At 39.2% G+C, this 144,179-nt stretch overlaps 1 protein-coding gene across 2 annotated transcripts; it reads left to right on the top strand.

Annotated features, from left to right (window-relative positions):
- The first annotated feature begins 80,235 nt into the window (after positions 1 to 80,235).
- pdgfd (platelet derived growth factor d) lies at positions 80,236 to 133,190 on the top strand. Of its 2 annotated transcripts, none has more exons than XM_061046386.1 (8): positions 80,236 to 80,847; positions 105,112 to 105,301; positions 106,661 to 106,838; positions 114,410 to 114,469; positions 118,248 to 118,455; positions 126,111 to 126,328; positions 129,190 to 131,787; positions 131,846 to 133,190. In XM_061046386.1, exons 1-7 carry the CDS (start codon positions 80,730 to 80,732, stop codon positions 129,322 to 129,324), a joined length of 1,107 nt encoding a protein of 368 aa, XP_060902369.1. In that variant the 5' UTR covers positions 80,236 to 80,729; the 3' UTR covers positions 129,325 to 131,787; positions 131,846 to 133,190. The 2 variants fall into 2 exon arrangements, with proteins under 2 accessions (XP_060902369.1, XP_060902368.1); XM_061046385.1 differs by having other exon boundaries at positions 105,091 to 105,301.
- Positions 133,191 to 144,179: the final 10,989 nt, after the last annotated feature.

The following is a 144,179-nucleotide window of genomic DNA, read 5'->3' as shown; positions in this document are numbered from 1 at the left end:
GTTTGGCATTCCTCCATTAACTAAACAGGAGGAACAAGCAGCAGAGAAACCTACCAGATGGATGACAGGGGAAATGATCGTAGAATAAGCCTATGATTAAATCCTACAAACATCACAAACATGATATACATCATAAACATTGGCAACAGTAAGGTGTTGTGTTATGCCTTATCTAGCCAGTGGTCTCTTTGTGTTAAATAAAATAATGTTTTTTTTTCTCCAATATACAGTATTTACTGAGCAAACAACGTTGAAATGTGTTTTAATAAGTCTTTTGCATCTAAATGTAATCACATAAATATGAGTCTAAAACAATAAACAAGATGGATGTATTCACTTTACCTATTCGTTGTGGATTGTATTCAATTTTTTAAACTCAATATTTATTGGCAGAAAGGTTTCAAGGACAATTTTGCTCAGCCTTTAAAGAAAATAAGAATTGTATGGTATCTAGTAACAGGAACATCACTGATAAGTTGAAAAAACAAAGCTTACATAAGTAGAACTACTGTACATATGGTTGAATGTGTGATCTCTACCATTTAATCACACTGAATAAAGCCAATTTTAAAAAGTGTTTCTATGGCTTTGCATGTCTCTTCCTATGACCCAGGCAGGAACCATCTTATGATACAAGTATAACTCATTTAAATTTGTTACATCACTTTTTAATTGAACTATTTTGAATTGATTTCCTCACCAACACAACACAGACTGTGCGCACTGGAAAAAATGTCTCCTCCATCATACTGAACACAGGTGCACCACAGGGTTGTGTGCTGAGCCCTCTACTGTTCTCTCTCTACACACATGATTTCAAACCCCGACAATAGACTAACACCATCATTAAGTTTGCAGATGACACCATCGTGGTTGGCAGAATCCCCAACAATAAGGAGTCACCCTACAGCGCAGAGGTGGAGGATCCCTGACAGCTGGACCCAAGACAACAACCTGATCCTGAAAGTGGGGTAGACGAAAGAGATGATCCACCAGTACAAGCTGAGCACCTGTCACTTTTCTAAATGTATTGTATATTTTATTGTATTATTTAATTGTAGTTTTTATAAACATTCTTTTATATGTATATTGGCAAGTTTAGTATTTTTTAAATTTGGGGTTTAGTACTAGTATATTTTGGGTTTTAGTATTTGTATTTTTTCTATATTTAACTACTGATTTTAGGCTCCTACAGGTTTATACCAACATTATTCCGTTGTGCTTGTACAGTGACAATAAAGATATCTTATCTTGAATGGAAAAAATTGTATCAGTCTTTATTTGAGTGCAAAGTAGGCATGAATCAGCAAATACCTTACAGTTACTTATTTTGCTGTGTTCAATGTTTTCTCTGGTAAGATAAGAGAAATGTAATTCCCTTGGGAAAAAAAATCACTAACAGTATCAATTGAACCCTGAGCCATGCAGCTAATGTCAAATGAGCAGGAATGTAGCACTCTGGCCTGCATTTTAGAGGGGAAAGGGGTTGAAAATATTGAAAATAGCTTTCCAAAATCATCTTGAGACTTGCCAGGAGGTCATATACCCCTCGCTCATCATAACTGTGTTGGAATACTTCCATGAAAGCAATCCTGCAGCTCAGAGAATCAGTGGCCTTAGAGAAGGTATGTGAAGTGCATGCAGAGAAAGTGAAAAATGGTGGAAAATATTCCAGGAGGGTATACTGAAGGTAAACGAGACAGAAAATGTAATCAAAACAAAAGCTTTCGTGTCAGGACCAGTAGTATTTGGCTAATCCTCTATTGTGTCTGGATAGTTTAAAGTCGTCGAAGGCTGTGGAGAAACACTATTGGACATGAGGCCCTTTGAGCTGCCTGCTGTTACTTGTGCAATTTTATTTTTTTTATCACTTCTTCCTTATAACGATATCAATCAGTGAACTTGTGTGATATAGCTCAGACAGTCGTTGTAAAACATTGAGCTGATGGCATTATTCACATGTCAAAGTGAAATAAAGCTTTGTTTGAATTGGCATAAACTCCTCTTAACAGCAGACACAGGGCGCACAGTGAAAATGGAGCTTTTGCCAAATAATTAAGATGAGTTTTAATAGAATTGCGAACATGACACATTTCTTGTTGATTCATGCTTCATATAAAAATTCCTTATTCCCCCGTCATGGTTCCCTGCTCTGTCTTCATGCACAAACATGACTACACACGCACACAGACACACACCAGACCATGCTTAATTAGTTATTTCCGGAGGTAGTGGGGAGCTAAATGCCAGCCATCCGTCAGTGGTTTACTGTGTGGAACCCTCTCTCTCTTCTTCTCTCTCTCTCTCTGAAAATCATCTGCGCTCTCCTCTCTTCTCATTTTATTCTCTTTTGCTTTACATCCCTCACTCTCTGTCACAGACCCCCTCTCCTGCTCTTCATTTATTTGCTCTTTCCCCTGCCCCCTTTTCATTTTATACAATTCATCCTGCTGTCTCATTCATTTACCTTCTCCTCTCTCATATCCCCGATTCTTTTATGTTACAGTAACTCCACCTCCTCACCATCTTTCCCTTTCACTCCTTCGACATCTCTCGACAGTTCTCTCCTCTTTCTCTCTCTTGCTGGGCTCTGGCTGTGAGCTGTAGGAGGAGTCTCTAACCTTTCATGACCTTTATCTTCAGTGCAATGAGCTTTTGCCATCTCTCTGTTGGTATTTATCCTGATGAATAAATAACAATTGTTAATATTCTGTATGAACAAGAAACAAAAAAAATTAAATATATGTGTACTCACTCAACCAATCAGGATAATCATTTGCTGTAATATGAGTGTAAATAGAACTGCCCAGCCAACCTACCTACATTTTCATTTACTGTATCAACGAACAAAAAAATGGCATTCAAATACAGAAACAGAATACACCTATGGGAGAATTGAGGCTGACAAGAAAGACAAATGCTCTCAATTATGAAAGAAGCAAATTAAACCATAACTATCTAGTCTCAATCCAAAGATGCATTGATGTCTCTCTGGTGGCAAAAGGTTGCCAACCCCTCACTCAGAATATTTTATTTGTTTCCTTCATTGTACTGTAACTACTGAAGCTTAATAACTATGTCTCAATCTACTAAGCAGTATTGCCTACCTCTATATTAGCATGTATCCCTTTGCATCCCTGAGGAAAAAGTACTGGGAATGAAATGAAGGCACCAGACCCTACAGAATCCTCCAAACACTAAGCACAAACTTGTTGAACCAAGTGGCGCTTCTGTCAGTCCGACCTCGTCAGAAAAAGAGGGAAGAATTCACGAATAAGAGTTAAGCCAACCAAGCGAACCTGGCTGCTCCATTATCCAATCTTCTTCTGGCGAGTTTCCCGTTGCATGAAAAGTGAATGGTCCAAATGGGATTGGGCTGCCAAGCTGAATGTTAGAAACTGTTTCCCTACACCTTACAGAGACTTGGCTCTGTCTCAACATCCAGGGTCAAGTTTGATGTGACAGGTGGATTTTAAGATGAGTGGAGACGAGCTCTGCGTTTACATCAATAATGCTAGGTGATCAGAATTGGTCAACATTTTTTGGAAAAAAATGCAAAGAAGTGGACTTTTTTGCTTATTGGGTGCCGGTCATATTCTCAACACAACATGCAAAAGGAAAATTCAAAAGATCATATATAATGATTATTTTCTGGATGTTTACATGTGTACAATAAGTGTATTCATAAAAAACTCAATATATTCATTTAAAAAAATCTAAATTTCAATCTAGTGTATATTTTCATTATGTGTGTGGCATGAAGGAGTCAGTTTTATTTTGACCAGAAATGTCCTTGATTCATGTTTGAATGTTTGAATGTTTGAATGTTTGGAGACACATCAAAAAGGTGATGGAAACAGGACCAGCATGGTTTAATCAGTTTTTGCTGTATGCCATGTTGACAGGACTTGCTTCATCTCTCGACAACAAATGGATATGATTGATGGGAGATGAGACAAGTCTTACTCATTTTCTCACCATTCCTTTGCTACATGGGTGTGTTGGTAAGGAAATGGGCCAGAGAGAACACTTGCAACGATTCTGACAGGCGTTTCCATCCTCAGTAATGACGTCATAAGCCATCACAAGACCAATGCTCTGCTGTCACCACCCTCAAATCACAAGACTTGACTCATGTGGATGGAGGTAACTCTGTTTGCATCATGGCAGAAGACCCATTGTCCCCTGTGGTTTTCATTGAACCAACGTGACAATCCATTCTCTTGGCTGGCTGTATTTGCTGAAAGCTGTTGGATGCGTTACCCCTGCCACATCTGATATCTCCTCTGTTGGTTAAGATGAGGCAGGAGCAGTTGAGGCGGCGTTGAGAATACCCATAACCGCATGACAAGAGTGACTCAACTAATGATGCTGCCACCATGGCCAATCCCATTCCTGGGGGGCATTTTCTCAGATGAAAAGAGCAATAGGCCAGATGACAGTGGGGGGTAGCTACTTGTGGTTTGGGCACTGGGTGAATCAGTGTGGTGGCTTTAGGGTTGCTCTGGTTCTAAAATACATTTGTCTACTTCTGCCTGAGAATCCCAATGGGAGGACTTTTAAATGTTTTATGGCAAAAAGAGGATGTCTGGGCTGACTCTTCAAAGACTTTTGCAGTGTTTAACTCCAAACTCTACCTGACAGAGGCTTGTGGTATTCAACGCTCGGGTGTATCTGTCATCTATTTTATCTCGTCATCCTGTGTTTGGCATGAGGGCTGGGTTCAGTCACTTTATCTTAATGTGTCTCCTGCAGGGAGCGAGGCAGAGGACACGCGGCTGTGTTTAAATCCCCACAGTGGGAGTTACCGGTAGAGCTCAAGCTCTCTGGAGTCTCCTTTGGAGTAGATTCTATTTAAGGTTCTCTCTGTCAAGACAGCTTCTCTCCTGGCTTGATTCGGCCTGGGTGAATAGTTATTAGACCAGCTAGACCATCGTTCCACCTCTTGTCAGTTTAAAGACACCACATAGTTTGTTTGGTAGACAATATCACTTGACCATTATTTCAGTGCAAGCTAACAAAAAAAACATCTGCAAACACATAACTGGCTTATTAATAAATATTATTGCTACCAAACACAGCATGCAGGAACCTTTTTCTTTGCAAGCCTAGTGATTAAGCAACCGATATACACATTTTTCGTGGCAAGTAGCGAAAAAAATATGTTTTGGTCTGAAACTATTTCACTTCTATGTTAAGTTTAGTTGTGTAAAACTCGTCCCATAGAAAATGAACAGGGCATAAATCTCCACATGGTCACCCTGATTTATACTCTGTGTCCCTTTGAGCATCAGCCCTTCTCTAAGGTTCAAGCCGGTGCAGGATCTTGGCCTTTTTCTTCAACCTCACATTAGGAGGAAAAGGTTGAAGTGGCATCGCATTTTTGCCCTTTAGCCCTTCCTCAAAACAGTTTTCTGTTTGTTGTGGTACTGTGAATTTAAGGATTGCTGCATTGCACGAGGCATTGATCAAAAATCCAAAGCAGCAAAAGATTATTTTTGTGTTCACAGAACTAGATTTACAGTTCAAAAAAGTATTTTTTACTGAAATTGTAATAGAATCATATGCTACAATTAATAGGGCACACATCAACAAGATCTATATTTATAGACTATATATATATAGACTAAATGCTGCTTACCCATAATTTCAGTCTGTTCTCATCTATTTTGAATTATTTCTATCAATTTAATTAATATTTATTTATGTCATATGTCATATAACACTGTAACTTTGACCTTTTGATTTAATTCTGGCTTTTAATATTTAAGCACTATGGATGCTTCTTTTAATTAATACATTTTCATTTTAATGTTGTTTCACTTTTGGTGAGAGTTGGGCTGAAGTCTGATCCAGCCTGTGAGCTGTGACTCGACACTGACTGAGCAAACTGAGAGCCTAAATCCTCGAGACAGTCTGAGGTGGATTGTTAAACAGAATCCACTTCGAATAGGCGAGACCAGCCTGTGAAACTGAGTCCATCAGGATGGTAAGACTCTGTGGTCAGAGACCTCAGAACAGTGGATTCTTGTGTGATCACAGAGCTGATTACTCATAGTTATGATTCACTATTATTGACAGATTAAACAAACATTTCTCTATTACAAATTGGTTCAGTGTTAAGTAGTAATGACTAAGGGTGGATTTCACCACCACAGCACCCAACGGTGTGGTTTCCAGGGCACGTTAAGGGCTGTGCCTGACACAGATGGAGCAAACTGGGAGCCTACATTATTGTTAAGACATTCAAGGGTGGATTGCTGTACAGAATCCATTTCAATTAGGCAAGACCAGCAGGTAAATCTGTGTCCGTCAGGAAGATAAGACTCTGTGGTCAGAGCACTGTGACACTGAACAGCGCGCAGAATAGATGTCATTTCATTCACAATTTGAGGTTATTTTCATATCTTGTATTTTAATTTCTTATTTCAACTTAATGTCATATTTATTTTGGATCATATTTTTTTTAGCAAAATTTCAATGAAAAAACAATGAAACATGTTTTAAGCACATAGCAACACATCAAACCGATAGACAGTTTAGCAGGCAAAATAGTGGCAGTTCGACTTTGTGATTGTATCGACTTTTAAATGTCTTCTTTTCCCTCTGTCGTGATGCTCTTGATGTCTCGTGTGAAGCACTTTGAATTTCCTTGTTGATGAAATGGCTTCATATATAAACTTGCCTTGCCTAATAAATAATATAACAATATAATTAATTAATTGCATATTTAAACCATACATTGCAAAAAATCAGGGCAAAAGTGATGGATTAAGCAAATACATGTTCAATGATTCATATGGTTGCTCCTGGTATGAAGCAGGTACTATATGAGCAGGGGGATCTGCCAGTATTTACAGCATGCAGTATGCTTACATACTTGACAATGTTGATATGTATATATTAAAAAGACTGTGTATGATAAAAAATGTAAGGTACAGTGAGTTTAAAGTATAACAGGATTACTTTGCCCTGATTATCTCACACCTTCAGACTGATTTAACAGTTTTTATATATCTGAAGGACCATTGTCCTGTCACATCATTTGTGGAGTTTTTAATATATGTTTAGCAAGAGATTAAACTTGCAAAGTGAAGGGGATTTTAGATCAGTTATGGCATCTTCGCTGCATTCACAAAGGTTGGTGTTCAGGTCATGTTAGCATGTTGGCATTCAGATGACGATTGCTGTATGGTATAAAAGTAAAGTTAACAAAACAGCAACAGTATGTGCTCATTTTACAGAGTGCTGACCTTCTCCTGCATGATCTGCATGAGAGAACGAGAGAGAGAGAGAGAGAACGAGAGAGAGAGAGAGAGGAATAGAGAGAGAAACTGTGCAAGTAGCCAAACTGGCATGTGCACAGGAATGTCTAATGTTATATCATTAAGAGTTGTTTCTTGTGACCTGGAAAGAAACAATACTCATTTTGCACCTCTACAAAGAAAATGAGCCGCAGCACACTGCAGTGTGTGTGTGTGTGTGTGTGTGTGTGTGTGTGTGTGTTTGTGTGCCTGGGTTGTTCACAGCCTTAGAGTAACTAAGCCAACTCAGAGAGGGAGAAACGAGGAGCAGGGGAATGCAGTGAAGGAGATAAATGTTTTTTATTCAAAGGAGCCAAGCCCGTGGCGCCGTGCTCCTTCTCTTTTTTCCTCTCGTTTAATTAAGAAAGCAATCCCTCCTTCCCCTGAGCTCCCTCACTCTCGGCCTCACTCGTTCTGGCGGAAGCCACGTTTAATAAATGATCATGATGATAATGGGGGGTGACAAGGGGTGGTGTGTGTGTGTATGAGTAGGCATCGTACGTGGGTGTACATGCATGTGTGTGCATGTGTAAACACCAACACCACGCTAATACATATAGAATTAAGATTTTACATGTGACATAGTGAATTAGTTGGGTTAAAGTAGAGAAGCACAACATGAACTTTAAATGACAAGATAACCTGATGCCTTATGGAACCAGCAAAATGTTTTTTATCATCTATTAATACATTTTCTGGAACTGCTGCTACGCTGCAAATACTACCAGAGCACTACTCTGTTATCTTTTATCATTCTGCAGGAGACAAATAAAGCAAATTATGTGCACAGTGTTAAGCATTAACACCTGAATTTGATTTACAGAGAGTTAATTTGAATTATTTTTTTCCCCCCATTACACTGAAAAAATTGTTTCCTTTATAAGACCACAAGCTGTTTACATAACAGCAGTCAGGTTCCCTCAAGGCTTTCTGTTTTTAGTTCACTGGAGGTTCACCTTCCTCTTTCTCTTCCTCCAGCTTCACATTTAACAAAACATTAACTGTTAGCAGCATTATTTCTCCCAAAAGTTTTCCAATTTCCACTGCCTTCCCCTGCCTTGGTTTACAACACTGCACAAGAAAAAAAAACAGCTCTCAGACTCGTGCTGAATTATTTCCAGATTTCTTGTCACATAACATGACTTCCTTGGCTGACACTGACACTGAAAATCAAAACACAAAAACATCTATTTGGAAAAAAAACCCCACAAGACTTCCAGTTTTAACAGTCACAAATGTCTCTGTCCCATCCAAACCTGTTATAAAACACTGCTACAGTAGAAGCTTTGGTTTACCCTCAGGGAAAATACCTCTTGGTTATTTATAGAAAAAATGGGTTTGGTTTGGAGTATTTTGTTTAATACCAAGTTAAATTCATATGACTTTTGTAGACATGCATGAGTAAGAGTTTTTGTTAAGGTTTAGGGACAATCATGGCTATGCAGTTGACCATCCAACAAATGGGAAACAAACTGTATCCTCAGTGTAACGGTCTGAAGTGATTTATATCACTTCATGGTTGTGAAGATATCCCTTCACCAATAATAACTCTTCTCTCATCTACAGAGAATAACAGGAGTGAACCATGTCACTGTTTCAGAATGATCTAAAAATACAATTACTTTAACAATGTAAGTTATCTCAATGACCTGACAAAAAATCTATAAAATATTGTCCAAAAATAAATCTCATATTTATCTTTCCAGTGTTGTGCAGTTCACACAAAATGGAACAAGATCACATAAATACTTCAGAATTTTTAATTCTCAACTAAATTCACAGTCCAAAACGTTAACCTGTTCTGTTTATTATTCATTTATTTAGCTGCATTGAACCACTTTTTCCATCCCTTATTGTAGTCATCATTCACATTCAAGATTGAACTCAAATAAGGCCACTTCAAAATGGCTTTGTTTAATAAATATAGTGATTCATTAAAAACTGCTTTCCAAAGGCCAGACAGGATATATTATCCCTCCAGCAAGCTCTGGGTCTACCCCAGGGTCTCCTCCCAGTTGGGAGTGCCCAGAAAACCTCCAATGGGAGGCCTCAAGGACTCATTCTAATCAGATGCCCGAACCAACTAAACTGGCTCCTTTTGATGCGAAGGAGCAGCAGCTCTACTCAGAGCTTCCCCCGAATGTCTGAGGCTAATTTTGTCCGCTTGTATCCCTGATGTCATTTTTTTCAGTCACTACCCAAAGCTCATAACCTTTGGCGGAGGTTGGAAAGAAGATCAACCGGTAAATCGGAAGCCCTGCCTTAAGGCTCACATCCTTCTTCACCACGATGGTCAGGTATAACGCTCGCATTACTGCAGATGCTGCACCAATCTGTATATTTCATGGTCCATCTTACCCTCACCCATGAACAAGACTCCAGGATTCTTAAACTCCTTCACATCGGGCGAAGACTCACTCTTCATCCGGAGGTGAATCGAACGTTTCACGGTAGCCTAGGAATCCCCCAAGAGAAATTGGAAAATGTGGCTGGGTAGAGAGATGTCTGGGTTGACTTTCTTAGCCTGCTGCAACCCCAACCTGACCTCAGATAAGCAGAAGTAAATGGAAGGATGGATGGAATTCAAAACAGGTGCTTTATTAGCATACCGGCACAAAACATAACTCTGAGGGAGACAGAGAGGGAGAGGGAGAGAACAAGAGGCCAGCAGCGAGTTAGAATTAGTGTTCAAGTTTGCCTCGGGTGTTCTGTTCTAACATCAGCATCCATGGGTGAAATAGACTCTGATATGGTTACTGTGGCTTAGCATTACTACAGTATGAATGCATTTGGGTGAATGGGCAGAGTATGGCAACCATACATATGATCCATGCTGACATTTGTTGGGGGAGGAGTAGGTAGTGCTTTATGACAGGGGAGTAGAGGCAACAAAATGTAAGAAGAAGCCAAGAATGAGGATGGAAATGGTTGGAATAAATGGAAAAATAAGGAACCAGATCCATAGGCAAAGAAAGGAATAGAGTAGCAGACATTAGAAGAGAGAGCAACAGGAAAAATCTGAATTGGTTGGTGCAGATAAAGTAGGAGATTTGAGGATGGGAATAAGGAAAGATAAGATGAAAGGAAAGGAGTGTCTTAAAAGGGTCAACAAGAGAATGGGAAAAAAGGAAGGGGAACAGAAAAGAACATGGACTGCAAAAAATGGTAGGAGGGACAACACATCCTGGAGAGGAAAGGAGACTCAGAGTTGGAAAGGCGGTAATCAAAGTCGAGAGGAAAATAACAAGGAGAAGGGAAAAGAAGGAGGAATAGAACAAAAACGAACCAATCACTAGATGCATGACATATAAACAAAGGAAATCCACCAGAGCAAAGCACTAATATGGGAGGATATTGCAAAACCCCAAATTAGGTTTAGTTGGTTCTGCTTTTACAGTGAATGCCATATTTTAAAACATTTTTCATCACACCAACAGGAATAACACAGTGAAATGTGGAAATAAATGTAATGGGGTAAAGTGACAGAGCAAGTGAAAGCTCTAAAAAGACAGATATCTCTGGATGTCTGTCTCATTCTTATAAAGGCTCTTTGTAGAAACATATTTTATTCATTCACTGTTGAACTTTGTCTCCACCATCTTTTCAGGGTTTGCTCAAGAGGTCTGTGTTTCTTTCATTCGGAGAATTATTTCTTATATCTGTTTTTTTTTTTTTTTATCTTGATCTTGAACCTTTCTTGCCCCTGTCCATCACCAGAGTACTCACTTTTGCTCCCCCTTTAACCATATACACATCAGCACCAATTACTTTAATTCCCAGAGTCATGTCACTACTGTGACATATATCAAACCAGCTCACATATGGAAGACAAGACTTACATTCAGTCAATGGAGCAGGATAGATGTGCTATTGTACTGAAGATGGGATATTGAGTGCAGTCATGTAAACATGCTGGCAAACACAATAATTAATAACTGATGATTAATAATAATGAATCAAAAAATAAACAGATATAAAGCCACTTTTTCTGTTGCTAAGGGGTCAAATGTCTTAATCTGTGTATTTCTCCTTCTCTGACTATCTATTCTCTCTCACATAAACAAAACGACTGCGTTTGTGATTATACCATGCTATGGTACACAGAGTGCAGTGACAGTTTGTTGAATGGGGTCACTTCGGGGTCCTGTTTTTATAGGGAAAATAATGTAAAGATTCCAGAAACACTTCTCTCTTGACAAGATAGAATAATGGACTCATTTTGAATGGTTTGTAATCCAGACCTCTAGCGTTAATTTACGTAGCCTCCCAAGAGACCCCATCAGAAGATTATTGTACACAGAGGCAATTAGTAAAGAAAAAAAAGTAATTTCTGAAACTGTATTTAATAAAATAGAAAATTGTCTGTAATTGACTCAGATCTTGTAATGTGCATTTCTGATCAACACATCCAAATGTTTGAAAGTTATTCACATTTATGTTCCAGTGTGCACACAGCTGTGCAGCCCTGTATGAGCCAGCCGCTCTGTTGAGTCTTGGACTTGCTTGATAACTTGTAAAAACAAGTGGAATGAAATGAAAGATTTTCTCATCTCACAGAAAGAGTCTTAAAGAGCCATCTCCCTGGAGAAGATCACCGCTGCAGATACTTGGCAACTAATCAATGACTGCCTTTAGAGCCAAGTGTGACCAAAAAGAGCGCAATTGACTGTTTGTGAAAGAGAATGCCACTGTTATTCTCTTCTTTGCTAAACATGAGAAGAGAGAGAGGGGCTGTGGGGTTAAGGTCTTGATGACCGCGAGCAACTTAGGCGCTTGAATGAAGCCCTCATTCTGATATGGACAGTAAATTAATCCAAGTTACTCAAATCTATCTTTTATAAGTCTTGATGACAATGTGCAGCAACGAAATCCAAAGGAAAAAGCATGTACTGTAAGACAAAGCAGCTCGACTTGGATTTGACCAATCTAAACACCTCAAGAAACGTACATACATTACTAATTCCATCAAATGATTCAAACCTCTGTCCGTCGCTCTCTCTGTCCCTGCCTCTCACCCTGAGTCTGGTACAATGGCGCCCTGTGGGCTTCCTGCACTGACAGGAAGGGAGCCGCTTTTCACACTCAGCCAAGATACACAGCTGAGCGGAAGATGAGCCCCCTTTCTGAGCTTGTCTCCGTCCGGCGCACCCCCACCCTTTCCCCATCATTTTTGTGGATCACACTTCACTCCCATTTTTCTCTTCTCTAACTTGACCATCCACGCATCTGTCTACTGCCCACTCTCTCTCTCTCTTTCTCTCTCTCATAGTGAACTCATTCTCATTCACTATTTGGCCATTGCTAAATTACTTGTTTCTCTGGTCATTTTGATGTGCTTCTTTCTTATTTGAATATCAAATCTCCTCTCCCATACCAGTCACACACTACATATTTCCTTAGTTTGGTCCTCCAAGGAATCCTCCCTGCAAAACTTCCATGGCACCCCTTTTGTGTACCATCAATGCATTTTTCCAAAGCTATATTTAAGCTGCTTTTCAGCGGTTTATCTTCTAGATCTCTTCTCTTGCTATCCCTAAGTCTGTGCAGTTCTCTTATAGCTCTCAGCCTGTATTCCATCTCAATAAAAAGATGGCAGCACAGAAAGACACAACAGCAAATCTTAGTCCTACAACATAGTGATATATGTTGATGGAAATATTAGGCGAGGCAGGGCATGGCAAGTTCACGTATAAAACAAGGCAATTCAAACTGCTTCATAAAATAAATCAAAGGCATCATGAAAAAGGAAAAAAGAGACAAAAGAAGACCTTTACAAATCATTCAAACAAACCATTTACCATCACAGAGAAGATTGAATATCAAAACGTGTAAAAATAAAAATAAAAAAGTCCAAAAGAAATAAAGAAATATGACAATAATCAAAAATAAGAAATTAGAGGACTCATGTTATATGGTCTGGGCAGCTTTTAATGTTACAGTTCTCTGAAGTCCCAAACTTTAAAGTCTTACCTTCCCGACGGACACTGATTCACCTGCTGCTCTTTCCTTTTAGTCTCTGTTTTTTCTTTATAAAAAAAAGTTAAGATAAGAGTACTTCTTTGGCTAAAAGGAGAAAGCTATAGCCTTTTTGGATGAGGACAAAAAAGACATCAAATCACACAAAAATTACCCTGAAACACTTACTTTTTGAAAACATAAATTGTACCAGATCACTGACAAAGGCTTGATGCCAAAAACACATCATAAATTGGTTGAAAGTGCCTCAAAGTGTGCTTTTGATTTCAGCTTATGTTATATAAATTATTCTAAGAGCTCTATTTTGATGGCGTAAAGCATGCTGTCAAAAGCACGCAGCACAAAGCAATTTGGGGCGTACCCGGCTACAAATTGCTAGTTTTTATGGCGCACAATCTAGGAGCTAAGTGAGGCGCATAGAGCAAAGAAGTAACATGGGTGTGATAAGGGAGTAACATGATCAAAACCAATCAGAGTGTCAGCTGTCATTCAGCCAGGTGAGCCTGCAGGCTGGTGCATCACACCACTGATTACAGTCTTTATTTTTAGATAGACCAAACACTGGCTAGCTCATTTAACTTCTCTTTTTTCTTAGTGCCCCTGAACACACAGACATAACACAGGAATGTATAAAATATGTTGATGGCAGAATTGAGTTTCATTTCCCCAAAGTATTCCTTCAACATCAGACAAAATCAGAAAGATGTGGCTTACATTTCCGCGTGAGACACAAATGGGTAACCTCATTGATAATTAAAATCCCCAGACAAGAAGACATGAACGGACAGGTTCAGACATGATATATGTTAACTAATGTTCTGTGTGATCAACATCAAATAAACATAGGCTGTAAATAGTAATTTACTCCTTTTATCTGTTGGATTACTTGGCTATATTCTCTTATGCCTGCTTAAAGGACAGTGGACAGTCTTTATTACGATCTGTGGGCTAGATTGTTGGTGGCACTCATAGTTATGTATAAGAATTGTCATAGATCCAACTCTCTGTTGCATGAGAGTGTGTGATGCCTCTGCTGTTTCTGCAGCATATTAGACAGCACGCAAATTGAAGCGATCACGCATGGTGGAGAGCTTGGTGTTGGTTGACATCTCTTGGCTCTCTGTCTAATTAAAAGAATCATATCAGTCCTGATCATATCATATCATAATCATATCTAACATATCAGCACATGAACTGATATTAAACTGTGAAGTAGGAGCACAGTCGTTAGTACAACAGCATATTCAGTGGTTAACTCGTGTTCAATCAGTACACTTGGAAAAGGCAGAGACCATGGACTGGCTTATGCAATGCATTATCTTTAACTCAAATATTGTCAGAATGTCAACTTTGCAAATGTGTTGAATTGTTTTTGAAGCAGATCAGGGTGTAGTCAGCTGGAGCTACTTCAGCCCTATAACCAACTGTTAAAATATCTGCCACCTTTCAAATGGTAGCTGGTCTAGGGGAGTATACCGTTCAGAATGTGTGACTGGTAATTACAGTAAGTGCAAATTATGTCATCATATCAATGGACATCACCATCTGCACCAGCCAGAAGCAAAGATGTCCGCTCAGGTACATGTGAGGCGTCCCTACCTTACTCCATGCATGGTTCTTAAGCATAAAGAACACATCCTCCAGGAAAACTGCATCTCCCAAGACCACCAGGTACTCTTGGTGTCGACAGCCAATGTCAGACAAACCTTAGCTGGATTTACCATGTGCAAGGTTTCTAGACCCAACTTGCTAGATCTGTGCTCAGAGAGTGTGTAGATCAAATTGGCAAATGTGCTCAAAAGCCAAGGGGTAATCACTTTGATCTTAAAACCACCATTTTCATCAAAGTGGCAAAAGGACCAGGGCATCCTGCCACTAAACTATTATCATTACAGCTCCATTCTACTCAGTACTCTGTTCTCATCAGTGGATCCAGTGTGGAACAAGTCAGAAGCACCATGTGTTTTGATGAGCACACTGCCGATGATCTCCCTGGTTACCCAACAACAGAGAATTGCTACTGCTCTCATAAGTCTGGTATGGGAACAACACCACATGCCGCAAATCCCTATAGTGGATACAGACATTAGCAATCAATTATTGGGCTCTTGCTCCCAAAGACCCACATGTGTTTATGCATTCTGAAAAGAGCCATAAAAGAGCTATCCCACCTTTACCACAGAATAGTTACCTTGCTGACATGTTTTAAAAAATCAGCGGTTTTCTTGGAAGACCTCAAGAGCCAGCAACAGCAAAATAATAAGCATGGTCATTGCCAAAGAAGCTATGATTTCTAACTGACTCTAAAGGCTCAATAGGATTCATGTATCTAGCATAATATAATGTGCAATTAAGTCTGGCGCCCATCTTTTGCAGGAATGCTAGTTCTAATAAAAAGGTGCTTCCTGCTGAACTGCACTTTCCTGTCATTCTGAGGGTATGTGGCCATGTATTAAATTGGAGACAGGTCCAACATTTCATTTAATCTCTATTCATGTTGGAGGCAAGTGTCAAACAGGGAGTGTTCCACAGAACAGCTAATTCCATGACTCCTCCTTGCTCCCTTGCTCTGTATTAAGGAAATAAATAAATCTGTTACTGTTTCGTTTCTGTAGCTCTCAAACTGATTGATTCTCCATTACTTTCCATGAAGTTGGTTCAGGACTGTTTTACAGGTCACTTAGTTCTCCCTCATGCTGTGTGATTTTGACCAGACAGCAAGGCACACAAAGGTTGGGGCTACAAATGGAAAAGCTGCCCATCTACAGTAAACAAAACCACAATAGATTCTTTACCAGTAGCCAAATGGAAAAGTCGTCCAGTGAAACATCAGTCCCTTGACAGCTTAAAGGGTTAGGATCTCTTGCTGTGAACTAAAAAACATTGGAATATTTAACTGTTGTTCAAACAAAAAAACAGTTTCATATCTTGCTTGTTGGCTACCTGATTTTCCTGCCATGAGTCCAAGAGTTTTGGTCACTTCACATAACATTTTTTGGTATTTCTGTTAACGTTGTTACTTTTACCAACAGCTTGAACAATGCAGGGCCCCTTAGGATAAGTAATGTCAGGTATTACCATCCTCTTTAGATTTTTGCAAAACTTTTTTCACAAGCTATTGTGGATATACTATTGCTGTAAAACTGTTTGTAAATGCATAAATAGATCCACAAATGTGAATTTAGATCCAGAAATTCATACACACGTAGAAGGGATTTTTTTTTATCCAAGAGCTGAAAAAAACATGTTTACAAGTGACTTTTGTTACACTTCTGCCATGCAAGATCCTGAAATGTGTATGGTGATCCACAAATGTTTTATCTATTTACCCATTAGCAGATCTATATAAAATTGATCTAGTTGCACATTTGTAATCTATTTACACATTTACAAACTGTTTAAATGTCTCCATGGCTATAATGTTAAAGATAAATGTTGCTAATTTGACGTTTTTAATGTGCATTTGTCTGTAGTCATGATATTCTCATAACTGTGCTGACTGATTTTTTTTTTGCTTTGCAGTGTCTCTTTCAATGTTTCATGCTCAACTGCCCCAATATTGACACATAACAAATGAACAACTTTCAACCTGACTCACCCACAAATACTCTCATGTAGATAAACCACTGCAATCTGTATCCCTCTTAGGCACCATCAATGGCATCTTTTTTTCTCCTTAATTCATAAACCATATGCAGCTGCCTTACAACATACCCACAGAGGTACAGGTAGACACCAATTTTGACATGATTATTGAAAATACAGACATTAAAACAAATCAAATAAATGAAAACATACAGTATGTGTCAATTTTGACCATTGGAATGAGTGGTTGTTGTGTAATATGTTTGCTTACCACTGGGCCCTTTTAACATGTAGCCTTGGAGCAACAGAAATGCACAATAAATTACTACAGCCTGCAATACATGGTTTGGAGTGACAGATGTTACAGGGGAGACATGGACATAAAGAAAGAACCAATATGGAAAAGAATAAAAAAAACATGAGCAGGGGTTTTGAGACATGGTCCCTATTAGGAGCAAGTATGAATGGGAGGGGCAGAAATTACAGTGATTGAGTGGACAAGTGTGTGGGATGACAAGGGCGCAATGGAAGTGAGAGATGGGGATATAGGAGAAAGGAGATATTAGAAGAGATTAAATGAGTGAGCCTGTAGGTAGAGAGGAGAAGAAAGACAAAGAATATGCATTTGAGGACAGATAGCTGGGAATAACAGGATGATGGGGAGTGAGCCCAGTTTGGGAAGTGACAGGATAGATGGAAGGAGCTTGAGCTGAGATGGAAAGATACAAGGAGTGGGATTAAAAGAGAAGCAAGCAGTGTGAGAGAGAAAAGGAAGAGGGGATGGACAGAGATAAGGGAAGGTCACAAGTGTATTTTTTTTTTATTCAGACAAAAGTGTTTCTTAGGGAGTCTCTTGAGGAGTATATTCACATAAACACACAGGTATGTTTGTGTGTGTGAAAGCAGAAATGCAAGCAATAAATTTGAATCCATAGCAGATTACAAGTTATTGCCCTTCTATTGGTTTAGGCTCAAGTTAAGTCAGAACTGTGTTGGTCATATAAAAACTCAGGTTGAATATTTATTTAAAGTAATTTTTAATTCATTTATAGAACGGTGGAGTCCGATTGGCTCATCATGACCCGACTCAGACATGTGCACTGATGACTAGAACTTTGACTCGAGCATTTAATGAATTTGGGCTTGGAATAGAGATGAACTCGAACTCATTCATTGATAGAGACAATATTTAGTTTTTGTAAGTTTTATTTTTTATTATTCAGCTTGGGTTGAAGACTTACACATGTTCCCCTTTCATGCACATTCACATGCCGTCTTGTTCAGCCTCAGTTTGTGTGTCGTTGTGATGCGCAGATTGCAGTCATAAAACTACAGATTGGGCAAACGGCGTCATAAAATTTTAGATTAATAACAGGTGGGTTGCAGGTATTATTTAGCTGAGTGGAAGCCTGCAGTAGTCCCACTGCGGCAGAAACTGCAGTCTATAACGAAGAATCATACATTTAAACTTCTTAAACCGTAAATTTACCAGAAAAAATGTAAATCATGATCTTAGTATCTTCAGTTTAAATAAAATGGTTAGAAGAGAGAAGATTAAATAAGCAGAAAACAAAAACAAAACTCTCATTTCCCCTGTCCCGAGTAATAATGCAAGTTTTTCATGTATTTATTCAGCTGTAAGCTTTCATATGTCTGTAATGTCTGTACGTATGCTCAGTGTGTGTTGTGATATGCATTTTGCAGCTTTTGATAGTCTGCTACAGGAAAATTTTTGGGAAGCATTGCCAAATATTTTATACTATTGACAGAATAACGGCACCATTTGAAGTCTTAATCCATCAAAGAATACTGAGAGGTTTTCATTTCGTCTAAAGCTCCCTGTTCCTCTCAGGCAGTAACCTCGATAACTGCCAGTGAGCTCCTGAACAGGCAGCATTACTATCAAAGCAAAGGAATGTATTTTTTTTTTTTTTCAGGTGCTGATAAACTGGATTTCAAACCTCAAGTGTATTCAAGTTGATACAAATGATGGGGTGTTTTCCCATGAAAAAACATGATTCATTTTGGTCACACAGATATGCTAGATTTTTATACTCTGTGTTTTAACTCCAGCAGTATCAAAGCAAACCAGAATATTGAGTGTTTGTAGCCCCTTGAGTGTTTTTCTGTTACATCAAAGCATGATCAGTTTGATTTAAAAACATTTTCACAGGGTCGATTCATGATAAGTATATTCATAAGGAGGCTTTATTTTCAGCATGTTGATTAACTTGATGTTGTGTGAAAAGAAAACTTGTGTGAAAAGAAAACTTTGTTCTTTGTGAACAGCAATCATTAAAAACAACGAGACAAAACTTATAAGGGCCAGATTGTACATTTAGCCCAAAGTGTCTGGGCACGCAGCTCAGGTGTGTTTCCATATTCTCCGCCTGACACAGTCGTCATTTTCTTGCCCAGATCTTGTGTAAATATCAAATGAGCTTAAGCCCACGTTAGCCCTGATGGATGTTAATCAGGCGCGGACCCTATGGCTCATTGCAGAGGGGGCGGGGACCAATAGTGGGCCCTTAAGCTGTCTATAGGGTATATAGCATATGTTGTAGCCTATATAGTAATATAGTATAGCATTTATGGTATAGTATCGGCTGTATGGAGATGCAAGACGGGGCGGGACGAAGAGAAATGCCGCTGCAGATTACAAAGGGTGCTATTACAGTGACAGGGACTTATCAGTGAGTGACCTGCTGATATTTAAGCAGCACAAGTGCTGATATGCCTGTGCGCATATTCCACCGATTAAACAAGTAAAGCAGACTTAATTAGCCGGATGGGAAACCAAAGATAGAAGGCAACTACACTTTGACATTCAGTGAAGTTGGACGCTCATCCAGCCACACAGCCAAACAGACAATACAATAAAACCACACATTATCAACCCACGCACGACAACAAACTTTGTAAACAGTGTGCAAGCAATGGCCTGCCGTTCCTACAGTACGATAACCAAGCAGACACGGCGGTCTACAACACATGCACCCACACACAAAAGACCAGCATCTAAGTGTAATCTCAAATAATGTTGAAACAACTTAACAATTAAGTTTTCATCAGCACTGTTGCTTTCCTGCACGGAGCTGGCTGGGTGCTCCTCGCTAACATGTTTAGTTGCTTGGCTAGTAGCGTTTATGTTAGTGGAGCTAGCAACGGGAGGAGACTTGTCAGGTTGAGTTGTCGAGGGTTGAGTTGTCAATGAGAAAACATTTTTTATTTAGTTTTTTACACTTTTAATGTTACGAAAAACAGCGAGGTAAACAGAAATAAAGCAGACAGACGACTAGGTTTTTAAAACTCCAGACAGCAGCGGGGGCCCAGCAAAGGGGGTGCTAAGAGGTGGAATCAATGACATTACAAACAGGCCACAGCACCCTGCTGGTGCTGTTTGCTGCCGAAGTTGAGAACCCCCTTGGCAGTGGAGGGGGGCCCCTCTCTGCTCTACAAAATACATTGTGTGTCTTGATTGCGGCAAAAGAAACGAGAGACTCAGACCTAGTCAAACTAACTTTATTCAAAAATTCAACTAAATAACAAAATGCATGTCAAATTTGGCTCAAAGTGGGCCCCTTGAGACAACAGTGGGCCCGGGGCGGCCGCACCTTCTGCCCCCACACTCGCTCCGCTACTGGTGTTAATACCTCAAAATTTAGGTTTGGTCTTCTGTCTTGAGGACACAAATCGACTGCGCCTCAAGTCTGATCTGAAGTCTGTTCGGGAATCATTGTCCTGTTATGTAGAGGGAAATTAGAAATAATGGGCATACATAAAACTCAAGTAGCTGGTGTCCTATTGCAGATTCTATTGGATGCCAATGTTTTTAGCTCGACTGCTTGAACTCCTGACTTCCATTTGCATTAATGCAAAATGTTGTGTTTTTGTAAATTGTACTTTGTCTCCCTTTGTGTCTGTAACTTTGTGTTTTTGCTGCTGACTGTCTTTTCCAGTTCCTCCTTGAAAAAGAGGTTCTTAATCTCAATGGGACCAACCTCGTTAAATAAATGTTCAATAAAATAAATAAATAATAAAAGGAGTTTATAACAGACTTCCTCTTTGCCACGAAGGAAAGTACAGCAAATATCCCACTGCTCAGTCAAATATATTTATCATCTTCTGATACATTCAAACTGAGTTCTTGGTGGGACAGAGGGCTGAGGATTCAAGCAGTGTAAATAAGTAAATTATTGTTAATTGCAAACTGTTATTTGATGTAGATCACACAGAACATTAATTGACATAGATCCTGTCCGAGCCTGTTGGCATGTCTGGAGATTTTAATAATTAATGAGGTTATGCTTTTTTTGCCTCATGTGGAAATGTTCACCGCTTCTCTCTTCATTTGGGAAGGCAGTGATGTTTCTGATTGTTTCTGATGTTGTGGAAATGCTTCAGCGAAAACATGTCTTCAGTCTACCATCAACATATTTCTTACAGTGTCCTGTGTGTGTTCTGTGTGTTCAGGGGCCCAATGAAAGAGGAGAAGTAAAATAACCCGGCTGGCTTCTGTCTGTTTATTAAGAAAATGAATCTGCGGTTTCAATTGCAACATGCCAGCCTAGAGGGGCACCTGGATGGGAATGAGAGCTGACACTCTGGTTAGTTTGAATCATGCCCAAAACACACCTACTGTATAATCAAGCAACTTAAACCAACCTATTTGCATCCTGCGCCTTGCTTATCACAGTGATTGTACTCTGCGTAATTAGCCAACATGTCCCAATTCACTTTAAACGTCATGCTTTTGACAGCCTGCTTTATCAAAATAGGGCCCTACATTTTTTCTTTAGTTATTACCACTAACACACTAATAAAACTCCAACTGCATAATATTTTCTTAACTTAAAACATACCTGAAAAAATGAATTTACCTTGTTATTTGAGTATTTTACCAGTCAAAACATCAGCTTACTTTGTTGTGTAAAGAATGCTTTGCAGGACTCAAATATGATATCGGAGCAGAAACACACATATTCCCCCTCTCGTAAGTAGTCCCTCTGATGTTTTTTTTTTGTGTCAAAGGCTTTGTGAGATTTTGAAGCTTACTTTGTAGTGTCAGTTACTGTAATCTACGTCCTAGGGTCATTTGGTTTTCTTGCTCATTTTGCTGCATTGAGTGCTAGTCGGGCTGATTCTTTTACTGTTTATCTCGATCTGTGGAAGGGATTTGATCTTCAAACTAAATGTTGCAGAGCTCAGGAGGGCTCAGAAGAGACACAATGGCATTCAAAGTTCAACTGGAGGTTGTCAACTTACTTAGAGTGTTTCTTGGTAGAAGAACTTAAAGAAATGTGCAGTAATAGTACTGTTCAAAGTAATTCATTTATTAATGTTGAGGCAGAATGTGTAATAATTAATTTAATATGAAAAACTGTTGCATCTTGGTCATGAATTATTTTAAAGTTATTTATAAATAGAAATCCTTTTTTCTGTTGACTCCTTCTTTCAGTTCATATAATAAGACAACATAGTCTTCATGTCAATCACTTTCAGACAATAAGCAATTTTCAATAAGAGACCTGAACCTCATATGGAGCATATGTCCATTTATTGATTTTAGTAAATTACCCAGTGTGCTTTGCAATTGCAACAGACATTAACATAAAATAATTGCAAAGCACCTACCTGCCAATACTGCCCATGACTGATTTTCCAGAAAAACTGAAGGAGCAAAGCATTTACAATCATTTTGTGACTTTGATCCTCCTTCAACATTTTCCCAGTTGAATAGCTTCATGGACAGCTTTAAATAGCCTCTTTTTTTAAAGGAAGAATGTTCAACATTTTACACATAAATACAGCAGAAATCAAGTATATCCTATATAAATGTTTGTAAATGTCTCTCTGAATCATGACTGTCAATGAGTGAGAAGTGTGAGTCCCGCCAGCTGTATTGTTGTCAGAGTTGTGTTTACATCATGTTTACATGGACAGGACGTCCTTACGTATACATCTGTTTCAGTCAAGGACTAGAAGAAAGAAGAATCACATAATCACTGCTTATTACGATGTAACACAAGTGTCTTTAGATCACGGTCATTCTGTGTCAATTTATGTGCAATATGAAGCTACGAGCTAACTAAAGTGTGCTAACATTAGCCTAACACAACAATGCAGGCAGTTGCAGCTCAAGCCAATTTTGTCTGCTGCTTGCGCTTAATGGTGCTTAATTATGGTGCTTTCTAATTCATAACTCCTTTGTGTGAACGCGAGTGGAGAGGTGTTGGTGGTGTGTCGCTGCAGGAGAGCGGAGGTGTGGCCAAACAGCAGTTTGTTTTAGTTTCACGCTAATGCTCAAGGGCGACATCTACTGGACCAAAAAGTCGCACATTCTTCCTTTAAAGAATATGAGAAAAATTTAAGTTGTCAAACAAATTTTGTACTACTGTAATCTTTTAGATCTAATTTATTTTTGAACACCCCTCAACAAATAGTAATCTTCCCACAGAAGATGGGTCCCCTGTTGGTAACTGAATACCAGAGAAAAGGAGGGGGGGGAAAAAAACCTTTTGTGAGTGTGTTAGTGTTAGTGTTCTGTATGTTCTGGTTATTCTGACCTCAGAAACATTACACACAGCAGAAGTGAGTGTTATCTGCCATCAAAGCGCACCCTCTCAACTGCACACATTGTACGTGCTCAGTCTGGATGAACACATGGACGGCTCTCACAAATCACAATGAAACCTAGTAGTTAAATTGCACATTATCAGTGTGTAACCTTAGCGTGACAGAGAGTGGGTAGATAATTGCCCGAGTCAGAAAGCTTAACGTATCTGCAGAAACAAACACCTATTATATGAAGTCAGCTTCTTTTCTTTTTTTCAAATATCCAATTACAGGTTGTCATGTTATGGAGTGTGAACCAACCAAATGATGTGAGGACGTCCCAAACACACATAGAATTTTGACATTCTAAGGACTGATCTATCTCCATAGCAGACAGCAACTAGGGTCAACTAGGGTCGCAGCTCTTATCGCAGACTCCTGAGGACTAACTGTATCCATATTTATTCATCCACAGAAAGATTTCCCGATATTTTAATGTCAGTCTATTTAATGTGGCAGGGGAAAAACCGAGATAATTACAGCAGAGAAAAAGCACAAGAGGTTTAATGACACAAAATGTGGCAGGGTATGACATCGTAATCACCAAATTAATAGAACAAATGCAGTGAACCCTAACCAGACCATGGTATAGGATATGACATTATTTGAAGAATTGTGAATGGAAAAGAAAATGGCGAAAGACTTTGACAGTGAACAGGCAGAGATCCTTCATCCAAGTGATTCGTGTGGTCCTGCTCTTTTTAAATGAGTTGTTATAGCTACAGTAAGAAGGCTTACTATTTCCATGGAAGCTGTCCAAACCGTGGACTCTTTTTAGCCAAACAAATAAAACTAAATCTTAAAATCAATTGAAATCAAATCAAATCAAATCGATTAAATGATTCAATTGAATGATTCAATCAAATCATTGATTACCATAATAAGAAGCCATGTAAGTGGAATAATGTAAAGTGACCGGGTGGTTATGGCAGAATGAAACCTCAATAAAGTGAGGCAGGACACTGACTCTGCTAAAAGCTGAGGGAGCGGCTAACGTGAGTCGCTTGGCTCTCAAGTGGAAGGTCAGGGGTTAAATCCCCAGCTCCTGCAATCACATGTTGAAGTATCCTTGGGCAAGACTCTGAACCCCAAAGTTTATCCTGCTGCAATGTGAATGTGTCTGTATTAGTTAATAGTTATGGGCACTTTAAGTAGCATCCTCTGCTGTCAGTGTGTGAATGTGAATGGGTGAATGTGACATGTAGTGTTAAAAAAGCGGTCAAAAACTAAAAACATGCTATACTGTACAAGTCCATAAGTCCTTTCACGATTTCCTGTACACTACTGTACCTCGTACTAAATTGCTGCTTGTGCTGTCATTTGTTCATGTGAAAATATTAACTTTTCTCACCAAAAAAGTTGATTTTAAAACTAAGCAATTTGTTTGTTGCGTCTGCAGGGGCACAGATGCTATCATCCTCATGTCACCAAAGCCTCGGTCTAATTGCTGCACTGTTCCTCTCTCGTCTCCAATTGTTGCTTGAGTTCTGTTTTTGTTATGTATTCAGCGGGGTGGTACATTCACAGTAGTCCAGACACGCAGTGAGCAGTGAGTGTTTGAAGGCCCCAGACATTGAAAACAAACCAAACAGCTTGTGTATGCCAGTAAGTGTTGGCTGTCAAAATTACACTGGAAGGCCCCTCTCAGATGAAAAATTCATTAATTTGTTTCCGACAATGAAGACATTACATAACAACGTGTCCTGACATCCTCTCGTGAGGAAAAGACCTTCTGTCATTTCTGTGGAACAAATGTGTTGCTGTAATTTCCTCGCTCAGCCAAAAACGCTTCCTTTGCAGACTGAGGAGGACACAACAGAGTATTTCTCAAACAAATCATCCTTTAAACATCTCTATTATGTGTTTCCCTAGTCAGAGCGATGTGTTTCAGTCTGAGCTGTTTCTTTTCCCCTGCCTCTCATGTGGTGCTGGCTCCCTTCCCCACAGGTGGTCCGGTCATGTCATTCATAATAAATGAGTGCAGGTTTACTTCCCCCTTAACCTGCGTGACTTCCACTCTATTTATATCTGAACTGTCATTTCACATATACACACACACACACGCACGCACGCACGCACGCACACACACACACACACACACGCACACCCTACTCCACATCGATAGGTCTGCAGGGGTGTTGGCTGCTAGTCAGGATCAATCGACACACTCAGGAGACATTGCTCAACTCGACTTCTGTTTAGCAGTTTCTTTAACGCTGTTACTGTGTTCCTACGCTGTTACAATAGAATCAACACACCACATGTATTCAGTAAGACATTTAACTGCTACAAACAAAGACAAACACTTTGTGGTAGTTAATCAATATATATAAGAACTAGGGTTAGCAAGCCCTCATGAAGAACTCAATGGTCCAAACATGTTGGCTTTTTGAATGATTTAGCCGTTAACATAAAGGCCTTTCTTCCTCATTGATACGTCTTTCATGCTTGGAGTGCCTTGTTTCCCCCCCCTTTTTGTTTGTACAAGAACTACTGTCTCTCTCAGACTCTTTAGTCCTATAAATTGGCTTTGAGAGAGTCTGGGGGAAAAAGAAGAGACACTAAGAATCTCTTGAAAGTACCACAGATGGTTATCATAAACCCTTGAAGAAAACATCACTTGCCTCTTTTCAATTATTATGCTGTATTTGTCGGCACAATAAAGCTGCCCTTTCCTCGACTGTCTCCTTTAGCTATTGGGTAGGTTTAAACATGTCAAAGCAGCAGAAAAGATGGATAAGATTTACAAATGACAAAAATGCTTTGCATTTGCTATTCCTGTGTTCTTCATGTGTCGTGTCTATTAGTTATATAAGACACAGAAAACCAGACCAAACAGCAAACACCTAAACATCCGAAGAAAAAGGTCAAATCATTAGTTGAAGTGTATACTGTTGTGTCAGACTACTCCTCTCCCTCTTCTATCAGGATGCATGCCCTCTATCAATGCAAAAAAAGAAGATTAAAGTAACAAAGAAAGAAGAATTTAAGTGTGTAGGCTGTACCATTTTAAAACTTCCTTCATAAAAAGCTCACTCTGAATCTGCCTCTTATTGGCTTACTGGACTCGTTCATTTTGAAAGAGGCAAATCATTCAACTCAACCCAACTCAACTCAACTCAAATGGTTTATTGGCCTCTATGTATTAGAAAAAGGAGAATATGATATAATATAAAAGACGCTAAATGATCAATTCTTCATCATTAACATAAATAATAACAATAGATCCCTCAAATCATTGAATTACAATCATAAACACTTGTAGTAACCAGATATAGCTCGAGGTTTGGAATGATTCAGGCTTAGGTTAAAAAAAAAGCTGTAAAAATAATGCTGATTAAAACTTTAGGCTGGAGTGGGATTTTTCTATATTTGAAAATAATAGAAACAGTATTCCCTAACGAATCAATACTTAGAATCCAAAAGCCTGCACCTGAAAGAAAACATAAATAGGAAGCTCCCTGTCCTAAAAATAATAAATACAGAAATAAAAAAAGAATACAATTTAACATATTCAGGCTGCAATCCCCCCTCCTGTGTATCAGTTATGTAACTTTGTGGATACGGTGGTTGAATTGGTGCGTGATTCTTACAAATGTTGTCTTCAAAGAATTCATTAAATGTAAAATGCTGACAAAACATGTTCACTGTTTATGTTTTGATCAGGCTGATTTACATGAATCTGCATGTCTCGTGTCGAAGCATGTAGATGCGTTCATGTCTGCTTCTGTATTTTTGGTGGTCGGGGATGGATAACACAAACACAGACACATATTCATGGGTTCAAAGACATTAGCATGCATGGACTACATGTTCACATGCAAAGACCAAACCTGCCTGACAGCTGCAAGAAGAGTAGGAAGAGTTGATTGGGTTTTCAGGAATGATGCAGCAGAGATGAGCTCATTAACTATTCATGATTAGCTGAGTTTGTTAAGTTGTGTACTGTTTTTATTAACAGAACTTAGAAAGGTGGAGGATAAAATGCAAGAAATTCTGACTTACTCTTCGTGTCTGTGTATAGATATCTAAATCCGACTCATGTTTACACTTCAAACTTATGTCACAATATTCCCCATTAAGTAGTTGCTTATTAGCATGCTAATTAGTAGCATACTGGCAGGTTATTAGTCTTCATTTGGCCTTTGTTAGTAACTTATTCTACATGACCATAGTCAATAGATAACAAGCCATTGCAGCAAATGCATATATGATCATAATTTATGTAGATAACAACTTCCTAACTTACTTCCAGTAAGCAGTAATTAGGAGGGTTTTGAGGGCAAACTCTTAGTTATTGGCCTATTAGCTATAGATTATTATCATGTAGAATAAGGTACACGTAAGCACTCAACAATTACTGATAATCAGCCATATGCTACTAATTAGCATGCTAATAAGAAACTATGTAATGGTGAATAATGTGACATTAATTTAAATTGTAACTGGAATTACATCTTGTCTTTATATGTGACATCAAGACTAGTCCATGGATGTTTAAAAAGTTCCCAGCTAGCAGAAATTATTCAAACGTACTTAAAATCTTAATTTTCAATTCTTGTTGATAACGTTGTAGAGAGGCTTTTAACTCAATGTAATGTTCATTTTAAAAGTCTGTTGGTCATGTTGGCCAAGTTGATGTCCATTTTTCTGAATAAACGTATCCTACCAGAGATTCTCATTAATGGGCACAAGCTCTTTATACAGACATCATGTTCATATGTTATTTAGAAAAGCTGTATTTTATTCTATGGGTTACTCCTGTTGGGTTTCGTCATTGTTTCCCAGCTTTTTCTTCTCATCCGGATGAAAAGTAGACCATTACAGATACTTTCTGATATAATCTTATTCACTGACACTCTCCACTTACTAACTAATTAGTTAAACATTTCTGTGTAACTGTCTAAAGAACAATTATTATTAATCTTTACTGATATATTTTTAATTGTAGAACTGCTCTGTTGGTACTATTGGGATGTGTTTGATTACTTTGTAAGGGTTAGGGTTAAGTAAAATAAAGCAGTCTTTTAAATAAAAGCTGAGCTCTAGTTTAAAAAAAAAAATAAGGTTGTTGTCACCTGCCACTCATCTGACTTGTAAAGCCTTGGTATCAAATACAATCAAGTTGCCTCAAACTTTACAAAACCTAACCCTCCCCTGGACTCTTTATTTCTCAATCTACCTTTTTCTTAACTGGTTTGCGCTATGATTCAATGGATAAAATAAGATTCCTAACTTTGAAATAGCACAGGGGGGCAATGAAAAGTGCAATTCAACCCTAGTTTTATAAAAAGTGCTTTAAGAGCCATGGTTTCCCCACTTTGAATCAGATATACAGGGAGTCTTCCGTGAGAGCCGCTCTGAAAATATAAATGTATCCTGTAATGCTTTTGAAAGAGACTGTCATATGCCCCACCAGCGCTCCTGCTAATGCGTTATCCATGTTCTTTGTGTTTGAAGGTAATTCCTGCATATTTCATCCTAAAAAAAGGAGTAAGATAAAAGCCTTTTCACTGAAAATCAAATGTCAGGAAAACTCCAGAGCGCAACTGTAGGTTAGAGAATGACTGTGTGTGCGAAAGCGTTTAAGAATAAGTGATGTATTTGCTTGTATGTCACGTAACCATAAAAACTCACACTGATGGAGACTAAAAGTGATCATCTGACACAATGTCCTGAGTCTTTTCAATATTTTACATCTGCATGTCGCAGCAATTTTCCAACATATTTTCAACACTACAGTTCTAGGAAACACATAAATTGCTGTTTTTTTTCAGCATAATGATTTAGTTAGGAGAAAATTGAATGGGATTTTTTTAAAGGGAAAAGCTAACTTTAAAGGGATGTTGCATCCATCACAATTGACACGATTACACATATATTGGAACACAGAGTTGTACCATTTTTAATTCTGTATCTTGTGTGTCTATAAAAAATTTAACTTAAACATACACAAAGTGATAAAGATGTCAGTATGGGAGACCGTACAAATATAAAAAACAGGACATTTACACTTTTTGAACAAAATAGTAACACATTTGTAGTTTGCTCCTCAGCCGAGGAAAACTTCTTCTGGCTACTTAGATTCATGGTGGTTACAACAGATTGCAAAGTGAGATATTTTTACTGCTTCGAAAAGTATCAACATGTCCATAAGCATTTCAAACCAATTCTCCAGCATTATCCAAATAACCCACTTTCCATTCTACTCAGTAGTTAGGATTCAGATTTTTTGCCAAAATGATCCAAACACTTTCAGCCCTGTGAAATCAAAGCAGAGTACTGGTATTCAGACACCAGCAGCTCAACATGGTTGAACACATGAGCAAGCATGTGCATTGATTTGAGCAGCTTCCTTCTTACAATTGGTTGGTTCATTAAGTAGCCAATGATTGAGAAAGTTACATGAATGGCATTCCGCCGATACTGAATGTTGGAAAATCATTTTCAATACTGCCTCCTTAACACAGACCCAAACCAAAAAAATAGTCAAAGATAAACAAGAAAACAAACTCAACAAAAGTGGCTGGTGTCCCGTCTAAAAGGAACAAAAGATGGGAGATGGGATGTGAAGAGCCAACCACATAATGGATAGTCGCTCTCGGCATCTCTCCCAAAAACTACCATTGTAGAAAAAAACTAACCTAAAAAAAAACAAAAATATCCAAAAAGGACTACTGGTGTCTCCAGCTCTAACTAAAATAACAGAGCTTTTTCAAGACTGAGAAAAAGAGTTTTTAAAAAGAGAGACGTACAGATCAGGTCCAGAATCACGGTCTGCAAAGCAGTATTAATACCAGACCCACTGCACAGATAAGAAAACCGGGCCAAGTACAGTAGGCTTAATCAGTGGTGCCACCATAATCCTCAAGATCAAATGGAAACACAGATAAACCAATGCCAGTGTCCTGCTGGAAGCCAACCTCTCCTATACCATTGCCCAACACCAGCTAAGATGAACCCGCCATGTTAACCATATGCCTGACTCTCACCTCCAGCTGCTCACAGGACAGTTTGCGATGGGAAAACCAAATAAAAGGTTTTGGGAAAACGCTATAATAAACACTGAAAGAGTGCCACATAACTTTGACACCTGGGAGAACAAGAAGGTGCCTTTGAAAACACTTGTCGGAGAAGGTGCTCAGCTGTAAGGTATAAAACTTTTGATACTTTTTCCATACTGCATGTTTAAAAATGATACACTCTCTGTTCAGTCATATTTTTAAACCCAAAGATGCAGTGAGAACAACAGAGAGAACAGGTTGTTTCAGCTGGATTACGAGTGATAATAACTCGGTCTAAATGGCACATATATATTTGCACTATTACGTTTCATAATTAAAAACAATTAATTATGCAATGATGAGTGCCTATGATTATCGCTAGTAAGAGTAAATTCTGGTTACATGACAACCCTACACTGTACATCAACAATCTTCACCATACCGCAGAAAAAAACAACCAACTGAGAAAAACAATATCTTGTCCCAAAAAAGGCCCAAACCTAACACAACACCACCCCTGCACCAAATATGCAGCTCCAGAATTGGACCCTTTAAGATCGACAAGAAATACCCCCAACGTCCACATACTTAGCAAGACCTTGGCGCCGACGGACCGCAATGCACACGGAGTATGTGGAGATTAGGGGTGAGAACGACAGTGACCCCCAATTTCCACACACTCCTGGCACCGTGGACCGTCACTTTTACTTCATCCCACGCCGCGCCCTGCCCCACTGGATCTGTTTCTGGAAAGTGAGTGCAGCCACAAGCAGCTGTACACACATCACAAGAGAACTACAAGATCCCGCGAGAATGAAGAGAAAAACGTGCAAACAACATTTTACTTTGTCTTTATGAGGTTGCTTTGTTGCCTGTTTTGACGTAATGTTGATAAAGTGATGGAAAATACGATCATGAGTCAAAATATTGTGTTTTCTTTTGAAATTGACTGGACGTCCTGTGCATTTCATTTTACCGACTTCCTATTCAGGTTGTTCTATTCTGTCCATCTTGACGCATGCCTGCAGTGTACTCCAGTGATCCTCACTATTTTTTCTATGAGAGCCATACCGACAGGACAAAGTCACCAGGAGAGCCATTTTTACCACGGTTTATCAAAAGCCGCCCCCAGTCATTAAAATCATGTCTGCTTATTCATTTGTCATCCCACAACATACGTTACACAACGCAGCCAATACAATCCTAATTAAAAGCAGGCCTACCTTAATACTGTGATCAGCGGAAGCAGGCGTGCATTTCCTTGACTTTCTTCATGTTATATTTGTAATTCGTTGTTGCAATCCTTGTGAGGCATTCGAGATGTGCATTGGAGAGGCGACTTCTCTGTTTCCTCTTTATAATGTTCATGGTTGAGAATGTTGACTCACATGTGTATGTGCTCAGGAAGAAGGACATCACTTTTTGTACAAGTGGCTTCAAAGTGGGAAAATCCTCTTCCGACACCAAACTCCAGAAGTGACCAACACCTGCTCTGAGTTCAACTTTGAGAATGTCTTTTGTCTGCAACTCTACTGTTTCACTCTCCAGAGCAGCACGACTAGCAGGGCACAGCTGTGTGATAGTTGGAGTGAGAGAGGACACACCTACGCAGAAGGGGTTCTCAATAAAGTTGAACATCTCCTTGTGCTCATTCACATCACTGAATCTGGATTCAAATTCACCCCTCCTCAGCTCTTCCAAAACATCCACAAATCCTCTGTGGCTGAAGTGCTGGTGCAGAGCTGGGTCATTTGTGGTGACAGCTCTGAGTTTTGGGAAATGAATGAATTCTCTGTCTGGTATGTACAGAGTGGTTATTTTGTTCTGAAACACTCTGACTGCATTCAACACTGCATGTTGCTTGGAAGCTTATCTCTTCCTTGAAGTTGCAAGTTAAGAGCGTTCAGGTGACAGGTGATGTCGGGCAGAAAGGCCAGCTGTGTTATCCAGTGTGGGTCTTCTAACTCTGATTCCTGCTTTCAGAGTAACACTGGTGAACTCCATCGAAAATAGACTAGCAGCGTGTTTGAAACGGAGCAGAGCGTAGTGCCGCTGCTGGCACGCTCTAGAGACGGACCACAGCGCTCACTGTGGAAACACAATCACTGACTGAGTGGCAGCGAACTGCGGGTAGTGTGTGGCACTGATGGACCATCACGGGCACAGAGTATGTGGAAACTGTTACACTTGTCTGCATGACTTCCAACAATGATGATTTAGAGCTACATATTTTGTGTAAATGTTGATTATAATTCTCAATATCTGATATACATATCAAATGTAATCTTAAATATACAGACGATATAGGCGACAAATAACCCGTCTGTTTGGCCTTGTAGTTGAAAGCGATGTAATGAGACTTTACAGCTGTAAAGTAGAATTCTACTCAAGCCAGCCTCTGCCATATCAGACAAAATTAGCCTTTCCTTTCATGCATGCAGTCCTGCTTTATCCATCCTCTGTCAAAACAAGGCTTAAAGGGCTGCTGGATACTCATTCTGTATACACACTCACACACTTCTTACTGCTGTAGGGAGCTTGATTATAGCCATTACCAGTGTGACAGCAGTGCCACAGCTAATGATATCTGTGTTATATACGGAGCAGAGCTTTGTGGTGACTTATTAATACTAAGATCCTTCTTCTTTTATGGTCTTATCAATAAAGGCTGTTCAGCAAGTCGATACGGACGCTTCTCGCCAATGACTATTCATCTTCTACGCAAATCGACCAAGCATGGTGATTGTGTATGTGCATGTGTGAGCTGTGTGTAGCAGACTGTTCAAGCATGTCAGTACATATTGCACCTTACACTGTGTACTTTCAGAAGTGATGGATCAGTGGGTTGTGTGGTTTGTAGTTTCTGTCTTATAGAATGATCTCTTCACCCTCAGTCAACTACCCAATATGTTTATCCAAAATGTGAGATTGCAAATCAACAGAGTGAGCTGACAAAGCAGATAATGCATCAAGCGTCTTAGATATCTGTGTGGAGTCACTTTGCATTACACACAGCGCTCTTTAACTTGGCCTGTTTTTTGTTAACATTGATTGTGCTGACTGGCTTCCTGATGTAACTCCAACATACTGTGATAATAATTGAGCTGTGATGCAGCTGGGATGCAGTTAAGAAATCTAGCTGCAAACAGAGAAATTTGGTTTGAACGGTCTGCAGCAGGGAAGCAGGCGGATATTAAGTAAAAGAAAAAGGTGTGTGTTTGTGCTTGCATACGTTCGTGGTAGGCAATTGTACAAATGTAGGATCAGATGTTTAAATCTGAAAAAAGATGAGAGATGATCGATGCTTAGATGACTGAATACTGAATATGACGGCAAGAGGAAAGAAACAAAGGAGAAACTAGGATAATAAATCAAGTATCAGTTTGAATTCGTACAGGTGAAGGAGGGGTAACTGCAACCATTATGAAGACAAGTGAGCAGGAGGTGAAACACAAAATGAAAATGAATACATGCGTACGTTGCGGGCAAACCCACAGAATCAAAAGAAGGTTTCTTCTCACTAAACCATTCCAATCCCCAAAACCAAACCATGCTATCATAGGCACTTCAGTCAGCACAACACAACTATATTAATTCTGTGTCTCGCTCCCTGATGTTTATGAGTTAGCAAAAATAGCTGTGTTTAAGAGTGGAAGGGATGCACAGCTTTTCAGAATGCCAGAAATCATGTTGATACAGAGGTTCTGTGTGAGGGCAGATATTACATTACCCAGGAGACAGTAGTGTATAGAGCAGTAGAAATAGTGGCACACAGTGTAAATTAGTGTATATTAAATAAGTGCAAGATTACAAACTCCTACCTTCCCTCCAAGTGAAATTAACTCAAGGAAATAGGAGCACAGAGACACAAAGCGTGTACAGTCAAATTCAGTATGACTTACTTCTGTTGAGGATATCGTTGTCTCTGACATCCGTTAGAAATAAACTTCAATCAGTTTCAACTTTGGGAAGAGACGACACTCCATGTAACTCCAGGACACACCTGACACTCAGCACATTTGGAGGTTTCCTTCAGTATCAAAGTCATAGAGTGTCCGTTTTGTGAACATCAAATGTTACATACATACTGTAGTGAACAAGAACTCCTTATACAGTAAGTCATTTGTCATACTTTAAGTTTCCACAATTCACCAGAATGTAAACAAATCTGGGCTCCAAACAAATGTGGCTGAAGTTATAGGCCTCAATGTAACTTCCTGAATCCATGTCAGCTTCCTGTTTCCACCCCCAAAAGCATTATGGGAACTGCAGTTCCTTGGGTGTGGTGTAGAGCGATGCACTTGGCTTGACTTTTATACCAATTGAAATGAGGTTGAAAACCCCTTCCCATTTAGTTTAGAATTTGTAAAAGTTACACTTATTTTCCTCACATACTTTTTTTTGTCTATCATCTGGCAGAAGACCCAATGAGTCATTTAGCAAAAACATACATAGGCTATGTACTGTATGCTGTTTCTCTCATATGCTCCCTGTGCCCACAGTAGCATAGACGGACCCTCAAAGTTCTTCTCCCCCCCCCCCCTCCCCCGTGCATATTGCGTACAGTACGCGTCTGTGTTTGTGTGTACATTTCTATCTACATGCAGGATTGCTCATGTTTTCCCTCCCAGCAGCTTATGCTGATAAAAATATCTCAGCTAATTAATAACCACGAAGACCTCAGAATCTCATATGGGATTTCCACTGGGCTCATTCACTCTCGTTCAATTTTCACCTCCAAGCGCAAAGGGAGAGACAGAGGAGAACAGACATGGGAGGCGGGGAGAGAGAGAAGCAAAGTGGAGTTAGTTAAGGACAGGGTGGAAGAAGAGATTATGTGAAACAAGTGAAGAGGGAAGAGGAGGGAGGCAACCTTGCAATGAGAGTCAGGAGGAAGGGCAAAGGTCATAGGCCAAAGGAGAGACACAAGAGAAAATGCAGAAAGGAAGGGTGGTCGTGCTGAAAAGGAGCACAAACACAAGAGACTGAATAGGAAATGGAACTGAAAGCAGGAAAAGAAAGGCAGCTAACTGCATGAAAGAAATATTAAAGACCTCTCCCCTTTTAGAAATGTCAACATCTACAAATGTTTTTTTATCTGCAAAAACCTCCCAAATCATGAGCATACAAGTATATAAATTATAACGCTGCACTATTACTGTACTCTCATTTATTTTTCCCTTTGTCAAGATGTTCTGATGTTTAGTGTGAAGCACTTTGAGTTCCCTTGTTGCTAAAATGTGCTCTATAGATACACTTGCCTTAGCCTGCTTTACTAACAAAAGTAGGGCTAATTTGAAGCAGCTGCATTGCAGATTCTAACAATCCCAAAGCTGAAGGGTGTCCTGTGTTTGTCCCCAAACCACTGAAAAGAGTGTAAATGTGCAGCGACAGTTCGTCCCCTACTTCAGCTTGTCACAGTGATCGCTGCAAGAGATGGAGACAAAGATACAGAGGGAGGATATCTGTTAATCTGATTTCACATGCTGCTTCAAACAGACTTCAGGACTGTTCAGCATGAGGAGACCAGGCCCCCCTTGTTTATCAACAGTGGGTAGAAAGTGTTCTAAATTATGTCTTAGGAATTCAATTTAGATGGTGCATAATTACAAAAATATCTGTGATTATCAAACCTACAGATTACCACATCGGTAATCAGTGTTGATAAATCCAATATGTTCTTAACCAGCAGGCTCGTGCACATTTGGGGACATAAAAACACACCTCTTTAAAAACCATGTGAATATATTAACCTCCAGACAAAGAAAGCAAAGATAAGGAGCAGAACAGTAATTGAAATAGGGTAAAGTCTAATAAGAACAGTAGAAAAGAAAGAAACAAACAAACAAAAGCAAAAAAAGTTACTAACTTTAACGCTAAGTGAATAAACACATACATTAACTGGGTGTTCACTTAGTGGGGAAGTTACTTACAATTAAAAACATGCTGCATAATGGTGTAAATTATGTTGGTCAGAGGAAAAAACACATAAATAAATACATACAAGTAAATAAAAAGCTACTCATCACGGCACAAAAGCGAGAAATAGCTGCGACTGGAGGATAACAGGAAACTCCCACAGTTATCACCCTTGGACACCCCATTTTCATCGTCACAGCTCTCTCTGGGAAAATGACACAAGCTGTGACGCTCTCCCAACAGAAAAAGCTGGACCAACAGATCAGCTCAATGCTCACCGCTGCGCACAGTTTGCTAAATCTTCTAATAATACAAAATGAGCCGTGGTAGAACATTTGAAATGCGTGTCACAGCTGTTCTTTCAAGGTTTTGAGACCAATTAGGCAATACGTCTGATTCAAACTAGACACAATTATTAATGGAGTGTTTTTAATTAAAGAAAACTCAGAACATGCATGGATTTTTAGGTTGAGTAATCCTTCTGTGACTCTCGAAACGCTTTCTATTTGTAGTTTGAATGTTCTAACATGTGCGTACACTGTGCTTGTATTTACAAGCATTCCTAAGTAAAATTACAAGTTGATCAATTCCAGTCTTTGCGTTGGAATATTCATACGCACTCATTACGCACACATCCTGTTGATAAATGAGGACCCACGTCTTATGCATTGAGATTGGAACACTATTGCTGGGGGAATTCTGGAGATGATAGGTGCGTGAACACAGACATTGGAGTGTCTACATTTGTAACTTTTATGGTAAATGGACTTCAGCTTGTATAGCACTTTTCTAGTAGTCAGATACTCAAAGTCGCACCTACCCATTACACATTCACATATGTAATTCTGGGTTAAGCGTCTTGCCCAAGGACATATCGGACATGTTGCTGCAGGAGCTGTGGAACGAACCCTCAACCTTCCGGTTGAGAGATGACCAGTCTACCAACTGAGCCACAGCCACCCCTTATGTGTACTGTTTTGTCATTTTGGAAAACACATTAGACCGTCAGAACAGGGCCCTGAATATTAATAGTGGTTAGCAGAACATGGCAGACATGTCATTGAGCTTTGCAGAGCTCTTTACTCAGCGCAGATTTTTCCATGGCAACCTGGTTCTGCACACACAAATCCACACACATTATCAAACTACATTTTTTTTTTTTTCATTTATCCAAAATTGGTCAGTTGAGACCTTCATGATTTATTTCTGTGAAGGCAATCCAAAAAGATGTAACAGAAAAGTCCCAGATTCTGTTGACACAACGGACATGACAGTATATTATGTCACTCATAATGATGTGACTTCTCTGAACTTGGTTTCTTTCACCACACAGATCTTCAGATGATGTAGATTGGTACAGTGTTGTGCAGTAATGAATGATAATCCAATTTCTGCGAGTTCATGTAAAGTAGGCGATTAGACAAATCTGGTTTGGATATTAAAGTGTGACCGAGAGCTAGTTTATCTGATTGGGCCTATCAATTGAGAACAATCTTTTCCCAGATGTTTAACTGAATTAAAAGAACAAATGAATAAATGCATTAGTAGAGCAGCTGTTTGAGGAACCTCCTGGGGACCACAGCATGTACACGTTCCACATTCTCATTACTGACCTTACAAAACTGTTTGGATATTTTTTTTGGTGAAATGGTCTGTAAGGACCAGATTAATCATGCCCGTCACACTGTGGGCATAAATTGATTTGAAATTGTATTTTCACTGTCCCGCGACTACCGGCTGGAAAAAAATCCTCTCAGTTTTTTTGCTTTGGCCTGCCTTGTCTGTGTGGAGGAGAATCGGGTAGTTTACTATGCAACACTACAGATTGTTCCTCAACTGCTGCAGTCAAATGTGCTGTCAGCCTCGAGGCACAAACACCCTGTGCTACAACCAGAGAATGTAGATCACATCTAAGTGCCTTTTGTCTCTTTTTTCCCCGACTGCTTCGACTGATGAGCTTATTTTGATCAATGGCTTCAGAGGGAAATACATCTGATACATCTGGTCATTATCACTGGAAAGCTATCTGTAACTGAACTTTCTGTATCCAACCTTAACTTAACTATATTCATTCGTCTTGTAAGATAAGATACATCATTACCTAACTGAATCATCTCGAAGGTGTGTTTATTTTCCTGCACGCTCAAAGATTTCACTTCTCAGATCAGTTGATTTGTTCCCTCTTTCTCCTGCTCTCTGAGACACATATCTTTTACTTGATTCTCCAACCACCTTGAACTCCAGCATTCTTTATTAACCTCCTCCCCATGCTCCATGGCTCATCTTTCATTCATCTCTCTCTCTCTCTCTCTCTCTCTCTCTCTCTCATCTTCCAAACCTCCCACGAGTTCATAACTTTCCTCTCTGATCTTTACCGTGCCAATTTCCTCTCCTTTAAAGCCACAACTGTGTCTTCATTAATCGATTGGTCTAATCTGCGACTTGTGACTGAACAATGGTAGTCTTTAGCTTTGGTGATGTTATGGCCCCTGGCTGCAGCTGCATTTAGCAAGCATGATATGTAATCAGCTGACATCCCTGTAGTGAAATAATGAATAATCAAATACCAGAACTTGTGATCAGATGCTACAAACCTATAAAGTCTTTCAAACTCCAACTTCTGTTAAACATCACAGTCAACATTTTAACTATCCTTGTTCCTTTGCCAATGCTTTTTCACTTGAAGTATTAGCTGGTGACTTTACGAGTGTCACGGTAGGATTTAATTCACTCTGTTAATAAAGCAGTCTATAGTGAGGCCAAAGAGTATAAACAATGGCCTGCACATTGTCTTGTTCCTGAGAAATGTATTGATGATGATGAAAGAGGGACTAAAACCCAGAGACCAACAATAATGAATCATTCAGTTTCATGTCCTTCTATTATCAAACACGCTTTCAGCACAGCCTCATTAAAAACCAAGAAATAACACAATGAAAACACTGCTAAAGCTCCACCCTTTCTTTGCAAACACACTCTCGTCTTTTCCTTCATGTCGGACTTAGTCAAGCTTCTTTGTTTTGGCATTAACGTAAGGTACCACAGTCAGGAAATTACTCTGTACGTTCCTCATGTTTTTCTCTCTCTCTCTCTCTCTCTCTCTCTCTCTCTCTCTCTCTCTCTCTCTTGTTTTCTACTGGCTTTAGAACCGTATTCAATGGTTTTGTTGCCCACTCCTTTTCTCTCCGTTCTGTCTCCTTCCCCTTTTTATCAGAGTGCCATTCAATCTCTTGTCGATGAAAATTAAATTTTCACCGGCTTCTTATTTTGCCTTTGGCATTATTGTTGTCATGTGTGTTTTTGTTGTGTCCATGATGTTTCGATGCTTTTGGGAGGGTGTTGTCCATACTTTCTTCCTCCTCCCTCCTTGAATGTCACACTCTCATCTTGAATGAATACTCCATCTTTCCTGTCCATTCTCTAGCACTAGTGATGAGTTAGTCGAAAACAAGCAGGCCCTATGTGCCTACTCTTATATTTTGGTAAAATGCATGCACACATATCAAATATAGGTCAAAACACTGCTAAATATGGCTGATGTAATGAAGCCAAAATGGTACCAAATGAAGAGCCATTTGGGAGCCCAAAGAGCTCTTATTACTGAGCTGAGCCAAATGATCCGGATCACTAAAAAGAGCTGCAATTCCCATCACTATTTAGCACTTTCTATTGCAGCATCTCTTCTTAGTTCCTCTATCTCTTTATTTTCTATTCTCTTTTTTTCTAACATTATTACCCTAAGGGCACCAAGGACTGCAGCAGAATGACCATATAACAGTTTGAAAGATGTGAATCAATGTGCACACTTAAAACATACACACAGACTTGAATGTATGCATAATCAATCCTGCAAGCACATGCATGAACACACATACAAAATGACAACAGAGCACATACGTAAATGAAATACGGAGCATACACAGACACACATTCACGCACGCACACACACACACACACACACACACACACACACACACACACACACACACACACACACACACACACACACACACACTGAATCAAATGTTCAAACACTAGAGAAAATAATGGACAGCCACAATGTAGATTCAATAGACAAATGCAGTGCAATACATAGCAATAGGAGGCCCTTAGTAGTGCACAAACGATTTTCATCACAGAACATATTCTCCAGCTCAGAAAAGCTGCAGACAGTATACACTTTATATTTGTTGTTGGTGATGACAGCATGTCACAAAGCAATGAACAACAACCGATGCAAATAGACTAAACAAAATGAACTAATGAGACACATTTACCTTCAAAATATGCAATCCTTGTTTAAGACTTTGCTTCAAAAAGGAAATTTTATCACTATAAATTCCATACAACAAACCAATTCCAACCACTCGAACAAATGTCTCAACCTGACAAGTTCTAAACCACTACCAAAATCCACAACATGAATGATACAGAACACAATCAAATTCCACAGCACTTCAATTTACAGAGACATTCCTAATTCAATTACATGACAAACATCTACAACAGCTTCTTCACTTTTGGCTGCTCTCTGTTCACGCTGGCTGTATTTCTGTAAACTTTATTATAATCAATACCAAGAAAAAACAACATTATTTTAAATCATCAGATAAAAATCCTAATACTCTTGGGAACGATTTTTGTCCCACTCCACCCCTACCATCCAGTAATGGTATTAAATTCCAAAGACAAATCATATTCCACAACATAAAAGATACTACACCATTAAAAATAATTCTATTTAGAACAATTTTCAAAAACATTTTCCAAACATGGCCACATTCAAAACTGTCCTTATTTACACTAAACAGCTAAGATCCACAACAATGGCCAAATTTACCAACCCTACACAACCCATACCAACACTACAAATTAGACAAATTCCAGAGCAATGCCAGATTCATAACACAAAACAGTTTTACAACACAACCAAATTCCAAATAAGACCAACTTACACATCATAAACCAGTTCCACGTCATCACTACCAGTTTTCACAACATGACCAAATTTGAGAGAAATACCAGGAGAAAAAAAAAAATCAACAACACTACTACCAAATTCCAAACATAACCAAATTCCACATCCCAGCAAATTTCAAAACCATACCAGAATCCACCAGACTACATATAGAACTTCAGAAGTTTTTTGTTATAAATATGACAACACCGACAAAATTCACAACCCAACCAAAGTCCAAAAAACACCAGATTCCAAAATGGCTCAATAAAGGTGAGAAAAATGAGTCAAATATTTGGAGTTTTGAGGCAAAGACGGATACTTTTTTGCCTGTAGTATATGGTGCTTTGGATTGTATATTCAAATATTTTACTTCTTACTTGTTTACTGTTTGTTCCATGACCTACCTACTTTCTTCTTCTTCTACTTCTTCAAAAATCTTCCCCCACAGTTTCAGTCTCTCTCCTTTCCCAAGTGTCACTTTCAATCATTCATTCTGTCTTACTTCTTTTCTCTTACACACTAATTGCCTCCCTCTGCTTCAGCCTCTCCCTTGCCACTTAGCCACCTTCTCTCTCTCACTTGTCAGGGAGCCAACATATGTGTGCCATCACATGTCGTATGTTTCATGTCTTGTGTTTCTGCAACTATCTTCTCATGCTTATTTTCTCTCGCAACCCTCACTGTCATTGCAAGTGTTTGTGACAGTTGGCGCTAGTGGGAGCATATCTTTGTCATCTTTTCCTCTTTGCTCGCACCTTAGCATGTTTCCTACCTCATCATAATTGATACTTACTTCTCCTTTTCCTATAAATGCTTTTTACTTATTTTATATCTTCCCCTTTTTATGCTCCTTTGTCTCAAATTTCTGTTGATCCCTGAAATTTTAATTTGTAAATGTAAAAAAATGGCACATCTTGCTGAAAAAATGAAACAAACTTTATTTGGTGTCACAATAACAGTAGTAGGTTCAGTTCACTTCTTAGAATAGTACACATTTTTGAAAATTGTTGAATTAAACAGACCTCAGGGCATGTGGACCATAGAGATGTAGGGCTATTGAATATCTTTGAGGGTAAACATTAGGGGTACAACCTATCACAGTAAATCTATGATTCGTACAGAACACCCCCACAGTTAAAACTGTATGTGATCCATGCATCGATTAAAAAAAAGGTGACTGCAGTATAACATGTCATGCACCAAGCATGTGGATATGAATTAAAACAGCACTCTAGGGTCGCAAGTCCAGCAGAACACAGGTACACAATGCAGAGTTAATAAGCCGAAAAACAGAAATAGAAACCAAAACTTCTCCAATGTACAAAAAAACTTTCTCAACACTCTATATCTAATATGTTCCTCTGTCCTTTTTACACAGTGTATAGGGGTGTTGGTATGTGTATTCGGCCCGAACTGCCATGGTACAGACATCATGGTTTGCTGCATGCATTCATACTACAAATATGTTTGAGTGAGTAAACAAAGAAGATGGCAACAGATGGCAGTATCTACTCCAATGTAGGTGGTGGTTATGACTGCAAAATGCTTTGATACCCACCATTAAAAAACTCCCAAAGACAATGCACCTGAACTAAATATGAGAGGAAGAACAGGTAAATGACAAGTGCAAACGACGACACACAGGAGCTTGAAGATCTGCCAGCTACATTTCAATCTGTGTGGGAAAAATGTTGGGTTCCCTGTCTGCCACAACCGCCATAGAGTTTGAGGGGTGGATCGGTAAAGGACGGTGTGTCGGCGTAGCTGATGGTATGTGTGTGGAAACAAGTCAAACATGCTGTTACATATAGGACAGCATCACCAAGATGTGCTAATCACCGGAGCGAGGCAAAAAGACAACAGGTGTCCAACAACATATCCCTGCTGTTTTTAAAAAGCCTGTAGATGTGAAAGAAGACAGGGTCAAAGAAATGACTGAAGCTATTGGCGTATACATTACAACAGCTATGTGCCCATATGCAGGAGTTGAGGACCCGGGCTTCAAATATTTATTGTAAGTTCTCGAGCCTCTGTATAATAACCCCTCCCATGCACACTTAAACAATTCCGTGGTCCCTGCCATAGTTCAGGTAGTACCTCAGGTTGTTTTAAACAGCATTAGATGGAACAAACTGTAATTTGCGTTACTGTTAAGACTACTACTACTGTGAAATATTTTCAAAATAAATGAAAAGAAACACAGCACTATGCATTTGAGACTTTTTGTTGCTTTTTTACTTACTGAACTCGTATCAAACCGTGGTACGTACCAATGTGTAAAATCAAAATTCTACAAGAACTTTTAGCCTTTAGGTACTCTAGATCAGTCATTTTTCAAAAAATGTTATAACTCAGCAGTCCCTCTGCAGAACCAAATAGTATGGAATTGTGTCTTATCGCCTGATATCGTCTAAGTGTGGAATTTGTTCCAATGCAAAAAGACTTTCACATTCAATCTGTGGGATGGGAAATATTTGCATGACTGCCATCGAAGGACGAGATAGGCGGCTCAAGGACATCACTCGCTGGCAGAAATGAGCACATGTATGGTGTAAGACAAGGTACAAACACATTTGTTCACTGAATTATTATTTATATGTCAGTATTCTCGTCTCTGTATTATCATGGTTCTGTAAGATTTTTTGCCGCTGTGTTTTGAGCAGGTGTGAGTGTTTTTACAGTTTCTATGAATGATATTATTTTTGCCTTTTTTATTACTTCATATCAAATAAGTAGAGGCTTCCCTGTCCCTCATCTTATTTTGTTTTCAGTGTGTTTTCATGCTCCAGCTGTGTTTTTCCTTTTCTTTATCACACCAGAGGACCTTGAATGGAACTCCTCTCTCTCTATCTCTCTCTCTCTCTCTCCCCCCTTTCTTCTATTCCCTACCCTCAGAGCTGAGGAACCACAATGCTTGTTATTAACTTTCTCATACCATTTATCTCCCTTTCACCACCACCATTACCTCTCCCTGCTTTCTGTCATCTACCCCTGCATCCCTGACTCTCCCCTCTGCTCATTCCTCCTCACACACCATTTGTCTGTTTCAGTCTCATCAGTATTCTCCTTCTACCGCAGACAGCCGGCAAGTTCAGCACCCCCCCAAACCCCACCCCCAACCTACCGCCATACTTCTCCATCCCAATGCACCATTCTATCTTCTGTTAGTAGCTGCAGCATGGTTCCTGTTACACCTGTCAGCCTGGCCATTTGATCTTCAGGAGATCACAGCACTGCCAGAGAGCATTGTAACAAAGAACATGAAGGCATTTTTATTGAAATGAAAGTGGTTGGAATGGCAGATTATAGCATTGAATGGTGTGTTCATATTTGTGTTATTTGTTCTTTATAGAGCTGCTTCAAACTTTTTCACGGTGTGAGAATAAGTAATTTGGAAATTCTAAAAAAGAAACAGCTGAAGATAGATTACAATGAAACAGAAGAGGTCAAAAAACACCTTCAGAGCACAGTCTATGTCATGTTCTTTGTCTGGTTCAAAAACAAAGTTAAGTAGAGGGGGATTTACTCACCACTGCAAAGGACCAAGGGTGCGTTCGAATTGTCCCTCCTATCTCCTTTCACTATCCACTTTACCTTAACCCCAGAAGCATTTAAGTGGCGGCCATGATAAGAGCCGTTTGAATTCTCTAAAAGTTTAGGAAAGGTGGGTCAGTGCTTCCTTTATAACCTCCTTTAGCATAGGATACACTGGACCATCCTTTACGAAAGGAGATGAGATATGCCGCCCCACAATTCCTTGCGGCCGCAACATTTAAAGCGAGTCGCGCATCCGACCGTTCACGGAAATGAACGATGATCGTTAAGTGACACAGATCATGTAAGGGATAAAAAATAAGAGACATTTTTATCCAGATGATGTTTTATTCAACATATTTAATTCACTTAAGAATGCTGTGCAGTTGTATGCTTAAAATATTATGTGTAGGCTATATCTTACATAAATGTAACAATTCATTTCATACAATCATATTTATTTTGATGTTGATTTCTGAGTGGACAGGAAGGTGATGGTTTCACTTTTGTTACTTTTAGGCTGGTATTCTATATTTATTTTATATCAATCCCAACCTCGTGGTAATTAGGATTATTTCACCGGTAAAAAGGCACAGGGGAAAGTTTTTTTAGATGCGTTTTCTGTAGTCCATTTTCTGATTAAATTGGTCATAAAACGTGTTCTGATCTTCATCTAAGTCACAACAATAGACAAACACAGTCTGCTTAAACTAATACCACACAAACAATTATATGTTTTCATATTTTTATTGAACACAACATGTAAACATTCACGGTGCAGGGTGGAAAAAGTATGTGAACCCCTAGAGCTAATTGGAGTCAGGAGTCAGCCATCCTGCAGTACAATTAGACGAGATTGGAGGTGTTGGTTAAAGCTGCCCTGCCCTATAAAAAACACACTCCAGTTTTGAGTTTGCTACTCTCAAGAAGCATTGCCTGATGTGAACCATGCCTCGCACAAAAGAGCTCTCAGAAGACCTACGATTAAGAATTGTTGACTTGCATAAAGCTGGAAAGGGTTACAAAAGAATCTCTAAAAGCCTTGATGTTCATCAGTCCAAGGTAAGACAAATTGTCCATAAATGGAGAAAGTTCAGCACTGCTGCTACTCTCCCTAGAAGTGGCCGTCCTGTAAAGATGACTGCAAGAGCACAGCGCAGAATGCTCAATGAGGTGAAGAAGAATCCTAGAGTGTCAGCTAAAGACTTACACAAATCTCTGGCACATTGCTAACATCTCTGTTGACGAATCTACGATACGTAAAACACTAAACAAGAATGGAGTTCATGGTGAGGACACCACGGAGAAAGCAACTGCTGTCCAAGAAAAACATTGCTGCACGCTTGATGTTTGCAGAAGAGGACCTGGATGTTCCACAGCACTACTGGCAAAACATCCTGTGGACAGATGAAACCAAATGTGAGTTCTTTGGAAGGAACACACAACACTATGTGTGGAGAAAAAAAGGCACAGCACACCAACATCAAAACCTCATCCCAACTGTGAAGTATGGTGGAGGGGGCATCATGGTTTGGGGCTGCTTTGCTGCATCAGGGCCTGGACAGATTGCTATCATCGACGGAGAAATGAATTCCCAAGTTTATCAAGACATTTTGCAGGAAAACTTAAGGCCATCTGTCCACCAATTGAAACTCAACAGAAGATGGGTGATGCAACAGGACAACGACCCAAAGCACAGAAGTAAATCAACAACAGAATGGCTTCAACAGAAGAAAATACGCCTTCTGGAGGGGCCCAGTCAGAGTCCTGACCTCAGCCCGATAGAGATGCTGTGGCATGACCTCAAGAGAGCGATTCACACCAGACAGCCCAAGAATATTGCTGAACTGAAAAAGTTTTGTAAAGATAAGATAAGATAATCCTTTATTTATCCCACAATGGGGAAATTTACAGTGTTACAGCAGCAAAGAGCAAAGATTGCAAACAAAAAGTGAACAGTACAATTTAAATAAAAAATAAAAATTAAGAATGTACAAAAAATAGATACTAAAAAATAGATTTACAAAATAAAAAATAGATCAGCTATTTGACAAAAGTGTAGTCTGTAATATTCAGTGTAACACAGACATCTGACATAAAGTGTAACATGTTATTGCACAAAGTGGTTTGATAAACATAATATAACATTAATATAACATTATTATTGCACAATGTCAGAGTGAATTGTCCAGTTGTGTGTGTGTTTTGTGATCTACTGGGAGCAGGCTTGGTTAAACAGTCTGACTGCAGCAGGAAGGAAGGACCTTCGGTATCTCTCCTTCTGACACCGCGGGTGGCGAAGCCTGCTGCTGAAGGAGCTGCCCAGAGCTGTTACAGTTCCATGCAGGGAGTGGGAAACGTTCTCCATCAGCGATGATCGCAAAGAGGAATGGTCCAAAATTCATCCTGACTGTTGTGCAGGTCTGATCTGCAACTACAGGAAACGTTTGGTTGCGGTTATTGCTGCCAAAGGAGGGTCAACCAGTTATTAAATCCAAGGGTTCACATACTTTTTCCACCCTGCACTGTGAATGTTTACATGTTGTGTTCAATAAAAACATGAAAACATATAATTGTTTGTGTGGTATTAGTTTAAGCAGACTGTGTTTGTCTATTGTTGAGACTTAGATGAAGATCAGAACACATTTTATGACCAATTTAATCAGAAAACTAGGAAATTCCAAAGGGTTCACATACGTTTTCCTGCAACTGTATATGTATATATATATATACATGTATATCACATTTAAAGTCAAATGCCTTTGTTGTCTATGTGAGCAGTGCAGAAAGAGCAATGTGAGTTACATGACTTGATTTCAAAATTGAATTGTTTTTTCTGTCTTGTCAAAATGACAAGCATGCTGAATTTAAATCGAAGAAGTCTTAGTTTGTATTGACTGCTGTTTGTGTTTGGCCACAGACAGCTAACCAGCTAATGGACTGCTGTGATAACATGCTGCAATGCTTTGTGTTAGAGCTCAGACAGACTGAAGTACCAACAACCTTTCTTCTCTATTCTTCCAAATGTGTTTAGCTTTATGTTACTGAACATTATGTCACAAACTTGGAAGAACCTTTAAAACAAATAGTTTGATTCTGTGGATAGAGCTGATCTGTGCCCGCCTCTTATTTGGCTTCGAAATGTATCGAACATCTGCTATAAAAATGAAGCCAATTAGAACAATAGTGATCACTCATGTTTATACTTTGGCTCCTATTTAAAATGATATTTTCCTATAAAACATGTATTTGTGAGTTAAAGCCAATGTAAGTAGGAGATTTTTGGTGTTTTTGCACTTAGCAACAAAGAACAAATGTGGGGCAAATTAGCAAAAGAATGATAAACTTCAAACTAAACAGAGATTATGAGCCCCATAAAAAGAATCCAGGAGTCTAAACGTAGGAAAGTTATGCCATTTGGCAGATTTAATTCTTGTTCCAATTACTTTTTGATAATTTTTCCATGGGGTTATCATATTTTTACAATGTACAAAAAAAAACTAAACTGTGAAGAACTGTCCTGTTGGTAACCAGCCAGCTATGAATCAGTTTAGGTACCTTTGTTTGTGTTTGTGTGGACTTCTGTGTGAATTCACTCTTCTAGATGTATCTTTGTGTTTGCACATTCTTGTGGCTGCTCTCTCCCATGCCCTGAGGGATTTCCTGGAGTTCCCTGTTTCCTGATCACCTGTTACCATCCGCTAACACACGCCTACACACCGGAATACAGAGGCACATCAAAACCACACAGTGTGAAGAGCATAGATAAAGCATCATTATTTATATCATTGTTATTATTTTTACTTTTATTAATATTAGACAATGGGTGAGAGATTGTAACAAAACACATGCACAGAAAGTTGAGTTGTATTTGCCGGGAATAAGAAGGAGAATGTTGTGTATGAAGACAGGAATTCATCAGGAAACAAGTTAACATAATAACAAATAACACCAAAAACGTAGACAATCCTTTTTAAGAACTTAAAGCATCCTGTTATCAAAACCAGGCATCTGCCGGAGTTGAAGAAGTCAAGGGTGAACATAAGGTGAAAGAGGAAGTGACAGAGCGGAGAGGAGTGATGAAGCAGAAGAATGAGTGTTCGTGTAGTATCCGAAGGTGACAAAAGGAGAGACGGCGAGGTCCCTTTAACTGATCCGCCATCACTGGAGAACAGATTTAACAGCTGTAAAAAGCCCTGCATCGTGTGTGTGTGTGTGTGTGTGTGTGTGTGTGTGTGTGTGTGTGTGTGTGTGTGTGTGTTTCCTGTCATTGTATTTTACTTCACCCTTCACCATGCACTAATTTACTCTGTAAGTGTTGTTGCTAGGGGAACCTTTCTACATTAAGTTTGGTTTCTATGATGGGGTCGTGGCTATTTCCCAGGGAGTCTTGTTTATTAAACATACTGTGCGTTGATTTCTGCATTTTATGATGTAAAATATCTGCTATATAGTATTGCACATAAGAGGAGGCTAGTTGGGAAAAAAGAAGACTCTTTTGGGCTGGATACCATTACAAATGCTTTAATGGTCCCATGCAAAAGACTCAACTACTAAAACTTTAACTTCCAGATTGCTAAAAAAAACATCTATTAAAAGTATGCAAACTGTTTCCTTAACAGTCGCATCCCATTTTTGATACCTATATTTTTCAGTTTTTATTTCACATTTTATACGCAGCCGAAGAAGCCGCGGGAGCAACTTGGGGACACATCAGACATGCGGCTGCAGGAGCTGGGGATCGAGCTCCTCAGAGCGGGCCGCGTAAGGGAGCTTTCTGGGAAGACGTGGGGAGGCGTAATATGCTTCTACATTAACGAAGGTTGGTGTACAGATGTCGCAGTGTTTGAGAAGTCGTGCAGCCCTAATCTGGAGAGTTTTTTCATAAACTGTAAACTGTTTTTATTCACCGCGGGAGTTCTCCTCCTTTGTTCTGGTCGGCATCTACATACCACCTCAGGCCTGTGTAACAGAGGCGTTACAGCACCTGGCTGACCAGATTACAGACGTGGAGAAAAAACTTCCTGACTCTCTGCTCATTATTGTTGGTGATTTTAATAGAGCAAACCTGACCCACGAACTTCCAAAATACAGACAACATATTAAGTGTCCCACCAGAGGAGCTAACACACTGGACCACTGCTACACAGTAATAAAGGATTCATATCGCTCTGTTTCCCGTGCAGCTCTAGGACTCTCTGACCACTGTCTGATTCACCTCATCCCGACCTACAAGCAGAAGTTAACAACTGCTAAGCCTGTAGTAAGGACTGTAAAGAAATGGACAGAGGAGTCAAAGCAGGAGTTACAGGCCTGCTTTGATTGCTCTGATTGGAGTGTTTTTGAAGCTGCATCAGCAAACCTCGACGAACTCACTGACGCTGTGACATCTTACATCAGCTTCTGTGAGGACATGTGTGAGAAGACCAGGACCTTCTGCACATACAACAACAACAACAACAACAACAAGCCCTGGTTTACACCTGAACTTAGGAAGCTGCGTCAGGCCAAGGAGGAGGCCTACAGGAGTGGGGACCGGGACCTGTTGAAGCAGGCCAGGAACAAGCTGACGAGGGGGATTAGGGTAGCTAAGAGGAGCTACACTGAGAAGCTGAGGAAAAATTTCTCAGCGAACGATCCTTCGGCGGTTTGGAGAGGCCTGCGAGAAGTCACAAGCTACAGGAGACCCACCCACCCCCCTGCAGGTAACAATAGACTGGCTGAAGACCTGAACAGCTTCTATTGCAGGTTTTTCACAACCATCACCCAGCCCATTAACACCACCCCGACACTCAGACTATGATCTTCTTGCTGCCCCCCTTCACTCCCCCCCTCACCATTCTGAACAGCACAGTGTCTACTGTGGACTCCTTCAGGTTCCTTGGATCCACAATCTCTCGAGACCTGAAGTGGACCTCCCACATAGACACAGATCAGAAAGAAGGCACAGCAGAGGATGCACTTCCTGCGTCAGCTCAGGAAGTTCAACCTGCCCCAGGAGTTGCTGATCATGTTTTACACCGACATCATCCAGTCTGTTCTCTGCACCTCCATCACTGTCTGGTTTGGATCTGCAACCAAACTGGACAGACACAGACTGCAACGGACTATAAGGACTGCAGAAAAAAATCATTGGTGTCGACCTGCCCCCCATACAGGACTTATACCAGTCACACCCTGGACACAAACTTTTCAAACTCCTCCCCTCTGGCAGGCGTTACAGAACACTGTACGCAAAAACAACCCGTCTTAAGAACAGTTTCTTCCCCCAGGCTGTCACTCTGATGAACGCTAAACAGTCGCAGAGTGTCAGACCTGTTGCGGTGAAATGACTCTAAACCAACCGTCACTGTGAATATACATATATGTATATATATATATATTAGTTAATTTAAATGATCAATATACGCACACTTATTTATGTAAATACTGTAATTGACATCTTAATTGACCCATCTGTCACATAACTACATTTTACTTATCATGTTACTTCAGCATCTTTTGCACTATGCACCACTGCACTGTTTCATGTTTAGTCATGTAAATATTAGTCTTTTCTTATTATGTTTATTGTTGATATTTAATGTTGTACCTGTACATAAGAGAGCACAGTTCACCTAAGTTAAATTCCTTGTGTGTGTAAGCATACCTTGCCAATAAATCTGATTCTGATTCTGATTCTGATTCTGATTGAATCCCTGATCTTCCAGTTGAGAGATGACCAATAATACCAACTGAGCCATAGCCACTACTTATTGTTTTAGCATTTTACTTTCATCAAAATATATTGAGAGTAGAGTTTTGGTTGTGGATTGTATATTTGCAAATATAAAAAAACCACTTCCTGGGCTGTGATTTGAAAAAAAAATAGATGTAGGCCTAAATGTATACCCATGCTTTTTTCTGATCTACAAATGCTGACTGTGTCTAACCACCAGGTTGTTGTCTGATAAAGACTGTTTCAACATGCAGACTGGAAGTGCCTTAGTTAACATTTTAAAGAAAAGTTTTGACAGTTAGAGGAAGGTTAGCCAGTAAACAGGATTTGCTTTTCCTCAAGAGATCTCTGCACACAGATGTAGAGAACAAGATAAGCAAAGAGAGACGTACAGCAGTGTCCACAGGAACCTCCAAAATTGACATAAGTCATAGTTGCTGTAAAAAAAAACTGTTAAAAAGGAGAATTGGATGAAAGAAACTGATGTTCAATTAGGAAATCTGATTTTTATTGGCAGTCTAACCAAATTCTAGATAAAGCCAAAATTAGGCTGTGAAATGATCTGCTGAAAAAGGTTATGGAAGTCTTTCACAATGGATGTGGATTTTAAATACTGATAAAACAAATTGGCCTAATTTTATACTGTAAAAGCAAGTGTGTCCCACTCTGAAGTCTACACCTGAATGTATCAAACAATACTAACATAGTCTTTGAATGGATAATATTCTAAATTTGTCAAACTTTCTCAGAGCCCAGAAAAGGAAAATGTACAAAGAAAGACACGGATGTATTCTTTGACATGAACTGCAATATATTTTTATAAGAAGGAAGAAAAACTACTCAACTGCTGGACATAAAAGTATGGATGTTGGTTCTGCAGGCAGATAACACACACACACACACACACACACACACACACACACACACACACACACACACACACACACACACACACACACACACACACACACACACACACACACACACACACACACACACACACACACACACAATCTTAGAGCAGTACAAGAGAGTCCTAATGGATGAAACAGGTTCGTTTTTGACAAAGTGTATTTGGTCCCCGTCTCCTCTATTAATGCACCCAATATGTCATTATGAATCTCTTGGAAGGAAAGACCCACGTATAGAGGGAGTGGTTCGAGCAGAAAATGAGACACTTGAGCATAAACTTTAATGTGGCAGATGGGGAAAGATGACCGAGGTGACAGGAGAAATGCTGTTCAGGGTAAAATGCTTCAGAAACATTTCTCCTATCCAGCAAAGCTAAATATAGGCTCATTAAAAATCTAAAGAGCCCATCTTGGGGGGAGGGGCGGGAGTGTAGATGGAGAGGAGTTTGTCAGAAACACAGGCAAAGTAAGATTAAAGGGAGAAATGGACAGGTAAAAGAGATTGAAGAGAGGGGAGAGATGATTAGAGACAAGAAAGAGTGCTAGATTTCTTTTTCTTTTTTAAATCAGGAGTGCACTGAGATTATGCAAAAGGGCTCCTCTGTCATTTATTTTTACCACATTGGTGGAAGGAGTGTGTCCCTTCCATCAGCAGCCACCAGCTTGCCTGCTTCTCCACTTTATTCTCTGCTCTCATCTAGTATTCAAAAGCCGGCTCCTTTTTGGCCAGTGGAAATAGAAAAATGCCTCATTGTCATGTTTCACTTCCATTACATCTTTAATTGAAGATGGAGGTGGAGGATTAGAGGGGCGCGGGGTAAAACTGACAAGAGAACAAAAGAAGGAACGATGAAGAAAAAGATCTGATCAGAAGATGGGCAACAGTGAAAAGGATTCCAAATGTAAGATTCAGACAAAGCAGCATGCTCATATCAACAAAATGTCAAATGTTTGCATCATTTTTGACAGTTGGACTTGTTTGTGCAGTCTGGGTTGATCCACTTCAAACACAGCCAATGGACAGACATTTTCTTGAAGGATGAGAGTGTGTGCGTAAGTGTAAATGTGTTTACCAGATCTGCCCGGTCTCAAAACTCACAAGGAACTCAGATGGTCAAATTCTCATAAGAGGTTTAATGAAATGCTGAAGTCCCTTATCGCTGTAACAATGTTAGCCTGTTACGTAGAAATGTAGCACACATTTTAAAAAGATAGACGACGACTTGGATACAATTTGATACAAAGCCAGCTTAATTTGGCAAACAATGAACAGGATGTATTACAAGAACTACTTCATAGGAGTCTCAGTCTAAGGACTCTCTGTTTTCCCCTCTTGCTGTGCAAGTAGAAATTTTGTGCTTAGCCTGAAATTTTTAAACTTCCGCTCATTTGTCATCTCATGAATTTGCACCAACTCCAGGGTAATTACTACAACCTTTACCCCCCCGAGAACATGCTTTGCTGCAAGATGGCTATTTGAAGTGGCTAATCTATCTATGGCATGATCACATTTGTATCTTTATTTCACTTTAACTGCCTTTAATTTAATTGCCTTTAGCTGGCAGAGGACAATAGGAGAGTTCTGGTTTTAGAAAACAAAGTTGTATTGGGCAACTGCTACCAATGAACGACAGAGAGATGTAATAGACATGTAAAAGAAAATCAATATGGACATCATGTTATTTTAAGAACAGGGACCATTAAAAGAGTTATTCAATTTGAGAAAATCTTGTTATAAAAGCATCATATTTGTGACTCTGGTCTGACTTGTACCTCTGTCACTTGAACCCACATCTCTCTGGTGTAGAGACAGGACACTAAAGAACACATTTTTCTCTAATAGCATTAATTGAAATTGAAAATGGATGGGAATAGGACTACATTTCATTTCCTGGACAGTGACACTGGCCAACTCTTCTGAAGGATCGGATAAGTCAGAAGAATCCAGAGCACATAGAGTGAGTAAAGGTTACACTAGTGTGGTATAATGAGGTCTGAAAGGTGTAGCCAGGTGCAAACCCATGTATATACATTCATGGAATAGATGGAACTGGATGAGCATGAAGCGACCAATTACACCAAGTGAGATATGAAGGGAGAGAAGAGAAAGAGACAGAAACACAGAAAAAGAGAGAGAGAGAGAGAGAGAGAGACAGAGAGAGAGAAAGAGAGAGAGAGAGAAAGAAAGGGGTCTTGGGAGGAATGGGAGCAGAAGACGAGAGAGCGCCTTTGAGGAGAGAGCAGCTGTTCAGTGGAACAGCCGCAGGGCAAATTTCAGAATGCATGACAAGGGGAACCTCCGAGGCCAGGGTACACACACTGACACACACACTTCCAAGATGAGAGATGAGTCGTACCCTGACATTCGATGCACATGCATGGACACACATTTGTGCATATTTTGGCAAGCACTATATATTAATACAACACAATGCACAAATGCATTCTCACAAACACTGCCGCCATTGTCTAACTGCCATTTTAACTGCTTGTGCCCTGGTTCATAACTATGTCATTCATTGATACAACTATTTGTCAGATTGCCATTTTGCAAGTAACCACAGCTGTTTTAAACCAAATTTGGACTACCTAAATGCTGGTGAGTTCATCTCTAACAACAAATATCTACAGATAAATGCAAGTATCCGAGTGACACAAATGATTTGGTGTTGGAAGTGTTCAGGTTTCTGTCTGTATAAGTAGTATTGTCCACCAGGGTGGGCTTCTGTTGTACACCAGAAAACAGACCAAGTGGGGATCAAATTAGGTGACCAACATCAGATGTGATACAAACCTGGCCCCCATCAACCATCATCAGATGTCTATTGGACTTAAAATCAATGTCTATAAATAGATATCTACATGCAAGGGCAGCTAACAATACAGTCTTAGACCGGACGTAAATATCCATTTAACCCTGCGTTTGCACACAACTGGCTGCATCAAAATGTGAATGTTCACATTGGTTTGCACGTTGCATGTTATTGGAATATTTCCCCAAAGGACAAAAAAAAAAAGAGCTCAAGCCGTTTGCAATTCCTGGATGTGCAGAATGTAGAAGAAAGAAATTGGGACACTTGAGGAGGTTACTATTATGTTCATTCTGAAATCACAGCTTTTTAATCGGAAGCTTTAAAGTGGATAATTTCTCACTTGGTCTATATGCTTGTCTTCAAACCTTTCTGCCTTCTGTTGTGTCAAATCTGTCACATCACCTCTGCCTCTACAGTGCCCCATATTGCATTTTGCGACCACATAGTGTTATTGAGGACAAGCACGGACCACGTTCTGTGTTCCTAGATTTGTAAGACTCTCTTTTCCCCTCACAAATGCAACTTAGTTGAAGCGTTTAAACAAGAAGACGCTTTGGGACATATGCTCATATAAGCAACCCACTTGATCTCAATTGCATAAAGTAGACAAAATGTTGTTCTTCAAATGACTGTATTCAATACTCATCTCCTGCAAAGCATGGCCCTCCCACACAGATGTTATCTTTTTTAATAGCCAATAACAACTGAAATCTGAACTGAGTGTGAGTTTACACTCCATGACTGAAACCCTTTTTCCCCCCACCTGTTAGGGCGGATATTATTAAAACTGTTTACAGTCTCTGTAGATCAACGATTGGTGACCTTATCAATTCCCTGCAAAGATGCACCAAACATAAACCCAAACTAATCATACTAATTAGTCAAAATAATTGAGAACACCTGTGAGGGTGTGCTGAACAATTAAGTGAAATGTGTGCGTGTTATGACTATCGATCTTTTTAATAATAAGCAAAAAATGTGTCTATGGAATAAAGAGTTTAAACGAGTTTGCGCTGGATTCCTAATCTTTTTTAAAGTTGTCTTTAATAATATCAGGAAAATGTTTTTGTGTTGAGCATGGTTCTCTCTAAAACGGGCATCTCTTTATCACCTAATTGCCCTGATCTCATTCACTCTTTCCTCCAGCCCTCTTTCACTCCCTCCATCCCCTCTTACCTCCTGTCCCTCTTTATCTCAAGGGGCTGCAAGGGCAATTAGGTTGGTTTACTGCTGATCTAGTTTTACTGGCTAGGGAACAACTCTATAAACACTAATTAACACACAAACACACACACACTACCATATAGACACACACGGCCGAAGGTAATTGTGCTCCCTAAACTGCTTTCTGTTACTGTACACATTACTCCACTAAATGAGCGTGTACCTGCTCATACACAAAGGCATTCTCATTCATAAAAAGTACAATAAAATCCAATATTTTATATTTCTCATTAACAAAAATAGCACTCCCTGTACACCGAAAACACGGTCTATATCTTGCAATGTTAAACCCTAATCCAGTTAATCAATAATAATAATGTTTTCACAATAAAAAAAAACCTAAATTATATCACATAATGTGTCATAGTTATCTAGCTTTTTACAGTTTTATTGTCAGACTCACTAAATGAAATCATGGATTGAAGCAGTGCAGTTTTTCACTATGAACTTTGCAAAACTATTACACAAAAAAACCCAAATATTTTTGTTACACTTTACACTTTTAACAATCTACTTTTATAATGATGCTCAGTATGAAAAAACTATTACTGTAGGCTATTCTTATGTATGCATGTATTACTGGCATTTTCATTTGTAGCAGGCTGTAAATATGAACACAAATGCAATATGGAAACAGAATCGTTACAATCGCTACAGTATACGCAGTTTTAATATCTGTTTCTTTTACAATTGTTATTGAAACTTAACTTAATAAAAATAGTGTTAACCTCATCCTACCCCTTTTCGAATGTGCATTGTTTTCTTTGTGTTGAATATGTCTGCTGAAATGTTGTTTAGGTTAACTTATATTGTTTATTGCTTTTTTCATGTATTTACTTTACTAGCTACTTTTTACAGCAACATGTTGGAAATGAAGATGTCCATCATCAATCAATCAATCAATCAATCAATCAATCAATCAATCAATCAATCAATCAATCAATCAATCAATCAATCAACACATAAGGAGCAAAATGTCATCTCATATTTGAACAACTATTCACAGGGCTGGATACACCACTCAGACAATACTTCCCCTAATGATTGGCCAAAGAGGATGCCATATCTCTGTGATCTGATTGGTAACCAGTGTCTTCACGTGTGCATTCTGAGTTCAGGTGATTACCGTCTGTCGCCTTTGAATGATGTGTCACTATAGATCATTTGTTTGTGTAGTGTTTTTCAAAAAGTGTGAGGCTGAGAATGTGTGTGGAGTCTGGGCTGGCTTACATTTTGCTCCTTGGGTGATCCTTTTGAATTGCAGTGAGTGAGCAATTGCAAAAAAAAAAAACCTGTGATGTTTGAATAAAACATGTGCATAGTTTAATCATGGGCTGTCCCGTTACACTTATCATTCAAAACTGATAAATAAAGAGAGTAAAGTCAATTAGATGATTCATCTAATGAAATTAAATAGAAAAGTATAATATTTATTTTTAGCAGTGAACACACACATGCAATTTCTACTCTTAGATATACTGTATATATACTAAATGTAAAAACACAAATTTAAACAATAATGCTTTAATCCCTTTTCCACAGGTGAGGTTTGTAATTGATCCAGTTCACTACGGCTTAATGTGGCGTGTTAGGCTTGAGTAATGAGTGGCAGGCCTATCAGCATACACTGTCCTTTTTTTAATGTAGCAGCTAATTAGCATTGGCCATATCAGCAGCAAAGAGGTTATCCCCTACAGTAGCAATGCAACACAGGTGATGAGGGAGCAGAGCAAGCTACACCTGTGTATATCACTGCGTGTGTAAGTTTGATTGGCAGGTTACACTATTGTTCCTCTTGTAATGATGACTGCTGCTCATATGCAGCGTAGATTAACACATGAGTTCAAGACAGAAGCCTGTAGGGACATTCCCGGTCAGGAGTAGAGTCTGCAAACGCACCGCATAAGAATGCTCCTTGTCTCACAAAGACTCACACAAACTGACATAAAGGAGAAACTCGGTTCACAGACTCTGCCTAAAGTCACACATTTTCTCTATATGTCCTCAAAAATCTGTAATGGCATGGAAATGCGAGATGGCACCTCATGTCTCTGTTTGATAAAAGAAAAAAACCTTCAATGTTTCCCTGACAAAAAAGGTAACACTGACCTTCCTGAAGAATTGAAGGCTGGAGGATTAACATTCACAGACAGCGCTGCGCTACAGAAACAGCACATTCATTCTCTCGTAAGAAGACATTGGAAAGGAAGAGATTTTATACCCTGTGTGTAATGTTTGCCCTTGTCTTTGAGCATTTTAAGTATCATGTGTGGCATCTCTGTTTAAATATTTATTAACTCTGTGTGTATCTTTGTTTAAAATTGCATGACGGGATTCAAGGTTGACGACTTGAAAGTGTAAAATTGTGATATGAGTAAGTTAAAAGTACTGTGTGTGTGTGTGTGTGTGTGTGTGTGTGTGTGAGTATACTGTAGTAGTGCGTGTGTGTGTGCGTGTGCATGTGTGTGTGTGTGTGTGTGTGTGTAGGTGTGCATGTGTGTATGTGTGTATGTGTGTGTACTGTAGAGACGGAGACAGACTGGCTTACTGGATAGACCGAGATGAAGAGCCAGAGTAAAAGAGTTTGTCTCATCTTTGGAGTAAGCTGTTGCTTAATTGAGATTCTTCGACTAACCTTCTTATGATTGCTGCCGTAATCACACACACCCACACTTCAAAAAGTAAAATCTATAAAATCAATAAGTTGGAACAAGGTGGAAACTTTGCTAAAAACAATGCTTTTATAATTTGCAGTGACTTAACATCAGGGCTGGTACAAGCTTGAGGACATATAAACAATTTAAAAGTTTAAAGACATGAGATATGCTGTTATATCTTAACAACAAACCGATCAGCCAATGAGTGGGGAATATCAGAAAAGCCAAAGTGTGCTTCAGTCCCCTCATAAGGAGAGCCTCATGTGCAGATGCGTTTGTGTAAGTGTAGTCTGTTCAAGCTAATTTTGCTCCTCCTTGTTTTGGTTTTGGGAGGTCACAGATGTAATTTAAGATTGATGTCATAAAAGATTGTACAGTTTAAGTTTCTCAGCACTCTACATCACTGACACACCTTTGACATACTGAATGAAGGCACTGTTGACTGGGCCATTACTTGTCTTTGCTAATGATTTGAAGAAATAAAAAAAATGGCTGATCTTCTAGATATTTCAAGTTTCAAATTTCATGTTTCGATGGATAATTCTAACATGACTCGAGCTTCTTTGAGAGAAACAGACACAGTTCAAATGTTCATAGACAATGCGTTGTTTCTGTTACTTGTTTTTTTTCCAAAGAAGTTAAACTCATATCATTTGATTGTACTCCATTTGGCAGAAAATGGTGACAGGCTTACCCCCAAATCATTGTGAAGGATTAATAACTATCTGCATGGCTAAGTTACACAATGACTTCTGATAAAAACAAACATGGACCGTTTAGATCTCTAAATACAAGCTGTCAGGAGGTCTGGCTTTCTTAGGCAAACATAAATAGACAAAGAGAGTCCACTGAAAATATTTTGTGGTAATATCATGATAAATTCACATAAATCCAATTTTGATGTGCTTGCAGTTGTTTCTTTACACACTGACTGAAGCGTTGCAAGGCTGTGAGAAATCTGCATGAAAGCACGGCCCTGGAGAGAATTATTTAGTTTGAACACAACCAGTGAAGCTGGAATTAATATCTGGGTCTGCATGCATGTAAATGTGTGTGTGTAAACACGTGGTTGATCTACTGCTGCTCTTTTATTAGCTTCAAAGGGCAGGCAGACACCCGAGAGAATATACACAGGGACAGCAAGAAACATCACTTATACAGATGTGCAAACACTGACAGAAATCAGTCCCTCCAGAAGGTTGTGATGTTGCGATCACAACAATTAATGCAATTCAACCAATCCATGTGTATTCTGCACAAACTGAACTGCAACTTTTCAGCAAACTTGACCAACAACCTCTCTAGTGCCCTCGCTAGCATCGCCATAGATGCCTCCAAAATCAGTTCCCCTATCAATTCATTTCTGTAAAAGGAAAAATGTGCAATATGAATACAGCAGAAATCCAATATATTTAAATGTCTCTTTGAGTCATGACTGTCTATGAGTGAGAAGTGTGAGTCCCGCCAGCTGTATTGTTGTCAGAGTTGTGTTTACATCATGTTTACATGGACAGGGTTTACATACGGTTTACATACTCATTATTTGAATGTCATTTAAGTGTGTTAAGATCACGGTCATTCTGTGTCACGTTTATTTATGTGCAATAGCTATGAGTTAACCAAAGTGTGCTAACATTAGCCTGCTAACACAACAATGCAGGCCACAGGCAATTGCAGCTCGAGCAAAGCTTGCACTTAATGGTGCTTAATTATGGTGCGTTCTAATTGATAACTTCTGATGTGAACGTGAGTGGAGAGTGGTTGGAGGTGTGACGGTGGAGGAGAGCGGAGGCTTCAGAATAGCAGAGGTGTTGCCATACAGCAATTTTCTTTGGTTTAATGCTGGTGCTCAAGGGCGACATCTACTGGATCAAAAAGTCGCACCTTCTTACTTTAAGTAAACGAATGTTGTTGAACTCCTTGTGCTAAAACATTTTTTTATCCCCCATTCTCTTATCAGTGGTTGTATGCTCGCCCTGTATACCTTGCCAAACTTCCACTATAATTCTTCAAACAGCAGCAGCAAAATCAGGCTTCTTGGTCCAACACAATCCAAAGAAAAGCTTAAAGGATCCCGATGGTGCTCCAGTAGGAGCCTCATGAGATTTCTGACATCGGAGTGGATTTTTTCATCCTTTGATATTCTTGAAAAATGATAATTTGCTTCATATGTAGTGACACTAAATAATATTTCAAAATATCATTCGACTAATGCCATATATCAAACCTCAAAAATGTAAACGGCCCCTCTCCCCCTGAAGTTTGTTTCCTCCGAAAGTCGCTGCATAACATCATGTACTCACAGACTCTGACACACAAATGAAAGGTCTAGCAAAGACTGGCTGAAGTGGTTCCAGAGCATCAACCCTTTTTGACACGTGTAATCATGAAATGTGACGGACTATACATCATTTTTCACCTGCCTTTGGTGGTTTAGCCCTCTGCCTCACCAGCTACAGTTAGTTATGACAATATAACCGACTGTTCAATGTTCAATGTTAATAAAGCGAGGTTCAGAGCTGCGTGAATAGAGGTCAGAGAGTGGGCAGATTATTTTTTATCAACACTAGATCAGAGAGAAAAGGGAGCAAAAAGCTAAACTCTATGTGGAAGTTTCAGATAAGCAACATGAAGGTTTATATTTGGTAAGATAATTAGCTACCTAAAATCATAGAAATATCAATAAAGTGGTGAAAAGGACGCAGATGATAGAAAAATATCACTGTGTAGAGATAGAGTGTTACTGTATAAGTAAATGTCCTGCATTTAAATCTCTAATGATATAATAGTAAAAGGCTATTAGCAAATTAATATGCTTTTACCATAAGTGACATATGCGACTATGCAGAATGGCTTATAGCAGAATAAATAGTTATATATCATTGCATTAAATAATTAAATCATTCCTGTTTTCAGCACTTTTATGTAACAGCTGGTAGAGATGTCAGCGTTAACTAATTATACATTTCTGGGTTGTAGGTGGAAACAACCGACAAAATATCAGCCTTACTATATTTAGTTTGATTAATGTTAATCTGAAAAGTGAAGCTTGGTTATCAGATGCAGAGGAGCAGGAGTCTAGCCAAAAAAAGGCAAAATGCATAAGTTAATCATTTGTGCCTCAAAGCTGTACTTAAGCACTATTTAAATTCACACCTTTACCTACACCAGAGCTTTGCTTCCTCTATTAAATAACCATTTCAGACCTATCGATGGATGTGGAGGTGATGTCATCAGGTAGGTAAAGCTGCTGATCTCTGGGTGGCAGGTGAAAATGAAAGACTTTTAATGATGACAACAACATGATGATGATGATAACAATAAAGGATGACAGTAGTGGTTTGAAGTATAATTCCTCAGAGCACTGTGTTAGATTTAGTCAGTTGGGCTTTTGTAAGCCAATTATTGACATTATGGAAGTGATTTGATAAATGACAGCTACGAAGAATTAGCGATTAGGATATGAGGAATTTTGTCTGATTTAACTGCAGTTTTCCTCAGACTTTAAGTCTGATAGAGAAATAATACCACTCATGCCTTTGGTTATATTTGTTTCAAAATGCAGAAAATTTGCATCATTTCCATTTTTGTTCTTTCTGAGAGGGACCCCCTTGACCCCGCTCTAACGTTGCCTCCTCTGAACTTTGACCTGTGTGATGCCCCTGCCTGGAGGACAATGAACTTGTCAGAGAGCCGTTACACCTACAAGCCAGAGTCTGGGTAGACAATTTATCTGAGACTAAAATGAATGCATCACTAACACTCTGAGACACTGCTTAATCATCTGCAAATGAACAGCCAGAATGAAAGGACGAGAGGGAGAAGAGAAATGTGAATTTAATAATCCTGCTGTAGAGACAGACAGATATTATATCCAGTCAACAATCACGTACAAGCAAAGTGACCATGTTCTTGTAGCAAATTAAATCACTTGAAAGATAAATTGACATCAACGCAAATCACCATTCCCCAACCGGAGATAAATGAAGCACAGCTAGCTTAGAGCTAAAAGGAGAGACACATGGTGCGGTATTATTGGCATCACTAGGTCATCATTTAATGAGCAAAACTGCACAACTGATGTTTCTTCTGTGCTGTTAAAATGCCAGCCACTCACTCAGTGTGACGATAAACAGACGCACAGATTTAGCATTTCCTGGGGTGCGTGGGTGTTTTCAGGGGACAGAGGCAAATATTATCAGATGAGAAAGTTATTGAAATAAAAAAGTGAAACAGCTGTTTTCTAGATAAGTTTGGAGAAAGTTAAAAAATGACTAATTCATATATTCCATCAGCCAACGTCTCGATGAGCCACATATAACCTTTAAAGAAGTTTCCAATCGTCTCACAAACTCGAAAGTCACAACATTATTTGATTCAGAAAAAAAACAAAAGATTACCTCGAAGCCCATGTCAAGATCAAGTATTGCTTTGTTGTCCTTTAGCAGAGAGAACAGCTGTTGATGTTGTGCGCCACAGTCGCTGCCTGCTGGGCAGCAAACAGAAAAGGACAAATTCATGTTTATTCACGCCGCCATTAGGAGGGAAAAAAAACACACACAAAAATGTGCTTGAATTTAATGTGTGTATGTGTGCACTGAATACATATACACATTTGACATGCTCAAGGCATGCTAATTTGGCAAACGCCAACACTGAGACACAAATGCTCTGCTCGGAAAGGAGTTTGATGACCAGCTGAGGATGTTAAAAGGCATACACACACACACATATAATCAAACATACACAGACATTTCCTCCCTGGAGAGCTGTGTTTGTATTCTTGTCAGGTGCTGGGAAGAAGCAACACATATTTCATCTAATCTAAATAAGGTTTTATCGCTAATCTGCAGACGCGGCTGCACAGCCGCCGAGCGAGATTGGATAGAGAGTGAACTTTCTTGTCAACTCTGATAATCTTCTTTGGTACAAGTTGGATTCAAAGTATTTTTATTTTTCAAACTGCAATGTGGGAATATGAGTCTGAATAGCGATACAGCACATGTATGTGAATGCACACAAGTAATAATATAGATCTTTGTTCTAGCAGCATGGTGCTTAAAAGCTAATGAGGACTTTTTTCTATCTCCTTTTCAAAGTAAAATCTGAAAATCACAAACTATACGTAGAACATGACCCCTTCTGTTCACATATCGTTTTCATTCTAATGTGCAGATAATGACAGCTGTGATTAGCTTCTTCCTCCCACGTACCTCTAATAGACCATTTTGCATGAGTCATATTTCCTCCTTTTCTCTCTTGTCTTTTTACCTGATGAAGTGGGATTACTTAAAGCCTCCACTTGAATGTGTTACTGTAACAGGAGTAGCTGTTGTTGTTATATGCCTCTTGTCAATCTGCCATATTGCTGCTCTGTAAGTAATCGCACTGCTTAAACTAGATCATTTAGACTTTGTTCTAAATCATCTAAAGCCTCTGAATGGCTCGAGAGCTGCATCAGGAGACTTCTAATGAGTCTGAATCAAAAATCCATTGTTTACGATGCTGGAATTGTGAACTTGCATGAATGATTTAGACTGTATGAGGGGGAAAAATGAGTTCACGCCCAAATATCTCACTGAGACCCAAATCAGTTTGGCTGACTCTTTTAATAACGCTGGTATACACAGATAAAGAAGCAACAACAACAGTATCAGTGACACAACAACAATGGTAGGGGCACTTTAAATATTCATTCCATGACATTACTCTAGCCAGCAATGTTTCCCACAAAAACAGTCACACAGTACGTTCCCTTTGGCTCTGTTTGACACTGCTGCTGACACAATGTGAGTGTATTGGTGTATAAATATTTCAAAATGGTAGAATTATATTCGGAATGAACTGATTTACTTTTGTAATGTGCCAGCACGTGTTCATAAATGTGTTTGTTCGAATAAAACATGGAACCATGAAATGGCATTTCTGATTAAATAACATTGCCTTGGGTGTATAAGTGTGTGTACAAAGGTAGCAATGTGTGTGTATGCGTGCGTGTGTATGTGCGCGCGTGTGTGCGTGTGTGTGTGTGTGTGTGTGTGTGTGTGTGTGTGTGTGTGTGTGTGTGTGTGTGTGTGTGCGTGTGTGTGTGTGTGTGTGTGTGTGTGTGTGTGCACCATTAGCAGGGTAGAGAGTGGCCTCTCTAATCTACTTTCTCCTAATTAAAAGCCTGTGACTAAATGGACCAGTGCTAGAGTTGTCTGCGGGGGAAATTAAATAAAAAAAATGAGGGATGATTAGACGACAGAAGAAAGAGGGAAGTGGTGGAGCAAAGAGGGACAGTCGGATGCAGGATGAAAGGCGTGGAGGATGGAGAACAACAATGGTAGAGGTGAGAGACAGATGGGGAACAGTGGTGGGAGGTAGAGGTTGAGACAGTAAAGTCACATAGGAGGAGGCTTAAAGGGTTAAAAGGTGCAGTGGGAAGTATCAGAAACAGATAGAGGAGGTATGAAGGAGTTGAGAGATGAGGAAAGGATGTTGAAAGAGTCGTGGGGTTTAGTGATACACCAAATGAAAAATACATGCAAGAAGGAAAAGGAAGAACGAGTTGGTTCAAAGAAAAGGTGGAAGAGATCAAAGGCAACAGAGGTATAATAAGACAATTAGTTTCTGGGCATATAGCTTTGTGAGGAGGACAATTAAAGGTGCACTATGTAGTTTTTTGGTAGAGAAATGTGAAAGAGTACAGATTCTGTGGTATATGTTCATAACTCTATACAAACTGTCCTCAGAGGAAAACTGGGTCCCTGGAACACTGTTTGAAGATAAAATGCTACGCGAGAAGTTATGGTGGTGGGCCCGCAACGGTGAAACCGTAACTCTCCTGACCCATCTTTTCCCTTTGAATAAAGTTTGTGTATTCAGTTCAGAAAATACAGCATACAATTGTTTCACTTCTCCAACCTTCAAATTTCACTATCAAATCTACATAGTTCACCTTTAACATACATACATTTATATTGTTTACCAGATCCAATGTCTATGTAGCATTTAAGCATGTGTGCTAATTAGTGATTAATACAGTCAAAGCTGAGGCTAATAGGAATGTTGTACTTGTTCAGGTATTTTGTCATAAATAAAAGTATTACACAAATTCAAATTGACCTGACAATAGAAATGGATATGAATTTATATTTCATAATCTGCAATATGTGTTAGGTATGTGTAGTAAGTAGACTATAGATCAATAACAGCCAAACATTTTCGATAGCTTTTATTTGCGTCACATTTGAGCGATAATGCTTTTGTTTGTGTTCTAGTTGGTATGTTCATGGACTGTTAAATGTAAAGTACATTTGAAGAGTAACAACAAATCTCTTAACTGATCGGAAATCACTGATATGTATCTGCAAAGTGAGTTATAATTTATTCTTAAGACATCATTATTATTCGTAATGAATTTCACAGCTATCAATCACTTATTTGTAAACTCTGAATTCAAAATGTCAGCCAGCTGCCCTACAGAGAAATAAATAGGATTGATTATCTAAGGAACTTTTGTCCATCCTCTGAAGACCATGAATGTCTTAAGCCTGGCTCAGACTACAGGATAATCAGGCCGATTTGAGTTCTGATTCCCCCTTCCCAACAATCGCAGGGGTGTTCCCAATTTGAGGCTCCTCGGATCTGATTATCTTCCCAGATTATCTTGTAGTGTGAGTGGTAAAAAGATCCAATCTTACTATCAGCGCTGAGATTTATATCAAACATTTTTGATATTTAGGATTTAAAATCTTGAAGACTATGTCATCAAAGGGTCTGGTTGAAGTTGTGTGTGACTGGTTGAGATATTAAAGTCTGGGGCCAAATTATTGGATTGACCAACTTTGCTTGGCTTAAAAAAAAGACATCATAAATCACTGAGAGAGAAATGTAGACATATTATTTGAAAATAATAAGAGGAGAAAAGACCTTGAGATCAAACGAGAGCCAAAATGCTGTTACATTAAAATCTAGCTATCTTACATTTTAAAGCACTTCCACATCAAAACAGTAACAGTGAGACAGATAATTAGACAATGGAAGAACTCATATTTTGATTGGATCAAAGACAAGAAAATATGCGCGGCAAAGAGCTTTTGCCCTGCAGCAAATAAATCTCAATTCTTAAGGACACCCTTTACAAAGCTTTGCATCCATTAAGAAAGAAATAGAGAGGATAAGAACAAAAGACAGAAGAGAAGATGACAGAGAAACTGTTCGTACAAGGAAAGACAAGAGTGTTTGATAATCCCTGCTGAATCAGCAGAGTCATTTGGCTGAATGTAGATTCACAAGTTTAAAGTCAACAGAACTTTTGCCTCCAGAAAATGGCACTTATGAAATTGTTTTACTTGTTCCATTTAGTTAAAAATAAGAGAACAATTCCAAATCTCTATCTCCCAGGTCTTAACTGAAAATAAAAGAAAATATACTACATAATGTAAAAGAGATGAGGAGAATGTAATTGGGTCCTTTATTCAGAGTGCATGAAGGACCGCTTGCAAGAAGACTTTCCCCAGCTTCATTTACAGCATGTATTTATTTGGCACCAATCATACTCTACACGCCAGAGGGAGATGAATAATTAGATGGTCAATAGTTGTAATATGATCACTAGCTGTTGTTTCCCTGTTTGTTTGTCCCGGGGGGAGAGAGAACAAAACAATATCAATCTTTTTCCATCATTCAACAGCAGTTTGGGCCTGGGCCAAAAAAAGCTTTCTTTTTTCTCTCTTTTTGTTGAGTAAATTAAGTTGTTATTCCTACAGTCTATTCATCCTTATCAATTACCAATATGTCGTTATAAAGACATGTGTGCCTTTAACATGAGGAAGAATAATCACTAACATCTATGACACAGTGTGTTACAGCTGTATGTGTTCACTGTATTTGAATCAGAAAAATTGGCATAAGCACTTTAAAATGTTTAAAACTCACACTTTCAATGGTCAAATGTATCCCTACAGCAATGTGCCATGTGGAGCATAAAACATTGAACACATATGACAGGACAATATAAATTGTCATTAAATAAGCCATTGACTTACTTCTAAAGATTACACTGCCCCACATCTCTGCATTGCTTTAATCATTCAGGGTGATGAGCACCCTGAAGAACTGGACCCTGTCTGCATCAGCTGAAACTTTCATTAGTTCATTTCACACTCTAAGAGCTGCTAGACATATGACCAGAATCTGAAATATTTTCTTGTTATAGCAAACCTTAGAAAGTTCAGTATTCATTCCCAGAGAAAGTTCATTGTCAGCTCCCCTGCCATGCAAGCTTTAATAAGCTGACTGCTGGTCTCTTGGGCTGCTGAGCTGACAAGTTCATTCACAAATCAGCACTTACCTGCACTTTAAAGCCTGACTACCTCAAGGATGCTTAACATTAGGGACCCTCTCCTTTATTGCACCTAAGTATGTGCGCTGCCTCAAGAACAATTTGGGTAGCTGTGATCCAAAGTGGAGGGAAAAAGGCATCTGAGAAGAGGACGTTTTGTTTGAATTGAAGAAACTTGATCCCACAAAAAAAAAAGCCCAATTAAAGGCAAATTACTTCTTGAGAGCAGCTTGGTGTCCAACATTTGTGAAGAAACTAAATTCATGAATGTGAAGTAGGGAACAGTTAGAGAAGACTTTCCCAGGATAGATAAAGTTTAAAGAACTGCAAAATAGGTCACTGACCTCTTACCACAGAGGCCCTAAAGAGAAATATATATACTCCAGACTAATTAGAATGCATGAAGGGATTTTGCATTGCATTTTTTTTGCTTCAAATTCAACTGGACAACATTTATTATACTTTGAGAGTTATTCAACACATGCCACGTTTCATTATTTTTAATCCCATATGAATTATGCACGTCCAAAAACAAAGTTTATTAGATAACATTTTCAATGGTGATTATTCCTTTATGGTTCAAACATATTGTCTGAAATGTCTGTGAAAAGGGGGATTGGAATATTGTTATTTTGTTGTTTAGTCAATGAGTCTCACAGAGGCTTTTACTGTAGGAAAGAAAGAGTTGTCACATAAACAATAAACAATATATTGAATCTACTCCCACTGGACAGATGTCTCAGAAATATTGGCGCCAACCGATTCTGCTTCACTCACTGTGAAACGGAAAGACTACAGCACTGTTGTCTGTGACAGGAGATAAAGGTTCTATGCACATTCGTAGAGTCATTTAAGATCTTGTTATCACTGTTTTTTTACAGGCCTTATGAATGTCCATTACTTTTGCTTTTGAGTCAATTGTGGTTTAACACTGTTCTTTTTCTCAGTTACTCTTGGAGCTTCTTCAATTGTCTGCGTGTCTTCTCTGTGAATATGAACGAATAAATTAGGCTAAACAGTGTCAATGAGTTTTCTGGTTATAGAGATCAAAAGCAAAAAAAAAAAAGAGTAGCAACAAATATGACAGATATTAGAAGGATCAGGATCTCTTAAAGAATGTAAGTTGTTACTAAGTAATTTGAAGGATAAGGACTGCAGAGACAATGATGAATTACTTAAGAACAGAGTAAACGATGAAAAGCAAATGGACTTGAGGCTTGTATAGCACTTCTCTAATCTTCTGACTCCTCAAAGAGCTTTTACACCACATGTCACATCTAACAATTCACACTCATTCACACACTGATGGTAGAAGCTGCTGTGTAAAGTGACCATCACTATTAGCTAACCCCATTCACACACATTTATAAGCCGCCAATGAAGAAGCTGGTGCTTGGGGTTAAGTGGCATGCCGAAGGACACATCAGACATGTGGCTGCAGGAGCTGGGCATCAAGCCCCCGACCTTCTGGTTGAGAGACAACCGACCCTTCCACTGAGCCACAGCCGCCCCTGTGAAAGTCTTTTTTTTAATGACTCATAAGGAGATGATTAGCTCAAAAAATATGAATCAGAATCGTGAGTCTCTATTTAACTTTAAATCAGAATAAATTGTCCTAATCACTGTACCTACTCAATTATTGCTGTTTTTGAGCTCTAAAGTTAAGTGATGACTTAAACTGATTCATAACAAAGCAAGCCCCTTTTACACTTAGCCTTGGAATCCTAATTTCTTCTCCTTTTTGCACAAACCAACATATTTACTTTCACAATATGTTTTCTCTGTGTCTGTTTTTTTATGATTTGATGTAAATTCCTCCAATTAAATTTTTTCAGAAACAAATTTGTAATGAATCACTGATTATTAGATCATCAAAGAATGTGTCACTCTATCTGTTGTAACCATTGATATTTAAAGCAGATGATGACTGTGCAAGATTCCCACTTCCTTTTAAAACTTTCCAAATTGCTTGATAATAAATAAAGAAACAAAAAAAGTTTTGACAGCCATTCATGACAAAAAGCTAAACATTAACATTTAATGAACGGATGCCCTTCAGGCTGTGCTGTATAACGTTAATGTATACATAAGGGAATCCTATAATCCTGACTCTGGTTCACTCACAGAGAACAAAACTGTACACAGCTTAGAGATAAAAGAGATTAAAGAGAGCTACGTAGCAAAAGAGTCCTGGCCTGAACCCTTGTCCTTGTCTGCGGCGCCTCAGAGTGTGTTTGCATACTATAAGGAACTGCAACATATTTTGAATAGTTCCTTGCAAAATGATTCAACAGTCCGGCCACAACCTGAAATTCTGCAAGGATGCTTTTTCTAATAAGATGCCTTCAGAAATTCTTCGGAGGAATATCTCCATTTGCCATGCTTGACATTAAAATATGGATGTTGGCACTGCAGGCAGATTACACACACATTGGCACACACACACACACACAGTCACACACACACATACACTGGCACACACACACATGTACAAAACAGAAATATATAGGGACAGAACATGTGTAAATAAAGGATTGAAGTGAATTAATTATTCAAACCTTGCAGCCACTTACTGAACACTTTGTTAGACACACACACAGACACTCCCATTTATCAGGATACTGTAGAAGTAGGCAAGACTATTAGTTATAATGTCAATATCACTTAGACACTCTTTCTATCCAGATAAATTATGTAGAGAGTGTGCACTTTATAAATCATGTTGATAAACTGGCTCTGTTAAAACTTTCACTTGTAATGGAACAAAACTTAAGGGGTCATGTACACTCTCCCTCAGCTTCATTCTGTGTGCATTCAAATATAGATACAGCTCCACTAATCTTTGATTAATGTGTCATGATATTGCAGAGTTTGTACATGAGAGCATTCGTCAAAAGGAGGAAGATGAGCCTCTTCATCAGAAGTACATCCTCGATAAGTGAAGCCCCTTTTGAGTTTAAGTTAAACTGCATTTTTCTCATTTTCCTACAGCAAAATTTTGAGTTTTCAGTGTGCTGAATCAATATCTTCAGTCTCATACCCTCTGGTTCCTCATGAATCACTGTGAGTGACTACATGCAATCCCATTATGTGGAAATGTGCAATGCAACTCATAATGGGAGTCAAGGGAGTCCTGGCAAGGACAGCAGCATACAATTTTCTCATGAAGAAAAAACACCAGACAACAGCAGTCACAAACCATACCAAACAATGAGTGTGTTTACATTGACTTGATTATCTCGGTTTTGATCTGGGTTTTGAAGTATCCCGTTTTTTTTTTTGTGTATGTAAACATCATATCCCGATTTCAGAAATCAGGAATAGTGCTTATCCAGATTTGAGAAACCTGATAAATGGAACACTGTGGCATGTCTACGCCTTAACCTGGTTTCTGACAGCTGCTGACCTGCGCAGGGCGCGGACTCAGCCAAGTGATGTCTGAGCAAAAAAGAAACATGGCAGCGGCGACGAGGGTGTCTTACTTCTGAAGCGATGAAGAAACAGAATTTTCACAGAATTTTGTGAAATGAAATGAAATAATTACATTTAATAGGCAGTTTCGGTGAGAGAAGGCATTGAAATGCTGACCTATTTACAGTTAGTCTGTGGTGAACAGGCTACAGGACGCAGGTTTCCCAACATGAACGGCAGAGCAAGTCAGGTCAGGTTGGAAAGTACTGAAGAAGCATTACTAGGTAAATAAAAATCACAGGCAATAGCAATAAGAAACAAGACATGTGCATTCACTGGTCAAGTAATCCTCAATCGCAATTTAAAGCTCTTCCATGATAATAAAATAATCTATTATAAAGTGAGCCTGTAGAGCAGATCAAGCTCAGGAAGCAAAACATTAAAAGCACATTGACTAGAGACAGGGCAAGTTTGAGGAACAATGTGTGACCTTTTAAAAGTCTTAGAAGCCAGTGGAGACCAGAAGAAAAGGTGTTCACCTGGCCTCGCAAGAGAAAGATGTTCCAGTGCTCAATGTCACAGTTATATAAGGAAGGCCAACCAGCTCTTATTCAACCTTTTTCAATCCCCCCTGTCTTACTTCTCTTACAATATATTTAAGTAAAAAGTGGATCTTCATGAGGAAAGATATGTTAAATCTTTGAAGATTTAAAAGAATTTGCAGGAATACAACAAAGATGGCACAAAGAAGAATGTGTATCTTAAGATAAGAAAAAGCAGGACCTCAGAGCAAATAACAAATCTGTACAGCAATGCCCTTCCCTTGACAGCAAAACCTTCAGCAAAGCAGGCAACTAAATCAGCTCAGACAAATTTACATTTTAAAAGTCGAGGCGCTCTTAAGCAGCTCAGAAACACATCTGTCTTAGTTGTGGCTTGCTTCCCTTTCTCAATATTTTCACTGTGCTCAAGGACCGCAAGATGAGCCCACTCCCTTATTCCCATGGAGGACAATCCCATTTAGGGAGGTATTTGATTGAAGCACTAAGGAATACTTCCACCCCACCTGTTTGTAGTAAAAAGAAAAAAAACGATATCAAACTATGAGCAATAGGGAATATGTTCGAAAAGTCTGGAATGAGAAATATTCACACCAGCATGTTTGAATATAAGCTCATCTCTTCCAGGTCCCTCAACAGTCTTCTGTGTTGGCAAGCGAAAAAAATTAAATACCTCTCCTCAGACACATCTTCATCTCCAGTTCTCCTTGTGTTTAACAATTGGAACTCAGACAACATTGAAGTTGAAGTAAATAATCATCAAATCCTTTTGATTAGTCTTTTATTGTATCTGGATCCTGGTGTGCAAACTGTTTGATTTCTCTTCTGGTATTAAATACATGGGCACTAAATAAAGTGTTTCACATTCTTGTAATGACCATAAAGGGTTTCATTCCACATTTTATGACTCTACTGTGTGCTCGATAATAAGGAGCGAGGGCAATTAAGCCCTATGAGCTCTGTCGAGGGGTGTTGTGCATGTTCTGTGTTTCGTTTGAGCGGGTTTATTAAGCCATGTTTTGTCTCAAATTCACCAGTGTGTTTGTGTGCAACAGTGTGTATAGACATTTGCATGCTCCACTTATGTATACATTGATAAAGCTTGTATTTGATAACTCTATTATAACAATGTGTGTGTGTGTGTGTGTGTGTTCTTGTAAGTGCTGGTAACTTTAGTATGTGTGTCTATGAGTGTCTGTGTTTGAGTACATTTGGTCATTATTCTACGTACAGTATATAAGTAGTACATGTGTGAATGTGCTTCTGTTTATGAATGCAACAAATGTGTTTTTATCCATCTGCTTTTATTATGTATAAATATCCATTTATACATGTCTATTAATGCCGACTATAGTTGACTTGGTGTGTGTTGGTAAGTTTCAGAAATGAGAACTGTGTCAGTGGAGCATAGAGAATCATAGGACAGATAAGCCTGTCATAATAATCCTCCCCTGCCTTGTGTATCGAGCCAGCTTAATACACCTACCTTCTGATAATCTTCCGAAAAACACATCTGACAAGCATGCACACAAACAAACACAAATACACAAACATTCACAGAGAGAAGCTGAACTCTTCACAGTCACAAAAATCAACAAAAACAAAACCATGCAATAACAAAGAAAACACCATTTATACCCGTCACGGTACCGTCAATAGATAGTCAGTTCAGTTTTTTTTAATGGTTGCAGCTGGTGAAGAACCATAAAAAAGACAAATGAATGAGTGAATAAAAAGTCAATTCTGTAATTGGTGGAATACTGTGCATTCATTTAATGAACTCGTTTTTATTGAATTCCCCGTTTTCATATTAAACTGCTGAAAATGATACCAGTTTTCTTGTTTCTTTGTACTTGAGTTAGAGGGAGAGTTATTTTCTTTACACACACAAACTAGCAAATGTTAAAGCCCACCAGGAGTTTGCATTAGGATTAAGGTGGAAGTGCTGTGTTAAACGTTTTTATGCTGAAAAACAACAACAAAAATTACAACACTTTTGCTAAGACAAACAACATCCAGCATATTCTGCAATATCGTTCCATGCTACCAGGTTAAATGAGTTTTGGCTGTGCATGCATGGAAGAAGTAGAAGTCAGGTGATTTTTAAACTTTGACATTTATCATCAAGGCACCAGCTAAGAACTAAACCACCTATGTGGTACCAAAACAGGCCTCAGGTGTCTTCGTAGCTGCAGGCGTCAGTATTTGACAACAATGAGAACACGTTGTTTCACTGAAAAATCCATCACACTCACCTCTTTACTTTGAGACTTTCCCGCTTTGTTTACAATAAAAGGTGGGACTAAAGAAAAATGAACAAATAATTGTTTAGATTTTGGGTGGATTTAAAATAAGCTTTTGACCCTGTAAAAGAGATGAACTAAAGAAAAAATCTAACCAGAACATCATGATGTGTTTCATATTTGTTGAAACTGAAAACTGAGATAGATTTAGTAATACGCTTTGATAAAAGGTAAGAATTATTTTTGAATCAATGCACCATTTTAATGGTTAAATACATTCTCAGTAATCACATTTGCATTGTGCATTATTTTCCCACGATTAAAACTGTTTTTTTTTTGTAATTTAAATGTGTGAATACTGTGTAATGTGTAACAAACTCAAACACACACCTATGCCTTAACAATCTCTGTTAATTGCTGCTCACTCACGTGATGCAAGGACAGCACATGAATCCATCCTTACAAGACCTGCATGTCCCTTTTTTTTAATACATACACAATCACACACGCACGCACAAGCACACACAAGCACACACACACTTGTGTGTTCATACAGAGAGTTTTTGAGCTAATTAAGAGATTCCCGGAGCGTAACCAAGAAAAGCTGGCTACTGTGGGAACATGAAGGAATCTGCCACTGAAACATATTGAAGACGTCTAGGTTGATAACAGATAATTACTTTATTTTGACAATGAATACAAATATGAGCAGATAAATGAGGTGGTAATAAAGATAAAACTAAATTAAAGTCTTGAAATCAGTTTTAAGCACGATATTGTTTGTCCATTTTCTACTCAAATGATCCCATCTATTGCTGTTAGAAGGCATCACCCGGGACAGGACAGTGGACAGAATCAGAAATAAGGGAGAGAGATAGAGAACGGGGAATGGCGTGCAGGAAAGGAGCAACAGGTCGGATTTCGAACCCGAGCCACCCCCTCGGAGGACTATAGCCTCCATACATGGGGTGGTACATTAACCAATAGGCTACCAGCGCCTCAGAAATTGCAGGATTGTTTACTTATATCTGCAATAAGAATAAAAGTGTGTGATTCTAAGGTGGTTCTTGCCTTAAAAAGTATATTTTTAGTATCACAGAGTAAATTCCTGCAGGCTCTAAAGTGGCTGTTAAAAGGATTTCTTCCTTCAAAGAGAATAGAGACTTAAAACATTCTGCAATAACAAGTATTCACAGCAGGAAATTACCATGGAAAGAGCAATAGTCTGACTCTTTTTCTTCTGTATCTGTATATGCTTAAAATGTTTCAAAGACTCAGTTTAACTCAGACACATCCGTCTGTCTGACTCTGAATGCAGCAGCTGAACTACACTCAAAGCGCCACAGACTACTGCAAGACAAAGAGTAGATCTCCCCCATGTTTTACTTAGTCTTATGTTGATACCTGTTTATGTAGAACTCAATTCAACATTGTATTAATTGCCTTTTTAACATTTCCAAGAGCAAAAGTTACTGCAGTTTTTTTTTTACAACACAGCTCTAAGACTTTTGTTCAGAACAGGCATAATGTATCGACACTCACTCAGACACACCTCCACAGTAAAACACTGGTCACGTCTCCCCCTGTCAAAGCTAATCCTCCTTCATCTGACATTAAGCCAGAGGATGAGAGGATGAAAAGGTAAGCAGGGGGATGAGATGGAGAGGACAAAAGAAAAAGCAGGCAGACAAAAGGAGCAGAGAATAATGCTCATTGCCCTTCTCACCTTTGACTTTTGATGTCTGCGCTATTAGAGCACATTTGATGCTGAGCCAAAATGTTCTACAATCATAGACAAGATAAGAATTTGAACTTGTGAATTGTTTCATTAAAAAAATATTTTCTATTACAAGTTTTCATTTTTAAAGGCACATCTTTACGCCCACATTTAATGTGTGAATTTCCTTACCTAAAGTAAGGCATCAAACACATTTGACAGACATAATCACACTTTTGCTCATGTTTTGTAAAATGTTATTCTCAAATGTATACTTCAAGGACAGTTAACCACTGGTTTAACCACACGGGCATAAAAAATCATCACTGTGGTGACACCATCTTGACGTCTTAAACAAGCCTTTCATGTTGATTCATTCCCTTCTCTGTAATCACTTTGTACAAAAAGAGAACAGTTTACCATCATTTTGATCTAATTGTGTGTTTTCTAGTTACAAATGTCACAATAGTTCATCAACTTTTCCCCTCATCTTCTCTGTTTTCCTTCTTCTCTGCTCTCTTTTTCCCCCTCATCTTTTCTCCCTCTTCAAGCCAAAATCTGTATATCATGATTGATCAAACACCATCCCCAATAACACAACCTGAGGACGTCTGTTTTTCATATGATAAAATATGGCTTTTATCAGAACACACCAACACACACACACTCGAACACACACACTCGTGGATATATTATCAGGACCACATCAGTTCTGGGAAATCAGCCCAATTGGACTAACACCAGAAACTCTATTATAAAAATGTGTGTGTGAGTGTGGGAGGGAGGGTGTGTGTGTAAGAAAAAGAGAGGGAAGTAAAAAGCACCTATGTGTGCCTTTGAAATTAGCCTTATTTCATTGAAGAATAAACACAACGATTATTGTTAGGTACATTTGTGCATTACATGAATATTAAAGGGAATATTGACCCAAAAAATCAGTTACGTCTTCAGGTTTAATGCTTAAATTGAAATCCAGTTGTCTGCCTGAACTAGCATACGTCGCCTCATTTTAGCGTTAGCACTTGTAAAAGTGAGTTTACTCATATTGTAGTTTTGTCAAGTCCATTGGCCAGAACAATTGTAATAATTAAAGCATCTTTAAAGGGGCGCTGGTGGCGCAGTGGTTAGTGCACGGGCCCCATGTATGGAGGCTGTCGTCTCAAGCGCGCGGCCCAGGTTCACATCCCACCCGTGGCCTCCTTCCCCCATGTCACTCCCCACTCTCTCGCCCTGATTTCCGACTCTATCCACTGTCCTATCTCTCCATTAAAGGCACAAAAAGCCCAAAAATAAATCTTTAAAAAAAAAAAGAAAAGCATCTTTAAAGCATTGAAAGGATTGGGCATTTTATTATGAATACTTAGTATTTTAACATGTCGTGTCAGAGTGTCAAAGAAAAGGACGTTGACTTCGACAATGGAGGGAGGGAACAATGAATGAATGATGGTGCACCTGTTCACCTTCTACCACTAACCTGCAGCAATTTGAATTGTTTTATTTGGTTTTTCAAATAATTTTAATTTCTCCAGTCAGATATTTTTCTTGAGACATTTGCCTTAATATTTGCATGGGGTTCAAACACAAACTAAAAATGAAGCACACCTTTTTATCTGCCACATATATATTGGAAAATGTCAAACGGAGGACTGTGACTCTAAATCCATGAGTGTCACAACCTAACATCTCCCCACACACCTGTCACAATGTGTAATGCTAAACATCAAACTGAGCATTGATTGCTAAGATCATCAGGGTAAACAAATGTGCACATAAAGATAAAAATCTGGATTACAGCAAGGTGTGAGTCTCTTCTTTGTCAGCATAGTTAACACGGTATTTATTTATTTAAAAGCTGTCCTGTCACCAGACACGACGCTGTGCAGAGCATTGCTCAAGGATATTCAGCAGTTACGACAGGTCTATTAGTGTTGAGGATTTAACCAGCACCTTTTAATTTAGCGGTTCACGTTTCTACCTGGAAGCTAGACTGCCTCAATCACGCACGCACGCACACACACACACACACACACACACACGCACGCACACACACACACACGCACACACGCACACACACACACACACACGTTAGACAGTAAGGCTACTTTTCAATGTTTGTGCAAAGTGCAGACGCTTCAGGGGAGACAAGACTAATGCCGGATCATTCAAGCAGACACATGCTGTGGACACACACACACACACACACACACACACACACACACACACACACACACACACACACACACACACACACACACACACACACACACACACACACACACACACACACACACACACACACTGAGACACAGAGGAGCTGAAATACAGTAAAAGAGAAACAATCTGACTTTGCATATCATCCACTCAATCGTGATAATGCTCTGGCTATTTAATCAAGCACTAATAATAAGCACCCTTCTGTTATTCCTCGCCTTCCGTTAATTTGATTTATTTTAGACTCGCGTGAGATCACTGTCCATGCCGATGTCCAGATATTGCTTTGTTTCCCTATAGTTCTAATAAATATAATTACAGCCCTAGGGTGGTACTGTAAGTGTGCATGTGTGCACATCATGAGCATGCATATCATACTGTATGATTTGTGCCTGCCAGCCATCTTTTAATGTACTTAGGCCTACATATTCATTCCCCAGGTGCAGAATGCCTTTGAAGCACAGCAGGGAAGTCTAATAGCATTTAATTTTAATTAATTTCCCCTCTCTATTAATAACCTATATCATCCCCTAAGTGGTTCTGAGCGTTAAAAGGTGCTGCATTACTCATTAGCCAATTGCTGGGGCAAATGGGGAAAGGCTTTGTGCTGACTCAGCAGAAATCTCGAGTTGGCAAGTTCATCCCATAAACCTAAATTACCCTTAAGATGTGATGGTGTGCTCAGCGTGGACACGGGTGACCAGAAATGGGAGCTAACAAGGGGAGATGCTAACAGTGAAATGTGTGACGAGTGAGTGAGGATGTTACAAAAAAAATAAAAAATGCAAGTGCCAGTGAATAAAACAGACTTATGTGTTTGCACGGAGGGGCGCAAACACTCGTAATAAACTCAGTGCAAGTGTTGAAGACACTGCTTCAAAAATAAAGCAAGAAATATAAAAAAAATGCTGGATCAATCTCTGTGAAATGTTCTCATTAGAATGACTTCAAACACTTGGCGTGCACAAAGCTGCCTATTGAATTATTCCTGGTTTAACTTATTAGAATGTCTCAACAAGTGCAATCATGCCATCTGTGTTTTGTTAGACGGGTTGTGACAGCAGCATGTTTTTTTTCCAGTGAGTGGTGAAGAAAAAAAGGGAGGAAACAGGGGGGTAGTGTCAATTACAGAAATCTCTATGTAGAAGAACAAAAAAAAAACAGTTTGACCTTCTACAATCCAACATGCAGTGTATAATAAAAAGAATGTGATGGTGTGTTGAAAAAGAATGTGACGACCACCCTCCTGTTATCAGTACCCACGTGAACTCACTTAAGCTGTTTCCTTTACTCTTCTTTGTGTAATTACTGGAGAGACCTGCTCCTTCTTGAGTTAGCTCATGCTTTGTTTCAAGCGCTTAGTGTGTCAACATACATAAGCACAAAACACATGGATGATAGACAGATAGAAATTGTTAAAGTGATGTTTTAATAGTGTTCCCAACTAAATTGTCTCTTAAAGTAAAGTTCTCCTCTGTGCCTCTTACATCCCGCCCCAGGTTACCCACACACATCACTGACGCACACGCATCGTGAGCGCGCAGCACAAGTTGGTAAACTTTTACGCGCTGACTTTCATGGCTGAGACGCGTCATTAAAGAACCAGTAAACTATGCGGGATATTTCTGAGTGACTGAACAGAATTTATTTGCAGCTCTGCGATAAGAAGTTCGGCGCCTATAAACTCATGTCTGACCGTGAACGGAGCTATATTACCCTCCACGTGCCCTTTGCTGCTTCGGAGTTTTCTTCTCTGGTATCTGCGGGTGCGTAACGTTCAGAAGGAGACGTTTATTTTAGTGGGGATTTTGGCACAGGACGGGACACCGTGTAAAACAGGCGCCAGGAATAGGAGGCAACAAGTGGCTGACATTTACGGGCAGAGGAGGCAGGACGCGGAGGCTCAAAGTTGGTGAACGGAAAGTTCGTTTCGACTTAAACTTTTTTGTTCGCCTTGTCTTTTAATCCCATTTGTTTCGCAGTAAGTGAAGGAGAACATCTCTGAAGTTGTATAAACCTTACACGAGTTTGTCATCGCCATGAATGGAGTGGTGATTTTCCAGATGTGGATAGTTTTATTGTTGGGGACTGTTACCGGAGTCGGGAGAGCTCAGGTCTCCATCGCCAAAGTGATAATGGGCAACATCAGGAGAGACGGTGAGACGACTTTATTTCTTTACTGTAATGTTTCTGTGTTGACGTTGCTCGCGCTTTCAGTGTGTTCTCTGCCTAACATCTGTCGTATTTAAAAAAAAAAAAAAAACTTATTGGAAAGTCTACCTTATCATAATCACAATTTTTTTTATCTCATACAGTAGCTTGGTAAAACTTGAAGCTAGTTCAGATACGGTAATGGCTTTTTCTCCTTAAATGTATCATTGGATCTATTTTTTGTCTATTTCATATTCTGTCTCAGTTGCAGCCTATAATATCTATTTAGATGATCATACATATGTGCTCAAGTCCTCAAATGCCCATCAGTTGTCAGGAAGTGTGACAATTGACTGACAAATGGCTGCTTGAAGTGAATGACCTGTTGACCCACAGATTTAAATGCTGTTGGAGGAGGCAGCAGCAGAGTGCAGAGAGGAAATACAAGAGAAGTGGGTAAAAGATGTTCAGAAGAAAGGAATAGAAAAGTGTGTAGGATGACAAAGCTGCTTCACTGTCACAGATTTGGAAACTGCATGTCGGTGACTTCTGTCATAACAGTGCGTCTCCTTCATTCAAGCTGAGGTCTTCAGCCTATTGCCTGTCTCACTTCCTGCAGGTGCGCCAAGCTTACTTTTCATTTGGCCCTGAGGGTATAGAGTCAAACAACCCCCCCCCCCCCCCCCTCCCACACACACACACACACACACACACACACACACACACACACACACACACACACACACACACACACACACACACACACACACACACACACACACAAAGGCATTCACACAGCTGCAGGGTTGCTTTTGGCTGGGAAACATGAAAATACCACTGTATTAGGTTCTAACCTGGACGACTGCCCCTCAGGCACCTCTCACCCCAGTGTGTGCATGTCTGTGTGTGCGTGTTAATATCAAAAGAATAACAAAGAGGAAGGGGTCGTGACTTGAAAAACAGTTGCAGTTTTTCCCCGTCAAACTCTCCTGGAACTTTCCCGAAGTTTCAATTATTTTCCTCAGTGCATTTGACTGTTCATTAGAAAGCGTTGTAGTTTGAGTTTTGTTTTTGTTTTGATCTCAATGTGTCTGTCATCTATGGATGTTAACTGCAGGGATGTAACCTGTTCGTAGCAGAACAGCTGCTGGATCTTGCACTGAAGCAGAGAGGTCACAGCTGTACTATGTGTAGATGATGCCGGTTAGGATGAAACATCTATGGTCTCTATCTGTACAGTGCTAAGTACAGTGTTAAGCAGGAGCTTTGAGAAGAAGGCAGATTTAAAACGCTAATGTGCTTTTACAATTTGAAATGGGAGCTTCTTCGACATGTTTCAACAGTTTTTGTCAGATCTGCTTTATTTTTGTTTCACAGACAATCGCCTACCTTTCTTCTCCAACTGAGAGAGACAATATTTTTCTGTATTAGCTTCTCCTCTTCAAACACTTCACAGTCATAGATTTAAAAAAAAGTACCAACATTGACATTAAAACATGTATTTTTGATCAGTTTCTACATAAACATAATTTGCCTTAAGGTCTCCTTTAAAGAGAGACAGTTGAACACTTCCTTGAGCACATAGGTGCTAGTTCATATTTTTTCTAAACCTGTAGCAGACCTAGAATGCTTTTGAAAAGATATAAATACACACAAGAGGTTGATTGATTTGGGTGAATTTGAATCCAAAGTATAAACAGCCTCTGCTTTGCACATATCCCCAAGATGTCTACGCTTGCAATCTGTCGAATTAATCCAAGATTCGGGAACACTCGCTGATGTTGTCAGGAAATGATTATATCCGAGAACATGCCCTCAGAACTTGGCTGGGTGACACGCTCAGTCTGAGCATTAACTTTGCACAGTTTTAGACAATTAAATCATTATGTCACAGGAGCTTTGAAGATGACATCACTTTTTGAACGCTGTCACATGGGAGACGAGCCGTCACTCACTGCAGATCGTCCTGACAGAGCTGTCGAGTCTTTCTTTTTTCAACGTTCTGTTAATATCAAATCAGAGCACCGTTATCAAAGAGAATCCTTTGATCTCTTGATGATCTTTCGTTGCACAATGACTAAGATTCGCTGTGATAGCTGAGACAGACAGGTTGTTAGATGTTGCAAAGGCTTTAAACGGCTCTTTAAATCCAAGGCATGTGGAAAATTAGAGCTAATTTCCGTTATTAAATTCACTGGTGCTGATTAGCTGTGTTTCTATGCGCAATAGCGAACCTCAACTGATAGGAGCTCACCGCTTTATCATTGTGAAAGTGCCCTAGTGTGTTCTTTTGTGTATGTGTGTTAGTGTTCTGTCAGAATGTCAGAATGTCTTCGTTCACTTCGAGGAATTCCCCCCAAGGTTTTTTTTTCTCCCTTATGTTTGTGCAGCAGTTTTCACGTTCTCCTTTTTCTGCCAGTGTGTCAGTTTGTATGCATTTAAAGGGTTGGAATTGGGTGGTGAGATAAGGGGACATAATTTATTTGTAGAAAAAGGAAACCAACACATACACATGTAAACACATAGAACAAAGTCAACACTGTTTGGCCTTTTGCTCTGAACAACTTATCTCTGTTGAGGAGACCAGACAAGGCAACCTGCATAAAACGTGTGTGTGTGTGTGTGTGTGTAAAGTGGCACTTGTGAGCAGGGAAATATGTCCATGTGTAAGCAAGCACAGACAAAAACAAGCATATTCTGACAGTGTAATTGTCACACACACTTAGGAAACAGTCCAGGGGTATACTATCATCACACTCACAAGTAAAACAACACAAAATGTCCCAAATCAAATGATGTGGCTCTCAAATACATTATAATTTCTCTTGGAAGTGTGACTTTAAGGAATGGGAACACTTGGACAAAACTGGCACTTGCACTTATTCTCTGTGACCGCCTGCCCTAGGTTCGATTTTTTTGGGGTTGGACTGGATTTCAGATTGCATCAGTGGTAGATCCACATAAAGCTTTGACTATTTTTAGACAAAGTCTATCTTAATCAAACACCATGAAAAGCTACCACACACCATAGCTATATAGATAATTCAATTAATCAGGATGATTTTCAACTTTGATTTTCAACAGTTTCTCATTACATTGCATTTTTATCAGGGCTGTAAAACAATACATTATTCAAACTAGGATTATTTGCTGAATTCCAATAGTTAATCACAATTATGTTGTTAAACATTCAATCATTTAGCATTAAAAAATTGATTTTAAGTCGATATTAACGTTATGAAGCAATTCTGTTCTGCACTGATCCCCTTTCATGCAATAGCATTTGCACTTTTCTGCTTAGTTGCTTTTGGTTTCATTCAGGTGTAACTGTTCACAACATGCCAACAAGAAGACGTCCTCTTTAGACCAAAATCTTCCACAGAGTTGACCGACCTGCAGTCAGTTGCCACCCAGCAAGCGCTCTTGAATTTAGTTTCATCCACAAGTCTGTGGTTTTTCTCACACTTAAAAAAATTGCGCTCTGCCAGCTTTGGTTATTGCCCGCTGACATCAGTCTGATCAGCTGCACCTGTATGCTTAGCTCATACTCAAAGTACTTTGGTGATATCTTCATTCCATTTCACACAAGGTGCATATTACTTTACACCACTCAGTCAACTGAGCTCCGTGTAGTAATGTTTTTGTTGAACTAAGCTATTTGAAGGCACAGTGGTGTGTTTTTTTTTCCATCATTGCAGCAGAAAGACGCCACAGCGGCCGAAAAGGACGAAAGGGGCAAAATAACATATACCTTAATTTCATTGTAATAAACGTGTTAATGCTGACAGCCCTAATTTTATAGAGCTACGTTTGATTGTTCTTACCAATGTATACATTACAATTTTTTATCAAAATCAAGTGAGTTTGACTTGATCACTATGAAGACAATATCACAAATTCTGTCATAAGACCACTTTCCTAGCTAAAATATGTAGACTAAATGTAGACTCAAATTGATTCTCATTTCTTATCTCAATGGTTTATTATGAATCTCTAAGACAAACCATCACAAATTCAAGCCGATGTCCCGAAGAAGTGTTTCACTTTTTGCTTTCACCCTGTGATTACGAGGGAATGCATAAAATACTCAGGAGATTTAAGTTTACTGTTCTCTCCCTCCATGTTGACTTTACGATAAGCTTAAGTCAAGTAATAATACTGCCACACTCACTCACATATGCACACTCACACAGCACTACAGTAACCCTTACATTTATGAGAGTAACAAAATGAAGATGTTCCTTTTAGAGAGTAGTATGCTAGCAGTGAGGTGCATGATTAACTTTTAAAAAGAAACAGACTATGCAATAACTCTCCGCTAAACAAAGAACTTCTATTCAGACAAAGAAGCACATTATCTTCTTTAAAGGCTCCTGGCATACCTTTCTCCTCCTCTTTATTCCAGCAGTTCTTCTCTTATCTGTTGCCCTCCTCTCTCTCAGTGCTGTCTTATCAGTCTCTGCCTTGCCATATATCAGTCCATCTCCCCAGATCCTCCTTTTTCAATCTCTCCCCCTTCTCATTTCTGCCTTTATCTCTCCCCCATCTGTTCATCTCCTTTTTAATCAAAAGCCTCTTCAACCTGTTGGCTTTGTGAGCAAATATAATGTCGGAAACAGTGTCACAGACATGCAAGCGTGCACGCTCACACAAACCAAAGCAACCTGAAGAAGAAAAAGGAAAGTCGTCATTTGTAAAGTAACATTTAAAACCCCTTAAGATATCCTGATATTCACTACAGAAACAAAGAAATAGACAGTAAAAAACAAGTTAAATATTAATACACATAGTTCACATGCAGACAAGACCTGTGTGCTCCCACACTCTGAAGGGATGGTGATATCAGTGAGTGTGATGTCATGCTTCTTGAGTGTTTCTGAGAACTCAAGGTGGCCTTGTCTGTGGTAACACTTGAAACATCTTAGGTCTAAAAGAATGCCCTTCAAGTATTCATACTCAGTGTCCCAGGTGCTGGAAAAAAACCAAAGCTTCTAGGGCGGAAACAATTCCTTGAATCAGTGGAGTACCGCGATTTCTAAAATGCTGAGGCAAAGTTTTTGCCTCAAGGCTTTGTCTAAATCCAGACAGCTTCACAGCGCTCTGTCTAACGGCACAAAATACTTTATAAATGGAATTCGCATACTTATTTATGTGCTCTCGTTTTATTTCTGCAGAGCATGAGCGTCTCTATGTGTTTCTCAATCCTGATCAACGTCTCTGCTCTCGTGTGCGGCGACAGTGAGTTTTCTTCTTTGACACAAGCACACTGACTGACACATCTCCTTTATGGTTTGTCTCAGACACAGCGCCAGGATATGAGTTTTTGCTGAGCCTGAAGAAGTAACAACTCTTTCCTTTTCATATACCATATTCTATTGGATTCTATTAAAGATATTTCTCTTAACAATAAAAAACAATACAGAGACAGCTTTTATTCCACCGCTGACTTTTAATATTTTAATTGACACACGCACATAGAGAATGCTGCTTTTATAGTCAGTTATAGCTCTATTCAAGAAAGTCCCTTCTTTGATCTGTGTGGATTATTATTGGTGTACATTTATAACAGAGGGCGATTACTCTATTAATCGCCAGAATAATCGATAGATTTCTCTATTACTAAACGGACTGGTTTCTGCAGCCCTACTGGACAATCCCTCCTGCAGTCATGGCTGATCCCAGACAGCATGCAAACAGAATCCAAACGTTTATATGTCACCATATTAAACACAGGGATGACATGCAGACAGGGCTGTCACTGGAACTCATGAGTCACACTCAGGACACCCAGTAAGAAACTACTCCCAACCCACCCACCATGTCTGACACACATTTCAAAACAAACACAGGATCTCCCTTTCAAGGGTATCCCCTAATAAACACTTGTTATTGCTCATGAACACAGTCACTTTTTTTGTGCAGGAATTGCATGAGCATAGTTACCACACCCCTAAACATTTGGCAGACAGTCTTTTCCTCCCTTTGCGCAGAAACAAAAACAGGGTGGTGACCACTCGGACAGTCTGACAGGAGTGGATTGTGTGCAACAAGAGAGAGTAGCAAAAAGTAAGATTATGTCTTGGAAATTGAGGGGAGATAGGGTGAACAACGTGGTGGTGCTGGGATTCTTAGCAGAGAGGGCAGCAGGGGAAGAGTGAAAGTTTAGAGGGGAGCTTAGAGGAGTTAGAGAGCACGGAGGAGAGGGAGAGGGAAAAGGTGTGCTAAGAGAGATATGCCAAGTTAAAAAGACCTGTCCCTTCACTTTTCTGCCCTGTCAGCTTGGTGAGCGAGATAGCATGGCCAATGGTGAGCAAATGGAGAGAATATAAAAGAGGAGATGGGGGGGAGGCGAGCTGATGGAGGAGTGGAGGGGGGTGAGATAAGGAATTTTTTGGAGAGAGGGAAAGAGAACGGAGTAAAGTGCCGACCATCAGCAGATTATCTGATCTCGGTTTATGTTCAAAGGTTAAGCATAAAAGGAAGGCACAAGCAGGACTCTGTCAACATGCAGTACCCTCACCAGATAAATCTGGCTTCCCACCCTGGGAGGGTCATTCATGCAGAATGAGGGAAATGGAAACATTATTAAGCTTCCTCGCCTCGTGACCCATATGTGATAGTATACAAGAACAATGCATTCCTCTAGATTATCAAAATACACAGAATATTGTTTTTCGTTTAAAGTTGGTGAGTTCTTCTAGTGATGTTGTGACTTCAGGGAACTGACATTATCACTTGTTATCTCCAGTTAAGAACGAGCCAATTATGATGAAGAGATTTGGATGACAGACGTCCTGAACATGGAGTGTCAATTGTGAAACAGCACATCTCAGAATTAACAGATTGGTGTGAGCAGAAGTACCCTAATAGCTCTAAACTAGTGTGTGGCTAAGCCGACTGACATCTGATGTTTTAAATGTGCAGTCTTATATATATTCTTAAATATGACAGGTTTTGTGTGGACATGTGCTTTCTGTGCATTTGCACCATGTGCTGCTTTTTCACTGAATTGTATTACCTATCCTATATGTAGACATTGTGTATGGTAGAGGTCCTCCTATATCAGTTTTTTGTTCCGCATATTTTTGTTCTCCCTCTCCTTCTTGCTCCCTTGGTCTTGGGTAGCTCCGTATGTTCAAATATAATTTTATTGATATTGCCCTAATATTCTTTGGTCAAGGTGAGACACTTAAATGATAAAACCTAAGCCAGTAAACGACGTGTGGTCAAAAGTTTGACCTGCCGCTAGACAAATACTTTAGCAGGATATGCATAATAATGATTAACGATTCATTTAAAACCAGATAGAAACAATATTTAGCAGCAGCTATCATTTATAGAGGCAGCAAAACAAGCTAATAAGCTAATGTAATAGTCACCATTAGCAGTTATTTGATGGATAGTTCATAATTTCTTCAGGAGTGGGAGAATGCAGTGCAAGAGAGTGAAACAGCCTGAGAATGACAGACCTGTTAAAGAAAAGCTACAAAAAAATGTTTGTTCTAAGCTGTCAAATGCTTTTGACAACTTTTGACTTTTTTTTTTTTAATCTATCTCTACTGTGAACTGTCTTTTTACTCAATTCACAAGCCAATAAAGCTCTTCAGAGACTAAGCCCAGCTGGGGACACAGTGTACTGTTGAGGAGAAGTAGAGAGCATGGCTGAAAGGAAAATAAAAGGAGACAGATGTTTAGTCCTTGAAGAGTGTCTTCAGTAGCTGAGCCACCTGACTGCCATGGTGGCTGCAGCTACAGAGGAACAGGAAAATGAGAAGGAGAGGAAGAGGTTGGTTTCTCTATCAAGATGCTAGAGAAACCAAAATTAACAGGCCAGTGGATAAAAGAGAAGTTCAGATGCAATGAGGAACATAAAGGGAATAAAATAGGAGTTTTTTTTAGGAAAGATGGTAGAGATAGGAAGAGACAGGATGAGGGGAATTAATGAACAGAAGTGGGAGAATAAACAAGTAGAAAGTTTTAATTGAAGGGGAGATGAGGGGTTGAACAGGGTAACGCGAGGAGCGAACCCAAGTAGGGGAGGAGGAGGAGGAGGAGGAGGGAGATGGGAAAGTCTTGCCAATATGTGAGCTTTGCAAAAAAGAGCTGACGAGCAGGTTAAAGAAAGAGCCAGGGAGAGAGAGAGAGAGAGAGAAAGAGAGGGAGAGATGGATATGAAAAGAGACAGAGGAGAGGTGTGAAAGAGTGATAGTGAGTGCATGGCATCACAACAGAGAGAAAGGGAAAGAAGGAGGGAGTGTGCTGAATAAGCAGCGAATGTGAAAAAGAAACAAGAGATTAAGGGATAAGAAGAGGATAGAAGAAAAGCAAAGAAAGTTTGGACAGAGGGAGAGAGTTTGTGAACACGCAGGGAGGGAAGGTGGCCCCCCTATAAGAGAGACACACTGATGAATAAGAACGAAGGATAATAGGGTAAGAACATAGAAGTAGATCAGTGTTAGAGATGATAGATATAATTGTGTGTATTTGAGAGAAGCTAAGAGCATTAACATCCTCATACCTACAGCAGAGGTCTGTTTATAGATTGAGACAAATACTCTTTGCCTGTAACATCACTTAGTGTTTAAACAGCATATCAAGCAAAGTGATTAACCTCTCTCTAAATTTACTTAAGTGTATAAGGTGTTTGAAAACTACTCAGCTATATAAAAGAGAGTTTCAGTTAAACAGAGTATTACAATATATCCCGAAACTGCACATTTTCACTCAGACACCTTGCACAAAGACTATAACAAAATGATTCCTGAAACAAATAAAAATAAAAACATACATTTGCGTGACAACTTTGAGGCAACAAAAGAAAATGCCTTGTTATCAGACCACCATGTGGTGACAGGGTCCTAAACTATACAGCACACTTCATATTTACACCTCCGGTGTGTAACAATGCCTCTGCAGCTGCAGCTGGTGTGTTAATTACATTGGTATCCCCTCAGGCGAGGTGTTGCATAGAAACGGGCTCTCAGAGGGGATTGTGGGGGGAAATTAGAAGGATCTTTACTGCAGCTATTTGGGAATCATTGAGCTTTAAGTTGGATCATAACAGGAAGGCGTTTGATCTGCATGAAGCTGCATGCAAATATTCTTTTTAAAGCCGGTGATGGCTGCATGATTTATTGAAAGGCAAGGTGTTCACTTATTAGTTTGCACCAGAGTTTACATCCTTAATATTCTGGAGCAGTGTATTGAATCCATATAAACTACACTAAACATGTCATAATAAGACTATGTGGGCTTTGAGCATGAACTGCATAGACAACATGACACTCCACCAAAGTAAAAGCCAAAACATTTGAAACTCTCCCTACATACTGACCAAAGCATAGGTCATAAAGTCCACCATGTGAACTGATGGACTTAAATTCTAAAGAAACTTCATTTTTTTCTCAAACATAGGGTTTCTCACATTAAAGTTAGTTCTTATTGTGCAGATGTCCTAGTGTTCATTTTTCAAGTTTAGTTTCAATTTGTTATTTGATGCTACAGAAAAGGGGTAAGATGTCATGATTGACAGCTCTGTCGACCAATGTGGCTCCTGTGGTGCTCCAGATTAGAAAGTGAAGGCAAAGGTATAGAGAAAAATGCAATGAACTCTAACACGAGAGTATTTCAACTTCCCCTAACTGTCTGCTTCAAACTGGCACAATAATCTGTTCTGTGGACTTTGACGACCTGGGGGATCTTTGCTGTTTTATCAATTTGTTAAATGTGTGTTTAGGTTAGCCAAAGGGGCTGAGAGTTGAAATCGTGGCATAGTCCATTGTGCGGACTTTGGCCCAAACTGATGTCACCAATGTGTAAAGCCAGTGTTTGTCATAACTGTCGTGATTTTGGCTTCATTGAAGAATACACTCAATGGGATGACATGGTCAACAGCAGGGTAGTTTTTCCCTTCATGCACCATGGGAATTGTGTCAAGTGGTGCTCCAATAGTAGATAGTTAATTTGGTTAACCATTTTTGTTTATTAATAATTCATTTATACAAATGTATTGCAGCCATTTCTTAAGCGTAAACCATAAACGCTGCTCCCCTTCAAAACAAGGAATTTAACTACATTTCCCAGGAGTGGTGTTTCTCCTTTTTTTCTGTATTTATCATTCTATAGTCAGCATGAACTCAAAGGATATGATCTTGAAGCTTTTTTGAAGTAGTTGAGGCTCACAAGTCACCTCTGACAAATGCAACCAACTGCAGCATAAATCCAATGACCCCTTTGCAGCAGGGCAGTGGTTTTATATTGAGTATTGTGTTCAAGCCATAACTGTTACCTGCTGCTATTCATATGGCTTTTTTATACGCCCAAACCTCATACCATGAATCCATCTGTTCTGATCTCAGTCTTTCCCTGAGAGACAAATTCAGCATTCTGAGAAATACTGTGAAGCCAGGGGGGTTGTGCTAGCAGGGCTAAGTGAGGGCGAAAACATGACAAATGTCAGAAATGACACTGCAGAATGATGAGAGCTGAAGCCGCTCTCACCCCGGGAGATCCATCCCTGCTGAAGGAAAGAGATAAACACTCTGTGTATTTATGTTGTGTGTGTTTTATATGTGTGTGTGTGTGTGTGTGTGTGTGTGTGTGTGCAGAGCAAGACAGAAAGGGAGAAATCCTCCAGTGCTCTGTGAGTGCTATGTCTTTGTTACTCTGACAATAGTGCGCCGACACAAATGAAAAAGAATCTTTTTTTCCTCCTCTGTCAAACACTTTTATCTTTTCCTCTCCAACTGTCAGCGTTTCTCCCCGTATTTCCTTCTCTCTCTCTGATCCTCCATTTGTGTGTCTCAGCGTTTCTCCCACTTTCTCTCTCTCTCTGTCTCTTCTAGTCTTCATTAGGTTCCCCTCTCCTGTTTTCATTTCATCATTTACTGTCTGAATTTGGTATTGGAGTGGCAGAGAGTGAGGAAGAGGAGAGCTGAAAGGAGAGAATACAAATGTGGAAAGGAGGGCGGGTGACATGGCAATAAGGGACATGGATAGGCAGCACAGAAGAAAAGGAGAGAAGGCATTGTTAGAGGCATATCAAAGAGGGGAAATGAGAGCAGGGCAGAAAGAAAAAGTTAACAGGCAGAAAGAAAGAATATAAAAGTCGGAGGGTAAAGAAATGGCAGGGGGATGACGTTATGTGCTTCTGTGGAGCCGGCGGTGGGATAAGTGATCCCAGTGGTAGATAGAAGGTCAGAAACACACTGACAGGCAGACCACTGCTTAACCCCGCACTCTCGAAGCACACCCATGAAAAAGCTCACACTCACAGACAGCTGATGTGAGGCAGGCAGACTGAGAGCAGGACCGCTGTCAAAACATCAGCATCTGCTCAGCATCACACACAACGCTCAGAGCAAACACGCACACACAATCATACATCCAGCAAACAGCATCCAAGCAGCCCCTTGGAGGGATCAAGGCTGATATTTGATAAACTTGTGCAACCACAGCTGTGGCTTAGCAGAAACACACACAGAGCCTATAGCAGCAGCCAGTTTTTCATACAGTTGTATGATCATGAGATATAAAGATGACAAAATGTGGTTTCTTTTCGTGCAGTTAATGTGTTCTAGCTGCGTGTTTTATTCTGCACACCTATTTATACGTGAACATCAGTGTGTGTGTGTTTTGTGTGTGTGTGCATGGGCGTGTGTGTGTTTATGGACTAATTGATTGTCCTCGTCAGCCCTGCTGTTCAGACTGCAGTTGCTGTCAGCAGGAGCCAACTGCTTCCCTAACAAGCCTTACAAACACACACAAACACACACACACACATACACACACTCTTTAACAAGCATGCACACACACACACACACACATATTATCCTATTATCCCTTAAACAGATGCACTAAATTCAAACACAGAGGCAGCACACGGAATCTATAAAGTGCATGCTGTGTGGTGTGCCTCAGCTGTTATTCTTGACATTTGCAGGTTTGATTGACAGACACTAAGATAGCTGAAGAATCCCCTGGCATTTCTCCATATGTGACGAAGACCAGGCCCTTAATCCAACCTTAAGACAAAGTTATAAAAGACAAGAAATATTACTAATCCTTATCCAGAAAGAGTATGTTGGATGATTCATAGTACAGATACAGTATCACACAAGCAGATGAGATAATGCAAATGCTACAGGCAACACTCCATCAGGCCCCACATGCTGTGTAGATTCACCCACACGTACACAGAGGGAGGATATTGCTGATGAAGTGTTGGTAAATACACTCCATCACAGTGTAGGAGGGTTACACAGGGACAAGCCCCTCTCATCCTTCATCCTCTGCTTTTCTCTATCCCGCCCCTCCCTCACAATCTGTCGTTACAACTTGAGTAACTTCACACACCCACCTGCTTTCTCCTCTCCTACTTTCTCTCCTGCTCGTTGAAGTGGTGCGTCTCTAGTCTGTCTTCTTCTCCTTTTATATTCTGTCCTCCTCTTTTTTTTCTTCATATGTTCCCCCAGTCTTATCGACAGTCCCTGTTTCCTGGAGTTTGTTTTCCTGTGAACAAAAAAGAAAACATTTAAGATGAAGATAAAGCTTTCTGTATGAAGTGGAGTTTTGTCGTTTTCATCCCTCCATTTATGCATAACACTGTAGTTGACAATGACGCAACACGTGTGCATGTAACTTTGAACACCAATCTACTTTCACAAGATATATTTTTGATAATTAGTCTGTACGTCCAATGAAACTAAACCTGTTCTCTTTACGGGGTTAAGACAAGGGGATACTTAAGAGAGGATTCAGCATCTTTCAGGGAAGTCTAAGACCCTGCTACTATCTTGATATTGTTGTCCATGACACATTGTTGTAAAGCAAATGTTTCCTAGGAAACATAACTGCATTGATTATGCATTTTTTCCAAGTGCTACTTTCTTTTACAGTTAGGCTTCTCTCAACCTGTGCGCTCCAGTCTCTCTCTCTCTCTCTCCCCCTCTTCTCTTCTCTGTGTGTTTCTGTGATTATGTATAATTTGGTGCCCTATCACCCATGCATCTGCTTGTTTGTGCCACCTCTGCATTTGGGTGTTACGGCTGCTAAAGCAGTTCCGCTAGTGTCTCCGCTGACCTGTCTTCAGTGCTGACTCAGCAGGTGTTGGTCCCCTCTGCATTATTCAGAGAGCTTAGCCAAGGTGTTAAGCAGGAGCACATCACAGCGGAGGGTGGGAGCCTGCTAAGTAGAGTGGCAGAAGACACAAAGAATGTAGGGATGTTAGCTTAGCGCAATACAGAGATTAGCTTGTAGAAACAGGACTAAAGCCATGTCCCCTTTTTTATTCATGCACATTTTAATTCAGATTTGAAGATGTACTTTGTTATACAGAAGTTAGTTTCTCTAAAGTGATTTGATTGGACAAGAGGCATGAACGCTGATGTAGTGTGTTTATGTTCAATATCTCGTCCCTATATTGACATACACAAAGGAGCCAAAGTGGAATGTGTTCAAAGTTACATAGTTACATGGATATTATATTTTCACCTTTTCAAACACTGATTTTCCAGCCTAGTTGGCAGAGTGCAGCTCATCCATCTTCTTTGTACCCATCGGTGTAATTTGTCCCCCTAAACAGGTGATGAATCATACATGCCTGAGAGGCACTCGCGAAAGCTAAGTGGATGCTAATGCTAATCAAAGCCCCAAAAGGGCCACAGAGGCTCGCTGGTGAAGATGTAAGACACACTAAAAGGCTCCAGTACCAAAGAAAAAATTGAAATGCATTTTCGAGTCAAAGTTTTTCCAGTGATGTCTCTAATGTGTGTATGCTTTTGAAGGAGATCACAAAGGCACAACAATGATGACTTAGCAAAAATCGGAAGCACACCACAACAAAGCAAGGGATGTACTCGCACAAGCCTGTGCATAACTTCACAGATGCAAACAAAGCATTTATTATCTTTTGCCTCTTTCAGAGTGTGACTCAGACATGCTCTTTGTCGCAGTCTATACAGTGTTTGATGTGCCGAGGTATCTTGGGGCTTTGTGGACTTTTCTTGTCCTTTTCACAGTACAGTAGCTGCAGCAATGTTCTCTATCTTTCCCCTTTTTTTATATATATATTTCTCTGTTCTGTCTTAATGTTTTTTTCTCACTCTATTTGTTTTTCACTCAATCACAGTCCCCCTTGTTTCTCTCTCATCCATCCCGCTGTCTTTCATCTCTCCTCTGTCTCATTCCTCATTCTCAGCCTTTTTTTTCCACTTTCTCTGTCTCTGTATTTTTGTCTGTCTGTTTGTCTTCCTTCTCTCACTTGTCTGCGCTGCGAGTTGTGTGAAGCTGTTTTGAGCGAGTGAGCTCGAGTAAACTGTTTTGGTCACGTCTGTGGATGTTTGTGTAACCTCCTCTGTCCGTGTTACAGGACATTCCTTTGTGTTGCTTCAAAAGGAACATTCACACCCTCTTTCCCCCTCTCTCACACACACACACACACACACACACACACACACACACACACACACACACAAACACAAACACAAACACACACACACACACACACACACACACACACACACACACACACACACACACACACACACAAATGCCCTCACACAAAGTGTTTTAGCGTATGCCACACACACCCTTTAGCGTAAACACACACACCCTTTCCCAAGAGGGGATGGATGATGAGAAATGGATGTCTGCTTAATATATTTTGCAGATTTTTTTACTTTAAGATTGACACTGATGAGATAGGGAGGATAAAAGAGTGTGTGTGCTCATTGCCTGAAGTTACTGAAGGCTGCTGTTGGTTCTATTTTCTTGCAAGTTGTGTTTCGTTTGGGAAGTAGTGTGTGACATTATTTGTTGAGGACAACTATTGATAAAGTCTTGTCAATGATGATCCTGAAGCACTTAAATATTCTGAAGGCTTTGAAACAGGATGTTGTATTGGATAGATAAAGATCATTGAATGTAAATAGACCATAAATAGACACAAATAGATCATGAATATAACTTGGATAGAAAAGTTACACAAGAACTACATAAAAAAGTATCTATTCTGTTTATTTGGTTCTAACATTTTTTTTTTAATATGAAAATGTCTATTTTTCTTTACTTTAAATTATTTTTTTAGATTCAATGCGATGGGCATGCCATTTCCATGGAAGTGGTTGATTGATAGTTGATGACTGCCGTTGCAGTAAGATGTGCTTTCAACTTCTGTGGCATTGTATCAACTCCAGCACATTGTATCGATCTCTTTAAAACAACATTCTGCTAGGAGAGTGAAAGCTAGCTAGCCTAGCTAGCCTATCATAAGCCTCCCACAACATGTTATTTCAATACAATACAGCTCAGCTAACATTATCTAAGAGCGGTGTCTGGCTAATGTTAGCCAACTTTCTTGAATGGGGTCATTAGCCTCGATGGTACATTACCAGACTGACACAAACCCTAGTAGGCTTTAAATCTCAACACAAATTGGAGTGACATACATAACCAAGGAGTAGTGAGTACTCAGGTCACAGATGGGACCAAGCTAACAATGTCAGCCCCCTAGCTGTCAAACGTACAGTATGTCTGTAAAAATAAAAGTTACATTACTAAAGAGGAGTTTGTCACCAATGTCACAGTAGATTAAAAAAATCGCAAACAAAAATGGATTTTGAAGCATCTAAGTATTTTTTTTATTATGAAAGAAAATCACAACAGTAAAAAGGAACTTAAGAATTAAAGCACAGATTATTCTAATGCTTTTGTATGTTTGTTAGTTAGCGCAAATACACGTGTCCAAATTGTCTCAAGCACTGCTGATCCAACTGAGAGGTATGACTTTAAATGGTGAATGATGACTTTTAAAGTGTGGTGTTGTAAAAAAAAAAAAAAAATTTCAGCTGAATTTCCTCCATTTCTTAGAACTTGTGGATGAATGTTGCATGCCCCACACTGAACACCAATCCTCCTGTGATGTTTCAGTTCTTTTTCCCATCTTAGTTTGACATATGAAGGATAATTCCCTTACTGTGTCTGGAAATCCTGGTATAGTTTGGGAGAAATGTTCTTGCTGTTCCGTATAAACACTATATCCTTCTTATTTCATAATAATCTCTGTTTGAAAGGTACCTGAAGAAATTGTTGCTTTGTGTGTTAAATATTTTTTTAACATACTGTATGTCCAAAGTAATTTAGATTAAAATTAGGCCTGCATGAATTGAGAAAAATATGCAATGTCTGGTACCTTTTTGACCAATATTGCAATAACGATATGAATTGCGGAAAAGAAAGTGCATATTAGCTTTAACTCACAGTATGTGTCACCTGTTTGCAACATGTTCTCCACTTCATTGTCATTAATTAATCCAAGAGCAGCTGACAGTTAGCTGTAGCTTCATCTGACTGCATCAAATGGTGTGAAAACATGGGCCTCACATCCAGCAAAATGTACACATGCTGAGTGAGAAAGAATTGCTTGACAACATTAAAATAGTTTTTTATATTTATTGAGATAATTTCAGACTTTCATGATGTGTTTATTGCAAATGCTAATGTAGTGATAAGGGTGTCATCACGATGAATTGCCCGGCCCTAATTAAAATACATTTTGACAAAAACTGTATGGCCATAAATCTATTGCAGCTGCAGTGTTGTGTCCAACTGAAGGGCCATAATGCATGTAGTGTGCTGCTTTCTATAATTCATGTATATGCACACCCCAGCATCCTCCACATATATGTAACTCTCAGTTGAATGCCTCTGTGTCCTGCCTAATGCACTGGACATTCTTCAAACATGTACTTTCCTTCTTGATCACCACTTTGATAGCTAAACTGGAGCGTAACTGAAAGGTTTCTCCTGTCTTTCTATACTATACTCTGCCCTCTTCTTTATGCCATCACTCCACTTTAGCATCCCAATTCCCCACACTTTTACACTGCCATCGAAAACATGCAGTCTATTTGCATAAAAAACTAATAGAAATAAATTAGTTATGGCAGCAGAGGTGGGGGTGATTTTAACAGACAATCTGAAAGAAAAATAGATCATTTATCAGATGAGGCAGGAGGACGACAAGAAAAACACTAGTGATGCACAATTTTTTTGGTCCATCCTCAATTTATTAATATTTCACGCCTCAGGGACCGAGTCAAACCTTGGTCACGCCTCAGGGACCAGGGTTAGTCTTGTTCCCTGAGGCATGACAAAGGTTTGAAATGCTTTTAAGTGTGAGAATGTTTATCAGGCCTCCATTGGCGCGAACCAAAGAAAAAAAGAAAAGAAAAATGAAAGCTTCAGTGTTTTTGTTGTAGTTAAATGAAAAGGGAAAAAGAGGGAGGGATATACGGTGCAGGATGGAGGGAACCGAGAAAGGAGGAGAAAAGTGGGTCTAAAGTCGACACTGACCAAAGCTGACACCCCTTGGCATGTAGTGTTCACCTCCAGGATTTGTGTGTGTGTGTGTGTGTGTGTGTGTGTGTGCATGTTAGCCATTTTCATGCCTCTGTGCTTGTGTGGGTGTGACTGAGAAACAAGGGAGAATATTTAAAGCTGATTTGTCATGAGAGAGTGGCAAAACAGTGGAGCCAGCACAGGCTTTGATAAGCAGCACAGTGATGCAAACAAACACACACACACACACACACACACACACACACACACACACACACACACACACACACACACACACACACACACACACACACACACACACACACACACACACACACACACACACACACACACACACACACACACACAGGCCTTGAGCTAACATTTAGCCAGATGGAAAAAGCTTTGGTTATTTCTCATGGGTGAAAATACTCTGAGGGTGCAAGTACAGCTTCCCGCATCAACAACCGATAGACACACAAGGCACAAGAACACGCACACACACACACACACACACACACACACACACACACACACACACACATGTAGCTATGAACAGATGTGCACATACAAGCCTGCTGAATACACATAAACAACCGATGACATAAACACAAACACACACAGATGGACACACATGCTTGCACAGTGTTTACCAGAAGTTTTGCTGCTAATAGACCATGTTCTACACTGTATCCAAACACAGGTGGAAACAAAGTTAAGCAGATAGCCAAGTATGGCAGAAAAATGTTCTATAACCGTAATAGTATTAATAAAAAAGAATGTCCTTTTTATGAAGTTAAATATTTCAGTAGATTACTGGCAAAGCTTCTGCCGAGGTTCATTCATGCAGCAGTCAAACTGGCTCATGAAACGCTCCTTAAATTCCATCCGTATTTACCAGAGAAGTAAATCCCAAAGTGAATCGTGTTGGATTGCATACATAGAACGCTGTACCAAGCCAAACCGTTTTAATTAAAAAGTCTTTAATTTCCTGTGACATGTCATATGTTTCATATGCCTGTCTGCCAAATTCAAAAAAATTGATCGCTTTAACTCCCTTTTCCTGCCACTGAAATATCTCTAGACTTGTCTGTATACTTACAATGTCTTTTTCCCTTTTATGATTAAAGCAAGAGTTAAACATGTTGAGAATAAAGATTTTTTTTTATCTCCATTTGCCAGGTAACAAGTGAATACTTCCAATTTGATTCTCCAAAAAGCCAAGAAAATGAAAGGCAAAAACAACTTATTGTCATTTTAACTTCTCTGTTATATACTGTATATGTGAGAGATAAAAAAGGTGTTAATTTGTGAGCTTTAAAGCGTTGTTTGAAGCCAGCCGTTTACCCCTCTACCAAAGCTACACGAACTGGCCAAATACAAGACTGTATAGTTATGAGATTAGTATCATACAGCTCTCATAATACTTAAAAAACAATCCTAACCCCCAGAAAAGCAAACCAATCCTCCATCCATGACAGTTCAAAAACGCCTGTTTTTATAGACAGAAAGTAGGACTGCCACCAAGAACGAGAGCAGCCACATAACATGTCTCCGGGGAGTTTTCCACAGCTGAAAGTGAATGTTCTATCTGTGTGTCCTGTTAGCTATAGTGCTGGGGAGTATGAGAATTCATTTTGAGAAGATGAAAGTCAGACAGGATATGTTAGACAGGGGTGGCAGATGTAGGAAATGGGGTTGCCTTGTTGTAGGTAATGTCCTGTGGGAGTGTGTCTCTGAGTGAGAAAGTATCATATGCACACTGTCAGTCAAGAAGAATAGCTCCTGGTTTGCATAGAATATACACAAGGATTAGGTTTTTTCATACAGAGTGACGCTTTTCTAGTCTGTTACTTCAACAAAATAAACTTTTAATTGAGAGGGATATTTATAAATGTAATATCTTGTCCTTGTCATCAGTTATTTTCTTGTAATTGTATTAATTTCCCCTCAGAACTAGATTGTTGGTCTCTGATGCATGCTCTTTGCAGGCTGATCAGGGTGTGATTGGCACTTGGATCAGAAATAGATCCCAGAGCCATGAAGAACATCACACCCTGGCACTGGAGGTGGGAGAGCCAAGTTTAATTAGCGAGAATTTTCCCACATATATCCCAGAAGACGTGCATTCATTTGAATACACACCATACAATCGTGAACTTTTTTTCCTGGCATATCCACAAGCACAGTTCAGCAGATCCCACGCACAAAACACACAAACACACACACACACACACACACACACACACACACACACACACACACACACACACACACACACACACACACACACACACACACACACACACACACACACACACACACACACACACACACGTCACACAGCATCATTGTCACGGTTATTTAGGTGTCAGATCAGGGGGCTGAAGGCTTAATTGTGAGTGTCAGACATTACGTGTACTCTACGTATGTGAGTGTTTGTGTGTGTGTGTGTGTGTGTGTGTGTGTGTGTGTGTGTGTGTGTGTGTGTGAGAGTGTTTGTGTGTGTGTGTGTGTGTGTGTGTGTGTGTGTGTGTGTGTACTATGAGATGAGTCAGGCTGTCACTGATATTATCAGCAGTTTTGACATGATCTTACTTCCTGAGATTGCAGAACTTTAATTTTCTGTCAAGATCAAAAGAGATGTGTGTAAGTGGTTTTCAGCACAGTTCTGATAAAACACATGAGATAATGAGACAGATTCTGTGGTTTTGTGGCTTTGATGAGAATCATGAGCCTTTTTTTCACCTATTTTTCCTAAGATTCCTTCCTATTGTTACTTGATGGGGAGCCAGTGGCCTAGTGGTTAGTGTGTGTGTGCCCCCTAAGTACAGGGCTGTCATGTATGCATGTCATTCCCCACTCTCTCTCTCTCCCCCTGATTTCCGACTCCATCCACTGTCCTATCCCTCCAATAAAGGCACAAAAAGTCCAAATATAAATCTAAACTATTATTAATTGCTTAGGTGGACGTGGCATAAGAAAAATCATCAATCCCAACTACAATAAAGTTTTCTACTTAAAGTCTCTGTACACCACCCATATGTCTTTAATTTTGCTGATATTTTTTTAATATGCTACTGGGAACAGTGGCCAACTTTCTGGGGCTCTGGTGTTGCCAGCAGTTGAAGTTCAAATATTTTTGACTCTCTTCAGTCTGTTGCCATAGTTTACAGCCCGACTGGCAACTTGGGAAGAAAGAATGGAGTTTGGTGTTGAGAAACAACATCAAGTAATAGAGTGTTGGCTGCACTTGCATGCAGATATTTGATTAAAGACATTAATTAAAGCTAAACCAGTCGGATAACTGCAATGGATTCTTGGATTGTGCTGGGGGGATTGCATCAGACCCCTCTGCTCTCCACATGGACAGTTTTCCTGAAACAGCCAATGCTCACTAAAATGTTAGAGGATGATAGAACACATACCAATACTAAAATCCAGTCATGCGCCTACAGGTTTTATTTTGTTTTTATGCAGAATCTGTAAATGGGATTAGCCTAATTTTAATGATAAGGTATAACTTGGATCAAATACTAGATACATTATAAAACTCTGATTATCATTTTTTATCCTTCAATAATTCCCCATCTTCAGAGAGCATTCATTTCCTATCGTAACACATACACCCAAGATATTAGAAGATAGATTTACTTTTACAGATCAGGATATGGAGAAACTTTTAGCAATTTCCTTGAAGTCATTTTTTGCTTGTCACTGACAACACTTCCTGGTGGTGTGAATGAGGAGAAGAGAGGTAAAAGTGAACAGAGGAACAAATTAAACTGGAACTTTTATTGGCACCACATACAGTACAGTGTGGAGGGGATTTACTGGCAGAAAATGTCCTGACATGCATGGTTAAGCCAAGTAATAACAGCCTCTTCTAATTTCACATATTTCAATCATCCAGTGCCCATCCTGCCCTGATATAGTTTGGATGGTGACACATTCCTTTTTATATATAAATAAATATATATAGTTTGGCCTTGTAGCTTAGCTAATTTGATGTGGGGATAAAGTGCCGACTCTGCAGAGTTGTTGATGTGCTGACTTTACATCAATATAAAATAAACAAGTGTAGGATCTTGTAAAAAAAAAAAAACCTATACATCGTTCCTTCATTCAATTTTTTAAATATTTTGTTCAGTCATTGATGTAGAAGCTAGCAATCTTACTGTTATATACTTAAATAATGTGCATAAGAAAGTCTATGAGTCCTGCATTAATTGCCTAATACAAATGTGAAACCCCTGAATAAAATATTAAGGCAAAAGGTCAGCATGGCCACAGTTTCATTTGAAGTCCATTGTACTGCAGATCTATAAGAACACAAAAAGGACTCACTGAGTTTCTGAGACTGCACTGCCTATAAAACTGTACCCCTGATGTATGTGTAGGATTCTCTCAACCTGTTTTAACCATGTGTCCAAAATCATAGCCTAACACTCATTTGTACATCAAGCAGAAGAAATGTCGCTGCCAGTCTCTAGTTCCGTCTATTCTGTAGATCTGAAACAGAAAACTCGTTCGCAGCTCTCGACGTATTATACCATTATTAGACCAAACAATAACTCACCATGAGCACAGCACTAAGCAACATTTAGCAAAGAAACAGTGGCAGAAACCTCAAATAGATTTGATGCTAGAAGCCAGCAACAAGTTAGCAACCAAAGCCAGAATATTTTGGATAGCATCCTTTCACTGGGAATTAAAAATGCACAAGATGCCTGTTGTGTGTCTTTCCTAAACGAGTTAATGAGTTTTAGATAAAATTACAACATGTTCAAAATAATGACAAGTATGGCTGCAAAGTTGATGTTTGCTTGAAAATTAAGATAGTTCCCTCAAACATGGTATCCCCTAGGTCAGGGACCTATGTGAACATTATACAATCATCTGTCATCTACTCACATGTAAATCAGAGATTAGAGAAGAAAGATTTTTGGATATTTGTCAAATATTCTTGGACTCTCCCTTCTGATGAGAGAGTAAAAACTGTTTGATATCGTAGCCTACAATTATAAAGTTTGATTATAATGACTGGGTTTTTATTCTTTACTAAAAATATTACTACTAAAAATATTAAGTGCAATCTTGGATGTGAGAAACTATAGATTGGCACTCCATATGAAGGACGTGACAATTGCCACACACTCATGAACCCAAACTCCCTAGTGAATATATGTGAATGCTCACGGTTGCGCATACATACACACTATGTACCCTGTTCCCCAGTGACCTTAGTGGGTGAAAGTTCCTGACACATAAGCACTTTTATGAGTGAATGGACACACACAGAGGAGCTTCTGATCAGCAGAGTGGAAGAATTCCTTTACTAACAAACTCACAGATACACACACACAAAACCACCGAGCAACCCACACACTCTCACGACGCACACACACATTTATGGAAGCATAAATGCTCATAACTGAAAGTATACACTCTCACATACAAATGCATTTACACATACACACATTTGCCGTAGGTACAGTGTTAATTACCAGAGCCAGATTTGGCTGTGTGACTGCTGAAGAATGCAGAATGACCGATGTGACAGAATTACTGACTGAAGCAAAGAAGAGCAAGGTAAAGAGAGGATAAAGGGAATGAGGAGAGAGGAAAAGAGGCAAGTTTGCAGTGAAGAGGAGGAGGAGAAGGCCAAAGCTTCATCATCATCTCCCAGGGGTGCATACTGAGGTGCCTCGATTATGCATTCAGCCCTCTCATTCTTGGAAAAAAAAAAAAAAAACACGCACCCCTCAGAAAATACAGCCCTGTCAGCCTACACTAGCACACACCCTGACCTCAGAGAGAGTGTGTGTGTGTGCGTGTGTTTCTGAGTATGTGTAAGGATTTCTTTCCTTCTAATTTTTATGGAGTCAGCAATTAGATGATTGTAACAATTAATGAGTTTTGTTGTGTCATATCACAATCAGATTTATGAATGCATTTGTTAATCAGGATTAGATATTCAGACGGGTGTGATTATGATGTTGATCAGTACTGATGAGCAGTTATTTGACAACAAAGAAGACTTTTGCAATCACATTAGAAGAAGTCTGCACAGCTAATAAGCAGAGCTCATGACAGTTACCAAATTTGTCTTTCTCATTGTCTTTTTTGGGAGATATGAAAGGGTTGATGTGTTATGATGAAATGTGTGTGTATTCTTGTGACTATGTGTTTGTGGTAAGGTAGGGAAATAGCTTGAGCGCTGAGACATTAATACATGGTATTTTTGCTGTTTTGGCACAGCGGTGTAATTACATTCACTGGAAAGGCAGTTTTTCAAATGACTTCAAATGATTTTTAAATACAGTTGTGGTACCCAACATGTTATATATGCCATAGTGTATTAAACATATACATTATATTACCTGTGTAGAGAAGTACGTATCTGTCTCTGGCCTAGGAAAGACAGTATTGTCATCAAAATCTGTTTTGGAGACATTCCCTGTCCTAATAGTTTTAGGGAATTCCTTATTTACCTTGACCAACAGGTTGGTCCATTGCCATTTTTCTGCATACATTAAATTGTTGTTTTTCATAACAGTCACACAGCAAATAAGCATACTTTTGTTGACCTCTGAATTTTTTCCACCAAATGTCAAGCTTGTTTCATATTCATTTGAAAATTAGAAAGAATGTGACTCACTGTTTTCCTTAAAAACCACTCCATTAATAGAATAAAATACCTTTACTGCCATTGCACATAGTACAACAGAATTTGCTGTGCATCCCATTAGACTGATATGTCGCACTTATGTTTGTATTGTTAGTGTGTTTGTTTTACGTCTTCAATCTGTGCCAGCGTCTTTAAACGTTTAAGTGTCTACATGAAAAAAGCGGCTTTGCTTGTTTATTTACAACTGGACTAACTAACTGATTAGTTGTAACCACTAACAGACAGCAATCGCCTCACCACAGACTTGTACCGCAAAGAGGAAAACATCACAGTCACACCATCGGGTGGAGTCATCCAAAGCCCACGCTACCCCAACGCTTACCCCCGCAATCTGCTGCTGTCATGGAAACTGCTGTCGCCACCAGGGAGCCGCATACACCTGGAGTTTGATGGACACTTTGGCCTGGAGGAGGCTGAGAATGGAATCTGCAGGTAAATCTTTGAAAAGATTAAAATAATAACCATTGGAGGGGCACAAAGATAGAATGGAGACGAGAGGATTAGAGCAAAAATATGAAGACAAGTCAGTATGATGGTATAAAATGTATGACTTGAGGAGTGAAGAACATAATAAATGATATGCAAGCAGCTGTAACAAGGAAAAGGTCAAATGAAAGTAAGTAAAGTGAGGCTGTGAGAGAAGAACTGATTGGAAGGACAAAAAGGAGAAAAACAACTTTGTTGACGAGACGTCAAAGTTGAAAGGACAAATATGAGCTGCATTAAAAAGGGGGAAACATTTCTTAATGTACATATTAATCCACAAACAATAAACTCTCATTTAAAGAACATTTGAGATAATTATACAAAATGTTTAGGGGGTGGAGAGAGACTGCTTGTTGAAGTTTACTTCTTTGGCAAGAATCACAAGAAGCTTGTCCTTGAGGGTTGAGTAGCCGACTTTTTAATCCCCACATGTAACTTTGTCGTCTTTGTAAGCACTTTGCTGAAAAGACAATGGGGAACAGAATGGGGGGGGAGGGGGGTGGAGAGAAAAGATTTGTGAGGTAGGGAGAAGGAGAAAGTAGCTTTGTCCTGTTTTTCAAATCAGTTTTGTCATTTTGACTTTGTGTATTTGTAGCCTATGTCTGTATGTCTGTACTTGATTGGTGGACTCTAATGGAAGTTGACTTTGGCATGGATTGATGAAGTCACCCAAAGTATCCAAAACATTTTTCTGTACTTTTCAAGCACTATGACAGGCCGGTGAAGTGATTTCAGACTTTTTGTATTGTGATCCTTTTATTGGTTATAGAAACACAGCGCTCAAGTAGTCATTAAGATCTGAGAACAGTGCAATAACCAATCATCAGATAAGGCAGGCATACTACAGGGGTCTAGTGATATTATTACACAGGTTTTTAGAAAAGTTTGACTTATTCATAAAGACTTGTGAGATCCCCTGGCAAGAGTTACATTATACTAAAATCAATTCGCAACCATCAGTAAGCTGCATTTGACTCTCATTTAGAAATACAAATGTGCCTGTCACAATCCATCTTTTACTGCAAGTATAATAGGTCAAAACTGTCCAATTGGTTCTTTATTGTTTTACGTGATGTCACTTAGCTCCTAGATTTGGAAAATTAAACAGTCTGAATTGTGATTACCAAAAGAAGAAAACAACCAAAATAAGATCGAACGGCGTCTAAATGTTCTGTCTTTGATTTGTAGTGACAGGCCAACAATACCATCATTTCAAACAACATCTCTAAAACCTTCTTTTTTTTTTTACAAAGTTTGTATCCTTACTCTTTTTCTACCTCTCCGCCTCTCCCTTTCTCACTACAGGTATGACTTTGTGGAAGTGGAGGACCAATCAGAGACCAGCACTATAATTTGGGGTCGCTGGTGTGGGCAGAAGGCGCCGCCCAGTCTTAACTCCAAAACCAATACGCTCAGAGTCACCTTCAAGTCTAATGACTACTTTGTTGCAAAGCCGGGATTCAAAGTCTACTATTCACTGCTGGTGAGAATTTCACTCAGACACACTCACACTAAAACACACACACACAGCTGAGGAAGAACAGTGAGCGGATTTTTTGGGGGGAACATAGCTCAGTGTGTTTTTTTATATTTTGTAACATTGGGCTTAGGTAAAAAGCTTCTTCACTTTTGTTCATCTACTTGGCCATAAAAGGAAGAGATGGGATGATGAGGGTGGAGAAAACGATGGGAGAAGATGTGAGAATAGTGAGAGGCAAGATCTTGTTACACTGGTGGTGAAATGTCGAAATATATCACCCAAGTGTTCTTTCTCTCCCGTCCACTCAACTGTAGAGGGAAGACATACTTATGGGGGCAGACGGGATAGTGGATGAGAAAGGGGTCTCTTAAAGGCTGTCAAAGGAACAGATAAGGAGATTAGCTTTGTCATTCTGTCAGGAAGAGGAAAGAGAGGGACCCTGATTTGAAGATGTTCTCCCACCCTATAATAAGAGGGGGGAAGAGACAGAGCAGGGGAGAGACAGAGAGGCATTTAAAGATGTTCCACTGCCTGATCTTTTATGAGTGGCCAGGAGAAAGAGTGGAAGAGACACAGCGTCACAGACACACAGTTGAACTGGTGGCATTGCTTATTATCTGAGAAAAAGAGAGAGAGAAAAAGTGATAAGAGTACATGGAGGGGAAGAAAAGAGGATGAGAGAGATAGTGTATTTGCAGGCGACACCTTGCTTTATACTGTCATTTTGACATTACAGCTCCCGTGAAAACATTTACCCTGCTCTCATCACAATCTGAACTAAAAGCTCTCGCACATCACCAGCAGAAGCACATGTCATGGTACTGAAATCTTCCAGGGAAAAAGCTTTTTTTACCCCTTCAGTGCTGTAGTACTTCTATGTTTCTTTATCTCAAAAGTAATCACGGTTATGGAAAGTCTTTCTAACTTACCAGTCATGTCTGTGGCATTAACGCTTTAATGTGGTTCATTTTCATTTAGATCGTATCAAGGTCATCTTAAATAGCTGGATTCTGTAGTTTCAGGCTAGCTTTGTCATTTATTATAAGAAGTGCATTGTTTGGGACACATCTCTTTTTAGTATGATTGCTAATAAACTACAGTTACAATGAGCGTGTCATTGGAATTTAAAAACACTCCTTGAAACACTTTCCCTCCTTCTTTGGGAAAACTACTGCTACGAAGAAATTAGTAACCATATATCAGGGTTTAGTAGCTCATACATGGCTGATTTCGCTAATCCTATAAAGGTATGAATAACTTTCAGTTAGTGTTGATCGTGGCGTCCATGATAGAGAATGAAAGACTACACCTTATCTCATTGCTTAATGTGACCCAGGGGCAACTGTGACGGGCATAAAAAAAAAAAAAAAAACAGGATAGGATGGGCCAAGCATAGAGATGTTTGTCCATATACAGGCTCCACAATTAAATTCCGTCTGTTTCATATCCAGTTGAAAAATCCTCATAGTCCATTGAGATTTAATATTTCAATGTAAATATGTAAAACTCTCAGTTAGTTGTTCAAAAGTTTACTTTACTGAATGTGAGGATGATTCATCAGCATAAGGGGAGGAACTCATGATGTAGTTAAACCACCACAGAGCACATCTGTCTTCATGTTGTGATATTGAATTAGTAGTATAGATGCAATAATGAATAAGTAGTGTCAGAATGATGGTAAAATCAACCTTGAGATGGTATAGGGCTTTTCTAGTCTTTTCAACCATTAGATAAAGCGCTTTTACACTGCAAGTCACACCTACCCATTCACTCCCTGATGGCTGAGGATGCTACGTAAAGTGTCCATCAGTATTGACTATTACCATTCATACACATTCATACGCTGCTGATGAAGTAGCCGGAGCAACTTAGGGATCGAACCCCCAATCTTCCAATTGAGAGACCACTGACTCGAACCCTAACCCTACTGACCCACAGCCACCGCATGGTATCTTGGAGGTGATTTGACGGTATAGAAAGATAGTTAGGTATAGGTTAGGTAAGATAGGTATAGAAAGATAGTTTAACATCATGTTTTCCATACATCTCAGTAAATGTGAGGTGCTTGACAAATCAAAGTCCAACAACTAAGAGCAGAAGTTTTCAAAAAATGTATGGTTACAAACTGCTTCCAATTGGCGCAAACAGAAGGCTGGGCGTTTGATCGCCAACTCCTACAGTGACATGTTGAAGTGTCCTTGGGCAAGACACTGAACGCTGATTTACTCCTACTGTACTGCTTGCTTTTCTTATTAAGTACATTGGGCACTTTATGAAGCAGCCTCTGTCATCAGTGTGTGAATGTAGGGTGAACGGGTGAAAGTGACATGTAGTATAAAAGAGCTTTGAGAAGTCAGAAAACTGAAAACACTATTCAAATCCAAATCAATTCATTTACACAGGGATTGGATTGGTGTCTCTAGCCTTTTAGATTTGGATAAAATCAAGATAAAGGTGTTGCTACAGCAACAAGCAGTCAAAACACGTAATGCGATTTTTAAAAAATAAGGAAAACAAAAGCTACAAACTTTGTGTTAGTGTTTTCTAGCCAGCCTTTAATAACCTCAACAAATATACAGTACAACAGAGCAACTTCACACTTGTTTAACCTGACATTCTGTCAACAAAGTGAAAGTACCTTAAAATATAACTCCCTTATCTCTCTCTTTCAGACTCTCTCTAATTTTCTCTCCTCTTCCTCCTTTGTTATTTCTCCTCTGGTCAAATAATCACACCTTATCTGTACATTTTAAACAGAATCTAGCTCTTGGGGCTTATCTTATTTGATCCATTTTACCCATTTTTCAAAGAACTTGTGTCTGAGTCTGTTTTTGTCTTCGCATTTTGCACACATACACACAAAAATACACACACACACACTCACAAGGCGCTCATGCAGCTTCCCCCCAGCTAGACTGGAGCTGTGTGTGCGGCTTAATTTAGCAGGTCTAATTTGTTCTCTCCAGACCTGTCGAGCAGATAAGAGGGAGGAGGAGAGGAGGCAGAGAGAGGGACGGAGGAAGAGAGAGGCAGAGCGAAAGAGCGAGATGGTGCAGCAGTGGAAAAAGAGAACAGGTGTCTTGAGATGTTATCAGCGTGTCAGCTAATGACTAAAACAACCTGAATGGAGAGAGGCAGAGGCAGAGAGAGGCATTTGTGAGGTAGTGAAAGTAGCCTAAGGTGGACTAAATGAAAAAAAAAAAAAACATTGGTTAAAGTAACAATATCAGTGTGAGAGAGAGAACATTTAGAGTGAAGCCAGATGGAGGTAGAAAGGTAACAGAGTGAATATTAACAAAAGACCAACACAATATTCCCCTTGCTGCTGCTGCCAATCTTAAAGCCCGTTTTTAAAAACCAGTATACTCCAGAGCTGAGAAATACTGTAAAACCAATGGAGAAGTGTCAACGACTGACCCTCAAGTGGCCACATGAGGAGAGCCAATCCCAATCACCCCAATTTAAAATGCCCAAAAAATAACTTGTTTACAGCCTGGTACAAAGCACAGTTTGCTATGTATAGACATTTTTTCCTATTATTCACAACTACAAAGGGGGTTGCTTTTTATATAACTCACTGTTTAAAGCTATTAGAGCCTCTAAGTCATGCATATTTAGGGAGTGGTCACTTTAAGTGACACGTCGGAGTTGGTAGATGTCTACCAGGTGTCACTCTAGTTCATTCAATTCAATTTTACTTAATCTCATAGCTGTGTTATTGTTATTGGAGGTTGGAAAGGTGTAGATGTTGCTGTCATTCTCAGAAACGCCTCTGCTCCTCCCAAGTGCAACCACAGCTGTTAGCCACCTTGATCTTTTCCCATGTCATAAGGGCATCAAATGTAACATTCAAATCGGCCTTCTCTTTCTCTCTCAGTAAACATCAATGGAAGGCATCTCTAACATATTAAAAAAATAACATAATAAGACATGATGACTTATAGCATTTATGTAATGCCCAGCCAAGTCAACCATGAATGGCTGAGAGCGCTTTGATTGATATGGATGAGGGAGCAATGTCAGTAATCACTGAGAAGACAGGCGTCAGGCATGTGCCAAGCATCAGTGCTAATTATGTGTGATGTGTTAGCTTCTGCACAATGGTGGTTATTATAGATAATGGCTTAAGGATTTTTATCAAACAGCAGAATCTTCAACACTGCTATCTGTGATGGAGATGTCAAGACAGAGTGCAGTCAGATTTACCATTTGGGTTATGGTGAGGCATGCAGTATTTAATGTAGCTTAGCATAGTCAAAAGTGCATTTAAAAATATTTGTGTTTTTTTTTTTTTTAAATATATGAGATACTTGAAAAAAAGTTGACCACATTCATATTAGGTCTTAGTTCAATGAAAGTCTGTTTCATTCTAGAAAAGAACAACTTTGAGTACATTTTAATGGATTGGGACCTAAAATGACCTTAAGATCTCATATCAAAATAGAACTGCTCCCTCCTGCAAAGAAACAAATGCCAAGTATCTGCAGGCAGCACTCCAGTCAAACAGAGACCTTACTCATTATTCATGTCACTGTTTTCCCTCCAAAATCACAATTCTTTGATCCTTTTTAAATCTTGTTTTCAGCGGGTGAGAAATGTCATCTGCAGTGCATGCTTACATGAAGTAATGAGTGCCTTTGATTGCACAAGATTAACACTTTAGGATCTGTTTGGTTAGAAATGCTAAAAAAAATAAAAATCTTCACTCTTTGAGTGCACAAATCAGCCCTGTTTGAACGGAAGCAGAAAGTTTATCATTGCGAGACCTCAAAACCCTATGAATCTTTGGTTGTTTTCAACATCAAAGTAGCAGCATTGTATTTGAGTGCTGCTATCCTAATTACTTCAGGGAAATACTATTGATTAGGTAAGATGATCCGGGTTAGTTCCCAGAATCCCATTCTGAGTCATCATTCATGTGTGATTCCCAGACATGAAGTCTCATGGAATTTCCTTGGAATGATAGAGAACGAAACCAACAACACATTCATGTTTAAGTCAATGTGTGTGTGATAAACAGCAGCAACCATGTGCTTTCATAAACATTGTTTCACTTTGTCTAAAAAAAATCATCTTCATTTACTGTTGCTGCTAGACTCTCAGTAAAAACATCCTGCACATTTGAGAGAGATTGAGTAATAATCAAAAGTTGTATTTCCTTCATTATGTCCTCCATGTGGCTCCACTCTACATGTTACTCAAAGAGACTCAAAGACAGTAAAATTTAATATGTAGACATGAATAACCTGCAGATTATGATGAAAGTATCCCTGTAAATGACAAAAACAAATCACTGTGCAGCAGTATAAGGAGCCTTTCCCTGCTTTAACTTGAAAATGAGACAGATGAGGAAGCATGAATGTGGCCTTTGTCTTCTGGCTGAAAGTGAGAAAACTGGTTATATGGCATAAAATTGGACAGGGATCTTCTCTGGCCTTCCTCAGCCTCTGCAGCACACTTAATCTTCAACTGCTCTAGTGTCCAACTGTACAAAATGGAGGTCAAAAAGGCCGACTCCCTCGCGTTCCCTCCACCGGACAGCTACAGTAAATACGTTTTCTTTTTCCTCACTTGGGATCATAGTGATATTGTCTGAAGTTTTATCTTCAGCTTTTATGGAACATATTGCTTCATAGTTTAAAAGACTCTGTATTTTAAAATGATTTACAGAGACATTTTTTTGTCTCACCATAACCTGTTAAGGAGTTGATTGGTGCACGCTTTGCAGCTTGACTTGCTATCATCGAGCAAAACTTCCTGTACAGGCAGATGCCAGGTGATTAAAAAGATAAGTAGAATTATTTTTATTTATTTTAAAAGGAAGGTGTGGCTACATGCTCTAGAACTAAAACTTGAACGTGCAATTTTTTGTCAGACTAGGAAAACCCAAAGACAATACCGTTAAGGTGAACACAGTTTTAGATCAGTTTGAATCAAAGACCTGCATTAAGGTCAGATCTGCTCTCTGCTGAGTCAAGTTTCTATTCAACAAAAACATATTATGAAGAAGCTGATCCACAAAAATCTGGCACACAATTGTGAGATAAGAATGACAAGAGTGACGGCAAGTCTTCATGCTCAGAGGTTTTCAATCCTTCGGACATGATCTGATCCATGTCTCTTCAGCTTTTTTCCAACACTATTAAGTGGCCCAGATGTTCTTGAAATGAAGATTTTTTTACCTTAAAAGGAAATGAGGCAGGGAATCTGTAAACATGCATTTACCAATTCACACACATATACACTCTTACAGGAAACCTTCTGACCTCATTCACAGCTGGTTTGGGTGCTAATGTGTAATAGTGCATTCACCCTAAGGCCACATGCAAGAATCTGTTAAACAAAAACCTTTGCACACTTACTGACTTTGATGTCAAAGCTATCACATTTGCAGGCACAAACTTACACACATGCTGAGACATAGTGAGCACACTGTGTCTTTGAAGTGTGGTTGAGAAAGATTAACTGTTCCATATTGACCGGTGATGGTATTTAAGATGGAGAGAAGGAGAGAGATTCAATAGCCAGGGGGATTTTGTGCATGTGTGGTAAAGAGGGTAATGCCAAAGAAAGTGTGTGAACATTTGTGGGTGAGACAGATAGAGAGAGAGAGAGAGAGAGAGAGAGAGAGAGAGAGAGAGAGAGAGACAAAGAATGTGTGCATGTGTGCCAAATATGTCAGTCTGATGAGTGTTTATCCCCTAAACATGCTTTGGCCAGAGTCTGATACCTTTCACACACTCACATGTATACATACACACACACACACACACGCACACACATGCACACACACGCACACGTAAAGGCATGCTGTGAGCGGCTTCATTGCAATTCTTGTAGGATTTTCATGACATGTCGACAGCCCATCAGCTAGAAAGGTAGACACCTCAATATGTTGAATAACTTTTATTTAAACGTGGAGATATTAGGAGTGTTAAGGAAATAAAGGAAGTGGACTAAGACAGCACATAAATCATAATTTAATTACTATAGCAGAATGAACATTTAGAATATTGTTTATTTGCAGTACTAGTGTGTGTACATTTAACCTATTGAATGGATGAGCTACCTTCAGATTCTGGTGCCAATTTAGTGGTAAAAAAAATAAAAAAATGTTGTTGTTTTTTTTTTGATTCAGGAGTGATGTGTGTTTGAAACACAGGTATCGTGTCTCATCTCGTGCAAACCTGCAATATATTAGTGAATTGTGCCTAAGCATTTGATCTTCTCTTTACCCCACGCATGGCGTATTTATCATCTTTTACAGAGCGTGAGCAAATGTAGAAATATCTCACCTTTCAATTGAACACAACCGAGACACTCAACGTTCAACAAGTTTATACACATATCTGATTCACAAGAGCTCTCCGTGTTGTAGTTCAAACACAGATGTATTTAGTTATAAGACTGAAGATACTTTACTTTTTAAGGTACTATACGCCAATATAAAGAATCTAATTCCTTTTCATTCATATACATCTTATGTTTCATCTCTTCAGTATGGTTTATCGTGCAAAGTTGTCAGCTTAATTAATGAATTAATGATTGGCTATCTGTGCTCTCTGTTCCTGCAGTATGAGTCCTCTCTGCCTGCATCCAACTCTAACTGGGAGGCTGTCACCATGGCCATGTCGGTAAGTCACACAGACACACACTTGTGAAAAGCCTTTAGTTTTAAAGGAATACAGGTAAGCTCAATCTGAGTTATAATAACACATGCCTAACTTCAAAACAGTTGCCCCATATGAGACTCATACTAACACTGTTCAGATTATGAGTTGACGTGAATTTAGATTAGGGCAAGATGTCAAAGATGCTCAGGTGGACTTGTAGGTTTTCTTTTTATTTTAATTCTGCCAGCTGTGCTGACCAGTCAGTTAAAGCTCATTTCACATCTGACACATGGGGAACATCAAGCATCAACCTTAAAATATGGATCTTGACCATAGACACATCAATCAACATCAACCAATATCTCATTTGCTTTTTCTATAGCAGTGAATTGTATCACATGGTCCTTATCATTCAATTAGTTTTCCCTGTTGACATTGAGCTCAGGGTGTTTATATTTTCCATTAAAACAGTAAAATTGTTACGTGCAAATATGGACTAATGGCTCCTTCATTCAGCTTTCAGCTGTAGCACAAAGTCTGCATCAGTAGATTAAACTCTCTGTTGACATTGAAGTATGTTTTAACTTTTTCCCTGTCAGCTGTAGAGTTGACTGTTCATGCTCAAGTGGACTAATCTGCTACTTGCTAGAGCAGTGATTTCTAGCGTTTAAAAAAAAAGTGTAGGAGGGAAAAAAAACGAGTGTCCTTTCTCACAACAACAATCTGCAAAGAAAGAAGCTCACACAAGAGCTTTAATCATTCTTCGCTCTGTGTGTCACGAAGGAAGGGATGTTTAAAGGAGGGGAGTTCATGTTGAAGAAATAATAGACTAAAAATTAAACAAGATATAATAATAATAATTCATCAGATGATAAAGTTATTAATGTATGAACCTAGATATGGATGGAGTTCGGTGTCAGTTTACACTGGATAGCTTATAACATCAATTAGCAGGAGTGTTGGTTTATTGAGAGAAGATCTTGGACCATCACAAATGAACGACTAGTATAGAAAGAGAACTCAATGCTTGTTGAGGTATTGTTTCAAAATAAAATTTCAGCCATAGACAGATCAATAATAGTCCACTTTCACCTCAAACATCTGATACATTACCATTTACAGTATGGAGATTGTGTCTCCAATTTTCGATGTTGTATTAAGTTGAAACATTTTCCAAGAAAACAGTCTCATGTCGGGCTTCAGGAAGGTAATTCAGTTTTAAGGATAAGCTATATGTTTTCATAGATTGTGTCTTATGTTTCAGGAAATCTATTGGCTTAACTTTAATAACATTCACTTGTCTGTATCCTTCGTTGTATTCTGTTGTCATCTAACTTTCAACCTTCAGACTACTAAATTTATAGGCTATGCGCTGCTTGCTGCATGCTGAGCCAACTGTGTTTACATCGGATTGCACAGATTCTTAGGAGATGAATATTTATGTAAGCTCAACAAATGACATTTCACACTTAAAGTTGCTGACGTGCAGCCTGTTGCTATAATAAGGACTACAAAAGCTTCTGCAATAAACACATCTTTATAAATGATGTTTAAGTGATCGTGTTTCAGAAAACAATGAGATTATAGAACCTTGTTTCAAACTCATTTTGAAAAGAATCCTTCACTTGTTTCAAACTCTGTGTGACGAACTTTAACTATAGATGGAACATTTAATTAGAAGACAGATGCATGTGATATTTAAAGACATGCAGACCTATCTTCTTTCAACTCTGTCATCCCACATGATGTCTTCTTAAACACACTGGAAACAATGGCTACACTAATGAATATAACATATGCTCCATTTGCATAGGCTACTGGATTCCCCCACACAGAATACATTGACACATGCATATACCTGATCTTTTATGCATGAAGCTTGATATGTAAAATGACATGCTTCCTTAGACTAATGTTTTTATAAGAACATCGGTATAATTTGTGCATGCTATTCGTTCAGTGACATGTGTGACCATAATGATTAGTGTGCATCGGGGTGTGTGGAAGTTTTTCTGCATGGATTGATAATGCTAAAACCCGATGTGTGTGTGTGGTTTTTTTGCATGTGTATGGATGGATATGCCAATGCTAAGGCAGATGGGATGTTCATGTACAGATTGTTAGATTCTTCCACGCACATTCAAATGGTGCTCTAAAACACTATCTGCTTTATTTTTTAATCAAAAATACATCAATACATAAATACATGCTTTTATATATACATGAGGATCATCATTTTGTGTGAAACAATTCAAATACACTTCAGGATTATTTTTATTGATAGTGAATTAGAGGAGGTTCCACATTTGGTTTAGCTGTCACACTACATGTTTTTTCATGTGACAACGTTGGCTGGTTTGAGTGATTATGTTTAAATATTGTTATTATATTATTGTATGGTAGCTTTTACAGTCAATGATAACAAATGTGAAGCCTCAGTGGTGTTTAGCCCTGTGTCCACCTTAGCCTTGGTACACTAGTGTAATGATTTAGATATGACAGGAAGGCAAAAAATGAATTGAAATGCTGCATAATGACAGTATTAGTCAACTGTGGTAGTGAGTTTAACCATTTCATTTTTAACATTTTTAATATTTTCTGAGCAGAAAAGCGCTGGCTGTGCGCTCGGGAGCGCTTATATTAAGTGTTTTGTGTCCAACCCTCTATGACAACAGTCTGTTTACTAACGGCCGCTGTATGGCGGACACTGCTCCGTTACTTTTTGCTGTAGCCTAGTTCAGTTCCCGATCAGACAAGGTGAAAAAAGGATGTGGGTACCAGACACAATCCATTTGACCCAACTGTTAGTCAGGGCTTATTATGGCCCTTAATGTGACAAACATAATAGTCCTACATGCTTTAAGAATTTGATTGAATTTTCCTCCTAGCTTCAATTATAGCAGGGAAAGGGGAATAATAATTATCAGGGGTATATGTTGTTGCACCCCATATTGCAAATTATATACATTGCATTAGAGAGCTAAAAACATACAAAGAGAGATAAAGCTCAACTCACTCACTCACTATGTTAGTCATGCAAGATCAATAAATGGAACAAACGAGTAATTACTTGTTGGACTTCTTTGCTATTTGATGTTCTTTTCTCTTAATGCCACTACACAACGACTTTTGCATATACAATGTTTGATTCAAAGTGGTATTTAAAAGCATTGTTGAAAAAAATGATGGCACACTCTGAATAAGTGAAAACACTTAGAGCAGAATGTAGGAATTGAACATCTTATCACAGTGGTTTCATGCTTTGTTCACTGTATCTACTACAAAAGGCTAAAAGAAACAGCTCATTATGTGTTTTAAGAGAAGGCCAAATGTGGGGCTACACTGAAGAGGAAGCCACAGACTAAGATCAGGTCAAGATGTCTCCTTGCAAATCTGTTTTCCATTTCACTAATAGCTCTGTCTGTAATGTTTAGTAGGGATCTCTTAAAGGACTGGATGTGTTAAGAGGATGCTGAGTCAATATGACCTCAGGTGACTGTGGCCTTAATGTCTGTTCTTTCTTCGTGGCAGTGTGGAGGTTATCTGTCGATTTCTCTGATTTTTTTTTCCCAATGAATCCTTGAATATCTTTTCTTTGCTTTATTGAAACAGTTCTGACCTCCCCATCACAGTACAAGATAACATATAGGAACAAATGTGAAATAAAAAACGCACAGCAAACTGATTTACTACGATAGCTCAACATGACTTGTCTCTGCTTGCTTAACAACAACAAAAGTTGGAAAAGGCTCACAATAATAGAGATTTGTCTTTACCTTTTGACCTTTGCTCTCTGCAGGACAGTGGTGCAGGGCAGAGGCCAGTCACAGAGGTTCCTTTCTCATTGGATGATTTGGATCGGACCATAGCAGCCTTTGACACCGTGGAACAGCTTTTCAAATCCCTGAGTCCGGACACCTGGAGACAGGACCTGGACAGCATCTACACTCAAACACACATACATTATAGATCCAGAGCCTATCATCTGGCAAGCAGACATAATAAAGGTAAGATGAACATCATTTTTTAAAAGTTTAAATATCAGTATTATTGTCTCCTTAAAGTTAAAGATGTAGATTAATCCAAACACATTTGTCCCTGTATGACTCGGATTTCAGCACAACTATAACCACTTTCATTTTGCTTTGATTTGTTTGCTGTAAATGGGAGATGTTGGACTGCACCTCAAGACTATGAGTTGTTCAAGATGGTATTTACTGTTCTTCAAAACTATAAATAAAGAGCCCCAAAATTTAAAAACCTTGTGTTTCAAGCACTAGATTTTTGACAAATCTAGGTCCAAATGGAATTGTTGAAGTCAAGACCACACTAACCCAAGACCAAGACATACCTGAGACCAAAGTGCTTCGATTGACATCAAGTCAAGACCAAAACCAAGGCAGGGCGAGACCGAGACAATACCAAGACTACTCATCATCTGATGTGCAGCAGGCGTGTCACTCACTTAGACCGTAACACCTGGAAGGTTGCGGCCGTAACTGGGTGATAAAAATGAAATTATGAATGTAATGAAGTTATTCATTATTTTGGAAAGAGGAGTTTTCCTTCTAATCAATGTAATGGTGTGGAGAAATAGCCTATCAGTTGGGGTCTTGACTGGTCTTGATTTTAAATCTGGAGTCTGCCCAGTCCGAGACCGAGACAAGACTGAGTAAAAATCCTTTCAATTCAGAGACCAGACCAAGACCTTCAAAAATGAGTCAAGACCGGTCTTGAGACCAAGACCAATTTAAAAGTCATAAATTCAAGGGCTCCTGTGCGTGACTAAATACTCGGCTGTGTACACAGATGGCATAAAATATATATGAACACAGAATTTAAAAAAGCTATTCCAAAAAGCTGTATTGTGTTGCCAGATAGTTCAGTGATCAGTTTGTAATGACATAAGAGACATTTTAGCGAATAGATAAAAAAAAAGATGCAAAGTAATTAGAGATGAAAATAATTTTAATTACCGGTATGTCTTGGTTGGAGGGAGAAAGAATAACATCTTTGTTTTATAAAAACATTTATTGGTTTAAGGATGATATGACAAGTAGATTCTCATTAATTTCTATATTTTTGTACATTGTTGTTATTTTTCTATTATAATTCAGAAATATATACCAAACAGATACATTTTTTATTTTAATGAGGAATTTCAAAAGTATATTTTAATTATATGAGGTTGAAATCATGAAGACTTTGACACAAGGGGAAGTTACATGTTGAGTCTGTAAGGTATGCAGAGGGATGAGAGCTCTGACGTACTGACACATTACATTGTGCTGCAACGACCGTGCTGCGTTCACAATATTTTGCTGCAGACTGGTGCAGTCATTGGTAGCTGGTGTAATAGAGGGGAGGGGAGAGCGTGCCGCCTTGTGCTGACCAACAAAGACCCACGCAGCAGGGGGCCAATTCTCACTTATTGGGCTTTTCAGAAAACCCAGTGGTGCAGCTTTTGGGGTTGACAAGGTCTATGACTATCTACTTTGCAGGAAATTATTAATCAGTGCTGTAATTATGTTATTAAGCCCCATTGTTGCCTTATGATCAAATATAGCACAGACAAGGAGTCTTAGGCATTACAAACCAGAAAGAGAAAGATGCCTATTCTACGGAGCCCCTGAAGTACAAAAAAGTAAAATTCATCTTGTGTGCACAAGTTTTATGTCATAAACATGATAATGATAAGATAGATAGTTGATAAGCTTTATATGTTGTCTTGATAATGGTTGATAAAGGTCATTTTATTTTATGCACAAGATAATACCTTGCTTCCACTGTATAAAACATTTTCACTTTTTGGAGCTTAAGGGACGATGCACTACTACCTTCCTCTTAACGTTCACAATCGGAAAGAAATATGTTACCAACAACATTCTGATCATTTGAGGGAGACATACTACTTCCTAAACCTAAAACATATTTATATAGAAAAGGACATATTTTTGCAGCTTTCTGTATTTATGATAGGTCGTTGTGAAAAATTAAATCGACCTATCTTTCTAATGGTGCAACAACAAAACACATTTGGACTAAGTCACTTCATCATTAAATGAGCAGTTTGCCCTCTAGTGGGTCTACTCATGAGTCAGTGAGTTAAGGTGACACTATAGACCAGCAGTTCAGAGCTTTTTTTTTTACCGCGCAGTAAGTGCTGTCAACCTGGAGTTGCTGAGGCAATAAACCCTGCACTTAAGAAGAAATTCTGACACATACACGCTCATTACAAACACGCCACATAATAAGAGATGTGTGTTTCTTATTTATAGACGCATTCGCGCTTGCAACAAACCTGAGTCTCTCTCACCTATCTCGCCTCCACTCTCTCTGTCTTTCTACCTGAGCGCTCTCCTGTTTCAAATATTTGAGCTTGACAGCAAATTAATCTCTATTTATCAGTGAACGCATGTGCTGGGCTGGCTTGAAAAAACTCTGTGTATGGGGGAGTATGTGCATGTTGCAACACTATAGAAAGGTGCATAGGTGCTGCTGCAGGTCTTTGATATACTGTACCAGCGTAGCTCCCTCTAATTGGAAATTCAACCTGTGCAGCAGTGCAGAAATCCGCCTCAGTCAGCAGCTAAGCTTTGTTTTCATTAAGACACACACACACACTCTGTAGCTCACACCCACCTTTGGCAGCATGAAGGACAGTAAGCCTGATCGTAATATTAATTGTGACACTTTTAAGTTCAAGTGACTGAGACATGTGCAGGCGTATATGTTAAAGAGTCCACATAGTACTACAGTAATACATATACCAAAAATGTAATCCTCTGGCCTTGTGTTGAACTTTTATCAGAATATTTTCACATTCCCACATAGACTGATTTAGTTTTTCATGTCGGTGTCTTTGTTTGTCTTTTGTCTCTCACGCTTCATGACAGGATTTCACACCAGTGCTTATTTGAGATGACACTCCTTTTTAAAACGAAACTAGCTCTGTCCATCAAATATGCACACACACCATGTACTCTCAGTGTACACACCTAGCCACTCAAACAGGACCTCTCTCTGTTTCCAGTCATACAGTCTAAATATGCAGCCTTCCCCTGCACACACACCAACACATATCCCTTTGGTTGCCTATGTGTGATGTTATGAAGCAGCGTTGAATGTGCCCATCTGGACTGTTTCTGTCATCAAATATGAAAAAGCACTCGCTAAAAAAAGAATCTGACCGTTTGCCCTTCAGTCAATTCAGAAATGATGGGTTCTCTGTCACCTGTACTTTTGATGACAAAAGGTTACGCAGGAAGAAAATACTCTAGCGGTGTGTAGTGTCATCCTAGAGGATGAGATGATTCTTTAAGCATGATCAGTTATTTCATAAACCAGGGTTGATTATTAATGCAGTTATAATTGTGCCTGTGGCCAAATAGAATATGTTATAATTTAATTTGATGGCAAAGGGAAAAAAACACTTTTTTTCTTTTTAGAACAATCAATTATTAACAAACTGCTCTATGCGTTATTTTGACGATATTGTATGACACATATGTGCTTTAACACAAGTTGCTTTAAAATAAATGTTTGAATTTGAACAATAAACCTGTTATGATGGTCTTGGGCCACACGATACTATATTATAATATTTTCATTGCAGAGTTTTCTTGAATTGACATTTCCAAAAAGTGAAAGTGCCACTTTCAATGTTTGTGCTGAGAAGCAGGAAGCACATTCAGCTGACACACTGACACAGTCACACACACATATCTTATTTTCTTGTCATCTTGCTCAGCAATTTAAAACACGTCTACAAATATCAAGATAAAACATTGAATAGTGCACCCTTTACTTCGCATCACTTTTTCTGCTAAGCTAATGCACATGTCTCCTGCTCTATTCTTAGTCTTTTATTATTATTGTTGTTGTTTATTGCCCCCCCCCCCCCCCCCCCGTGTCATCAATGATAACCCCCACAGTAAGGTTTCTGTTGGCAAACAATTGCTTATTGATTATCAATGCCATTAGGCTTCGCCTGACCCTTAGCACTTCCTTTTGTTTTCTGTTACTCACATTATTGCACATCAAGCAAATTCGTCATTGTTAGAGTATCATGAAGGACATGCAATTCCGAGGGGATTTCTATTGCATGACTGATCTTTATCGTTGCATTGCTGCAGCAAAGCTCAAAATCATGTCAATGCACGCCGATCTCACTCTGCTACTCTGTTTTAGTTCACAGAGGATATTGATCTTGACAGGTCCTTCATTCGTGTATTGGATCGTAAAAGCCTTTTGATTTTCATTGTAGTGAAGAATCCAGCAGTGCCCAAAAAAGTTTCATTTATCTTTATTGCAAATTTATTTGTTGAACCACCTGCGAACTGAGATAAAACATTTCTACCAATGTATTTGTGTACCTGGGTTTGTGTTGGGCTTTAAATAGATCTCACTGTGTAGACTTTTACAAATATATTGTTTTTCTATTTTCAATTTAAAGCATGTCCAATATTTTTGATCACAGGGCTATTGTAGTGTGCACAAAAGACAGCCTATTCTTTTTTTTTCTTTTTTCTACCAAACAAGTTTGAAATAACGATCGGAACATGGCTTTAGGGTGATTTTAAGACACAAATTGATCTAACTTGATTAAAGATGAATGGTTTATCATTAAAGATGGTATTTGTTGCAATTATTAGTCTGTCTGTTAAAGTTAAATACACTGTCAGTGAGTTTATTATAAGTGAACAGCAGAAGTAAAGTAGAATGGATATACTGTTTATTTCCCTTTTGATTCATTTATCTCTCAAACCTAATCCCTTCTTCTCCTTTTTTCACTTTATCTTCATTACCATTTCTGGCATGAACCAGAGTACTTGTTCTTTTTTCTGTTTTCACTGATTTCATCCAATTCTTGACCATCTACCTCCTCGGTCGGGTTAGAAGTCTGAGTCCTTCGCTTTGTGGTTCAGCGCTTTGGCTTTTGATTTGTATTGGGTCTAGATAGAAGCTTGTGATGGCAACATCAAAGAAGTAAATAAAACATGATGTTGATTTTTCTTTTGGTCCTTTGACTTATGTTAAAGCTCAGCGGCTGGTCGTCTCACCTGGACCTCGATCTTTTCTCTTTTGTTGGATCATCTAGTGTAGATGTCTTTTTTGGGGAATGCTTGTCTCCTGGCAGCTGACACAGCTTTGGGATTCATTTCTTCACTCCTTCAAGCTGATAGAAAATACATAAATGTATTCATTGCTGTAAGGCAGTATCAGTTGAAGAAGAGTTGACTTCCTGTAAGAACTGATTCAACTGCTGCTCTAACCCAGTCTTTAGCCCGGGAATGTATTCTTCCTCAGGGTATGGGCTTGCTGGAACGTATTGTTTGTGTCGTGTTTTTGAATGAAGGGAACTGTGTGACATACAGTGACATACAGTACATGAGTTCTTGACTTGAATCCCACAATGCATCACTCTACTAACACTGATTCCTAAGGGGCCATACAGTATGTCAAACTCTTGTTACAGCTATTTTTTTTATTTTTTATTATCAAATGACAAATAAGAATAAAACCACAGTTTGACGTTACAGTGGGACGTGAAAGACATGACTTATACCAATGCAGACCTTATCTGGTTTAAAAAGGCTCAGACCTCCATCATACAGTTTGGTAATGGCCTGATATGGCAACGTCTGACTCCATTCTTTCCTGTCTAAGTCACATAGTGCAGAAGAAACCAATCTTCAGTTTGTTAATTGCCGGGACGGCAGGCCGACCCCTCCCCTCGCGTATAAAAGTTGTTTAATTGAGGGACTAGAGAAAAGAAGAATAACATACTGTACTCACTGCTTAACTGTGTTTCTAGATCACGCTCATTTCAGGTAAATTTACATGCAGTGTGAAGATACGAGCATAATAAAGCTCGCTAGCATTAGCATGCTAACACAACAATGCACCGCGAGTTGTTTTGGTTTCATGCTGGTGCTCAAGGGCGACATCTGCTGGATCAAAAAATCGCATATAAAGCCTTTAACACTATTTTAAGTAGCGTAATGCTCCAATTTTTTAAAATACATTCTTCTTGCACTGTTCATTAAATGTCACAGTGGAATAATAACAGTCTTTTATTTCATATTCTCGTCCTCAGGGACGGAGTGGAAATTAAAAAAAATAAAATCTATCAGTATTTACAGGCAGCTATTACAGGGGAAAACACAGCTTCAAATAAAACGACTGTTGGTGTCAGTTGTACAGGTAGAGCCGGTGTCAAGTGCATAACCTTTTCTATTCTTCAGTGACTACAAACAGATTAAACTGCACTGCAGCCAAGTGAAATAATTACAGTAATTATTTGCTCCTATTTAAAGGTTTTAATGCGTTTTACAGTGATTTCTTTTTCGTAATTGGAGTTACTGAGTATTTAAATCAACTGGTCGCTTCTTCAATTGCCTGGTGCAATTACCACCACTAGTAGGGACAGTTAGGTAATGATTATCCTGCTGGTGATGTCGGATGAAGAGAGCAATCAATCTGCAGGTGGTTGGTGCTTCTTTCTATTTTGTTACTCTGTCATCACCTTTCCTTGTCTTCATTTCCATCCTTCAACCACCTGTGGTTTCTCTGATTTGCTCGCAGGACAAAGAAATGTTCCACAGAGGACAATTCTCTGTCACCTTCACTCTTTCATTTGTCCTTCATGTTCATACTGATGTCCTCAGAAATTCACAAAAAAACATCTTTTAATCTCTTAACAAAATAAAAGCTCACCTGCTACAATTTGTCTTCAGGCTCTCTTGTGCTGGGTCACAATGAAGTTGAGGTCAGTCAGTGGTCTGATGCCAATACTAGTAGATTAATAGAGATACAGACAGATTTTAATCAAGCTACTGATTCCAGCTTTCCTGGTTTTCCCCTATGGACCACTGCTTTAATCCCTTATTTCCCATCAGCTTTTCCAACAGTCCCTTTGGTTCTCCTGAAATTAGTTTTTCAACCATTGAAGCAACCCAATGAACAAAGGCCTACTGTGCACAAACAAGGTAATTTTCACCAGAGTGATGACATGACCAAAGAACGCAGTCAATACTTTCAATCTACAATCAATTATAAGCCCCTGCTTCCTCTTCTGGCCTCAGCTCCCTGTCTCTGCATCTTTGTGTCTCTCCATTATAATCCACTCATCCCTCCATCCCTCCTCTACAGTCAGTTGTTGTTGCTTTTGGACTCATATTTAATAGTCCCTCCATCTTTCTTTCTTTTTTTCAATCACCATTAGGTATGCTTCGCGTAAATCAAAGCCACTATACTAATACTAAACCCTCCCGCAATGATAAAACAAAACAGCTTTTTCTCTCTTAGGAAGCCAATCATATGTTTGTTTTTTATCTTAGTCCTTATAAAAGAATATTATCTGTCCAATAAGTAGCTTAGGAAGTGATGTCTTTACGTGACTGTTCTGCAAAAGCAGATGCCACCGCTTAAAATAAAGAAAAGGTAATATCAGTATTCCACGATAAATGAACAAATGAATAGCTAAGTTGGAATGGATAAAAAAGTATGTCCCATGAAAGTCAAAACATAAATAGACCTGGCACAGTGAACTCTGTAAAATGCAGTCCAAAAACACTTCAGCAAATAGGAAACAAAAACATGAATCCATACAAATAACAACCCTTTTTTTTTTTTTAAACTTATCTTTCCAACTGTCCAGTGGATCTGAACCGTCTGTATGACGACGTCAAGCATTACAGCTGCACTCCTCGGAACTACTCTGTAAACCTGCGCGAGGAGTTGAGAGCGACCAACGCCGTCTTTTTCCCTCGCTGTCTGCTGGTCAAACGCTGTGGAGGAAACTGTGGCTGCGGGACCAACAACTGGAACAATGGCTGCACCTGTCAGGCCTCAAAGTCAACGCTCAAACTACACGAGGTAAGGCTTACAACATGAAGACATGACCGGTGAAAGTAGGATAAAAAACCTTTCATTTCTCCTTGATCTAAAGAAAGAAAGAAAGTGATCTTAGAAAACAGGAAAAAAAAGACAAGGGAAAAACAGGAAGTTTAAAGCATTGCTGGCAAGAATGATAAATCATAAGATACAGTGTTAAACCATATCGTCACTAAGACATGCAGCACACACATACACTGACTACTCTTATGTATAATGCACTTTTTTTTTCAAACCTCATGTGACATTTAGTGCTTAATGTTTGAGAGGGAGGAGATTCACTGCATGACAATTCCCTGCATTTGGGAAACTTTTAATAAAGGCCAAAATAAGTTTTCTTACAGCAAAAAAAAAGCCAAGTATAATGACAGTTCTGCTGTGTTGTATTCATCTAGGTTAAGTGTGTTCTAATGTTTCACATGTTGTTTTGAAGTATTAAAGTGCAGAGGTTAATTTAAAGAGAACATTTTATGTTCATATGAAGGGTGGCTAAATGGGCCAGAACTGCTGCAATGTTCATACAGATTTGCAATAGAACTAATACAAAAGTCCATCCCCAAAAACAGGCTGTAAAAGTCTGAATAGCTTCTGTTGTGATGACTGGAAATTAATTGTTTGTTATAGCATTGTTTGGTTATTATAGAAAGATTTTTATTTACTCATTAGTTGCTGCACCTTTTTTGTTTGCAGAATGTTTAAGGTCTGCTGTAAGGCAGCTTGTTTCTCCTAAAGGAAATGTGTAGGGTCATTGCAGCATTTGCCCTTGTCAACCACCATACATTCCAGTATGAACATGGTGTGTATTTGAAAGGACTTAAAAAGACAGTGAACATGAAATGAATGAGTAAGGTAGAAGGAGAGAGAGAGAGAGAGAGAGAGAGAGAGAGAGAGAGAGAGAGAGAGAGAGAGAGGTGTGCAGAGCCAGGTGCTGCATCAACAATGAAGCAGCAATGCACCAGCAGCCTCACTCTTCACCTCCTGCATCTCTCCTCCATCCTATTCCATGTCTGCCCAGTCTTCTCTTTCCAATCTCTCCACATCTCTAAGTTCTTTGTTAGTATTCCATCTCTCTCTCTCTCTCTTTCTCTCCATTTCACTCTCTTTCACTCTCTTTCCCTCTGTGGGCTTCCATCATTCTTCCATTCCTCCCAATTCCCATTTTCAATTTATCCCTTCGCAATGCACCATTCTTGTTTAAGCCTGTCATTCATTCTTTTCTCTCTCTCTTCTCCCTCCATCTCTTTGTGTCTTTGTTCTTGTTTAGCTTCATTATTGAAAAACGGTCTGCGGGGCTCTCTCTCTGTTTCTCTCTCTCTTTTAAAAATCATACAATGGAAATTTAGACAAAAGTGGGATTTGGATTGTAATTGTTCTATGTGTGTGTATGTCAGTGTCTAGAAGAGCATGAATGAGGTGTGTCTGTGTTTGCATGTATGCGTCCTGCATGTGAGTTCTCATGAGCGTGTTGTTGGCACCCTCTGGGTGTTTTTGTGTTGATGGAATATTTTTCACCCTCCTTCCCCTCCTTTCTGTGCAGGTATTCTTAACTTGTGACTGCTTCCTCCACTGACTAAACTTCTAAAAAAACACTTCATTATTCACAGCATTGTTTCATTGCCGGGAAGTCCTCACATAAATCTTCGGCAGCCTCGCTTCCGCTGAGTTCAGTAGAAAGAAATTCACTGAATCAGTTTTGGAACAATTTGTCCATTTTCACATCACAAGAAGTGTTACCTCTGCACAGCGTGGTAATCTGCAAAACAAAAACAAGAAAAAGTCAGGTAAAGAAAAATACTGAGTTAGTCTCACCTTTTAGTCAACTTTATGTCCATTTGAATGGAATCAGTGACACAGCCTTGTAAGCTGTCTTGGACACACTATCTGGATACATTTGTACAGATACCGATACTTTTTAAAGTCATGCTTAATCATTTTATTGTTGTTGTTGGTATTATGTGTAAGGTTACACAAAGCTGTAGTAAACCTAGCATTACATTTCTTGTTGTAAGAGCAAAAAAATGTATCCAATGAAAATGCATACAAATCAAAATTATTCCAAAGAAATGTATCTGAACTTTGTGCTGGCTTCACATACAAACAGCAAGCAGCAACAACTGTCAGGTTTTCAAATTAAATCTTTTAAACTGAAGTGTAAGAATTGAACTTTTGATCTTATAGAAGGAGCTGTTCCGTCTCGTCTGAACGTATTGACGGAGATGATTTGTGGTCACTTCTAACAGTTCAGTCGGAATTTCTTTAAAGTGAGACAGTGCGAGCTGAGGATGTTTAAAGTGCCCAACAATCTTTGTTGATCAGTAGCGTAGATCGGATATCCGATATGTAGATTACATAAATATCAGACCCAATACCAATATAAGATCAGATCTGTCCCATCTCTATCTGTAATGGTGGATTGTCTTCATTTCCTTTAAAGGCCTGACATACATACAACATACAAGAAAAAAATGATCAATCAATGTTAAATAATACTTAAATTCATGTTTGTTCAGCCCTGATATAATCTGATACAATGTTTCAAAGAACTTTCTTGGAGATTGGCGTTTGCTAATTATTTTTGACACCTTCAACTTGCTTTATTTATTTTTTGCCTAAAATGTTCCTATTTATTTGCTGAACTCCTACAATGCTTTACAATCACAATCACAAATTATGTTCTTAAAAAGGACATTTTCACGACCTTCTCATTCATTTCTCAACATTTCCCTTCACCCTATGTCCCTCCCTCTCTTCTAGGTGCCAATGAGCTGGCACCTAGAGACAATGTCGGCAACAATGAATCATACTTACTTCATCCTCTCTGTGTTATTCCCTCTCTCCTTTAGGTGCTGAAATATGCCCCAGAGGTCACCCTGTATCAGCGCCATCAGAGGTCGCAGGTGCGCTGGGTCATCGATGAGATCTTCCTCACACACCATGAGAAGTGTGAGTGTGCGTGTCCCTCTCAGCCCCCTCGCTGAGACACTCAGACCGACACTTGTATCTGGAACTGTTGGAAAAGTTATCCCCTTTTTGATTTTGCAAAAGACTTAATATTAAAAAAGCACCGCATCAACATGTGCAGCAAAGAAGAAAGTGTCTATCAACAGACAAACTACAACCCTGCATCATACCAACAACACTTATAAGAACCTTCCTATCTATACAGGCCCATTTTGAAATGGGTAAATGTTTTCAGCCAGACACATTTTTTATTTAAGTTTCCTGCAATTTGAAGTCTAAATCTTCCTCAAACAATTTAATTCACTTGAGCATCATAAAGTGTTCTTTCTCTCCAGAAATGTAATATTTGTGTGGGTGCCAACTAGATGAAATGGATTTGAAATTGCTCAAACCACTCTGTGAACTGTTTTTATTCCTATTTCATGTTCTTGTGTTTGAGTGTCTTTGTGTTGTGATAAGACTGTTTCTAGAAACTTCAGGCACGTCTACTGCCAGGAGCGTGCTGAGATGAGCGAATGTGAGACAGAAGGAGAGAGAGAGAGAGAGAGAGAGAGAGAGAGAGGGGGGAAGCCTAAACCAAAGTAAAACTTCATCTTGATGTGAAGTCAGGATTTGTGTACTGTAATTTAACCAGGTAATTAACCCTTTGAGATCAAGATCCTTATCCCAAGGGTGACCTGGCCAACAGGGCAGCAGCACACATCATAATAAACATGATATAATTAAGAGGCTAACCACAACCCACTGGCTCTGAATTGCACACTAACACACATCACAAACTGTTGACGGTTTTACCATTAGGCAAAGGCTGCCAATTGCCTCATGAACCAAGGGACCTCAAGGTGTGTGCGATATATGGTGGCCCAAGATGCCAACTTCCAAGGGGGAAAAAGCGTGAGCCCTGAATGTTTTGATTTCGCTCGGAATATAAAGTAAAATGAAAAATCTACTGCAGGGCTGTCTACTTCGCTGCCTCTTTTCCTCTCCTCCTCTCATTCAGCATCACTTCGCTGCTCCCTCTCACTCACTCACTCTCTCTCTCTCTCACACCGCTTAACATCTCACACGTATGCCCCGACACTAGTTAGCACAGGAGTAGAAGTGACATGTGGAAGGGTAATTATCTTGTGGTAAAAAAAAAAACTCAGTATATTTTGATTGGTCCAAAAATAGTAGTAGGTTAAGATTAAGAAGTTAGACCCTGAAGTAACTTCTCTAAAAATGTCCACTGATAAGATGCACGTTTCTCTTCATATAGTAGTAGGTGATATTGTTTTATTAGCACAACACTACATTGCGATCATAACATGCTTTTTCATGCATAAAAGGAATCAAATGTCTTCATATCCAAATTGCAAATTGTAGTAAAGTAGATCTGAAGGCTGTAAAACATTTCAAATAAATAAATTAAGGGATTACTTTTTGGTAAAATGGCAAGCAATCAATAAGAAAATATGATTTGAGGCAGGAGGGCTGATAATACACCAATAATGTTGTGTTGTTACTCTTTTAAGAGGTAATGAGTGATACTGTGTGTGTGTTACTTTATAGAACACATATATATTTATAGTAATACTGAACATTTGTCTCTGTTCTGTAATTCTGTGTTGTTACCTGAAAATAGATGCCTCAAAATGTTTTGTTCTCTAGCTATAATTGCTCTTAGCAAAATTTGGAAGGTCCTCATATTAATCTTTGCCTGAGGCCTCGAATGACTTGAACCGTCACTGCACACACAATCACTCCGGGTCCACATTCTCTTTTGTTTCTTATGCCCTTTATTTCCACAGCTTTCCTTCTTTCTTTGGCAATCCTGTCGGCATACACCTACACTTCCCTTTGTGCTTCCTTCCATCCATACGCTTGCCGCTCTTTTTCTTTCTTGCTCACTGAGTCTGTCTTCCTCTCTCTTTCTTTCTCCCTTGCCCTTCATCACTGGCTCTCAAACACATCAAAGAATCCTCAGACCAGGCAGCTCGATCGGTCCAAATATTTTGGAACATTTCTGGAATTCCAACTACTAACCGGGATTCTGTGAACACGGATTAAACTGTGATCCTTACACCCTAAATACATAAAAGGGAAAGTGGGAGACTCCACTCGGAAAGAGAGAGAGAGAGAGAGAGAGTTCTTTTAGGGAAGCACGGGCGGCTGACAGAAAAGGGACAATCAAGCCGACTGTTTGTAGATTACCAGCACTCCTAGATGAGAGCGGCGAGAGGACCCACTTTCAGGATCCAGCACATGAAAGATTGCAGCTACTTCAACGGTTTCAATCAGCATGTTCATGAATTCAGCAAGCCTGATTCTTAGTCACCATGTTTTTTTCCTCATGAAAATGTTTATATGAAACTCAGTCTGAATGACTCTGTCTTCAACAGCATTACATCTTAAAAGAGATCTGTAGGAATAAGGGTGATGTTTTTAGTCTCTGATGAAATACAACTGATACTCAGGTATGTTTGTGTGTGTGTGTGTGTGTGTGTGTGTGTGTGTGTGTGTGTGTGTGTGTGTGTGTGCGCATGTGTGTGTGTTCAGGAAGAAGTCTTTTGTATAAGGGGTTGGGGGTGAGAGCTGGCAGCACATACAAGCATGTGACTGTGCATGAAAGTGTGTGTGTGTGTGTGTGTGTGTGTGCATGTGTGTGTGTAGGTAGCAAGTGTATCAAAGCAACAGAGGGCGATTTCAAACTCACTGCTTATCATCTCCACACACATGACCCAGCTGTTAGAAATGAAAGACACTGTCATCTGTCATCTCCCCGTCATCATCGCCTCCCATGAGTCTCCCCCGTCACACGCTCAGGCAGGCTTGCAGGCTGGATTTACACAGAGAAAATGGGATTTTACACACTACTTTTGTTCTTAAGATAGACGAAACAAAGAACGAGTGGACACTGAGACGATTTCATCGTCACGGTGAAACCAGATCAGCTTTGTGCCGCTAGCGCTTTCATGTGGGTGTGTGTACTATAACGTCAAGGCTGTTATTTGACAGGTGCGTAGAGTAAAACGCACTCTTAGATATTAGCAGATTGTGAGTTCGTGCAGTGATGACATTCCATGTGATTTATGCCTATAATTTCCAAACATGAACACACACACACACACACACACACACACAGATGTGTAGAGCGGTTGTTGTCTGTCAAAGATGGCAGCCCTCAATTTTCTTTCAAGCTTTTGCTTTCTGTTTTGTTATCATTCCCTGTTTTTCCATTTTGAGACACAACGATAATCATACAGCACAAACAATTTCACAGATGATACTATAGTAATACGTATAAACTTTACTGCAAATTGTGTAGATACAGTAAGAGCTTTTTATGACTTCTGCTGCCATAAGAAGACGTGTGTGTGTGTGTGTGTGTGTGTGTGTGTGTGTGTGTGTATCCTGTGTCTGCCAGTTTTGTTCGTGTTATCAGCACATTCCATTGTTGCGTGCTCCAAAGTGACATTCCTCTTTTTCCTCATCACTGTTATGTTTTCCCTGCCAGTTCTATTCACTATAACCACATGTACTTCAATGTCCCACCTATAAAGCCGATTTTGTTAGTTTTCAGATTTTCTTTTTTGGGAGGGGGGGAGGGGGTCATTCACTTCAAATTAACATCAAAACCACATTTTGGACCTTTGATAAATTGTCATTGTTTCAGTGAGATGTGTTCACTTCTGATCCTGGGGGTTACTGGGTTTATTCAGCCATGCTTTGTACTCAGACAAAAGTTGTTGGTGTTAGTCTTAACAAAGGCCTGCTTCGCTGTGTTCAGAACAATATTCCTGACAAAACTTCATGCTTTACTTCAATAATTTATTGTGTCTTGTTCTTTTGTTTTATTATACACACCAGCTGGTTGTTCTTGATGAATAAAGTGTTTCTAGCATCGCTGCCTCCAGTGCTTTTTCAACAATGCTTTTCATCAGCTATTTGACTGTAAAGTCTGTGAATGATATGTAAATATTGTTTGTTTGATCACCAGTAGAGTGTAATGGGGAATGTCTTGTGCATTAGTAGATATGTCACATTGGGAAAATAACTCTTTGGAGTAACTAAGAGGGAAATATCTCGGTATAAACAGAGAGAGAGCAAAAAGAAAAAAGTGAAAAAGGTGTTTGGACAGAACAGTGACACCGCTCTGCTGCTGTAACACAGATTCAACTACATAACACTGAGCACACAGGTGACAGTGGAATCCACAAATGTGCTTTAAAGACACACCTAAGTAGTCAGATCAGAAGAGGTCATTTATTGTGACAATCAAAATGTCAACACAGTTTTAAATCTCATCTCAAAACACATTTTTAAACTGACATTTTCTGTTTGATCATTATCCATCCATTAAAAATCCTCTTCACAATGGTTTTACACTCTTCTGTCTTTTTAGTGTTACATTAAATTACACACCAACATGAAGGTTAAGGTGGCCTGATAATTATACTTTATAGCCTGTTTTTACTTTGACTTTCAGTCTAAGTGTATGTGCATGTTATGAATGGTTTTTCAGTTTATATCCATCTTTAGTGAACACAGTGCTGTGACAGGAATGGGTGGAGAAGTCGTAGCATAAACTAAATAAACACGCTGATTTGGGGCACAGATTGCCTGGCTAGACTTTTGTCAATTAATCATTCAATTAATCAGTTTTTTAGTTGTATAGTGCCAATTCATTACAAAATGTTATCTAAAGACATTTCACAAAAGAGCAGATAAAATACCCTAAAAGACTTAACATTAATCCAACAGCACTAAGCAACATTTAGCTAAATTAAAGTGGTAAGAAAAACGTTCCTTTTCACAAGCAGAAACCTCGAGCAGAACCAGACTCATGTTGGACAGCCATCTGCCGAAAGTGTGTCCAGCTGGGAAAATGGGATAGAGGGAGATGCTTAAAGAAAAATATGGATAAAGACCACCAGAGCAACAACAACACGCAACTGTATTCTGTCAGGTTCACCCATGCAAGTTGCCAATGTTTGGTCCATTAACTGCCTCTGGCACAGGAAAATGATACTCAATGTTAAGATCTGGCTTGGTAGTTATTTCAAACTGGACAAAAGCCATCAGTGAGAAAAATACATCTGTATAAATTGGTGGTGGGGGTGGTGGTGGTTGGGCAGAAATATGGGCATTGATACATACGTTATACATTGATACGTTTTTACATCCCATGTGAGGAATGATTTAGATTGGATGGATATAAATTTTTCAGACATGTGTGGGTTAACATTACTGATGGATGCATGGATGGCAGAGTGCGTCATGTGTGTACTTAGGTATAGAAGTGCTTTGGGCTAAAAGCTTTCCTCAGCATGTAAACATATTCATATAGACCATGTTCCACATCTTATTTTACAATGGTAACATGCTATTCGATGACTGTCCTATACAACCAAAGTAGAGATGAGGCTAATGAAAGTGTCATCTGCAAGGATTTGTGTAAACACCATTGTTACCTAATGCTGGTGCAAAATGCAACTTATTGTGAAGAACAAGTTATTTGGATCCATCGGTGGAGCAGTTTGGAGTGTCTTTACCGCATTACAATGCAAGTGTGAGCCCTCTAGAGTGGCCCTTTGTGGAAAAGTCATGGGAAGAAAAAAATAAAAAACAAAATCTGTAATGATAAAGCAGTTAAGACCAAAGTGTTGGGACCTTCACGAAAAAGACATCCCACTAACACGACAATGTAGAAAACATCCATTAAACCTAAGTTTATTTTACTTTAACAGCAGATTTTAGCTGACCCATTTCTCTGCACCCATTTCTCAGTGCAAAGTTGGATGTATCAAGACATCCACAAATATTTGACTTTTTAAATTGTTATATTGTGCATAGTGACCCCTATTAAATGTTAGAGGCTCTGAAATCATTCAAACTCGCACATGAAATAGAGATGTACAAGAATTGAAAAAACTGATCAAACTAGACGTTTTCATCGTATTTTTCATTTCATTCGTGTTCCCTCTGTCCTTTTCTACATCTCTCAAGGCTGCTTCCTGTCCGAGTCGTTGCTGTGGTAACCCGTCCTGTGCCAGTATTGCTACGCACCACACTCACATACAAGCAGCCAGTCATATTACACAGGCTACTAACCCAGTCACAAAACCATATATCCATCCATTTTTATCCTTATTTATCCTTTTGTGAATCAATTCCATGTCGGACTTGTTTTAGAGCTTTTGTAAGAAAAGTGAGAAATGAACAGTAAACAACAGATTTTAGCCTTTTTTTAAGCAAAAGTAAAAGATCAATGAGGAAAACACAGAGTGAAAATAATTAAGACTATGAGTGAAGTTGTGAGGTAAATAGAGAGAGAAAGCCTTTAGGGAAAGACAGATCAGTCAGAGAAAGAGAGAGAGACAGAGAGAAAGAGAGAGAGAGATAGTCGGAGAGAATTTGTAGCCATAATTCCTCCAAAATGTTTTCGCATCATCTTTTACTTTACAAATACACAAACACAGACATACAAAGTGTCAATTTATTTGATTTACAGGTTAGAAAATTGTCTTCTGTATCTTTTTTTTGCATCATGCATTCATTTTAAATGAAAACACCCACGCTCACAAACATACACATCAGTATAAATAATGAGGCCCTTTTAACCTGATTCTGTGTTTCCAGCTGTATTTTTAACATCCCATCAGTCTCTACTCTCTCACTCGTACCCCACGTGAATGTTTGACATTCTTTTTATTGACTTTTCCTCTATTTCTCTCATCGTTCCTGACCCACGATGCTTTCTTTTGTCTTTTTTATCAGGACCATCACCACCCTGCTGTTACCCAGGAAAGCAGGAAATGAAACCATAAAAGATGGAGGGAAACATCTGAGAACCTTTATTCAAACCCCTGTCTTTATATCTCTCTGCTGTCTGCCTCTATCTTCTTATATATTTTATATCCCATTTGTCATTTCCCACTATGCCTGCTCTTTGATGCTGCATACTGTATTTAGGAACAAGGGACTGTCAGTTCTGGTTGGGGCAGCTTTTAGCATACATAATACCTTCCAGTTCTCCCCGTTCTCCTTAAAGTATTTTCAAAACTCTCTATCAATCCTACTTTTCTCTAATGTGAATTTAACCACACATGCGAAAAGTAAGCAACTTGGCTGTGGACATAAAAACAAAGAACTAGTGCTAAGGAATCATGAATTAGAGGAGAAAGCTTCAATCACAATGGAAACACCGACCTGATCATCTGAAACTATGGATGCCGAAAAAATACTAATGATCTTCCATGTCTGCTAAAGGTATGAAGGCTGTCTGATAACAGTTCAAAAATAACAAATCCATATCTCGGGGTGCCGGAGAGCCTATAGGGGGTAATGTTGCTCGCGTATGGTTATGTACAGAGGTTATAGTGGTCATCCCAGCAGCCATTGGTTTTAATCTGACCTTAACCCTTTGTATGTCATCCCCCACAATATTTACACATTATCCGATAATATGTTAATCTTGTAGTAACAGCTTCTCTAGCTGCACCAAAGTGGCCGTGCAAGTTTAAAGAAACTAAAAAATCTTGAACATTAAGGGACTAATGTGGCAAGACTTTTTGTTCTTGGTCTTGGTCAAGACTAACCAATGCTGTTTTCTAAAACTCATTCAGAAGACCTCTGCCTTCTGGATACCCAACTCTATAACTGCATGCTTTGTTTTAGAAAATAAAAGGCCCAGTTCATAGCCAGGAAATAATGGTGAAGTAGCTAATGACAAAGATAACGCATGTCGACTCTCCCAGTCTTTAAGTTGACAGCCTACACACTTTCTCTTGTTTTTTTACATTATAGACTGAGAAGTATAGTTGCTGAATTGGTGTTCAAATGAGGTGTGGTTGTACTTTACTGCCCTAACAACATGTTGTCCCATCAAAAAGTGAGGCAGGAATATTTTTGTAGTGAAATATAGGCAAGAGAATACAAAGCAAAGATGATATAACTAAGGGTGGAGGCTCATCACAGTTAATCAGCCCGGACAGAGGTTAGGACGGACAGGGTTGATGAACTGACTAAAACGACAAACAGACAATTTGAGAAGGTGTTGAACTTGACAGAGAAAGATGGTGCTTGACAGACGGAGTTGGGGGAGACAAATGAAGTGAATTAATAGAGAGAAGCAAACACACAGAGACAGAAAAAGAGAGCCTTAAGACAGAGAGAAGGGGTGTTGAGACACAGACAGACGTGGAAAATCGACACACAGACAGATGATGAGGAGGTGGAGGCGACCTGATGAAGTCATTGAGGCGTGTAGGAAAGAATTGTGAGAATATGATCCACAACTAAGACACGATGGAGCGGGACAGCGCTGCCCCGCGTCACACATAGATGGTTTAGTTCAGCATTCAACTTTTCCATCCACAGAATACTTTTTTTTTTTTGCTCCATAACTCCTCTCATTGCCTCGTCTGCCTGAATCTCAGATGTGTGGAGTTTGTTTATAAATGTGTGGGTGAAAATTTTACATCACCATCTTTTACTTTCCCTTTGACTGATTCTTCCACAGTTTTCTTTTCTTCTCTTCTTTTCGTTACTCACTCGAACACATCCACACACACCATCATTTCTCGGTCCTTCCCGACCTTCAGCACCCCCCCCCCCCCACCTCCTTGTCCCTTGCTCCCATCTTCCCCCTCTTTCACACTACATTATAGAACAGCTTTCATTTAGGTATGAATATTAGATATTTCTTTTGAATAATGGAAAGAGACCGTATGTGAGGAATCTGCAGACATAAGGAGAAAAGGGACAGTGGTAGATGCAGGCCTTCACTCGCACATTTAAAATAGTCCAATAAAAATGACATTCTCGGATCCAAGCGGTTCCATTAAATAAATGATTAACTGTGAGTGCAAGTCGAGAACTGAGCTGTTTGTCTTTCTGTGTGAATTTCTTGACATAATGATTCAAGCAGCAACTACAATTCTTTGAGAAATACTGCAGTGAAATGCTACTGTTTATTCCAACTGACGGTAAAGTTTAGTAATTGTGTTGTGCGTTGTATTTATGGCCCCATGGATGCATGCAACACTGCCGAAAATTCGTGTTTCACATGACTTCAAAAATGTTTATCACAGTTTCTGAAAGTCACGTTTTGGGAAATTGCTCTTATAGCAGCATTATATTGAGAGAGAGAGAGAGAGAGAGAGAGAGAGAGAGAGAGAGAGAGAGAGAGAGAGCAGGGCATAGGGATCAGAGGAAGAAAGGAAGAGAGACGGTGCAGGAAGAAACAAATAACACGAGCCCTGAGGTGCTGGAGTCACTTTAATTTGATGGAGCTGATTCACTGCTGTGTCCGTGTGAATGTGTGTGTGTGTGTGTGTGTGTGTGTGTGTGTGTGTGTGTGTGTGTGTGTGTGTGTGTAGGAAGGCATTAGCAGTAAAAGAGTTTGTTCTGGCAGTGCGGGAACCTCATGGCGCACTTTATTCTTACAGGCTATTCAATTACCTGAATTACCTGGTGCACAAGCTTAAAGAGCTTACCTACACACACGCACGAGCACATACACACACACTCTTTCTTTCCCTCTCTTGTAGCAAACAGAGTATGCATACATAAACACACTAAACACACATAGGGCCATACAGACATACACACAAACAACACAGCAAACACCTGCTAAAAAAAAACACTGCAAACAACAAGACAGAAAAACACAGATTTGAGTCACATTTAAATAAGATTAAGAGCTTTGCCCAAGCGACATATTTGGGTGTGCTTTGTGAAACTGCTGGATCTTCTCTTGCACGCACGCACACACACACCTCATATAATTGGATAGCAGTTTAGTGGATGTTGAGTCATAGCTATGAGTGGCAAAGCAAGCACGATTCCTGTTCATTCCATGTGGTTTGATTCCACTTATATCAACAGGAAATTCAATTTCTTCACTCGACTAACCTTACATGCCCGTCTCCAAACCCTTCTTCACACTCTCCTACATCAATTCATCACATCATCCCATTACTGCTTAACATTGGCTAGATATTAAAAACATGCTGCGACACATAACTTCATACATAAATCATACACTGTGCACCCTGTTAACATTGCCACAGTGACGTCACTCTTTGAAGTCTCAAATGTGCATATGAAGCCTAGAAATCGGCAACTGGCCACCACCATGGTGGGGGGAGGGGGGAGGGGGGTTCTGGATACAGAAGTGACACAGAGAGGAGCTGAGGTAGGGATCAGGAAGATATCAGAGCTAAACAGTCTACACCTGTGGTTAATCCATTAGCAGGCGAATGAGCCGCTTCACCCTCTTGTTTTCTACAGCATTAGTTACTGTATAAGTCATGGAGGCTGAATCCAGCTGTTTATTCATCAGAATACAGAAGCTAAGAGCTCTTTCAACGTTGCCCCACTAACATGCAAGAATCTCTGGTGAGAGAGCGTTGGGTGACCGAGTGCTACGTAACTTGTATACAACTGTTATCTCTGTGGGGAAAAGCCAACATCGATCCTGACTCTTTTGTATTTGCAAACAAATGAATCAATGATTTAAACTGAATGAGCTAACAAGCCAGGCATGCTGAGGGCAGTATACATGTCACTTATTGCAAAATTTAAATACCACAATACTATCATTTCTTTCACTGAAAAAGCTTTAGCCAAGACTTCTTGGCCAGTTTGTGTCATAAACCGCAAAGAAACCCTACATGGACGTGAGATTAATTTCAGTGACTGAATTGTATGAGTTGATGGCTAACACAAAGCCTGCAGTATGCACCCGTCACTCAGAGGCATTGGTTCCCGACCAAAGGTATAAGTGGGGGCGGGAGGCTCTGTGTGCACTGACGGGAACTTTATACAAAGGTCTTTTGGTAAGAAAAAGTGTGTAGGCATATTCTGATTTCATAATATAAAAAAATAACATAAAATCTTTGTTCATTTTCTGTATAACTCTTTTCTTATAAGTAGGGGGGGGGGGGGGGGGTACTCTAAGTAAAAGGTTTGGAACCACTGCTCAAAGGGATCACAGCCAATGAACATACCCCCTATAAAAAGTCATGTTGTTAAATGAAAACTATAGATCAAAAAACAATCTTGCTCCGCATTAATGATTATTTCACCTTGTCCTAAAATGACCCACACTCAAATGTTTTTCAGATATACCCAAACAAATGATATTGGTCAAATAGATGTGTTTGACTCACAGAATAAACGTGCTCTAGGTGACTGGTACTAAGTCCTCTCAAAATGAACAGGGATTCAACATCTGCACTATTTTTTCTCTACACATGAGTAGCACAGTTTTATTGCATTTAAATGTACTACATTTAAATGTACTAAATGAATCCTAGAGACTTAAAGGAATGTGTGTATCAGATCTGGGGGTTATTGTAGTTTTACAAACTGGGAGGGATGCAGAGAGAACATAGAACCGTGCACTCTGGTCCTCCCGCGTGCTGTGAGGAAATAATGGCGACATAATTACCTGCTGCCTTCCACACAGGTTTCAGTTCCTGACAGCAGTGTGTTTCTCTGCTCTGCGTCTGTAACAGAGTTGGCAACACTTGCAGATGGCAACACTGCCAGTGATCTCGTGGTGACTGCGTGACTCAGCTGCAGGTCAGTGAGGACGCCTGTTCAGCAGCACAATCTGCAGGAGGAAGCATGAAACTCCAAAGGTGAAACTTTTCACTGTGGAGCTACGGAAAAACTGACGGGCTGCGAAAAGGATTGTCCTGTTAATTCTGTCTTTCTGTATCGATGTATGATTTGCTGTTGAATTATGATTTTCTCATCCAGTTTTAGCATGATGTAAAAAGTAATTCACTGCACCTGCAAAGTTACAGAGAAAATTAAATCAGTTAAATGAGAGAATTAAAAAAAGGCAAAATGATTAAGAATCATGTTGTATGCTGCACACCTTTCATTCCTGCATGTTGACTTGATGTTGACTTGATGACCCACGTAGATAATCAATTTCAACCAAAACACCAAGTCAGATTCCCTTGTATGTGTTAATGAACTTGGCAATAAAAAGTATTCTGAATTTGATTTATTGTTACTGAATTAAATTCTAATTGTTGTGCATAAAAAAGTGATTTTTACTAACTACCTCTTGTCAATCAATTTTCCGCTCTTTTGTAAATCACTTTGAACTGCAATTGAATTTGTCTGAAAGGTGACAGGTGCTATAAAAAATAAAGTTTGATTGATCTTGTCCTAACAACAGGTTATCCATTTCAATGCATTGATGAGTTTGTAAATGTTATTTGAACTTCTTAGTACTAGTACATTTTATTCAGTGATTTATGCATTGGGTATTACTCAATGGTCTTAAGATTTGGTTTCTTCAGGGTAATAAAGTTGTTTTCTATTTACTTTGCTGTATGAAAAATGATTTGTTGTACTCTGGACCTTGATGGGAATCTTGTAGGCTGGGCATAGGTGTGCAAGACAGACGGATAAGAACTTCATTCATTCAAAAAGATTTGTTCAGCTCTAGCCCTCTGACAGATCACCTCCCCATGTCAACATGTGATCACACTGATTCCTTGGTTAGCCAGCTTCTAAATACCCTACATGCAGTTACCCACCACATCATTCAAAAGAAACACTTCATCCCATTTATGTGTCACCTCAAAAAGACACACTCAACTATGTCTTGGAATATATTTGAGGTAACACGGTGAATCAAAAAGCCAACATGAGAGAAGGAAATAACAGCTCCTGGAAAACAACATTTCACAGTGACATATTTAACCCAGTGACTGCTCGGAGCAGGAAGGTGTGTAGACTGTGGTTTGTCTGTGAATCATAAATTATTTTGTGTCCTGTGTGTGTGCATATGAGAGCAAGCTGTCTGAAAGATGTGCGGTTAGTTAGACCAAAAAAGGTGCAAAAACAGGAAACATATGGTATTGAAGGCTACAAAGAGCATCTGACACACACACACACGCACACACACACACACACACATGCACACACACAGCCAAAGATGTTTACTGGAGATGTTTCTGTAGCTGTTGAGTTCTTTATCGAATTACTGGAATACAGAGGTTATGAAATGCTTCACTGGAACAGACTGTTTTCACTTTGTGTCATCAGTTTACATGAAAAAAAAAACATACAATAGCTATAGTATCTCCTCTGAGATCAGAAAATATAACTGCAAGAAAATGCAATCCTGCACCCTATAACATTAGTGATGAAGCAAATATATAAATGTGTTTCCATTGCAAGAAACAGGCACACTGATATCTGTTTTTAAAATGTAAGACAAATAAGACTTGACAGGCTGTAAATCATATGACACTCAGGGTATTTGAGACAGCAAAGTCAGAAGTACATTCCTGGAAGCAACGATCATTATGCTCGATGTGTAAACCGCTGTCTAGACGGTGAAAAACAAAACAGAGACTCTTTTTTTATTGAACAGTAGTTTTGCAAGTTAAATGCTAATGTCTGAAAAGGGCGATGTTAGTTTTGCAAATATTTGAAGGCAAAACAGAGTTACGGGACTGATTAAAATTCTGACCTGTACACACAATGCATCCATATGTGTTAAGACATTTAACTCAAAGATACATAGTGGCACTTTAAGGAACAGTGTTGGTATTTCCATAGTCGGTGGACTTAATGCTTACAAACTGTATCTGAAACATACTAGCTAAGCAATCCAGTATATATAGTTTCCTTGAAAACCTTGACAGGCTGTTGGTGCTTGATAAACACTTGAGATAACATTCATTATGGCCATTATGGTATGACCAAATGAAAAATAGTTCCATCAATGGAGCAACATCACCAATGTTGCTCAGAAGTTCAACCCAAAGTTTGTTGATGTAGAATTCACACAGGTAGCCTTCAGGTAGGTACATATGAACTATTAAGGTGAATCTAAGAGCTACAACTATTGATATCAGCCTTACATCTATTATAATTAATATAAATATTTATATCAACATACTTCATTGTTACTGAAAATACACATACTTTTACCATTATTACTGACATTGTAGCTGTAAATCTTATCCATTGTTGTTGTTGTTGCTCTCTTTGTCACTATCCTTCTTCCTGCATCTCCCTCTATCCCATTGTATAAGCCCAACACAGTTCAGCAGAAGGCTGTTCATCATGACTCTGGTTTGAGGTTTCTGTAACTTTGTTAAATGTTGCTAATTGCTCATGATGGATAATGTTGGGTTTTTATAGATAATAATAAAGAGGAAGGTATTTTACATGCTTTTTGTAAAGTTTCTTGAGATAACATTTGTTATGAATTGGCGCTATACAATATAAATTGAGTGATTGATAAATCAAAAAATTAAGTAGGGGCACTGGTGGCACGGTGCTTGGTGTGCGCGCGTATGGAGGCTTTTCTCCTCCAAGCGGGCGGCCCAGGTTCGAATCCCACCTGTGGCTCCATTCCCGCATGTCATTCCCTACTCTCTCTGATTTCTGACTCTAACCCCTGTCCTATCTCTCCATTTAAAAAAAAAAAAAGCCCAAAAAGCCCCAAAAACAATGTCTAAAGTAGTTATTCTCCTAGGAGATTAAATTGTCTATGATATGTCACAAGTTTTTTTTTGCAACAAAGAAGGTATACTGCAGTTTCATGTTGAATCAGGATTTGCTCAGAAATACCTGTGTACCCAGGGGCTGTTGCTATGTTGCCTCCAAGTACTGCAGTCCACGTTTAGTGAGTGTGAGACTTCTTCTAAAACCTCCAAACCACTAAATAAGCAAGAAATAAAAACTCTACCTCAACCACAGCTGGGATGTCTGTGGTCTTTACCCAGGCGTGCACACTCAGAGGCTTTATCCTTGGGTACTTTTTAAAACCTAAGCATTCCAAGGTTGTTTCCCTGAATTGCTTGATAACCACACAGCCACTTATGTTACGGGAATGTGGAATGCAAGA

Source organism: Labrus mixtus, chromosome 9 (genome assembly GCF_963584025.1).
Source record: "Labrus mixtus chromosome 9, fLabMix1.1, whole genome shotgun sequence".
Classification (NCBI taxonomy): domain Eukaryota; kingdom Metazoa; phylum Chordata; class Actinopteri; order Labriformes; family Labridae; genus Labrus; species Labrus mixtus.
This window is presented reverse-complemented; position numbering and strand designations above follow the sequence as displayed.

Excerpts from the sequence above, each read along its gene's own strand:
- pdgfd (XM_061046385.1), top strand. The coding sequence starts at position 80,730 with ATGAATGGAGTGGTGATTTTCCAGATGTGGATAGTTTTATTGTTGGGG. Across the intron at positions 105,302-106,660 it reads GCTGAGAATGGAATCTGCAG|GTATGACTTTGTGGAAGTGG; the intron begins GTAAATCTTTGA and ends TTCTCACTACAG. Across the intron at positions 118,456-126,110 it reads GGCAAGCAGACATAATAAAG|TGGATCTGAACCGTCTGTAT; the intron begins GTAAGATGAACA and ends CCAACTGTCCAG.